The 144,179-nt window shown below is 39.8% G+C and overlaps 1 protein-coding gene and 1 long non-coding RNA gene across 2 annotated transcripts; one reads left to right on the top strand and one right to left on the bottom strand.

Moving 5' to 3' along the window:
• Positions 1–32,428: 32,428 nt before the first annotated feature.
• LOC133137351 (uncharacterized) lies at positions 32,429–65,473 on the bottom strand. The gene is made up of 3 exons (XR_009709595.1): positions 64,877–65,473; positions 64,607–64,724; positions 32,429–33,361 (listed from the first exon to the last, which is right to left on the bottom strand). It is a non-coding gene; the product is annotated as an uncharacterized LOC133137351 (long non-coding RNA).
• On the top strand, positions 64,452–132,706 carry kcnk9 (potassium channel, subfamily K, member 9). Its single transcript, XM_061255577.1, has 2 exons — positions 64,452–65,451; positions 130,769–132,706. Exons 1-2 carry the CDS (start codon positions 64,863–64,865, stop codon positions 131,602–131,604), a joined length of 1,425 nt encoding a protein of 474 aa, XP_061111561.1. The 5' UTR covers positions 64,452–64,862; the 3' UTR covers positions 131,605–132,706.
• The last annotated feature ends 11,473 nt before the right edge of the window (positions 132,707–144,179 follow it).

Raw genomic sequence — 144,179 nt, 5'->3', positions numbered from 1 at the left:
TCAGTTTTTTGCAGTGAACCAACAATCTATGCTGTTGGCTACATTAATGAGCTTTACTTGGACTAAGTGTTTGTAAACAGTGTTTCATCTTGATGGCATGAAAGGTATATAATTGGATTTAGGTTTGTTGTTCTTCAGGGCATGTTAAAACTATAAACAGGCTCACAAAAGTAACAATACAGTTTGTTAAAGACCTCCAGCTATATCCAGCTAAAGCACCTGTCCTATGTCAGGAATTAAATGGCAAAGAAATGCTATATTCATAGAAATTAATGTCCCGTTGGGCATAAATGGGAAACAAATTACCCAGAGAATCAGGATTTCAGTTGGTGGGGCATCTCATCATTACACATTTGTGACTTCTGGCCAATTGGGGACCAGAAGTCTGCTTGTGCCATCTGGACAAGAACTGCAGATCAACTAGAAGAGTAAGCTGCATGAATCTGTAAGGTAGACTGATTGTAACCTTTCATATTTGCACCTTTACACACTGTCAGTGAGCAGGTGAAATGGCCATCCTCTGGTAGTGGTGTCATAAAGTTTACAACCTCCCACACCAACACACGTTCCCAATTCCAGTCCCTTCTCTGTACCTTTTTATGGCATGGGAAGGGTTGAAAGACATCTGTTCTAATAAGAGCAGATAGCTGTTCAGGGAGCATGTTACAGTACATGATTCCTTAGGAATCAAGTTTAATTTATAAATTATCAAATAAAATTTGATATAAATTAAATTGGTGTCAGATTAAACAAAGGTTAATATATATTCACTATTTTGGAGATTCTTTGTCAGCTCGTACCAGAATAAAGCGGAAGTCAGAGTGGTACTACTGCCTTACCACTCTGACTAACTTTGTTTATTTATTGGCACATAGCGGTCATAATTCTTATTTTCACCGACTTCAGAAGGACTAGAATGCAGATACCTTCGCCATAGCTAAATTCCGTCCTTTGGTTAGTGCGGGGCTTACACATCCCAGATGAATGCATGCTTGTCTGGGTGGCCTGTGGCGTAGTCCATCCATCCATTATCTGAACCCGCTTATCCTGATCAGGGTCGCAGGGGGGCTGGAGCCTATCCCAGCATACATTGGGCGAAAGGCAGGAATACACCCTGGACAGGTCGCCAGTCCATCGCAGGGCACACACACCATTCACTCACACACTCAGACCTATGGGCAATTTAGACTCTCCAATCAGCCTAACATGCATGTCTTTGGACTGTGGGAGGAAACCGGAGTACCCGGAGGAAACCCACGCAGACACGGGGAGAACATGCAAACTCCGCACAGAGAGGCCCCGGCCGACGGGGATTCGAACCCAGGACCTCCTTGCTGTGAGGCGGCAGTGCTACCCACTGCACCATCCGTGCCGGCCTGTGGCGTAGTGGTTAAGGTAAATGACTGGGACATGCAAGGTCAGTGGTTCTAATCCCGGTAGCCACAATAAGATCTGCGCAGCCGTTGGGCCCTTGAGCAAGGCCCTTAACCCTGCATTGCTCCAGGGGAGGATTGTCTCTTGCTTAGTCCAATCAACTGTACGTCGCTCTGGATAAGAGCGTCTGCCAAATGCCAATAATGTAATGTAATGTTGTCTGGGATGGCATGGTATTTCAAATTTTTAAGAAATAGTGTGAAACGGTCATGTACTCCATTAATGTCACAAGCATTAATTTCTGTTTCAAAGGCTCTGGAAGTTGCTTGGGTGTAAAAGGAGACAATAAGCTGGCTGTGTGGGGATCTGGCTGAAGTGTGTTCAAGGCTCCCCATGATCACTGCCTCTGACTGAAGTGGCTCATCAGAAACCAACTGGACACTTCAAAAGGCAGTGATCACCCACTATTTCTCACTTACAGGTAATCTGTTTCACCACATCCTTCCCCTTCAAACTTCAATTTCAAGCCCCCCACGATTATTTCCAGGTGTTCACACAACTCAGCTCAGATCTTTTGGCTTCCTGCCATTTCAGGTGAGTGGGAAAACAGTCTGGGATGATTGTTTCCAGAAGAGGTATTCAAGGATGTTCTTTGTTCTAACTCTTAGTTTCCTGAGGAAAATACTAGGGGCCTAATTCCTTTAGCACATTCAAAACCATTTAGCACATACAGAATTAATAACACAACCAATGATTGGTGCAAACCAAATACCATGACCAATTATTTACTAAGACCTTTAGCACATGCAAAACCATTGGTTTTGCACGTGCTAAAGGTCTTAGTAAATCAGGCCAAATAAAATAAAAAAGTATTTTATGGTTGCATTATTATTATAATTACATTGTTGTCTGAAAAAACATGAATGTCCAGATGACAAATTAGTCATTGAAATGGTGTCTTGGAAAGTTCTACAAGTCTACAAGTAAAAAAAAATGTCCGTACCACCAATTCTCATACCAATTTTCTTTCTTTCCCATGTCAAATAAAAACATGAAATGTCATCAATCTTGGAAAAAACCCACTAATGGGTTACTTGTGCTCACATTCAATTCCTCATTTTCATGCAAAAGTAATTCACTCCACAAAGCCCTGCTTTGCTAAATTTAAATATGATTGGTTGCGAATATAATGTGCTTATATAAGTATGATCAGCCTATTTATGCTCCTAAAAATGAAGAACCCCCCTATGCATGGTTTGGGCAATTGTTTTTCTGTTACCCTGAATATCTGTCAGGCATGACTCTATTTCCGTCACTTGCTGGACCACTGATCAAATTTTTTGGCACAAATTTTCAGCACAGTTACATTTTTTTACTGTTTGGTATGTATCTGAGTGCTGCAGCGCACAGCTCCTGCTGTTCATCAGCAGGCTGCAATTAGTGTTCCGTATTGCGGTACCCTAGCTGCACTGTGCTCATATTAGCATAGCGCTGTGATCACTTCATGCATGGTAATTGTGTGCAGCCATTCAGCAATACTGCAGGTTCTGCCATAGATTTCTGGCAGCTCAATTAACTTGTGAACCGCTTTGTCCTTCAGTTGGTGCCTGCATTGACTTAAGTTTCTATTAGGGACTTGAGTGGAGTGGAATTTTAATTCTGATATCATAGCATTATTTTCTGATGGTGTGGTAAAATCGTGATATGCCACTACCAAGTCAGGCAGGGCATGCCCTGTATATTTATACATGCCATACCTGCATTTATATTCACACCTATAAAAAGCTAATTTATGCAGGCACTGATCTCTCATTTTACTGTCTGCAGAAATTTAAATATGTAATATACTTTTAAACCAATTACCAAATACATGAGATGCATTCCAAACTAAGCGCAAAGAAAAAAGTCAGAGATAAAATTAGTAAAAACAAAAAACCAATCACACTTTTACAACTACGGAGCTATAAAAATATAATCATAATAATTAGTGCTCTCCAATGAAACCATTTTCCATGAAGTTGTCTGTTTGCAATTACTGTAATTGAAAGTTAGCACGACTGCACTGACACATCTTTGACTGTGTAAAACCCAGTTTAAATCGGAATGCTCTGTCAGTAGAACATTGGTATTTAGGAAGACACCAATGAAAAAAAAAAAGATAGGGGGTCTTAAATGATATCTTTGGCTATGTTTCAGGTAATTACCCATACATTACTCAGAGGAAGTTAATTATGTGCTGAATAGTTCTATTGCTAACCATATTCTTCAGTTCCGGAACACCTAAACTTATGGAGGCGGAATTAAGACAAAAGGGCAAAAAAGCCATGCTACTTCTGATTAACTACACAGTTCAAAAATTGGAATGAATAATTCATACTCACTGGCAGACATTTTGCACATTATTCATGTTCCAAAAAACATGGAGTAAATGTTTAACAAGTAAATGGCCTTTTTTTTTTTAGTGGGGGCTAAGTTAGGTTAGTGTTATTTTTATATCCTTCCTTTTATATTCTTTCAGTTGAAAACGCTAACTATACATTGTCATAGGTATAATTTTAAGGAAGTACAGTTACAGATTAGGTTGGCATAAAATTAAGAATTTATTGAAGACCATGTCAACCTGAATGACACAATCTGTCAAACAGATAGTAATAAAATGCTCTGTTTGTCTTATGATTTCAGATGCTCTTGCCATAGCTGCCCAGTTTACAATTAGTGCGCTACAGTAGTGGGTCCCACTTGGAGCGCTGTCAAGCATGTCCCAATGCACTGTGAGATCATTGGCAAATCGCTGTTGCTGTTCTGTGCTGTCTGCATTTAAACTGAGTTTATGCAGATATCTGCAATATTACTGCGCATAGAAATGTTAAAACTTCTAAATTACATTAGAAATGTAGCAAGCATATCAATGTTGTGAGTTTTCTGTATTCTGAGGAGGCAGATCTGTAATCAGAGAAATTCTTGAAGGGATAAAAAGGGAAACATTCAAATGCTACAGGTGCTGAGGAACTGCTAAAACGTACTGTGCCAGTTAAATGGCCTTTGTGTTTTGAGGGACAGGCAAAACCCATTGTCCTATGCCAGAATGGCTAATTTGCAGGGAGAAGCTGTCAGATGCTGCACTGTTACCAAGTAGGTTATAACACTGTTTGAATACAAAACACCCTGAGCTTGCCAGCAGAGATTGTCAGAGCCTAAGAGAACAAAATCTATGGCCATTTCTTTTGAAACGGCTGAAACGTTTGTCAGTCAATGAACAGGAGGAATTAACAGAAGTCAGGGTGGATCACAAACATGAAACAATGGATGAAACAAATATTTATTTATTTATTTATTTATTTATTTAATTAATTATGTTTCTGCATTATCACAATTCTTCTCCAACCACTACCTGTTTACTCCCACAAGGGACCTCCTGACCTCTGTCTTAAAGCAGGGATGTCAAACTCCAGTCCTGGTGGGCCGCAGTGTCTACAGGTATTTGTGGCTTCCTTTCAATCTGCAGCCAATTAAGGCCTTGAGAAGAAGGTGTGTGGACTTTAGCCAATGAAAGACTTTAAAATGTATCTCTCATGCTGAAACACACCAAAAACCAGCGGACACTGCGGCCCTCCAGGACTGGAGTTTGACACCCCTGTCTTAAAGTGAGGCAATAGGATCCAAACTTCTTCAACTGAATTCATTTCAGTGTTTGACAACAAGAAGAATGTTAATGAACAAACATTTTCTTGTTCGCAGTTTCAGTTGCACCACACAAAAGTCAAAACAAAAAACATATGGAATGTTGTATTCAAGAGTTATTTCTTAAAGATTTCATAACTGTAAGGTGTGCTGAGTGTGGTGAGAGTGTATTCAATTGACATCTATTAGAAACCTTTAAATTCATTTGTTCTTGTAACAGTTTATCTCTGGCTCAACAGGAACCACATGGGACACTGCATTGTTGGCTGGAAATACTGCTCTGCCCCACTAAGGTGGTGGGTTATGGTTTTCCTACAGTACCGGGACACCTGCTAATGAATTAACTTCAACAATTCATAATACTTTAGAAATTAAAAAAATATTTTAATTTGGTTTGAGAGCCCACATATAATACTTGATTTGATACAATTTCAGACACATAAATTAACAAAACATAACATGGAGAAAAATATGCTTGCCCTACACTCTCACGTCTTACTGGAGGTTATTACGCAGTGTTTATGGCTGTTTGTTGAAGACTGGGATGAGGTCCACTGCTGGGGTGGCATCCTTTGTTCTTCATGGCAGGGTGGTGCATTACAGCGGCGTGCTGACACTGAGGGAACTCTGGGGGCTCATTCTGATCACTTACTTTTCTCATCTTTTTCCCTTTCCTTTCTCCATTTTCTACTCATAGCTCCACCCATCAGGAGAGGCTAGAGAAAGAGGCTAGAAAAATAAGTGAAGATGGGAAAATCATTAAAACTTGAATTAGACCAGGGGTGTCAAACTCCAGTCCTGGAGGGCCGCAGTGTCTGCAGGTTTTTTTGGTTTCCTTTCAATCAACTGTAATTTAAGGCCTTGAGAACAAGGTGTGTGGATTCTTTAGCCAATCAATGACTTTAACAAACAAATGATGCCAAGAACAACCCAAAAACCAGCAGACACTGCGGCCCTCCAGGACTGGAGTTTGACACCTGTGAATTAGACAAATGGGATGTCCTTCAAACATCAGTTCAAAGCCATGTCAGTTACAAATATGCAGTTGTGTGGCAGATAGGGAGAGGTGGATGCACAGGTCGACTATTAATACTGGTCAACCGGAAAAAATACTTCCACAAAGGATGTGCTTGTGTTTCTTTAACAACAAAGTTAGCAACGTTGGGAGTTGTAGAAGGAACATTTAACGGGTAGGAATGTCCTTAAAGATGGTGGACTTCAATCTATTTCCAGGTCAGGAGCAAGGAAAATAAAAAAGAGGTGAAAAATAAGCAATTGTAATGAGTCTTTTTCTTCGTAAAAGAAACTATCTTGACCTCAGGCTTTCTTGAGAATGATTAATTAGTAACGGAGTAAACAGAGGCTTTCCCAGCTTCAAAAGCAAGTTCCAGCATATTGGATTAAGTTTCTTATGATGCAAGGTTCATCACAAGGGCAAGGCCTGGCTTTATCCCGGGTTCCTGGTCTATTCTTGTCAGGTGAGTTGCAGAGCTCAGAGCTAGCTCACACAACAATGGGCAACATTTGACAAAAAACTTTTTTTTGTGTGTGTTGGGAACATATATCCAATTGATCAACGAGCGATTCGCAGATATTCACAGTTCTGGACTTTATTCAGGCAAATAAACCAAATAAGCCATTCTGTCTGCTAACCAGGCTGTTGATGAAGCAGCTATTTACATTACATTATTGGCATTTGGCAGACACTCTTATTCAGAGCAACATACAGTTGATTAGAAGCAGGAGACAATCCTCCCCTGGAGCAATGCAGGGTTAAGGGCCTTGCTCAAGGGTTAATGCCTTGAAGGACCATCCACTGAGTTTGGAGGCATTTGATTGAACTTGAGCGGATAAGATGCTTCTGTCCAATTCAGAATTAATTCTACTGCAGCTATCAGCAGTTAAATTATGAATGGAGGCAACTGAGCCACCACCTATGGCAGCCATAAATGCCTAAACTATACCACCTCCACCACCATGTTTCACATAAGAGGGGGGAGTGATTTGGTTATTTGCTGCAGTTCCTTTGAGCCCCCACACTTGCTCTCTTCGTAACACTGATACAAGTCAATTTTGGCCTCATCTGTCCAGACTGTAACCTGGCCATCCTGTTTTGGCAGCTAACTAGTGGATTGCATCTTGCAGGGTAGCCTCTGTAGATCTGTTTGAAGTCTGTGGAGAGTAGTCACTGACACATCCACACCTGCTTCCAGAAGAGTGTTTATGATCTGATAGACAGGTGTTCCAGGGTTTTTTTCATTATGGCGACAATTATTCGGTCATCAACTTTAGAGATCTTCATTGGCCTACCAGCCCCTTAGCAATGAGTTCACCAGTGCTCTCTTTCTGTCCCATACAGTTTTAGATGTTTATAAGCCTATTATGTGTTTTTTCTTATTGTTGTCTTATACCTGCACTAAATAAGCAACTGAACACACCTGACTAATGAGAAACAGCTGAGAAGCCAACTGTCCGATTACTTTTGGTCCCCTAAAATGGGGGAGGAATACACGGATCACCCAATATGAAAATGTAAATAGCCTCAAATTAAAGCTGTCAGTCTGGATATGTATGTTAATACCCTAAAATTAAAAGTAACAGTCTGCACTTTAACCTAAAATTCATTCTTTCATTTGAAATCCAATGAGCTGGAGAACAGAGCCAAAATAACAGAAATTGTACCACTGTCCAAATAATTTTCAGCACTGTATATCATATTAGAAACAAAGATGTGTTAGGTGAGGCGGACACCTCGCAGGCCGACCCATTTTGTTCAAAGTTTCTCTCCTCGCGCCACTGAACTCCCTCTGACCAGCGTTTCCACACCCAAACCAATGCAACTTAACCGGGCAGGATTATCAATGTGATAGATGCTTTAATGAACAATTGTGTTTGTACTGTGCCAGTTCAGGGCACACTGTAGCGACCTGTCCAGTACAAGAAAGGCCCGTTAGTTACTAAGGGGATTCTGATTGGTGCCTTTTTGAATTCCCCCCCCAACTCTCGTTCTGTTCTCCACGATGTGGTCTCCTACAAGGGAGCTGAATTGCCTACACGGCTCTGATTGATTCAGGAGCCGACTCCAGTTTCAGCAGACTAAGGATTCCCACGTCTCATCTCACCATGGCCCTCCACACCAAAGCACTCAGTGGTGACCCCAGGGCCGAATTAGACCGCGTTACTGCTCCTGTGGGGATTCAGATTTTGGGGAACCACCGGGAGGAAATCTCATTCACAAATTGACTGTCACCTCTCCTATCTCCACTCCGCCCGCCGACTTGACTAACATGCCCTCCATGTACCACGACCTCCACCAAGTCACAGCCGCACCACCGCGCTTACAATTGCGCTATCAATCTGCATCCAGGATCTACGCTCCCTGGAGGGCGACTTCCTCCCTGTCAGCCCCTGAAAGCAAGGCCATGGAGAAGTACATTGACGACTTAATAGTCGCAGGGCTCTTCCGACCCTCCTCCTCACCTGCCTCCTTACAGAACTGCAGTTACTTCACCAAGCTCGACCTGCGCAACGCCTATCACCTGGTGCGCGTCAGAGAGGGTGATGAGTAGAAGGCAGCAGTCTAATAAACACCCCCAACTTTGTCTGTACTCTCCTTCACCTGTATACCATTTCCAGATTGTCTCTTCAGCCAATTTACGTGTGTATATATCCGTATGTCCATGTCTTTACTTTGCTAGATTGTAATGTTGTATCTGCTTACTCTCCAGTGCTCCGTATTCCGACCGTCTCTGCTTATTTTGACTTTTGATTCTCGAACTCCGATTTTTGTACCTTTGCCTTTCCGGATTACTACTGGTTTATGAACTTTACTTGTGACCATGACCATCCCTTTGCTTATGCTTGCTGTAACTGTCTGCTGGTGATTGAACTCTGCTTGTCGACCACAAATGATTGTCTACCTCTGGGTTGCGCTTGGTTTTTCTGTCCCGGATCCTGACAAAATCCCAAAGCAAATCTAGCTGTATTTTAGACATATTGAAACATGCAGTGCACACCTAAGGTTTGTTGCAGAATTGCTCTCCCATTTCCCCCAAAATGTGTGACAAATGTAAATGATTCTTGATGAAATGGGACTCAATACAGGTTTATCTGATTCACAAACTTTCAATAAACTTCTAGCAAAACATATTTGAAGTCCATGCAATACTTAAGCTTGCAATTGATTATGACAGCTGTTGAAAGAGACACCACTCAACAAGTGTTCAAGAAAGTCGATATTCCATACAGGGGTATATCCTTCTTTTGTCATTACAGCCAGTTAAATTGCTTGACAACAAAGATGATATTGAACCTGACCCTGTTATCTCTATTAGGCTGTAATTTGAGTAGGCAATTTGATTCTATGAAGACAAAACAATGTAGATAACTATAGTACCCATGTTTAATAAATTATATCATTAGAAATGGTCCAATTCTATAAATTGCGATAATAAGCAGTTCCAAGAAATACTGAAAAGGTCCATTTGTTGGCCATTCAGCCAATCTCATCTGTGGTTCAGTGGTTCCTTTTTTATTCATGATTATTCTTGTGCCATTATTTGTGAGGCAAATTCAAATCTTTTGTAAAAATGACAGGCAAGTTTTCAATGAATATTATTGAATCAGTACTTGCTCAACTTTAAAAAGCAGCCTTTTATTTTTTGTGCATGAAAACATTTTTACATCAAGGCTAAGATTTTCTGTGACCCTCATTACAAAAATATTAAATGAAGGCTGCCCTGATTGTCCAAAACACTGGGCCATACTTTCCGGCCGGGACCTGTCGTGTTGCAATCTGGTATGTTGTTGATTTAGTATTTTCCAGGAGAGGAGAGCTGCTGCTTGGGGTGTGTCAGTTAAGAGTCAGCATTGCCAATTTGCTGTAGCTTAATGCAATTTTCCGGTCAGACAGGTCTACATTTCACCCTTTCGCCACCCACCTCCTCAACCCAGGTCTAAAGGTAGTTTTCTTACACCGGACTGTAATGAGAAGAATGGCATAATGCAACTTGAACAATATTTTCATTTTAATTATGTGAAAGTAGTTAAAATGATAGCTACAGCAGGGCCTATGGGCAGAAATTATGTAATTTGCATTTGCAAATTCTGACGATTATTGCAATATTTTGCAACAATTTCTCTCTTGGCAAATGTAATGTAATATGTAATATCAATGTATATTTGAAGACATAATAACCGTTTGTTTTAAACAAGCAATGATCATTACACCTACCATTATGTACTGGTTACTGCCAACATCATTGAGCAGTCTTATATATCGTGCTGTTAAGACAACTAAGACAACTGTTTTGCAACTAATATATCATAGTGCTTAATTTTCACAAATACTTTGGTGAATTTGCTGTTAATATATCTCAGATAGTGTTGTTAAGCAATATGAATTGCAGAATGAATTGCATTCAGTATTTCATAGTAAATGTACAGTACCTCTGTATTTGAATTTACCTATGTAGTGTATTTGAATTTACCTATGTAGTGTATGCTGTGGAAAAGTTTGGGTTTGGGTTAAAAAAAAGTCCTCGTAGTTTGAAAGGGATTTGCAGTTTGACACTACAGTGACCCAACAGCAATGTTGTAGATGCAATACAAATACTTGACTGCATGTATGTATGTGTCTGCTGGAGTGATATAGTATATGGGTTATTCAAAATAAGTTGTGTAATTAGTACTTTACGGACACTTGAATGGTTATGAGAAAAACCCTCAGTTTTACTGCATGAGAGAGTGACGTAGGCCAAATGGTATCACTGAAATTTTGGGAACTGTCTGCTTGTAAACCCAGTTTTGTTGATCATCACTCTGAGTCCATTTTTTAAATCTGTAGCAGCCAACAATAGACAATAAAATATAATCTTCCTTGCCAAACCAGTGACCTGTAAAGGCATTTTGGTGTAATTGTGGACTTTAAACTGTTGCTTAGCTGTCAGGCAGGACCAGATTTAGGGCTGACCTGCAGATTTTGATTAGTGTGAACCTCCTTTCCTCTTGCTAAGGGACAGCCATTTACTTCACAGTTCCAAAGCATTTCTTATTTGATAAATTGTTGAATTGTTCCCAAGACTACTGTAGACATTTTATTGTTTAAAGTCAGGAAGGATATCAGATGGTGTTGAGATTCATTCCCATTACCAGAGTGTTGTGTTTTTTATGATTTTGCCCATGACTGCTTTCTTGCCACAGTTTCATGTTTCCTGTCATGTCTATTAGTTCAGTTTTGAATATTTGATATAGAGATTTTGTTTAATTATTTCTTCTCCTCCATCTAGCAAATTATCACTCTGTTAGTTATGATGAAAGCCACCCCTATTTATTTTCCAAATAGTTCCAAATAAGTGGAATGCTGTATAAATATGTTTCTAATTTAAAAAAACACATTTTACAAGCAATGCACATCGTTTCTGTCATGAACCAGAACCTAGGGGCTCGCTACTAAAATAAGGAATGAATATTGGATGATATTGGACTGCAAACTGTTTAGTGGTTCAGCTGGTACAATATTTAATGTGAGTGCATACAAGATCCAATAGCTAAACAAACTGTATCTGTGGCCAGGACTCTGACCTGTATGTTTGCTACAGTGGGACATGCTTCCTCCTGCCAAGTGTAACCTGTATTTCTTTTGTGGGTTAGTTGAGGTCTTGCCTCTCAACAATGCATTGGGTGTTTCAATGCTACCAGTCAGAGATGCACCTCTCCTCAGATTGACAATAGCTGTCATTTAGCTCTGTGTTGCACATTGTCACCAGCTTGCAGGAAAATACTTCAGAGGAGTATATGTACTTTAGCTGCTGACAAACCTTTGCATGTGTAAGGTGCATAACAGTGACTAGGGAGGAAATTCAAAATTGGGAACTGTTGGAAATTGTTTATTAGGTATTTATTAGACTTATTAAGTCTTCTGCTGCTGTGGTCTATCCACTTAGAGGTTTGACACATTGTGTGTTCAGAGATGCTCTTTTGCATACCACTGTTGTAATGTGTGGTTATGTGTGTTACTGTCACCTTACTGTGGACCAGTCTGGCCCGTCTCCTCTGACCTCTCTCATTAACAACACGTTTCTGCCCACAGAACTGCTGCTCACTGGATGTTTTTAGTTTTTTGCACCATTCTCTGCAAACTCTGGAGACTGCTGTGTGTGAAGATCAGGAGATCAGAAGTTTCTGAGATATTCAATCCACCCTGTCTAGCACCAACAATCATTTCACAGTCAAAGTCACTTCGATCACATTTCTTTGGTCTGAAAAACAGCTGACCCTCCTGACCACATCTGCATACTTTTATGCATGCTGCCACATGATTGGCTGATTAAATATTTGCATTAAGAAGCTGGTGTATAGTTCTACCTAATAAAGTTATCACTGAGTATATTGGGAAATAATGATTCCCCTCAAAATCTTATGCTGACTTTATTTTCATGTGCCAGGTAATGAATTCTTATAAGTTATGTCACAGGCAAAGTAAGTCCCATTCCAGCTCATTACTGGACTATCCAATATAAAATAAATCTCATTATAGCCTATATAAAACAAAAAAGTTGCTTTATGCTTGCATTATTCAATCTTTACTTACCAGACCTAATTGCATTTTGGGAAACATTTGCTCTTCAGTCATCGTCATCATGATGGTTTGGGTAAAGCTGCAAGTAGAAGTGAAGGGCAATGAAATGAAACCCATCTAACCAAGCTCAAATTCTCTGCAAAATCCATCTTAAAAAATATCTCTCCACATTTCAGTCATGTAGCAACATATTACATGTTTCAATGACTTCAATTTTTCCACACCTGGTGCAGTCTTGCAAGAAATGGCTGCAACATTGAAATCTAAACTATTCATAAATGACAAAGAGATGTTTGTGATTGATGCTGTTAACCTCTTAGCTCTAGCTGGAAGGAGAGGAAGAGAGAGTATAGTTATCTAGCTGTGAAAGGGTAAGATATTAAACAGGAGATTAAAGGTTAAAGTAGCAGATTGCAAAAATCACTCGCATGTACATTGCTGTTGCACTTCAGACAGACATGTTCAGAAGGGGGGAGATGCATTGCAATGCATTCTGGTATCATTTCAAAATAGTAAAGAAAGCCATCGGCCAACACGGAGCTGATACTGTACAAAGATTTCAACGTAGAGCACTCTGAACAATTAGAGCATTATGGGCCAGGACACACTGATAGTAGACCCAGTTTTGCACCTCAGGACCTCATGTTGTTTGTGTGCTTCCATCTGAGGCCAACTTTTCTCTCCGAAATCAATAATTCAGGACAGACATTGCTTTGCAGGTACTATTGTGGTTTGAGAAACAGGCTCAAATTGAAATTTCCATACTGGTAGTCGCTGTCAGAGGGCAGTATACTAGTCTCCCCATTTGTGGTAAATGAGCAAATCAGTCAATTAATTAATAAAAACATTTATTAACTTTTTCTATCAATTTGGAATGCTCAATCATATTAATTTGCAAAAAATAAATAAATAAAGCAAATTCCCTCCTCTGAAGCACGTGTTCCAATGTTCAGAGTTTTACAAAGTGTTCTGAATTTGCTGGCTTAATGGGTGACCAGTATGTCTGCAGCATTTGGCTCTTCCCTTGATAAGCTCAGTGCTAGCACCTGGTCAGGAGCCTGACACTGAGCAAGTTCCCAGTGTTCTGTGGATGCTGTCTCTTTGGCTGCATCAAATGAACCAACAAAGTCTTACTCAGTGCCAAGCACAACCACCTTGCTTGTTTCACAACACTCATCTTGGTTCTGACAGAAATCACACTTAACAACAGTATGCTGTTCATGTTGTAACCATGTTGACGCTGACCTTTGATCTATTATAAAAAAGGCAACAAAATGCCTGGGGCTTAGGACGCCTATATGAAAAATAATGGTACTAGTACCCACAGAAAACAGATTCAATTTCACTATTATTTCTTACTTCAGGTGTTAAGATTAGAAAGACTGCTACTCTCACAGAAGTAAAAGTAATAACAATTTATTGCACAAAGATACACTCAGTGATCACTTTATGAGGTAGACTTGTGCACCAGTTTGTTAATGCAAATATTTAATCAGACAATCATGCAGCAGAAACTAAATGCATAGCTGTTTATCAGACCTAAGTGATCTAAGTGACTTTGACCGTGAAATGATTGTTGATGCCAGACAGGGTGGTTTGAGTATCTCAAAAACTGCTAATCTCCTGGGATGTTCATGTTCATGTTCATGTTCATGTTCATGTTCATGTTGACACACAACAGTCTCTACAGTTTGCAGAGAAAGGTAATGAAAAACAAAAAAACATCCAGTGAGCAGCGGTTTTGCAGGCAGAAATGTGTTGTTAATGAGAGGTCAGAGAAGAAGGACCAGACTGAAAGAAACCTATGGTTTCTTTGTCTGTGGTGAGACCAGGTGCTATTTCTAATCCGCCATACTATCGTCCTGGTCTGTCCAAGTAGCAATCATCTTGAGGTGACCAAGACATCCAATCATCAGCAGCTTTAACTTATCTTTAACCCAAATTGCATCTTTCTGACAAATCACTTTAGTTTGAAATCTGACTGTGAGTGGTTCAATGCGTTGAAGCAATATAAGGTGTTTGGTCAGGGTGAATTGGCTCAAGGGGACAATGGGGCCACTCAGACATGGGTGTGCATTGTAGCAGAAAATAGTGAGAATACAGCATGTGGGTGATGAGAGAGATTAGATTGTGACCAGCAGAATGTTTCTATTTATGTACCGTATTACATTTAGCAATTTATCACTCTTATCCAGAATGACTTAACTGATGTACTGTATATTTTCACATACCATCCATTTTTGTGGCTGGCTATGTACCAAAGAAATTCAGGTTGAGTACCTTGCTTTAAGGTGCAATCGCAGTTCTCTACCTAAAATTGACAACCTCTTATTAGCCCCATTTCCCGACCGTTTTGTTACCCTGATGTCCAATCTATGTCAGGCACTTTTCAGAAAGACTGCACCCCACAATGGCATGCTCTTCATCACGTACTGGAGATTGCAGTGCAGTCACTGCTTAATTGAATCATCCTGTCTCAGCTCCTGGCCCCTGCAGAGGTAATGCTGAGGTCATGACAGAGGAGGGCAGCTACAGTATACAAACCCTCAGATACCCAGAAATAGCATGTGTTGTTGTGGGCCTTGATGGTCTATCTGACAAGACCTCACTCTGGAACTGCTTAGATTTTCCAGAAAGTTCATCTCCCTGGGGGGTGGTCTGATTTTTCTGCAAGCTCATTGGGGGAGTGTAGGTCATGGACCTGTATTCAGCTGAATAGAGGTGTCACCAGAACTTTTGGACCCGTGAAAAGATCTTACATTGGGTCCCACCACCACAGAAAATAATAGTTACTGAGGGCACCTGTCAGTCAGAGCATTGTTCTAACTTTCCCCCCTCTTCTGACATTCCTGGTCTTGATGCCCAACAGAAAAAAAAAGTTTTTTTATTTTAATGTCCTTTGTGGTGTAGGCATCAGCATATTAGAATATATGGTGCTTGGGATTGAGATCAGAGAGTCGTGTCTTCTACAGGAGACTAAATTAATTGCCTGGTGTCAGGGGGTTATAAGCAGTATAGCATAACATACAAACAGAAAAGTTGATGACAATTTGAGGAAAATGCAAGACTTTCAAGAAATAGGTACAGTACCAATTGATTTCAAAGCAAGTGTGCACTGTGTAAAATCTGTTTCAGCAATTAATGAAAGACATTTTATAGACATACACAAAAAATATTTAAATAATTGTATTTATAAAAACTTTTTTTTTCATTCTGCGGACATTTATTCAACAGTCTACACCCCTCTCACAGTACTGTTTCTGTTTGGGTCATGTACCTTGGGTAAAAGTTCTCAGCCCCTTTCAACCCAAAATGAGCGGGTGTGATATGTTACTCACTTACACACAGTTCTTTGAAAGATGAATAGGCAGCCAAGCAGCTTTGTTTCCTGGTCAAACGAGGGTATCGAAAAAGGTGAGTATCAGTCTCATCCCCTTATGATAGTTCAAGCTAACATAAGGGATGGGTCTGGACCTATGGCGACTTTGATAGACTGTTATCTATCATGGGATAGATATCCCAAGCCTTTGATTGTTAATTCCTCTTTCAGGGAACAATGGTTACATGCGTAACCCATCATTATCTTGTGCTGATAGTCAGACTGGGTACACTGTGCAGTATTTTCAGTTAAACATGTACAGAATTTATGAAACAGTAACAGTATCAATACATTTTGCCCTGTTGGTGGTGCTAGAGCACTCAAGGCGGAGACATGTTACAAGTCATCAGTTTCCATAAAACTATGCATTAGTTATTAATGTTAGTTACTTATAATTTTGAGTAGCTGGATTCATTGATAGTTAGATGCACCATAATTAATAAATTGTCAGTTGTATCATATGTAATGTGTGTATTTCATTTTGAAATGCAAATACTTTGAAAGTTAAGTCGTGTCATTGGGAACAAGTGATTTGGTATGATAAAAAATCATATGGTAAAAAGTTTTGAAATTTGGTACACTATTTGGAAACAGTCCCATGATTATTTTCTCTCAGATTAATGTCTCTGCCTTGAGGGCTCTAGCACCACTAACAGGTCAAAGTTGTAGGAACGTTAATGCATGTACGTTTTCATGCTATGCCCAATTTAAAAAAATGAGGTACCATTGGATTCCTTAGATCAAGCCAAGTTCAATGCACCCATTGACATAAATTTCCACCAGATTGGATTTTCCACCATATTAAAATATCTGAAAAAGTTTCACAGGCAACACATTCCCAATCTTCAACAAATTTGGATTTTAGATTTTCAAAAGCATTTGTCTGTTACAACCAAACTAAATTGGCAGCAAAGTCGCCAAATAGGAAGTGAGCTCATGTTTTTAAATATATTATATTTTGTTGAAAGTGTTTTGCATGTCCTCCACAAGGGCTACTGAGTCTATGTACAAGTTTTGATACATAGACTCAGCAACCCTTGTTGAGGATGCGCAAAACAAGTGAGTCATTTGACCACTCGGGGGCGCCGCAATAAGTGAAAACACATTCTACCCAATAACTGTTGAGATTTGTTTGCCTTAAAAAGTCGTTCTAGTGTGTGGTTGTATCTTGGGAGATCTCAGTCTCTGCCTTGTTCAGTGTCAGAACGTTGATCACCTTCTCAGTGCCGATTCATAGTAAGCCTGTTTTGTATGAGATTCCAGAGACACACCTTTGCCCGACCTCGAGTTTGCCTTTCCCCTTTGTATTGTTTTCTGAGTTTTGGTTTTGACATTTGTTTCTGTATTTTTCAACCTCCCGCCCACATTATCCTTTTGTACCCCTGCACTTCTGCTTTTTAATTCATTCTTTTGACTGCTCAATTCGGAATTGTGTCTTGGATCTACTGGCTTTGACTTCTGGACTGAATAAACCACGTTTCTGATTATCCCTTGGTCTGCGCTTGGGTCTCTCAAATTCCATAAAACTGCCAAATTTTCCCAAAACTGCACCCAGATGTCCTCAAATGTCTCTGAATACAAGAAATCTGCATATGTTTGTTTGTTACAGTGACTTCAAATCAGGCTCCTAAGCAGTCTCCTGTAAGAATTTTATTGATACTGTAACAGTGCAATACAGTAAACAGAAAACACAACAATGCAGGGGAATCAGTTAGAAATCACCAATACATCACAGTATAGTCAATGTATTCTTTATGAACTTCAAACATGTATTTACTGTAAACTGAAATAGCATGAAGAATTGGACAATTGAGCACCTGTTTTCCCTTCTGAATGTTTGTATGATTGATGACACCATCGACTGGCCCACATTAGGTTGCACTCTTCGACCAGGCTATGCCATTGGAAGACTATGGTTGATTACATGTTCCACAATGGTGGCCCTCACTTAATTGGAGACAACCATTTGCTACTATCACCTTCCTGTCAGCTTGACCAGTCTGGCCATTCTCCTCTGACGTCTCTCATTAACAATGCGTTTCTGTCTGCAGAACTGTTGTTCACTGTATTTTTTTTGTACCATTCTTTGCAAACTCTAGAGACTAGTATGAGTGAAAATCCCAGGAGATCAGCAGTTTCTGAGATACTCAAACCACCCTGTCTGCCACCAACAGTCATTCCATGATCAAAGTCACTTTGATGGTTGGTGTGAACATTAACTGAAACTCCTGACCCGTATCTGCATGATTATATGCATTGCATTGCTGCCACACAATTGGCTGACTACATAATCACATGAATAAGTAGGTGTAATAAAGTTAAAATGTTCCTACTAAAGTGCTTGGTGAGTGTATATACATATACAAACATAAATGAATGTAAACAATATTCACACAGGATTAAAAAAAAACAAACCTGGCCTACACCTATACATATACATACATGTACATGTATACATACATATGTATAAGGGATAATATCCCATGAATGAGTCAGTTGTAAGGAAATAATTCCCCGACAGGGTGATGTTACAGCCCGATGCGAAGCAAAGGTGAGCTGAGACAAAGGATCCGACTCACTGAAAAGAGTGAAATGCCCAGAATTTTCTCAATCGCAAATGTGATTCGTAGGCAGTCCCATTCACTGATTGTGTAATGAGCTGTAGATGTTGTAAATAAGACATTAATTTCAGGCAGACTATGAGCGCACCAACATATCCTTGTCAAGGCGAATTTTGCACTGCAAGCTTCATGTATGTAAATCTGGCCCTTGATTTCAATACTTCCCACTTTAAATGTGAAAACATCTGAGAATTCAAGATTGCATTTTATTTGTTAAAATATTGTAGCCTGTTATTTTATCAATGAGCACATCTTTCATTGAACTTAGCCAGTGCATAGCTGAGCATGACTGGAGATTTATTGGCCTGTGCCTGACTATATGACTATTTCTGTTTCCGATTTCAAAGACCTGAATATCAACTATTTAATAGCTCTAGTACACACTTTATAATGCAGATGTTAATCTGAGATTTTTTAAACAAATGTAACATTTGCCTGACCTGAATCTAATGGGCTGGTATCTTTGGGTCTGCATGAATATTTATGTCAAATAAACTGTCCGCAATTCCATATCCGTTTGCATATGTCTTTGGGGGAGCATGAGGCAAAACTAAATAATGGGTATATAATGCTCTTCATTATATTTAAGTATACATGTAAAACATTGTACTGCGGGTCATCAAGGAGCACCATCACTGTGGTGAAGCTCTAGTAATAAGTATTCTTATTTTGGATACATTTAGCAGCTGAGGTTGATTTTTTTCTTTTAAGTTCACATGTTCATCAAAATGTTGTCTAGTTGGCCAAAATGAAAAGCAAGAAAGGTAATCAAACTTTCTGTATCACATTATCTTGCTTTTAATCTTGCTTAGCCCCTTCTCTGGGGGACATGTAGCACACATCTAAAATAATTTTCTGCAGTCAATCTTTCAAATTTGAGAAGACAGTTGATAAACATACAACATTACTGCTGGATCTGAGAGGGAACCAGGAGCCTACTGGTGATTGGCCACTTTCCTCATTACTAAACCCCCCTACCAACTGAAAAGTTACATTGAAAGAAAAACAACAGATTCATCAATCAATCAATCAATTCATATTTGTATACTTTGTTTTAACAAAAGGGCTTTGTCACAAAGCAGCTATACAGAGTAACCAGTCCCCAACAGTATGCTTAGGGCAAGAGTGGAGGGAAAAACTCTCAGGATGAAACCTTGAGCAGAACCTGACTCAGTAGGGGGATCCATCTGCAGCTGGTCTGGTAAATTCATGAATTCTACCTTAGCAGCAGCCCTCATCAAAAGGTCCTGCATCTACCTCTTTGAAACATTCTCTTACAGTATTTTAAACTATGCACAAGATTTGAACCATGTGAGAAGACTGTGACCTGCCATTAAACCATGTTTAAATAAAGCATGACCATCTCCCCTATGCTTACCCAGTCCAGGATGATGAAACATGGGAGCTCTCCTCCAATATGACAAAATGTTTAACATTTTCTCTCACATCCTGGGCAGTGCTCTCTTCGAGCCCGATGATAATCAGCTTGTACTTTCCCCAGGGCTATTTTTTCACTCTTGTCCTCCAGTTATAATATGAGAAATGGTATTGTCTTGGAAAGAAAAGTGAAATTATTTTTGGAATGAAGCAATCATTGCTCTGTCGAGCAGTGAATGTCCTGAGCAAAGCATATGGCTCATGCAGATGGGATCAGAGAAAGTTTGAGTTCTATTAAATTCTCCACTATGCTATTTCAATACTGAAAGTAAGCCGCATTACCTTGTGCATTTCAATAACTTTAAAATGCAAATTAACTCAGTTAGATTAGAAGGGAAATGTTAGTTGAGGATAGTGTGAGAAAGAATTTAGTTTGTTCTGACACCTCTAAACTGTAAAGCAAATCCTGTTAATGTCACTTATACATCTTATTGCAGCCTACGGGTACAGACACCTCAGGAAAACAACCAAAATAAGTAAACATACTGCAACACTACAATATACACTAACTGAGCACTTTATTAGGAACTTATTCATAGGCTTATGTAATCAGCCAATTGTGTGGCAGCAGTGCAATTCATAAAATCATACAGATACGGGCAAGCCATGATTGTTGGTGCCAGGCGGGCTGGTTTGAGTATTTCTGTAATTGCTGACACTGGTCCTGCAGATCTACCAACCTGTAGGTTTTCATTTCAACCTTAATTTGGCACAACTGACTCTACTAATTAGCAGCTCAATACAGATCTCTAGCTTGTGAATGAGGTGAGCTTTGTTATGGTTGGAATGAAAATCTCTAGGAACATTGTTGGTGCGAAAAACTAAAAACAACTAGTGAGCGGCAGTTCTGTGGATGGAAATGCCTTGTTGATGAGAGAGGTAAAAGAAGAATGGCGAGACTGGTTTGAGCTGACAGAAAGGCTACGATAACTCAGAGAACCCCTCTGTACAATACAATTGTGGTGAATAGAAAAGCATCTCAGAATGCACAGCATGTCGAACATTGAGGCGCATGGGCTACAACAGCAGAAGACCACATCGGGGTCCACTTCTTTCAGTTAAAAGGCTGCAGTGGCACACCAAAACTGGAAGTAGCCTGGTCTGATGAATCTCAATTTCTGCTGAGGCATACAGATGGTATGGTAGGAATTTGGCTCCAACAGAATGAATTCATGGACCTAACCTGCCTTGTGTCAACAGTCCAGGATGGTGGTGGTGTAATGGTGTGGGAAATGTTTTCTTGGTACAGTTTGGGCCCGTTAATATCAATCAATCCCTTGAAGGCCACAGCCTATTGTTTCCAACCATGTGCATCCATTACATTACATTATTGGCATTTGGCAGAAGCTCTCATCCAGAGCGACGTACAGTTGATTAGACTAAACAGGAGACAATCCTCCCCTGGTTAAGGGTCCAGCGGCTGTGCAGATCTAATTGTGGCTACAACCGGGATTAGAACCACCGACCTTGCGTATCCCAGTCATTTACCTTAACCACTACACTACACTACACTACACTACAGGCCGCCCCATCCCTTCATGGCCACAATGTACCCATCTTCTAATGGCTACTTCCAGCATGATAATGCACCATGTCGCAAAGCAGAATTCTTCTAAAACTGGTTTCATGAACATGACAATCAGTTCTTCAGTGGCCTTCTCAGTCACCGGATCTGAATCCAATAGAACGCCTTTGGGATGTGGTAGAATGAGAGATTCGTAGCATGAATGTGCAGCTGACAAATCTGCAAAAATTGCTTGATGCAATCATGTCAACAGAATGTCAATGGAATGATTTCAACATCTTGTGGAATCCATTCCATGAAGAATTTAGGCTGTTTTGAGAGCAAAGAGAAGCTCAACCCAGTATTAGTTCCTAATAAATTAATTTGAACAATACAATGTGATGTCAATTTGTAATCACGCATATTTGTATTTGCATTTTTAATACCCCAAATGCCCCAGCACAGTGATGGGGACACTATACAGTAGGAGATGTCTTTCAGATGAGATGTTAAACTGAGGTAATTGACTCATTAAAGACACTCTATGCAAAGGGTAGGGGGTTCCCTGCTGTCCTGGCTAAGTTTCCAACCTGTCTCTTTTACCCTGACACCTAATCATCCCCAATTCAAATGGCAAAAACATTGTTCTCAGCTAGCGTCTGGTGAGCATTCTAGGGCAAAATGGAAGTGGTGCCTCACCCAGGTGGGTGCTACACATTGGCACTGTAAAATGCTTTGTGTTAAGAAAAGCACTATAGAAAATGCTATCTATCTATCTATCTATCTATCTGGCAGGGTTGGAGGTAGTACTGGTTGTGGCCACCAGGGGGGCTTATTACTTTCACCTGGTGGTCATTAGTGCCAACTTGATGTCTACCTCCTGTAGGTATTTAAAGCCCTCATTTCCCCTCAGTCTTCGCTTCGGTGTCACTGTTCTGCTCTGCCACCTAGCCGGTATTAGCACATGGTAGACTCAGCATTTAACGAGTCAGGTATTGTGCTGGTTCTGGGTTCTCATTGTGATCAGAAGCAGGAGCTGCGACTCCTGAGTCTTTATTTTTCTTCGCCCAGTCTTTTATACTGGGTTGTACTTTTATTTTGGGTTTTCCCCGGTCCGGGGTAGGAGCTAGCCTTTACGCACTCATTTTTGGTTGTGATTTTCGCCCTGGTTTTGTAGGGTAGTTTTTATTTTCAGAGCCGTTATTTGGGGCTCTTCCTTTTATTTGTGCGGAGTTGTCTCCGTGTTCAGTGCTGTCTCCTCTACCCCCCGGGGTCTTAGTGGCGGGCACGTTTGTGTGTCCGCTTACAAGGGATTACCCCTTAGTCGCACCTGGCTCTCCGCACCTCCTCAACCTCACACTATCTATCTATCTATCTATCTATCTATCTATCTAAATGGAGGGCATTACATATTCCAGCTGTTTGTGACTAAAATGCACTTGGACCAAATACACTTCACTCTGAATGAGCTTATCTACCATTGGCTGTGGCAGTTAGAACCAATTTTCAACCAATGAGCTTGAACTGTTGTACAGCTGTACAATGTCTTGATAGAGAGTGACGGCCCGACAAATTTACACTTTGAAACCAAATTTAAGGACTATAAACACAATGCAGAGGGTGAGTCAACATGTCAATAATTGAAGGGATTTACAATGGTCTTGTAACAATGTTTTAACACAAAAACCTTACCTATTGTACCTTTAAGCATTTAATTCCAATGTTCTGAACTGAAACAAGTGTGACAGTGCTCTATTAAGTCATTAAATAATTTGCTAAATATTACCACAATTACCTTTTGTTTTGTCGTGAGATAAAATTCCATAAAATTTCTGAAAATTACAAAAGTTACCTGGAACATGTACTTCCATTGAGTCCTCAAGAGTAGCTGCCTTGATCATCCATGACCAGTGGAATGATCGGAGGCCAGTCCCACAGGGATCGTGGATTGATGTGATGAAAGCAAAGGTCCAAACATTTTTCAATCACTGGTGCTATTCACAAGTTCATCACTTTAGCTGTCCAAGCAAATAATCCTTTCCATTCAGTGAATTTGTAATGCTGGAACCCAAAAAAATGTTGCCTTCCATAATCAATGTCGCCTTGTGCCAACTTGGAGATGCACCGAATTGCACTGTTCTCATTCTGTTTTGCATTCATCATCCCAGACACTCTCTTGTCCTCATCCCCCAGCAGCATTAGCGTGATAAATAATGATATCTCATTTTCTGTGGTTAGATATTTAATAATGCATTTCCACTGCCCACAAGTTTTCTACCATTTCACATTTAATTTAATACATAAACATTTTTATTTTGCTCATAGCATTTTACTAAGCTGTGATTTATTTTTTAACCTGTCCTTCATCTGAATTGGATTACATTTCTGGCAGATTAATTGCATTGCATTTCTTCACTTGTATAATACAATCCTGTTTCATGTTGTATTGATTTTTGTTCTTTAATGCATTCAGTACTTCTTCTAATCCAACTGGTATAATAATAAAATAAAAATAATTATAATAATGATAATGACAATAATAATAATAATAATAATAATAATAATAATAATAATAACAAAAATCATGGAAAATCTGAGTGAATCAGCTCTTGTAACAAATACAAATCTTAAAAATGAATAATTAAATTGCTTTTGCAGAGTTTGTACTATGTGCTGTGTGAGGCCACAGTCATGTTTATTTTAGGAAATTACTCTCACATTGATAATAAGAAAAAAGTGTGAAAAATTATTTACCGCCTGTGGGAGGCTGATAAAGTTTTTAGAATTTTGCAAGCCAAATTCATCAATGGGACTGAGCATTAAAGGAATAATGTTAGGCACTCTATTGCATTATTAATGTCATCTGTCACTATCAAATATACGCACACACCAATTGTAGCTGTAGGTGTCTGAGGTCTGAATGACCAAATATTTTTAGAATGGCTTAAGATATACAGACAAAAAGCTTCTATCATGTTGATAATGGGTATATTAGATCCGGAGTAGTCTTTTTTTCTTTTTTTAACAAATACACTTGCTTCTATCACAGAGAGATAAGACAGTACAGATTGCATGAACTAATAAGGTGATAACATTTCATGAACTGAAAACAGAGATTAGACTGACAGCCAACAGAAAAAAAATGTTTTGTACTTGAATGAAATCTTTCCAAATGTCACAATGTGTCTCTCCTTAAGGATAAGAAACTGTGGCTTACTGCTCTCCATCAAGACATGACTACCTATATTTCAGTGCAATATTCAAAGTTCCAAAAGCAAAAGGGCTTTTCCAAAATATTGGTGGCATTACAATAACCTTTTCAAAAACTATTTCTCAGCTTGATTGTAAATAACAGCACTCTGACAGTTTACTGACTGTTCAGATAAGAAAATGTATAGAATAGAGCAGAAAATTTGAATGTCTTTCATAGTTTGTCACTTGTGAAGTATGAAGTTTGGACTGTTGTGGGCAGAAAACCACAGTTAGAGCATGCTGGCAGGTAGGGTGGGTGGTTGGGTTTGGCGCTTAGGTTGGAGCAGTGCAGTGACGCACCAAATCCTGAATTTAGGCCAGTACCACTACACTGGGAATAAATAAGATCTAGGTTATAATAAATTCATGCTAAGTGCCCTGTTGGCAAGGCGAGTTCTTTTGGATGAAGGCAGTCTGTGGCTGAAGCATATTTTTTAAACATTTGCAGCCAATATTGACAACAGTCAAACAGAATATGTAAAGGATAGCTTTGGGCCATTTGAAATGGCTAGAATTCCTCATGTCCCTACACCGTTTCATCTCAACTTCAGGGACCTTCCACACCAGAATGAAATATTTATCCATATGGGTGCTCCAGTGGCAGAAAGAGGTGGGCTTCATCATGAAATGAATGCTGTGGCCAACACCAACTGATATATATTGCAAGAAGAAAAAAACAAATAGATGAAATTGTGTGCATTGCATTAACTCTTTGTGGAAAACCAGGATGTGCAATGAACCTCTTCATCAGTATTGGCAGGCAAGAAAGCAGACAGGACAAAACAAGGGTTAACAACCTGGCAATGCAGGTAACAAGCAAAAAAACCTAATAGATCCCTTATTGAAAACGATGCAGGCAAACTTGGAAGAGAAAGGAAGAATAGTTCCATGTGAACTAGGCCTAATTCTCCTACAAGTTCACATAATAGAAATATTGCACACAGATCTAATCAGTATTATCATGGGATAAATGTCATGTTAATCTTGATTAGCTTGAGTCATTATTTACTGTGATAGGTTTGTCTAGAACTGTATGGTGCATGATGATTTCTCTATGAAGATCTTTTAGCAGTTTATGATAGCTACTTCAGATCCAAGAAGGGTGAATAAAAGTCACCAGTAATAGTATATCTATTCCTTAATCCATAACAACCTTATAGCCTACAGCAGTGGTGGCCAACCTTAGAGAGAACAGAATATTTGACACTCATTAGGTAAGGTTGGGCCTAAACTGACAACTGCTTTTCAGTGTGAAACAAAGCCCAGCATACTCTGTGGCCTTTTTAACAGTGTTTGTGGTACTAATGGCTGATAGGTTGGTAAAAAAAATCCCTTATAACTGTAATTAGTCAAATATGTATCTGAAACTGACCAATCAGAATGCACCTGTCACTAACTTGTGACAGAATGTATGTTTGTGTAAATGGAAAACAATTGAAGTTTTTGGATGGGCTTTTTCAACAATATTACAACATATTACTGACTGCAGTGCTGAGAACAGAATGCTTGCTCTCTTGGGATTGTGAGTATAAATATTATGATTGCATGAACATTATATTTAATTTAATATTTAATGCCATGCATATCATATTTATACAACAGCCATTTGGTGTTTCATATACAGTATGTGCATATAAAACAATTCCTGCAGCCATTTTGTGTATTCTCAAATGTACTTTTGCATTAACATCCAATAACCAAACTATTACTAAGGATAAAATATTAGCCAGGAAAATGGGGACAGTAAATATGGTAATGAGATTAGTCAAATCTTATCCCATGTTATTATTGAACACAACGTGGGCGTTACTGTGGCTGGCTTCTCAGATGAGCTTATGACAATATCTGGAAAAAATTCCAGGATTTGAAAGGACAGCTCATATCAGATGCTGCGGCCATACAGGCTTTGCTGTGAAGCCTGGAGAAGGATCAAACACAGCAGCCAGTCCCAACAGGCCCTGGAGCATCAACCCTGAGAAAGGACTCCTTACTTCAGTTTTGCTATCTCTCATGCTTGTTGATTATAGTAGCAAGTACTCTATCTGCTTATCTGTGCACCTGGCAAGTGCAGCACAATACAGCAATCCACCAAAGTTGTGCCAATGAAAGTCAAATAAGTCGTTATGAGACTGAGAAACAAGAATACAACCTCTAGAGACATTGGTCAAAACCTAGGCTTACCAAAATCAAGTGTTTGGAACTTAATGACCACTGTCCGCAGAAGGCTACACTGCAAGATGCAAACTACTGGTTAGCCACAGAAACAGGATAGCCAGGTTACAGTTTGCCAAGGAGGACTTAAAACAGCAACCACAGTTCTGGAAAAAGGCATTGTGGACAGATGATGAGTAACATATATCAGAGTGATGGCAAGAGCAGAGTATGAAGGAGAGAAGGAACTGCCCAAGATCCAAAAGATACCATCTCATCTGTGAAACACGGTGGTGGGGGTGTTATGGTCTGGGCATGTATGGCTGCCAAAGGTACTGGCTCACTTATCTTCATTGGTTATTGCTGATGCAGTTATTGCTGATGCTAATAGCAAAATGATTTCTGATGTGTATAGACACATCCTATCTGCTCAAGTTCAAGCGAATGCCTCAAAAGTAATTTACATTTACATTTTAGACATTTGGCAGATGCTTTTAATCCAAAGCGACTTACAAGTACATAGGTTCTTCCACAAGTTAAAGCATCACATCCATAACTAGTAAAATACACATTAAGTGCTGTTGTAAACATACAGTCATCATAAGTGCAATTTTTTTTGGGGGGGTTAGACAAGAGGGATAGGGATATCAGAAAGGGGGGGGGGGGGGCGAGGTAGGACTAAGGTACAGTTTGAAAAGCTGTGTTTTTAGTCTGCGTCGAAATAGGGGGAGGTATTCTGCTGTCCTGACAGTGGTAGGCAGGTCATTCCACCACTGAGGAACCAGAACGGAAAACAGGCATGAACGTGCAGCTCGACCGCCAGGTGCTCGTAGTGAGGGAACCATAAGGCGACCAGAGCTGGCAGGCCGAAGTGATCTAGCTGGGGAGTAGGGAGTGTTTAGGGATTGTATGTAAGATGGGGCAGTCCCCTTAGCAGCCTGAAATGCCAACACTAGGGCCTTGAATTAGATGTGTGTGGCAATAGGAAGCCAGTGGAGGCCAATGAGGAGTGGGGTGACATTAGCCAACCTGGGCTGAGTGGTGATCAGGCGGGCTGCAGCATTCTGGACCAGCTGGAGGGGCTTGATGGCACAAGCTGGGAGACTGGCTAGGAGGGAGTTGCAGTAATCCAGGTGGGAAATGACGAGCGCCTGGACTAGAAGCTGGGTGGCTTTCTCTATTAGGAGATGACGGATACGGCGTATATTGTAGAGGAAGAACCTGCAGGTTCTGGCAGTGGAGGATACTTGTGGGGCCAGGGTGAGGCTGTTATCAAGAGTCACCCCAAGATTCTTTGCTGTATGGGAGGAGGAAACTACAAAGTCCTCAACAGTCAGTGAGAGGTCGATTGTCGGAGAGGACTTAGCAGGGATGTAGAGAAGCTCAGTCTTGGCAAGGTTAAGCTTCAGGTGGGGGGAAGTCATCCACACAGAGATATCAGCTAAACAGGCAGAGATCTGTGTGGTGACCTGGGTATTGGGGGGGAAGGAAAGAAAGAGTCATTGGCCTGAAGTTCCTTCTACAGCAAGTAAATGATCCCAACCACACTACTAAAGCAACAAAGGAGTATTTCTTGAGTGGCCAAGTCAATCACCTGATCTGAATGCAATTGAGCATGCCTTTCATATGCTGAAGAAAAAAATCTAAGGGGACTAGCCCCAGAAATAAGCCTGAGCTAAAGATGGCTGCAATACAGGCCTGGCAGAGCAACCAGAGAAGACACCCAGCAACTGGTGATGTTTACGAATTGCAGACTTCAAACCTGACTACTTTCATTACATAACGTTGCTGTGTACCAAAGATTATGGTGCCCTGAAATGGGGGACTGCTGTATTAATATGGCACTTCGGAATCACTGTATATAAAGTAGATTCAAATGACACAAATGTCAGAGCATGGCAGTCACAAGTTTTCCCTCAGACCCCAGAGGGTTAAAAAGACTCTGCTATCAAGAACTTTATAAAAACATACTCTCATATATGTCAATAAAATACACATGAAGATGTTTGCAGATGTTTTGTATTTAGAGAGATTTGGGGACACTTGAGGACATCTGTGTGCAGTTTTAGGAAAACCCATGTGGAATTTGAATGCATGTAGATATCTATACCAGATCTTGTACACATTGCTATCAAGTTAGTACACAAATATAAAGTAGTTTTGGGACAGAATTTGCCTTCTAGGGGGCCAAAGTGGAAGGGGTTAACCACCCACCACTTTTTAACAACCCACTTCAAACCACATTTGCCCTGAGGTTTTGAGTTCACACTATATAACTTGCAGGTAGTCAGTTCTAAAATACATAGGTAAAAAATGGGAAGGTGGGAAGTCAAAATGGGTCCTTCCTCCAAAATGAAATGCTTAGATTTCATGTAGTATCATTTGCAAGCGTTTGATTGAAACCAAACAGAGATTTGTTAGCATTTTCATTTATTTTTACCCTCTGTGCACACCGTATCTGTCAGTTAATTCATTTCCTGTCATTTGTTTCATCTATCTCCCACTTCCCGATTGTTTTCCACACCTGATTGTCATTCCCTCTTGTTACTTTAAACCCCTCTGTTTGTCTTACTCGTCGCCATGACTGACTGTCATGAGCTTTTGCCATACTCTCCAGCAGTTATTTCTGTTTGATTGCACGTGCTTCAACATGTCATGTTCCGAACAGTGCAACTTTCATCATGAATAACTAAGATATTACTCAGCTTTGGTTTTTGTGTGTGTTTAACTCCTTCTGTTGTCATGAAAACTTCGTATGAGTGACATACGTGATCCATTTCAGCACACTGTGACATGGTAATAGTGCTCCAATGTGACATTGTGGGGGGATGCTGTTGGTAACGAGAGACTACAACCCGGGCAGGCTTATACGGCGTTGTTCAGACCAAGGTGAGCTAACACGATCTTCCAAACACAGGGACAGTTATTTGTAATCTTCCCTATAATTATTGGTGAAATTCATAAAAATTGAAAAAGTGTTTTAGTATCTGAGAGAATCAATAAGCAACCATAATCATAAACTACCTTTGAATGGACGTTAACTTCTGGTGGATGAGGCCGCTTCCCCATGTTCTGTTTTGATCTTGCCTAATCTTACTAGGGAATGCAAGTTAGCAATCGATGTGGTGCTGATACTATAGCTGAATGAAGTGAGCAGCCTGGGCTGTCAATCAAAAGTGAATGCATAAATAATTGGGACAGAACTGAAACGCCCAACCAGTCTTGAGTCTGCTATATTAAGAAATTCATGTTTTACATCAAAGCAAGTCTAATAAGTCGATTAAGTAGAACAATTTAAATGTAAGAAAAGAGAGGCTGCACAGGGACTTTAAAATCAACCTGTCTGTGCTAAAGCTGTTACCCCCTCAACAGATAGGATATGTGGTAGCCTAGTTGCAAATTATGTGTAAGATATAAACATGCGGTGCATATACAAGAATTGATATCACAACTATAACATGTATACCATGGTTAAAACTAAAATACAAGGGTAACCAAAACCATAATGTACCCATCCGCCACTTAGCTGAATAGATTTCCTCTCTGGGCAATGCAGTTCCGATTCAACAGAGTTGTCCATCACTACCAGCGATCAAAAACATAAAAGCAAAAGGACATTTAACAATGAAAAATGTATGCAGTAGTACACAATAACTATTGGTATGATGCATTTTAGGTGGCCAGACAGTCAGCTGTGTCATTTGCTTTATTCCACATAGGCGTGTAATATTTCCAAAAATAATAAATACTAAAACTGGCCTTAAAAATGCTCAGCTAAATGTAATTAAAATGTTTCATAGATCCAGTCGGTAACATGTCATAGTCATGTAGGCAGAGCCTTTCAGAGGGGAAAACAAACCTGCATCTGCCATTCTGAATAGGGAGCCATTGTAGATTATCGCTATTTTAGTATTTTAATTAATAACAATGTCAGCAAATTGCATTCAATTGTCAATTTGCTAGTCAATATTTACTGACTAGCAAAAATAAAATGAACAGGGCTCAGGTGCTGTCCATATGTGGTTACACAGTGGATAGATGCCTCAAGAACTAGAACCCTATAGCCTGAGGGTTGTCATGTTTCATGCTTGTCATGTCATGTTTTATGTTTAGTTATTGTCTTGGTTATGTTATTGTCATGTCACGTATATGTTAGTCTTGTCATGTCACAGAATATAGTTTATTGTCATAGTTTTGCAAACTTGTTATGTCACAATTTATGTTTAATGTTATGTTGTACTGTTCATTGATTAGCATACACTTTTTTGTGTCTCTGCAAATCTTGCATTCCTGCTTTCTCTCTCTCCCTTTCTGTCACTCAAACCATAATTGTTTCAATTTCCCTTGTCTTCTTACCAATCTACTAACTTTAGATCAGGATTGGGTAATATTAACATTCTAACCATGTGTTCATGTTACCTTACGTTTCTTGTGCATGTAATTTACTAATTTACTAACGCTAGGGCAGGATAGGTTTATTACTAACAATTACTAATTACCTCAATCCTCCACACCTGATTTCCATTCTCATGCTGCTCTCAAGCTAATTGTCTGCACCTGTCTACACCTGCATATAAGCTCAGTTCCATGTCTTGTCTTTGCAAAATTGTTTCCCCCTGTTCGTCAGGGCACTGCTTTAGCAGTTTTGTCAAGTCATTTGTCTACCCGTTACGATCCAACCTGTTTATTGACCAAAGATTATTGACTTCTGTTTTGTTGACCATTGCCTGCCTGTACCACAACTTTGCCTGCTGTCTTTGTGCCTTTGCCCCGCGGAGCAGACTTCGGTCTTGACTCTTGCGCCGTCATCGACCCTGAGCCTGCCTACCGTCCGCCTGTACTTCTGCCCCGCTGACAGCTTTCCTGGCTACCAGACTTTTCGCATGGTGTACCGATTACGAGACTGCCTTCTCCCTCAGTACTGCACTTTGGTTTTGGCTGGATTTTACGTGTACTACCATTGCTTGTTTTTTGGCTATGCTCTCTGGATATTCCCCAAATAAAGCCCTGACAGGACTTTATTACACCCGTTTCTGAGTCGTGCATTTTGGGTCCAACCCCCCACGCACCCGTCTCAAGGGTATCACTCCCTAACATTACATTACATTACATTATTAGCATTTGGCAGATGCTAAAGTGCAAAGTGCATACCCATAACCAGGGACAAGTGCACTGAAAGACCCTAGAGGGAAACACAATTTCAAATGCTACAACAAAGATGAGGAATTAATCTGGCAGTAGAATGTATTGAAAAACGTTTTTTTCTTAATGCCGATAGAATGATTACACTTATGTAGTAACAATAAACAGCTTACATATCTGAATGAAAGTAGCAAAAAAAAAAAAAACATCCTAGCAAAGTTATTACAAGTAGTGACACACTATTGAGAACTGAAAAACAACAAATACCAATCAATTATAGATTACAGGGAGGTATGGGGGGTGGGGAGTGGTGCAGCTTGATGTGTTGACGTGGGTTTTGAATTTGATGTGAGCCATGAATGGAGGGAAGTGAAAATGGGGGTGTAGGGGTGTCTGGAAAGGTTGAAACCAGACAAGCTGCTGCATTCTGGATGAGTTGGAGAGGTCTGATTGCAGATCCTGGAAGGCCAGCCAAGAGAGAGTTGCAGTAGTCCAGGTGGGACAAAACCATTGTTTGGACCAGGAGCTGGGTCGAGTATGAGGTGAGACAGGAACAGATTCTCCAGATGTTTTATAGGAAGAATCTTAATGACCAGGTCACCGCCGTGATGTTTGAGGAGAGGGACAGTTTGTTGTTCTTCACCACTCCGAGGTTCCTTGCACAGGGCGTTTGCGTCACCAAGATGTCCCCTAAGGAAATGGAGAAATCAAGAAGGGGAGCAGGAATGAAGGTGATTTCTGTCTTATCTGGATTGAGCTCAAGATGGTGGTTGTCCATCTAGCTCTAGATGTCACTCAAGGCAAGCAGAGATATGGGCTGAAACCTGTGTGTCAGATTGTGAGAAGGAGAAAAAGAGTTGTCATCAGTCATCATCATCAGTATAGCAGTGGTAAGACAAACGATGAGCAGTAATAACAGGGCCAAGGGATTTAGTCTGAAGGAAGAGAAGAAGTGGGCCAAGGACTGAGCCCTGGGGAACTCCTGAGACATTGGGCCGAGGTATCGATACTGTACCAGCCCATGCAACCTGGAAGGAGCGACCCATTGATCCCTGTTGCTGACAGGGAGGACAGGAGGATGGAGTGATCCAGTGTTGAAGGCAGCAGAGAGGTCTAGAAGAATCAGGACAAAGGAGAGGGAGGTGGCTCCTGTCGCAAGAAATGATTCACTGACGGAGAGGGGTGCGGTCTCTGTCAAGTGGCCAGGTCTGAAGCCTGACTGGTGGGGGTCTAGCAGATTTCTAGGCAAAGAAAGAAGAGAGTTCATTACAATCAGCTTGTTGAATTGTTTTCGATAAAAAAAAAGGAAGAACAAATACCAGGCAGTAGTTCTTCTATCTTATGAAATCCCACTTCAACTACATTATGATTCATAACCATGAACAGTAGACTAGCTAGCTAGTCTAACTAACCAGAGTACCTAGTTGATCATAATCTTTCGGTTTAACATTTTTCAAGTTGCAGAAGCGGTGTTCACGATTACATTTTATAGGCTAATGGTGTTAGCTGTTGTTAGACGTTGTTAGCCGTTGTTAGCCGTTGTTAGCTGCTGGCCCATCCTCTTCTTGGCAATTAAATAAAAGTGCAAATCCTGGTTTTTCAACCTGTTTTCAGTGCTGTAAGGCACACATTCGCTTTCTGGGATTTAGAAAATAGCTGTGATTTTAAGTTTTTGCGTAGTGATTTTGCACTGAGGCAAAGAACCTGAATGACTGTGCCTATACAGAAATACCCGGACCAATTACAATTGAGTATTTATCCAAGCCAACGTATAAGAAAATAAATATTGACCGGTTGGTTCAGAAGGCAAAAAAAGTAATGTGGCAACCTTGATGATCATTTTATGACCAAGAGAGTGATGAGACTGAATTGAGCATTTCTTCTAAAGCGCCTGCATGGCTGTGATGGCCTTTCCTCATTACTGTCAAAAAGAAAAGGTAATACATACATACATTACATACAAATGTGTATTTTACAACAAAAAAAAAAGTCTAAATAAGGCATATGCTGCTCTGTTGAAAAGTGCTGCAGAAAATTTTGCCATTACCATGGAAACGTCATAACAGTCACTGTTGTCAAATTTTCTTTACACTTATCTAGAAATATGTGCACTCTGTGGGTGGGTTGAAGGGAATTTGAATGTGCGAAAAATATGGCTAAATATAGCAACTGCATAGATCCAGACAGCAGTAATTAGAAAAGAGGGCGGATTTTCAAATGTACCCAAAAGACATTCAATTATGAAACCTTTCTGCTCCTAGGCTTATTAATTTGCAAGGGAGAACCTTGATTTCGTATGTACCTGAACAGCCCTTCTTGGATCAGGATCTATGGAGGCTAATTAAAACTATATAGACTTCCAGAACTGACCTTCATCATAGTGTATACTACCCCAGTGAGAACTTTTAACAATCTGACAAATTGCACATATTTGACAATCTAAATTCTTACATGTGAAATTGTCTCCTTTTTCAGACATTGAAAGTACTGATTTTTTCTGTTTTTGTTTTGACTTTTTGCTTTTTGATTCTTGCTCATCTGTGGAATTACCTCTTCAATTTTGTCATCATTCCACATTTTTACATGATGTACTCTGCAAAGCTTTTCCTTGTGTGCTGTGCTTTGTGAAATTAGACAGGGTATTTATTTACAGATAAAAAAATCAAGAAAGAAAATTGTTACTTGGACAGACCAGTGAACAGTTTTAAGTGAGAACACGGTCACTTGTCTGCTACAACTACAGTTCCAAAGGCTGGACCTCTAAGCTTTGAATCCCCTAGACAAAAACAAAAACAAAAAGCAGTTTATTAACACAAATTATTCTACGGTAAACATTGACCATGACTTGAAATGTTTAATGAATGGAAAGCATTCTGTGTGTGTTGATATTTTTAGTATTAAGATAATGAAATACAATAGTTACTTTAACAAGGAAAGTATAATAGCCCTGCTGTAAAATCCAACTATACCAGCTTGACCAGCTAGAAAATTGAGCTGGTCATACTGGCCGTAAGCTGGTCAAGCTGGGTATGAGCTGTTTCAAAACATAGCTTGAGCTGGTTAAACCATGTCAAGCTGGGCGCTGGTCTGAGCGGGTGAACCAGCTAAACCATGTTGAGCTGAGAGCTGGTCTGAACTGGTCAACTAGCCGAGATTGAGCTGCCTTTTCAGCAGGGAGGTTCTCTCTAGCAAGTGAACACAAGCTGTAGAGTCTTGTGAACATATTGTAACAGCTGTGAAATCTGTGACCTTGTACCCATGAGTTAAGTTTATACAGTCTATAAACCATAAATATTGTGTAAGACTATTGATTGTAATATTTCTGTATCTGTCCTGTTTGTATTAATGTTTATTCTTGTTATTTATTCATTTTCATACATCCTTGGTTATTGTTTTCCATTACAGTTTCTCATTTGTTATCCCGTTATGTCTGCGTCTGAATGTTTACCAGCCGAGTTACTCCCCTGTCTGCTTGTCCCACTATTCAGGTGTTTACGGTAGTTTCGGGTTTTCAACATTCCTTCCAACCTCGCAATTCTTACTTCCTGCTTCTCTTGGTAGTTAAATGTTGTAAAGCACTATTCTTACTAACTACTACTAATCTAGATATTGTACAGTACTAATCCGATTAATACACTTACTGTCTGTCTAACTAACTAACAGTCACTTTTATTGGGTAGTTAGGAGTATTCAAGTAACAAATTCACTAACGCAATCTCTTAGTGTTTCTGCACTGTTGTATAACTCCGCCTCCCTATGCTATCCCTGATTACTCGCTTAGTTTCAGCGAAGTGTTCCCACCTGTCTCTGACTATCACTACATCTTCAATCTATGCAAATGTCTACTCCCTAATCCGGAGCCGTATGTTTTACATGTTTGGTTACGTACATCCAGTCCGCGTTTTCGTCTCCCTCCTGTTATGATATTATTACCCTATTATGTTTCCCCACCTGTTGTCTATTTGTTTAGCCCACCTTCTCCCCAGCCCTGCCTAGATTGTCACCTACTCTCATATATTTAAAGCTCAGTCTCCGTTTCACCCATTGTCAGAACGTTGATCATTTATAGAGCCAAATTACTTGTACGCCTATATTGTGAGATTCCTGAGGATGCCCCTTTGACTTTGATTTTCGAGCTTGCCTTGCCCTCTCGTTTTGTTTGCCCATCTGCTTTCCTGGTTTTTGATTATCTGCTTTGTTTTAGTATCTTTGTATATTTTTGCCTTCGCCCTTTTGTACTTTCGCCCTTTGATTTATTGGATTTTTGACCTTTTTGCCTGTTTACTTGACTATTCTTTTGCTTTCTGTTTTTGGCATTGTCTTAGATCTCTTGGCTCTTGAACTCGGAATAAATGACAACGTTTTTGGATTATCCCCTGGTCTGCATCTGGGTCCTCAGTGCCGTGCATAACAATTGATAAATGTATAGATCCACTGAATATTTTCAGTGGTCCACTCTCGATTAAGCAGCAGTCTTTGACTGGAGAATCTATCTGCCACTAATCAACAAAGTTGTACCGTAAAGAAGAGGGGCTTAGCTTCAATGGGGGTTATTTTGACAGGGCATACTACTTGTGTCCCTAAACTCTCCCATATTGAATGTTACATTCCGTTTTCAGTTATCACATATACTCTCTCCAAGGAATTTAGCCAAAGTCCCCAAATGAATACTGTTCAAATATGTATCATATTGGTTAAATAATAATGAAAATACCAAAATATTGTATTTTATTTCTCATCAGTTTAATTTGCTTGTCTTAAATGTCGTAAAATGTACAGTGCAGTCTGTAAGCATTTGGACACTGACACATTTTTTGTTGTTTTCGCTCCAGCAAACAAACAGTTGAAATAAAACAATGTAGTTAAAGTACAGACGTTTTCAGAGGTTGTGTTAACGCAGATTTCACACAGACAAATAGAGCCAAAATAAATGTACTGCGTTCTATAAATGCTGGGATTCCAAGGTCTTCATGTTTGGGTCATTGTCTACAACAGAGATTGAGATCTTGAGCCATCGGTTGCTTTTTAAGATAATGCATTTGAATTATTTTCTGTGAGTATCATCTTTGTATTCTCAAAAAAGTTACTGCACCTGGTAAAAACGAGGGTAGTATTATTGCAGTAAGGTTGCCCTCTGTAATATTAATATGTGTATTCCAAATTACCTCCTTCACAACAAGTTGTCAATGGTACACTAAAATAAATCTAGCTTTTTAATTCTTTCTTGTCCGCAATACCTGTGTAAGGTCCTCGCACAGGCCGCCACATAACGTAGGGATTTTACTCCCTACGAAACCGGGGCGCCAATTACCTCGGCTCTCATGTCTATATGATGCCAAAACAGACGCCGGGTTTAATAAAATATATTTATTAAACAGACGTACAAACACAGAACAGATATAGGGTTGGACTAACGGGAGGTTAGTTGGGTAAGGTATGTTAGGATGTGTGTGTGTGTGTGTGTGTGTATGTGCGTGCGCGTGCATGCGTGCATGCGCGTGTCCCTTGAACAAAGGAAAGGTAAAAGTGTTAGCAGGGGAAAGAGAGACTACTTGTGTAGTTTTACTCTATAATTACAAACAAGAAAGACGGTGAATCAATTCACACACACATATATATATATATAGCTAACAAAATGCATTCAAATGATAAGACAACAAATATAGAAACACTGATTCACAATATCAGTTAAGACTAAACTAAACACTGGCCATGCCTGAATGTTTGTTGTCTTACGTGCTGTCCTTGTAGAAGCTGCGATGGTAATGTGAATGATGTCCTGTTCCTGTGTTCCCGTCTTAGCCATGCGTTGTCGTCTGCTCTGTTCGGTTGCTGAAAATGTCCGCTGATTATTTTTCCATGTGTAAAAGTTAGTTGCTGTGCTGTGCTTTGCAGGGGTAAACTGAATACACCAGTTTCCACTCGCTTTAGGCCACTAAGGTACCGCAAGGTAGGTGTGTCCGTAGGCCTGGTAGTCCACTGAGTAGAATTCAGCCTCTGTTCGAGTATCGGGGCAGATGAGGTGAAGAAACGAGCATCGAAAAAGCAAGTGAATAGAAGGGGCTTTCCTGAGAGCATGCCTTGCTCTTATACGGGGAAAGTTTATTGCTCCCGCTGTTCCGGGATTGGCTGAACCGAGCGAGACATCATGTGGGGTGGACGTTGCGGAATTGTCCTGTGTGATTGTGGGAAATGTGGTTCCTACACTTGCTGTAATCATAATATGATTGGGTGCCGTCTTGAAATAACAGTTTACTCATGTGTGTCACTGTTGGACTTTTAAAGTTGTATTTGGATTGCTGATTACTTTCTTCCTCTGTGATAAGCCCATTTTCATCAAAAGTGAGTTAATGTAAAAGGCAGATTTTGGAAGAGCCCTGTTCAAAACATACAATATTCCACTGGCTAATGTGACCACTGTGTTTAGCTTTCATTGGAGGGTTTTTACATCCATATTGGGTGAACAGTGTTCGAATCATAGTCTTTGTTATACATGTTATACGAGGGGGCAGCCTGTACAGGGTAAGGTACATGACTGTCATCCGGAAGGTTGTTTTATCCCCGATATCCCCATCATTAGTTCATGCATAAAAGCTAGCAAACGCGAAGTGTCAAAGAAGTGTCAATGTCAGTAAAGCAGGTCATCGTTAGCCTGGAAAATCAGAATCAGAAACTTAACCAAAGAATTAAGTGCAGGAATGCACTGCTGAGCTCAGCAATGACAAATGACCTGGTAGACTACAGAGGACCAGTATGATCATTTCCGTATACGAGTAAACCAATTAAATATCTGTTACTCGTTACTCGTACTTGAAAGTGGGCGTGACATAATCCGGAAGCGGTGTAGTTTAAACAATCCCCCTACGGCATTGTGATTTGCAGTACATTGAAACCAAGACTTTCACCTGAAGCACAACTACTACAGTTTTGCACTCTGTTATGCAGGTAAATCTCTGTTAAATCTTTATCTGGTTAATCTTAACATTAATTAAAAACCGAAACTGTCCATATAAAACGATGTGTGTATGTGCATGAACAATTTTACAAGGAACACTTTTGTCTGAGCCGCCTTCCCGTTCATATATAAATATAACCACTATCCGTGTTGTTGTCACACTTGCCTCTTTAGACACGCACCCAGGTTTTCCTAGCAGTATTGTCACGTTTCAGGTCTGTCTTGCCATGTTTTATGTTTATTCATTTTGTCTTAGTCACGTATTGTCTTATCATGTATTATGTTAGTCTAGGTTCGTCATGTTGTTTAGTTTATTTCTTGTTACGATTTATTTTCTCGTCATGTCTAGTTATGTTTCATTACGATTATATTACCTTGTTATGTTGAGTGGTTATCATCTTAGTTTCGTTTTGTGTTATGTTTTGATTCATGTTTATTGTTACGTAGACTGGTTACTGTTTAAACAAACACTCTTACATGTCTTTCCGCAAACCTTGCGTTCCATCTTTTCTCTCTCTCTCTTTCTGTCATTCACACCCTAATGGTTTCCATTTGTCTATTTACTAAAACTACTAACGCTAGGTCAGAATTGGGTAGAACTAACAAACTAATTATGTGTTCATGTTACCTTACGTTTCTTGTGCATGTCATTTACTAATGCTAGGGCAGGATAGGTTTATTACTAACGATTACTAATTACCTTGTTAAACACGTCATCCATCGCACCTGTTTTTCATTTCCTTTCTGCTCTCTAAACTAATTGTCTACACCTGTCTACACCCGCATTTATAGCCCAGTCGCGCAACTGTTCTTCGCGAAATTGTCTGCCTCTTGTTATCAACGCAACTCTTGAGCATTTACTTTATTGATTACATGTTACGATCCAAGCCTGTTTTACCGACCATTGATTATTGATTTCTGTTTTGTTGACCATCGTTTGTTTTTGACCACGTCCTCGCCTACCGATTTTGTACTTTTGCCTCGCTGTTTGTTTTATGGTTTCGACTTCCGCATCGCCCACGACTACGACCCTGCCTGTCATCCGCCTGTACTTCAGCCCCGCTGACAGCTTTCCTGCTACCAGACCTCCCTGCACGACGAGTTTGCCTCTTCCCTCGGCACCGTGCTTTTTGTTTGTTTATTGTTTCTTTGGCTGGATCTTCGTGTATGGACTTTGCTTGTGTTGACCACTCTCCTGGGATTCGTCCCGAATAAAGCCCTGACGGGACTTTATCTACTCATTGTTTCTGAGTCGTGCATTTTGGGTCCAACCCCCACGCACCCGTCTGAAGTATTCTCTTAAGCAACACATCACTGTTTGTTACATAATATAATGCAGATAAAAATCACTCAAATAAGATAACGTAAATTACAAACACTTGTGTGACCAGCGACCGCACACAGAGACAATGTAGGCAATACACCGCATTCAATACACAGGGCTTGCATGGATTATCGGTACATTTCAAAATAAGTAACTTCGGAACAAAACTGCCCCATACCTTGCCATCGGGTGACGTCTATCCATCACCCACAATACAATACAGTCAGCCTAAACTAGCCGGCTAGGCTACCAACCACTCAGGTTACAATACACAGGCTTATTTCAATTCAGAAGCTAAAAAAGTATGAATTGACATGATCATTAAAACACTGTATTAAAAGTACGACTGATTTCTTTAACAATGCAGTAAGTCTGACCCAGGAAGAAAGCTCACTCCATAAGAAGTGCCACCATTAATGCTTTGAAATGTTTGGGGCATTATGGGTTTATGCAGCGCAGTAATCCTGCTTTGTTAAATACCACCAGTTTAGATTGCTAGCTAGCTACAGCAGATACTATATCTAAAATGGAATTCTGTGCTATACATGCATGTAGCAACAACAGCAATAAGCCAAACAGGGTCCACCACAATAAGCGTTTAACGCTATTGTAGACCAACTGTTAGATTAACTTACCAGAAACGGAGGCGTTAGGTAGTTAAACGTAGGCAAAGAATGGCTAGGCATTTTCAGACGTCCTCACACATGAAAATGTGGTCAGACAACTTCAGATCGTAGGTAATCTGATCATAAAAATTAGTAGGGCATAACAAGCAAGCTACATTAAAATTACAGCAATATAGAAAATCCACTGCAACATTACAGCAAAGAACTTCAATAAACAAATCAAGCCGATGGCAATCACTCACATGAGTCACAGAACAAGGGGCCGCCAAGGGACGGGGTGCGGGCGGTGCATCTAATACTACTACCTCCAATTGAATCAGACGAGGTACAATTGGCTACCAAATTGGGAGAAAAAGGGAAAAATCCGGGAAAAAAAAAAAGTGAATAACTAAATTACAAGAATCCACACCAGAAAAAGGCTAAATTGACAAAATGTACTACCTTATCTCTAGCTATAATAATGTCCATGTCCACAAAATTGTGACCGCATCCTTACAAATAACTCAGGCATTTTTAATCCTGGATCATTTATGTCCATAAATTAGCTCTGTACCATAGCTTTTTTGAAGCACATGACTGTGTGTTTATAACGGGTCACGTCCTCCCTGTCGGCAGCCAGTCTCTTGACATGACCAAGAAAGAAGTGAGGAAAATAGCAGCAGGCAGTAATGGAATGGCCAGGCTACAGTTTGCAAAAATGTACATTCAAAAACCTGTAGAGTTCTGGAACAAAGTGTTAGGGACAGATGAGACGAAGATCAGCCTCTTTTGTCACCAAACATGTTGATGGTGTATATGGCCAAAACTTAACATTTTGGTTTCATCTGACTATAGCACCTTCTTCCAGTCACAATTCCAATGAGGTCTGGCAAACTCGAGATGCTTTGTTTTGTTTACTGTGCTCAGTAAGAGCTGTCTTCCTGCCACCCTTCCAAAGGTGCCATTTTATGGTTGTTTCGGAGGCTTGGTGACCCCAAGATGAAACCAAACCAAACTAAGAGAATCACTTGCAGTTTCACTTGAGAATGGAAATGGGGTAACAAGCAAAGAAAAATCAATTTGTCATCGGTCAGCATGGGAAAAGCCAAATTCAGGTAATGGGTACAAAAACATGAACAGGAGCCTCGTTGGTGCATGGCGAAGGTGTTGGACCTTGATGCAGGCATCAGTTCGATCAAGTTGCACACCGAGGATTCACGTGGAAGTGGCATAATTGGCCCTCCAAGGGCGGAGGGAGGGACTCAGCAGGGTTAGTAGGATCGCCATATGAACTGATCGCCTCAGAATCACGGTCACAGGCTGGAACGATGCAGCTTGGAGAAGCTTGGATCCACCATTCTACGGATCACTATAACTGGGCTGCCTAGGGATGAGGACATAGATGGTGTATCCGAAGTAGTTAGCATGGGGAATTGGAATAGATAGGGTCCAATTGGTAACCAAATTGGGAGAAACTGGGGAAAACATCAGAAACAAATTATTAAAACATAAACATGCTGATGACTTTGCTGATTTCTTCGATGAGAAGGTCACAGTCATCCGCAGATCCTTTACAACCACCGCCCCCCTCACTGTGCCCTTCCCCCCCTCTAGGCCCATCCCTTCCTTTTCCACTTTCTCCCCCCTTACAGACTCTGATGTTTCTCAACTCCTGCTCTGCCACCGCCCTACAACCTGTGCCCTTGACCCTATCCCCTCTTCTCTTCTCCAAACTATCACACCTGACATTCTCCCATTTGTCACCTCCCTTGTCAACTCCTCCCTGTCTTCCGGCTGTTTTCCGGCATCCTCCAAGAGGGCCCACATCACTCCGCTGCTAAAAAAGCCTACCCTGGATCCCTCCATCATCCAGAACTACCGCCCGAGCCGCTTCTACTCAACTTTCTTCCTTCTTTTATAACAACAACCTGCTAGACCCCCATCAGTCTGGCTTAAGATCGGGCCACTCGACCGACTGCGCTCCTCTCCGTCAGTGAGTCACTCCATGCCGCACGAGCAGCCTCCCTCTCCTCTGTCCTCATTCTTCTAGATCTCTCTGCTGCCTTCGACACTGTGGATCACTCCATCCTCCTGTCTGCCCTGTCAGCAACGGGCATCTGTGGCACAGCCCTGGACTGGATTGAGTCCTACCTCTCTGGTCGCTCCTTCCAGGTTGCCTGGGCTGGTTCGGTATCGACACCTCGGCCCCTCGCCACAGGAGTTCCCCAGGGCTCAGTCCTTGGCCCACTGCTTTTTTCTCTTTACACTCGCTCCCTTGGCCCTGTGATCACTGCACATGGGCTATCCTACCACTGCTACGTGGACGATACCCAACTCTTCGTCTCGTTCCCGCCGTCTGATACGCAGGTTTCAGCCCGTATCTCTGCTTGCCTGAGGGACATCCAGAGCTGGATGGACAACCACCATCTAAAGCTCAACCCAGGTAAAACTGAAATGATAATCATCCCTGCTAATACCTCTCCCCATCTGGATCTCTCCATTTCCCTCGGGGATACCACACTCACGCCGTCACCCAGTGCAAGGAACCTCGGCGTGGTGATGGACAGCAGACTGTCCCTTTCCGAGAACATTGCGGCGGTGACCCGGTCTTGCAGGTTCTTCCTATACAACATACGGAGAATCCGCCCCTTTCTCACCCCCTACTCGACTCAGCTCCTGGTCCAAGTGATGGTTCTGTCCCGCCTGGACTACTGCAATTCCCTCTTGGCTGGCCTCCCAGCGTCCGCCATCAGACCCCTCCAACTCATCCAGAATGCAGCAGCTTGTCTGGTCTTCAACCTTCCCAAATATTCACACGTCACCCCCCTGTATTGGTGCTAGCCTTCCAAGCAGTTAAAGGGTCTTCCCCAGCTTATCTGCAAAAAATCATCAGACCCTACACCCCTGCCAGACCTCTTCGTTCAGCTTCCACAGGCCGCTTGGCACCTCCCCCTCTCAGAACCTCCACCTCACGCTCACGACTACTGTCTGTTCTGGCTCCACGGTGGTGGAACGAACTCCCCGTTGAGGTCAGAACTATAGAATCTCTCCCCACCTTCAAGCGCAAGCTGAAGACACACCTCTTCAAGCAGCACCTCTCCCCATCCCTCCCTACCTCCCTGTGAACCTTAACTTAATTGTTGTCTCTGTGACTTGCTTTGTGTATCGGTATTTTTAGTTGGCTAGGTAAGCAGTGTTTGGATAGTTAACTTTGGTCACTTTTGCTCTGTTGGTTTGTTTGTTTGTTCAAAAAAAAAAAAAAAAAAAAAGGCCCTTGTCCTTATCTTTGTTGTACAGGTAGCAGTTGAAATTGTACTTCCCTCTAGGGTCTTTCAGCGAACTTATCCCTGGTTATGGGTATGCACTTTGTTGTACGTCGCTCTGGATAAGAGCGTCTGCCAAATGCCAATAATGTAATGTAATGTAATGTAATAAACATTACTAATGGAATTTTGGCAGACACTCTTATCCAGAGTGACGTACAGTTGATTAGACTAAGCAGGAGACAGTCCTCTCCTGGAGCAATGCAGGGTTAAGGGCCTTGCTCAAGGGCCCAACGGCTGTGCGGATCTTATTGTAGCTACACTGGGGATTGGACCTCCAACCTTGCGTGTCCCAATCATGTACCTTAACCACTATGCTACAGGCTGCCTTACGCACACTAAACGGTTGAACGTACCACTTAGTATTGTAAGGGCAATAATAAAAAGGCGTAAAATATTAGAAATGGTTGCAAAAATGGACGGAAATGTATGTTGTCCCCATATGGTGAGGAAGATGGTGAAGGAGGCTGTGAATAACCCACAGATCACAGTTTTCATCTTGGGGTCACCAAGTCTCAAAAAGAACCATAAAAAGGCACCTCCATACCAACAAAGTCTTGGGAAGGGTGGCACGAAAAAATCTGAGCACAATAAACAAAGGAACAACACAAGAATCTGGGGTTTGCCAAACCTCATTGGAATTATTACTGGAAGAGAGTGCTATGGTCAAATGAGACCAAAATGTTGTGTTTTGGTCATAAACAACCTCAAAATATTTGGTGGCTAAAGAGGAATGCATACAAGGAGAATGTCATACCTACTGTCAAATATTTAGGTTAGTCATTGATGTTTTGGAGGTATTTTGGTGCGAGTGGTCCAGGGGCACAATTTCAGATCAATGGCACAATGAATTCAATAGAGTACCAGAATCTAAACAGAAATTGTGAAATGAACATCCATATTCTGCAATGGCCATCTCAGTCTCCAGACATAAATCCTATCATAAACCTGTCATCTGAACTGAAGAGCACAAACTCAAGTCTATCAATGATTCTCAAAAGTTCTGCTTGGAGGAATAGTCGCAAAATTCCTCCAAATATGTTCTCTAACCTTATCAAAAATAAGACTCATGGCTATCATCTTTTCCAAGGGTGTTTGCACAATGTATTACACCAGGGGTGCCAATAATTGTGGGACCAATTTGGGAAATATTTGTTAACTTGTATGACTTAATTTCAATGAATCATCAATACATAACACTACTTTACACATTTAGGAGAATAAAGCTCATGTCAATAACTGTATTCTGTACTTTTAATTTAGACTTTTTTAAATTTAGCGTGTCTAAAGTATCATATGATCCGTTTTACATTGAATTGGCTGTAGCAAAATGGTTGGAGGCTCATTTCATACATTGAAGCCTTGATGACTGAAAGCCAATTAGCCAACAAATACAATCGTGTATCAGCATAATTTACAGCTGAATCTAGTCCCACCCCCCAATTCTTATTGAGATCCATTCCAATGCAAAGAGTTTTAGCATCACTTGTAGGACAACCTGAAATCAAGATATATGTCACACTCTGTTCTCTCCTGTCATAGAGTTTTCTGTTTTCTGCCTGGTGTTTTTGTGTCCCTTTCCTAGTTTGCCTTCTGTAGTTCTGTCAATCACCTGTGTCTCGTTACCTGTTTCCCTGCACCCGCACCTGTCATTTCAGTTAATTTTTCTGTGTATTTATGCCCGTCTGTTTTCCTACTTACTTTGCTGGATTGTAATGTGTTTCAACCTTTTGCCTGCGTGTTTCTTGTTTTCACCTCCTTCGTGTACCCTGACTTCTGTTCTTTGGATTTACCGTCTGTTCTTTATTACCTGCTACCAGACTTTGTTTGGACTTTTGGATTTTGACTTTTAGATTATGTTAGATTACCGTCACCTGTGTGGACTGCCTTATTGGTTTTGGACAATTGCCTGTGACCTCGGCAACATCTATCCGTGTCTATGTTACTAAGCTAGATAGTTTGCTTATCTAAGTTTTCAAAAGCTGCTGCCTTCCAGGCTTCACTGAGAGAAGGAAAGTATGTTGACTAAACTACAACACCAACTTAATTGTGTGTGTACTGTAGCCTACTAATGGTTAGACTACGGTCTAATGGTTCTTTTGTCATTGAGGATGACACCCACAGATGGTGAGAGCAGCCTGAAAGCTGTTACAAGGTGAACATCTGCCTTAAACTTACTATTTGGCTAACTGTGATACATGCACGGCAAAAAATATTTTTGGGTAATTTATTTGGGTCTGTAAATACGGAGTTCCTTCTTAAGATGGAAGTGTTACATCCTTGATATCTACATGTAAAAATCATTTCATACATCTGTGCGTAAAGCACATGGTTAACAGATTGTAGGTTAGCTAATGTGCTATCGTGTATAAATTGGCGATTATTTTACTGAAACCAAGATATTTCAAGAAAAAGGTTTTAATGGGAGGTAAAAAGTTGTTCAGCTGTGGAGTGGAGTACTCAGATTTGATACCTCCGTCCCAGTTTGTGATGTTATCTTTCACCCCATCCCAGTCTGCTCTCTCCCTCGAAGACCCCCCCTGCGACGTGGGCCTCCACGGCGTCGGAACCCCTCGAACCTCAGCTACCCCCCGCTGACCCCCTGTGAGGATTTGCTGTCACAGGGGGACTATGGAACTGCCAGTCTGCCACTCGGAAGGCTGACTTCATCCCTGCATATGCCTCCCTCCAGTCCCTACAATTCCTTGCCCTCACGGAGACCTGGATCACACCTGACAACACCGCCACTCCCACTGCCCTCTCATCCTCCTTCTCCTTCTCGCACACTCCCTGGCCTTCCAGCCGTGGCGGTGGTACTGGTCTTTTAATTTCCCCCTCATGGAAATTCTCTCTTCTCCCCCTCTCTGACCTGTCCATATCCACTTTTGAATTCCATTCTGTTGCAGTATCCTATCCTACTAACCTTTTCATTGCAGTTATCTACCATCCTCCAGGGCCCCTGGGAAACTTCCTTGATGAGCTAGACACCCTTCTCAGCTCCTTCCCTGAGGATGGCACCCCACTGATTCTCCTTGGAGACTTCAACATCCACCTAGAAGCCTCCCAGTCTGCTGCCTTCCTACCGCTAATCCACTCCTTCGGCCTCTCCCTGCAACACTCTCCTCCAACCCACAAGGCGGGCAATGTCCTAGACTTTGTCTTTGTGAGGAACTGCTCATGCTCCGATTTCACTGTTACCCCTCTGCATACATCTGATCACCACTTCATCTCATTCTCCCTCCCTCTTCCTCCCCATCCTCCTCCCCCTCCTCCCACCCACACTTCCTCAGCCCGCCGTAACCTCCACTCCCTCTCACCTTGTTCCTTTGCCAGCACTGTCGCCGCCTCACTCCCCCCTCTCGAATCCTTCTCCAAACTCCCCACTGACTCTGCATCTGCCACCCTCCTTTCATCTCTCTCCTCCGCCTTTGACTCTCTCCCCCTGTCTCAAAGCCACCTCGCACATCCCCTTCCAGTCCTTGGATATCTGACACCCTCCGTACCTCCAGGACCAGCCTCCGCACAGCGGAGAGGAAATGGGGAAAATCCAGAGACCCTTCAGACCTCACAATTTACCAGTCTCTCCTGGCGGCATTCTCTTCTGCTGTCACTGCCGCCAAAGCAAAATACTATCAGACACAAATTCAGAACTCCGCTTCTAACCCCCGGAAACTGTTCTCCATTTTCTCCTCTCTCCTCAACGCACCGCCTCCTCCTCAGTCCTCCTTCGCTGCTGATGACTTTGCTGACTTTTTTGATGAGAAGGTCGCAGTCATCCACAGATCCTTGACAACAACCGCCCCCCTTACTGTGTCCTTCCCCCCCCTCTAGGCCCATCCCTTCCTTTTCCACTTTCTCCCCCTTACAGACTCTGATATTTCTCAACTCCTGCTCTCCCACCGCCCTACAACCTGTGCCCTTGACCCTATCCCCTCTTCTCTTCTCCAGACTATCACACCAGACATTCTCCCATTTGTCACCTCCCTTGTCAACTCCTCCCTGTCTTCCGGCTGTTTTCCAGCATCCTTCAAGAGGGCCCACATCACTTCGTTGCTAAAAAAGCCTACCCTGGATCCCTCCATCATCCAGAACTACCGCCCGGTATCTCTTCTTCCTTTTCTTTCTAAAACCATAGAACGAGCTGCTTCTACTCAACTTTCTTCTTTCTGCTAGACCCCCATCAGTCTGGCTTCAGATCGGGCCACTCGACAGAGACCGCGCTCCTCTCCGTCAGTGAGTTGCTCCATGCCGCACGAGCAGCCTCCCTCTCCTCTGTCCTCATTCTTCTAGATCTCTCTGCTGCCTTCGACACTGTGGATCACTCCATCCTCCTGTCCGCCCTGTCAGCAACGGGCATCTCTGGCACAGCCCTGGACTGGATTGAGTCCTACCTTTTTGGTCGCTCCTTCCAGGTTGCCTGGGCTGGTACGGTATCGACCTCTTTTTTCTCTTTACACTCGTTCCCTTGGCCCTGTGATCACTGCACATGGGCTATCCTACCACTGCTATGCGGATGATACCCAACTCTTCATCTTGTTCCCACCATCTGATACACAGGTTTCTGCCCGTATCTCTGCTTGCCTGAGTGACATCCAGAGCTGGATGGACAACCACTATCTAAAGCTCAACCCAGGCAAGACTGAAATTATATTCATCCTGCTAATACCTCTCCCCACCTGGATCTCTCCATTTCCCTCGGGGATACCACACTCACACCATCACCCAGTGCAAGTAACCTCGGCGTGGTGATGGACAGCAGACTGTCCCTTTCCGAGAACATTGCGGCGGTGACCCGGTCATGCAGGTTCTTCCTATACAACATACGGAGAATCCGCCCCTTTCTCACCCCCTACCCGACCCAGCTCCTGGTCCAAGCGATGGTTCTGTCCCGCCTGGACTACTGCAATTCCCTCTTGGCTGGCCTCCCAGCATCCGCCATCAGACCCCTCCAACTTATCCAGAATGCAGCAGCTCGTCTGGTCTTCAACCTTCCCAAATACTCACACATCACCCCCCTGCTTACTTCCCTCCACTGGCTGCCTGTCATGGCTCGCATCAAACTCAAAACATTGGTGCTAGCCTTCCAAGCAGTTAAGGGGTCTTCCCCAGCTTACCTACAAAAAATCCTCAGACCCTACACCCCTGCCAGACCTCTTCGTTCAGCCTCCACAGGCCGCTTGCCACCTCCCCCTCTCCGAACCTCCACCTCACGCTCACGATTAGTGTCTGTTCTGGCTCGACGGTGGTGGAACGAACTCTCCGTTGAGGTCAGAACTGTAGAATCTCTCCCCACCTTCAAGCGCTAACTGAAGACGCACCTCTTCAAGCAGCACCTCTCCCCATCCCTCCCTACCTCCTTGTGAACCTTAATTGTTGTCTTTGTGATATACGTAGTGTTTTGGTATTTTTAGTTGGCTAGGTAAGCAGTATTTGGATAGTTGAGTTTGGTCATTTTTGTATGTTTTTTTAACCTATTACCTGACTTGTGAGGGTCAATTACCATTTGTGTCTTCTGAATTGACAGTTCTTTGGCTTTTCCCATGCTGATGGTTGTCATTTTTCTCATTCTTATTTTTATACTCCAATGAAACAGGAAGTGGTGGAATGACACAATACCTTTAGACTGAGATTTATCTACAATAATTGTTAGGGGTGCCAATAATTCTGGCACCTGTGGTTTTCAGAAAAAATTACATTCCTAAAAAACAATATTGAAATATGTGAGTAAATGTTTTTAAATAAAAGTATATAGTTTTCCTGTATATTTGAACATAAAATAAAGATCATTATCCATGTTGTTTATTATATGCAGCCTTCTTTCTATTTTTATTAAGGGTGCCAATAATTCTGGAGCCCACTGTAAATTGTGAAGGAAAGGTTTCAGGGATGGCAAAATTATGTTTCATATTTTTATATGAAAGGTAGCATACGATGCTAAATCAGCACTTATTCCACTTTAATTTGTTTAATTGAATTTAACTTAGTCTTTGATGTTCTGCTGCATGCACTGCTGCACTGTCTGCTTGGATGCCGTGTATTGCTGCTTTGCAGCTATATTTATGTGTGTTTTTCTATTATATGCAGCACTTTTTCTTCATTTTTATTAAGAGTGTCAATAATTCTGCAGCCCACTGTATTTATTACAAGTTATATGTGTATATCAAGGAATTTCCATAGTCAAATAAAATAACCTTGTTAACTAGTATGTTGATACATATATTATATCTTACTGCATCCTGACAGATTCTCAATTGTAAACAACTGAGTGAGGACCTAATTTTCTCATATATTTGGAATATAAACTGTATTCATATTTGAAACTGTAATATTTTTGAATGCAACCTCTCTCCACAATGATTACTCTTACTCTCTTTATGACTTGAGAATAACAAAACATTTAATTGTAATAAATGAGTGATTCCCCAACAATCAAGGCTCTCTCTCTTTTTTTTAATGTAAAACCAACTGCCCTCTATTTCCACGGTAGTAGTATTGTCACACAATTTAATTTACTAAATCAATACTTAAATCAATCCATTTTCATCTCTGAGAAATGTATATTCTGGAGCAATGTTGCAACCTTGGGCATTCCTCAAAAGTTTAATCTTACGTGCAATAGTCAGAATGTACAGTACTTGTAAACATACCATTGTTGCAGAGTGCTTGTTTTTGAATGTATCCTTCATGTTGGACTGTTTATGTTGATGCCATGTGTATGGAAGAAAATAAAGGTCAAAAATATTTTAATTTGGAAACATATTGAATTTCACAGATTATTATTTTTCAACTGCAAATTAATATACAATCTCCTCAAAAAGTATTGGAACAGCAAAGGCAATTCCTTTGTTTTTGTAATACACTGAATACATTTGGACATGAGATAAAAAGATGAACACAAGACAAGCGTTCAGAATTTCAGCTTTTATTTCCTGGTATTTAACATACAGTCAGGTCCATAAATATTGGGACATCGACACAATTCTCATCTTTTTGGCTCTATACACCACCACAATGGATTTGAAATGAAACAAACAAAAGATATGCTTTAACTGCAGACTTTCAGCTTTAATTTGAGGGTATTTACATCCAAATCAGGTGAACGGTGTAGGAATTACAACAGTTTGTATTTGTGCCTCCCACTTTTTAAGGGACCAAAAGTAATGGGACAATTGGCTGCTCAGCTGTTCCATGGCCAGGTGTGTGTTATTCCCTCATTATCTCATTTACAAGGAGCAAATAAAAGGTCTAGAGTTCATTTCAAGTGTGCTATTTGCATTTGGAATTTGTTGCTGTCAACTCTCAATATGAGATCCAAAGAGCTGTCACTATCAGTGAAGCAAGCCATCATTAGGCTGAAAAATCAAAACAAACCCATCAGAGAGATAGCAAAAACATTAGGTGTGGCCAACTGTTTGGAACATTCTTAAAAAGAAAGAAGGCACCAGTGAGCTCAGCAACACCAAAAGTCCCGGAAGACCACGGAAAACAACTGTGGTGGATGACAGAAGAATTATTTCCCTGGTGAAGAAAAACCCCTTCACAACAGTTGGCCAGATCAAGAACACTCTCCAGGAGGTAGGTGTATGTGTGTCAAAGTCAACAATCAAGAGAAGGCTTTACCAGAGTGAATACAGAGGGTTCACCACAAGATGTAAACCATTGGTGAGCCTCAAAAACTGGAAGACCAGATTAGAGTTTGCCAAACAACATCTAAAAAAGCCTTTACAGTTCTGGAACAACATCCTATGGACAGATGAGACAAAGATCAACTTGTACCAGAATGATGGGAAGAGAAGAGTATGGAGAAGGAAAGGAACTGCTCATGATCCAAAACATACCACCTCATCAGTGAAGCATGGTGGTGGTAGTGTCATGGCGTGGGCAGGTATGGCTGCCAATGTAACTGGTTCCCTTGTATTTATTGATGATGTGATTGCTGACAAAAGCAGCAGGATGAATTCTGAAGTGTTTCGGGCAATATTATCTGCTGATATTCACCCAAATGCTTCAGAACTCATTGGACGGCGCTTCACAGTGCAGATGGACAATGACCCGAAGCATACTGCGAAAGCAACCAAAGAGTTTTTTAAGGCAAAGAAGTGGAATGTTATGCAATGGCCAAGTCAATCACCTGACCTGAATCCGATTGAACATGCATTTAATTTGCTGAAGACAAAACTGAAGGGAAAATGCCCCAAGAACAAGCAGGAACTGAAGACAGTTGCAGTAGTGGCCTGGGAGAGCATCACCAGGGATGAAACCCAGTGTTTGGTGATGTCTATGCATTCCAGACTTCAGGCCGCAATTGACTGCAAAGGATTTGCAACCAAGTATTAAAAATTGAAAGTTTGATTTATGATTGTTAGTTTGTCCCATTACTTTTGGTCCCTTAAAAAGTGGGAGGCACATATACAAACTGTTGTAATTGTAATTGTTGTACATTTGGATGTAAATACCCTCAAATGAAAGCTGAAAGTCTGCAGTTAAAGCACATCTTGTTCGTTTCATTTCAAATCCATTGTGGTGGTGTATAGAGCCAAAAAGATGAGAATTGTGTTGATGTCCCAATATTTATGGACCTGACTGTAGATGTGTTAAACTACTTAGAACATAGCACCTTTTGTATCAGACCACCCCATTAAAATAAAAAAAACACTTAATAATTGGTTGCATATCCCTTGCTTGCAATAACTGCATCAAGCCTGCGACCCACTGACATCACCAAACTGTTGCATTCTTCGTTTGTGATGTTTTTCCAGGCTTTAACGTTTCCCTTCAATCTCCACTTCAGGAGGTAAAATGCATGCTCAATTGGGTTAAGGTCTGGCGATTGACTTGGCCAGTCTAAAAACTTCCTCATTTTCTCCCTAATTAAGTAATTTGTTGTGTTGGCAGTGTGTTTTGGGTCATTGTCTTTCTCTTTAAATTGGCAGAAAGAATGTTCTGAATTCATCCTGCTGCTACCATCATGAGTTACATCATTAATAAAGATCAGTGAGCCCACTCCAGAAGCAGCGATGCAAGCCCAAGCCATGACACTTCCTCCACCATGCTTCACTGCAGTGAGCAGCACATATCAACTAGATAGATACTGTGTTGAGAAATTGGACTTAATTGAACCTGTTGGATATGTCTTGGGGGTAGTTTCCTCCAGTGGGAAAAGGAACGCCTTTCAATATGTTCCATTGCTAAAAGTGTTGAGATTAGTCTGTAAGTACCCTGAAGCATTATTTTTTTTATTCTCATTGATTGCTTAACAGATTGCAATGATGGTACAATTGATCAAGAAAACATATTTTTCAACTCGAGTGAACCTTTCTTGAGAATTAATTTGTACAACGAGTTTGAAGTTGTTAATCCCTTAGGATCCAAGAACATAAAATATCTGCTCTCTAAGTCTTCTTTGAACAGTTGATTGAGATACCTTCACCCCTGTCACCCTTGTTGTGTAATGCCCATTAAGTGGCACTATGCCCCAGAGTTGTTCAATGCAATACAGAAGTAGAAGAAGAACAATGCGTATGGAAGTTGAATAAAGGATGTTATGAATCTTCTCCGTCTGTGACTACTTGTCGTCTATTTCAATCTACATACATACACATCATTTTGGCGACGAAGATGGCTTTTCTTGGAATCTCTCAACCCCCTGCTTTCCTGGACACTCCTGTTGAGCCGACAATGTTATACACATCTTGGATACGGATGTTTGAAAATTACCTCCTGGCGCTCACTGCTAACGAAATGCCGGACCAGCGAAAGCGCGCACTACTACTTCATTGTTTGGGCACGGAAGGCCAGCAAATTTTTCTAACACTTCCTGATACCGGTACGTCTTACAAGTCCGCGTGTGATGCTTTACAAGCTTTCTTTGTTCCGAAAGTGAACGTTGTTGCGGAGAGGTGTAAATTCCATCGGCGTGCGCAAAGGCAGGGCGAATCTATTGTACAATACGTCGCTGCATTACGGGACTTGCTTGTGACCTCTGATTTTGGCGCACTTGCTAATGACATGATTAGGGATCAGATTATTGAGAAAACAACCTCTCACCGTATTAGAGAACGTCTACTTTTGGAAACAGCTCTCACGCTGCAGAATGCTATTACACTTGCGCCCCAAATCGAAACTGTGGCGGAAGCGAAAACAATGGCTCCCGCCGCAACTGAGGCTACAGTTCAAATTGTCCAACATAGAACAAAAGTGCAACCAAGCGCAACGAGCGCGCATGCGTCTGCCAATCGCCATAAGCACTCTGCTCACCACAAGGCATGCTACTGTTGTGGATCCAATTCACATTTAGCCAACAACCCAACATGTGCTGCTATTAATGCAAAATGCAGACAATGTGAGAAAATGGGACATTTTGCCAAAGTCTTCCACGGCACAGCTCCTTCATACAATGTCCAAGAAGTTGCTGTGCCTGATCTTACAGTCCTGAGTGTAGCTCCCACTTCAACTGTGTCACAGACGCCACGTCTTACCTGTACTGTTGCCCTTCACATAAAGGATGGACAGTCACTTACCACAGATCTGCTTGTAGACACTGGACACTGGACACAGCAGTCTCCATTCTTCCAGAGCACATTTACAAGAGCACGTTCCTGCATGTGCCCCTTACAAAGCCTACAGTACGCCTAGTGACTTACATGAAGGAACCTATTCCTGTCCTAGGATGCCTTCACCTTATCGTTACATACTGCACTCACAGCATGCAAACAGATTTTTACATTGTTCGTGATGGAACACCTTTACTTGGAATGGACCTTTTCACAGCTCTGCGCTCTGCGCCTGGTTCGATGGACACATCGAACCACCTGTTTCGCCTGCAGTGGGTCAAACTGCTGTCTACAGCACAGGCGTTACTGCTGGTTTTACCCACAAGGTCAAGCTGCGCTCAGATGTGCTCCCCGTTCAGCAAAAACTGTGTAGACTACCATTTGCTGTGCATGAAGCTGTTTCAGAGTAGCTGAAAAGACTTGAGGCAGACGGCATCATAGAGAGAGTTGATTCATCTGCTTGGGTGTCGCCTCTGGTGGTCGTCAAGAAAAAGACCGGCGGCATTCGTCTTTGTGTGGATTTACGTGAGCCAAACAAAGCAGTGGTGATAGACAGTCACCCTTTGCCACACATCGAAGAAGTCTTTACTGAGCTACGTGGTGCTACTATGTTCTCCACAATTGATTTTTCAAAATGCTTACCATCAAGTCCAGTTACATCCAAGCAGCAGAGACCTTACAGCGTTTATAACGCATGACGGACTTTTTCGTTTTACAAGAGTCCCATACGGCTTGGCCTCAGCACCTAGTGCTTTTCAACGGATGATTTCGCTGATCCTGGCAGATCAACCAGGCGTGCAATGCTATCTTGACGACATCATTGTGTATGGAGAGACGCCTGGACTTCATGACACTAGTCCACTAGACACTAGTCCTTCACTGCCTCCAAGAGAGTGGGCTGAAAATGAACACAGCGAAATGCCACTTCAGGAAGTCTGAGTTGTCCTTTCTTGGGCATCTCATTTCTGCCTCTGGCCTACAACCAGACCCTGGCCATGTTCAAGCTGTGACTCAAGCTCCCGCTCCTCATGATGCCCAGTCATTACGTTCTTTTCTTGGCCTGACTGCTTGGTATTCAAAGTTTATACCTAACTACGCCACACTTGTGGAACCTCTTCGTGCTATACTTCGAAAGTCTACAGATTTCCATTGGACTGAGGATGCTCAAGGAAATTTCTCCCGAGTCAAAGACAACATAGCTACAAGTCCTGCTCTTGCCTTGTTCGATCCTTCCTTACCAACAGTCGTCACAACAGATGCGTCCGATTACGGCATTGGTGCTGTGCTGACACAGATCCAGGGCCATACAGAACAAACCATTGCATTTGCCTCTCGTACACTGACAGAGTGTGAACGCAAATATTCTACAATTGAAAAAGAGGCCTTAGCGTGTGTCTGGGCGACTGAAAAGTGGCGTACTTACTTGTGGGGTCGTAATTTTACTTTAAGAACAGACCACAGCCCTCTGACTACCTTACTCTCATCCAAAGGCCTTGGACGTGCACGCATGAGAATAGCCCGATGGTCTGCTCGCCTCCTGTGTTTTAACCACAGCATTTAATACAAACCAGGGCGAAGGACTAGACTCTGCCATGACACCTTACTTTCGTATACAGACTGAATTGGCTGTGCAATAGTTACATAACCCGCGGCAATCATTGTTTGATTGTACCTCAAGCTCTGCAATACAAGATCATCCAGTTAGCTCATGCCACACACCAAGGAATTGTTCGAACAAAACAAAGACTGAGGGATTTGTACTGGTGGCCTGGCATAGATTCAGAGGTTGAGTCTGCCATCAAATCATGCTCCACCTGCCTGCAGCACGACAAAACTGCAATCACCCGTGCTGCCCCTCTACAACCTGTGCCTACTCCAACTGCAGCCTGGGAAAGGTAGCGGTTGATATTGTGGGACCTATCCAAACTGCTCCCCCTGACTGTCGCTTTGCGATAACACTCATTGACTACTACAGCTGATGGCCTGAATTTGCTTTCTGCTCAGGTGTTACCTCAATGACTGTGCAGACCTTTCTTGCCACTGTGTTCAGTAGGGAAGGAAATCCACTTGAACTGGTCACTGACAATGGCTCTCAGTTTGTTTCAGCTGAGTTTGAATCCTTCCTCGCTGACAGAGATATCAAGCATTGCCGCAGCTCGCAAGCAAATGGGGAAATAGAACGCTTCAACAGAGTATTCAAGGACTGTTTACAAACAGCCAAGATCGAAGGTAAACCCTTGAAAGCCTTTGTGACTGAGTTTTTGCACACTTACAGAGCCACTCCCCATGCCGTGACCTCAGTATCTCCTGCCGAGTTACTGCATGGTAGAACACTCAATACAAAGCTGCACATCAGAGGTCTCCACTCCACAGTGCCTCTTAAAGAACAAGCAAACTTGAAACGGAACATTGAGAGGAAACAAAAGAAAACAAAACAGTACACAGACCAACGACGTGGTGCAAAACCACCCACTTTCCAAGTTGGATCTTCTGTTCGCATCCGCAAGCCTGGGAGCATTCCGAAAGGACATACAAAATTCAGTCAGCCTTTCAAGGTGGTAGCCCAGAAAGGTTCTGCTACTTACCTGCTATCTGATGGAAAATTGTGGAACGCCATCCACCTTTCACCTACACCCTCCGCTCCTACATCACAGCGTGATGATGCTTGTTTGCTGCCAAGCACATCTGAACTACCTGAAACTGTACAGTCTCCTCCCCCCTGCCCCAGGGTACCAAGAGTGAGACATGCCCCAGTGTGGTCCAGAGACTATGTGACTTAAAAGTATGTGGCCTAAGACTATAAAAAAAGGGTGATGTGCTGAAATTGTATCTATTGTTCCTATTTGTCATAATGTTGAATTTGTGACTTACTGACTATTGCATGCTAGCCCATTTGGCCATGGTATAGAGATTGTGGCTAAACACCAGACCTACCTACAGTTTACTTAGGTCATTAGTAATGTAATGACTTACATTTCTATAGATTCTGTTACACACTTACTTGCACAAGTAACTTGTAAGACCGAACATGAAGTTATCATTTTCTTTAAGTTTTGCTACTTGATAATTCATCCAGATTACTATAACTGTTGTTTCAGTTTACATATATTGTTTATGAAGTACTGATATTTTTTGTGCTACAGTTGTATTTCTTACAAGAGAGGAATATGTGGTATAGTGTAATGCCCATTCTATCCAGTAAGTGGCACTATGCCCCAGAGTTGTTCAATGCAATACAGAAGTAGAAGAAGAACAATGCGTATGGAAGTTGAGTAAAGGACGTTATGAATCTTCTCCGTCTGTGACTACTTGTCGTCTATTTCAATCTACATACATACACAACACTTGTCCTGTGGAGATTGTTTGTGATGTCACTGACTGATGTTTTGGGGGTTTTCTTCACCGCTCTCACATTGCTTCTGTCATCAACTGCTGTTGTTTTCCTTGGTCAACCTGTTCAATGTCTGTTGCTCAGTATGCCAACGATTTCTTTCTTTTTCAGGACATCCCAATTGTTGTACAAGCTATCATCAATGTGTCAGGTTCTGTGTTTTTCTGTTATCTGTTTCATGTCTGAGTCCCCAGGGTTTCTGCCTTTTGTTAATCTCTGTGCTCACCGTAGTATGTCTGTCAGTTCTCTCACTTCATTCATTTCACCTGTGCCCCATTTAGTGTCTCCGCCTCCCACACCCTATATGTACTTCTTCCTGTCTTCTCCCAGCTGTTTCTTATTATCTGTTCCCCAGCACTTACACCTGTTTATCATTTAGTTAATTTCTTAGTCTATTTAAACCTGTCCTTTTCGGTTTCATGTGGCTAGTTCGTCTTATTCTGATCCCTACCTTGGTTCTTGCTTCCTCTACACCGTGCCTGTGCCCTGTTATATTCTGTTTGCTTTGCTCTGGTTTTTTCATTTAATCTCTGCCTGATTTTTTCGACTCTGCTTTTCATTTTTAGGATTTATACCTTTGCTTTTCTGTCTCCTCCATTTCTGAACTCTGCCTGTCTCACGATTATGCTCTGCCTGCCCCACATGTACCTGTCTGCCTGGATCTTGACCATTGCCAGTTTGTGGATTACATTTTGGATCTGCCCCTTGTCAATAAAGCCTGCTGTAATCGTATCCCTCAGCCTGCGATTGGTTCCCTTTGTCCGATTCCTGACTGAATGCTTGTGCAATGACTCTGATGTGATATGTTCACATCAGATATGTTCTAAGTTATTAAACAAATCTAGATAAGCATACCAGGGCATAAAAGCTGACATTTGGATCTGTCATCTGATGTAAATATTTAGACCTCAAGCTCAATTGTCTTCAGTATATAGCAAAAACAGAGGAATTGACCTTGCTGTTCCAAAAATTTTTGAGGGGACTGTATATTATAATAATAATAATATATTTTTGGTTGGTGAAATAGTCACGTTTCATGTTTCATTGAGACCTATAATGAAATGTTGAGAAACTTTAAATGTAGATTCTATTCCTGAATTATAATTTATCCATGATGATAATTTGCTCGAACACTGCTTCACTGCAGTGAGCAACACATAGCTACTAGATAGATACTGTGTCGAGAAATTGAACTTAATTGAACCTGCTGAATATGTCTTGGGTGCATACTCTTCCAGTGGGAAAAGGCACGCTTTTCAATATGTTCCATTGCTAAAAATGTTGAGTTTAGTCTGTAAGCACATTTTTTTTTTTAGATATTTTGATTCTCATTGATTGCTTAACAGATTGCAATGATGGATAATGATTTATATATATATATATATATATATATATATATCAAGAAAATATATTTTTCAACTCGAGTGAACCTTTCTTGAGAACTCATTTGTACAACAATGAGTTCGAAGTTATTAATCCCTTAGGATCCAAGAAACTTCTACATAAAATATCAGCTTTTTATTTTACTGTTGGAAATCTTCCACCAAAAAACAGAGCTGCTTTAAGGAGCATTCACCTGTTGATACTTGTGAAACACAGGCTGGTAAAAACATATGGATTTGAAAAAGGTTTAGAGCTACTTATTATGTGATCTGCAAAGGTTGCAAGTAGTAGATGGTTTACAACTAGTTTTTGAGGGAATAACATGTCACATCAAAGGTAGCCTGGTTACTTTATCTGCAGACAACCTGTCTTCTCACGCACTCATTCAAGCGGCTCATTCATAGTGGGAGGATATGCAGGTATTGTATCTGTCACTACAAAGACTTGCGTATCTAAGAAAATTGTGTTCTCAGGACAAAGGCAGCTCATGTATAGTGTGTTGAAGAGGATCCAAACTTAAAGTCGGTCTATGGAGTAACTGGCCCATGCCCCTTTCATATTTTAATACCAGACAGGCATTCCCACCAGATGCATGAATTCCTTCAGGGAATTCTTCCCCTTGTTTTGAAGTCTGTTTTAAAGGCATTGCACAGGAAAACTGTTAGCATTCAAGAAGTTAATGACAGTTCAACAGGATTTTCTTTGGGAGAAACATTAGCACTCATTGAATCAGCCCTGTACATGCACTGATTAGTCGGTTTTTGACAGGTTCACAGACTTAATTTTGATGAGACATTTCTTTATACATTACCCTCAGCTCATCCTAGATTTTGGCCCACCTTTGAGGCCAAAATTTTTATTTCAAGAGAGTTGCCAAAGTCTAAGTTAAAAAAATATCTGTCAGACTCTAGAAAAGAGAAATCAACATGACAGTGTTGGGAATTGCAGTCTCAAAGTCTCTTTACTGCACATGATGATGTACAAGCAGCATCCAGCAAGGTTTCCTTTCACGAACAGCCAGTGAATGTGCAAGCTCATTTTCAGAGCTTAAAGACACTCATTGTTGTTGAAGAGAAGCTCTGGAAGAGTAACTGCATTGTATTTAAGTCTCAAGTATGCTGTTAGGGACTTCTTCATTCTTGATCTAGTGCATGCTGAGCAGATAGCACTGTTTGTGAAGATAACCCTCATTCTGCATATCAGGGCTAACTTGTTGGAAGATCTTTCACAACAGTTGACTTTGAAAGTCATCTTCATTTGTACCATATCTGAGAGAAAGACAGGTTGTTGATGTGCCTGGGGATGAGGTAGACTTCCTTGTACTTACCAGTACAGTTGTAATGGTAAAGACCTCATTACACTAATACATCAGCCTTTCATGGCTGTTCGATATTAAAGTAAGGTAAGAATCTTATATGCTAAATGTTTAGGGCCTGATGGTGGAGTGATGCGGACAGTATTCTTGGTCTAGTCTGGTATGGAATCAAAACCATCAGTGTTACTGATGTCCAGTTATTCCTTGTGTTTAACATGCTCACATCATGCTTTTGGTTGTTTCTCTTCACCATAGATAATGAGATAGATGGTTCATTGGAAGACCAAGTAAAGTTCCTGTCTGCATTAAAGCAATTAAAAATGTGAGTTACCTTTCATAGTCAACTTGATCTGATTTCAGACTGAGATTTGAGTTTTTATTGTCCTGGTTTGCTTTAAAGTCTTGACTTTCTACTCTACTTTCTTCCCCAGTGGAAGAGAAGCACCTGCAGTCCAGACAGCTCCAGCGGCCCTACCCATGTTAACCTGCAAAGTTTGATTTCCTCAAGCAGTCCCTGCTGCCCTGAAAAATAAAGATGCTGCTCTGAAGTCCCATACAAAAAAAAAAACAGTATGTCCAAAGTGCAGCAGGTATCGGAGAGCTTTCATAATTCAGTCTTGATTCTAGGCTTTGATTGCTTTTGGAGTCTTATTGCATTTGGCAACATGAGGACCATCCTGTTTTTGCAGCTAGATGTTGACAAACACAATAAACTGCAAAGGCAATTTCTGTATTCATTGTTTAATTCCAAATCCATTTATATTATATTAAATTGCCATGTTTGGCCATCAATCGACACTCAATAATTGAAAACATGGTTTTAGAAATGTTTTAAAAACAATACAAAGTGTGCAAAAAGTGTAGGGGTATGAATAATTTCTAAAGCCACTGTATAGGTAGATAGATGGATTGATCAGTGTGTGTGTGTTGTATAATTGACTCAAGGTATTAAAGTGAACGATATGATAAGCCATTCTTGTTAATTGAAGCTGTTACAGTACATGCTCATTTGGAATCTCATTGTATTGCAATGTATTCCTGCAAAAGTCTGGCAAAAGTTGTATAAAAAATAATTTAAATTCAAAATTATCATTGTATAATCTTAAGACATGTCATGAAACAGAAAATGTCTTACAATACCTAAATATACTTTTTATGCTGTGTGAAAGTGGCCAGACAGGGCTTGCAATAACTCATATCCGTTGCTATCTTTTTTCTGTTTCCATCACATTATGTTAATTAACTACTCAAATGATACAAACATCCAAATACAGGCATACAAACGAAAAGAAAATGTAAATATATTGAACAAAAATGGTTCCAAGTCGGTGGTATGCGGTAGCTAACTGAATAAATTGCTTGGTAGTGGGCAGGAATGCCTTATCATCACTATCCAAAATAGTAAATTGGCAACAAACAAGAATCCACCTATCATGAAACCCACCGTCCTTAGCCTCCTTCCCTTTGGCAGCGTAATCCTTCATTATATTCAATTATCGTGTTTTAGCCGTTTATCTGTGTAAGCATTCAATATTTTAAATGACTGCTAGACTTTGGCTGTTCCTTGTTCCTATTATACCGGTAAAATGTTGCGTTCATATTTGTTTGTTTCTGTTTGTGGCTTCTGTTGCCAGTGCGCAATTTCTATTTTGGTTTCGCTGCGTTATGGTGCATTACATCAACTGAATGCTGTCTCTAACATATAATATGGTATATACGTTAGAAAATACATTATCCTATATCTCAAGATAAATGTTTAAGCAAAGACAAATATCATCTTCTCAAGTGTAAACCATATTCTCCGTAACCTGGCATTTACCTGTCGCCTTACCTCAAATTACCCAAAGCTACCTGATCCGTTACAAAGGCATATACAATTTTTGAAGTAGCCTAATCCGTAGTTTGCCTCGAAAGAAAAATGTATATAGGCTATCCATTGTCTTTTTAGACTGCTCATGTTACAGTACCCGCAAGGTACAGGGATTCAGGGGCAATTAAGATGCAACCTTGCGATTTTGTCAGTATCAGGAAAACAATGATCTCAGTGTCCTCGTGATTTAACATTGTAGCGCAAAGCCTGCGTTCACTGCTGGAATGAGAATGCCATTCCAGTTAAGATTAAGAAAAATCCGTCAAGTGACAGAGCACTAGCACGTGCGCTACGCAATTGATCTCAAAATGTGTCGTGCGCAGAACTGAAACGGGCATAGACTGCATTCTAAATTACTGTTTTAAATTGCACAAGGAAGATCATGCAAACGACCGTCTGCATTGCGCACGTAGCCTACTTTGAATATGTAAATACAGCACTTTCTAAAAGCGAGGATTTACGAGCTGCGCAACTATGTAGCAAGCATTGTATGAAGCATGTCATAGACGCGGACAAGAGCCGTAAGTGCCCAGCCGTTGCTTCATGGAGACGCCCTCATTGGTGGGCAGGGAATGATTTGTCATTTCGTTGGTTTCATGGGAATAATATGGGATCACATGATTCTCTGTAAACCCCCAGTTATTATAATATGTTTATAAGTGGGAGTGGTCGGTTGGGGTGCGGGGGAGGGGATGGGGGATGCTCGAAGAGAGGCAGGGATACCCGGGGGAGACAGACGGACCAGCGCAAGCACGTCCAACAGGAGAAACTACTGTACAGAGGACGTTTCTTAAAATAGAACGATACACACAGAACCAAACTGAAGGACCGTTCTCTCAACTGAAGACACTTTAAAGAAGATATAACTGTTCTACATGCCGTCATCCGTCAAGGAACAAAAGCTAGGGTATTGAGATTTAAGTAATCGTTTCTTTAATGAAAGTGCCTCTTTACATATTCTGGAAAAAGTAAAACACACTATTCCACATTCAGATTGTCCCAATATTATCAACGGGAAACAACATGTATTTTCTGTTAATTTCTTTGCATCCAACTTCAATATTTTCCACCAAAACAGTCATCTGAGTAATTTCAACGTGCACACTTGCGCCGCGTATGGGCTGAGAAGACAGTTGAAGGAACCAACAGGAGAATAATGGGCATTCTGTGAATTCTGACAGGAATTCTTCCCTATCTCTCAGGTTTGTTTGATCTGGATGTGGCTTGCACAACTTACGTTCGGCGAGGATCTGAATGGTCGCGAGGGCAGTCCATTCAAAGACATACAGTTGGAGCTGTTTTATTAATGATTCATTATTCATGTTTGTCCTTGGTTTCAAAGAAGATGAATTTACTATTTGCTTTTCATCTGTTAAATTAAAACAGCCACTCGCCCGTAATTCGAGACAAGGCGTGAATTTCCAGCCACTGGTGTTTTTTGAGAGGCTCTCCGCGTATGATACCTGCTCGATCTAATTCACTGTAGGAACATCGCATCTGATCACTGACCCCCCACGGCGATCATCCAGTAAGTTCCAGTTTTCAGATCTTATGTTGATTTGTCCCTTAACTCTTTAAAGTCATATCTAGTCGCTAAATCTGCAACGTGAAAGCCATTACTTTATGAGTTTAACCAGATTATTAAACAGCTTTATGGCGTTGCTTCGGATTTTCACAGTTTAATTTCAGTTTGTGCAAAACGGGGCTTTTGCTTCCTAAGCCCTGCATACATATGGATGAAACGGCGGCGAACAGGTTGGTACTTACTGCCAGAAACTTCGAAAAAGATGTAGCCTACAATGACACTTCCTGCCACGTCTTCTTTCTCCTGGACCTGATTTGTCTTACAAACTCCGGGGGATGCCGCTGGTAAAAGCTGAAACAACTACATCAAAAACAAACCGACACATATTACACACAAAATAAAGATAACCTGAAATAGTTATCTTTTGCGTCTATTCATTATACCGCACCATTGACTGTTTATAACGAGAAACGTGGGAAATATCGTTTCTGGTTGTTGATGGCACTACGCACCGAGAGGACTTGGTTTGGGCAGGTCTTGCGCAGAGTCTCTCGGCTGCAGGGCACCTGGTCCCGGCGATCGAGCAGTCTCTTGTGTCTCTCTTCTAACCAAGAACAGGATACGGGAACCTGTTACAGGGACCTTAACCGTCCCCATTGCTCCGGCATTCATCGTACCCATCATCACCAAAACCACAATACCTGCCCCCCTGGTTCCAATCGCTGCCAGAGCTTTCCTAACTGCTGCGCCTTCTTGGACAATCCGAGGGGACATGAACCCCTCACTCACCGGTTCCTGGTGGCCATGAAGCGGCAGAACGTGCGGACCCTGTCCCTGATTATCTGCACGTTCACCTATCTCCTGGTCGGGGCGGCGGTGTTCGATGCTCTGGAATCGGATTTCGAAATGCGGGAGAAAGAGCAGCTTGAGGCCGAGGAAAAGCGATTACAAGGGAAATACAACATAAGCGATGAAGACTACAGCAAACTGGAGACTATTATTATGGAGGCCGAGCCCCACAGAGCCGGGGTCCAGTGGAAATTTGCAGGCTCATTTTACTTTGCAATTACAGTCATCACCACTATAGGTAAGTTTGCTGTCAAAGTTTGCTTGCCTTGAGTTGCGCGATTGTTGCATACTTTTCACGTGAGTTACAAATAACTTTTCATGCTTAAATTATAATGAAATGATTAAATCATAGCCCACTCAACCATGTATGGACCTTTTGCTGCAGCCGAAACCAATGTGCAGCGTAGAGGACAAGTGGATACTTGATGTGCAACACGTACCAAGCTCACATACTGTCTTGGGTACTACCGTTTTTTCCTTTGTTTGACGTAGCCTATATTGTGTATTCCAAGAAGGTAGAGCACTAATAAAATAGTCCAAAAATGGCAAAGGATGTTAGAAAACACAATAGTCAATCATCATGCATTGTCACTTCTTGATTATATTTTTGCCCGTGAATAATCAGAACAAATAGCCCGCATCAAAAGTTCATTTGTATCCATATAGAAATAGTTTAGATGTAAATTGTTACGTGGCATTTTTAAGGGGTAGTGCATCTGATAGGATCTTAAGATAGCATCTTAAGGACACAAGACGATGTTCTCAGATTCATGAAACCATATTCAAACCTTTTATTCTAAAATAATACATATTTCTGCATTAGAATATCTAGATACAAAAGTTAATTAAGAAATTGACTGTTCATTGTATGTTTTATTCTGCAAACCTATCCTCAAAGCAGACCTGCTTTATTATAGCCTGGCTTGCAAGAAAGAAAAAAAAAATAACAGTCGACTTTCTCTCTTGTTACTATCATTTACATACTGTTAAAACAAAAAACACCATAATCCAGTTGCATTTTATAGGTTCTTACATTCTGTCAGTCTATAACTTGTAGGCCTAAGTGATCTGCACGGTCGTGTGCATGATATGTCCTATTCGCCTCTACCAAGCGAACTGCGTGGTGCTGAAGAACAGCTCCAGTTGTTTTCGACGAGGACCACATGTGGTTGCGAATGAAGTCCAGAAAGCCTGTAACATAATTGCTATCATGAGGTAGTTCACATAACTGGTTCGCACGAGGACACAAAGTATCAAACTGACAAACAACGATGGAACACTGCAGACAACCAAGCGTTAAATGGCAACCTGGAATCTAAAATCTAGACATGAATAGCTTTTATTATAAATACGCCCACTTCATCTAATCGCTGATATTTCTACATAATATTTGAATGATTCGACTACTTTAGGTTAATTCAAACGAATCTACAGCGGCTGATTTTGCAAAGATACTTCAAAGAAACTTAATTTTATACATTGAATGCCCACAGGTGTTCTTTATAAAACTTCCAATTCACTTGATCGGCTTCCCGTTCAAAATGCACCATATGCACAATAGGCCTACGTCAATTTAAAACGTTTTTATCATTGCAGTTACAATTAGCTATCCCATAGGCTATTTAACCATTTGACTGGGCAGCACATCTAACTTTTAAACTGGACGTAGTTTTTTTTTTTTTAATCTTTTTTTTTCGTATAGCATATAACTTTTCAATCAACAAGTTAATATATAAACAATATGTTTGCAAGTTACTCTAATGTTCACATACTACTTGTGCTTTGGATTAATTTTGAAATGAGAGTAAACGAGAATTTCCCATCGTGCTGTCCATTTTTGCGTACAATTAACTTGATAGTATTGTACAGGATTTGATCAGTGTGTAGCCAAATAGCTTGTTTACTTATGGAGGATTTGCCATTTACTTTTGGAGAAAGTGATGATTATCAATGATTTAAATGGATGCAAAATGACACGAATTATGTCACTGAACATTTAATATGATTACTGCAGTCTAGCAAATGTGTGATAGTGGTGGAGAGGGTGGGGAGAGGACGTAATACAGGCATTCCCTTTTTTCAGCGAATTGTCAACAGTTTTCTTCGATTGCTCTTGAAGACGGCCATCTGCGGATGATGTCATGCTACTTGGCGATGTTAGACTGTAATTCTAATTCGATGAGTCAAGGCCATACCACGTAGTTCTACGAATGTTTAATTTAAGATTACAGATGCTGAGGCGAGGAAGCAACTGCAGCATTCGCAACAGTTTTTACAAACTGGCACACCACTACACCTCTAAAATTAAATATTCGTTTTATAATTATCACAGAAGAACAGCGTTCCGTATTCCGTAATTTCTCAATATTACCGAATTACTAAAGACATATAACATGTTTGGCGTTATGGCAAATTTAAAACTATAGTAGTTCTATATGACAGGACTAACATTCACTCACTGAACCACTGAAGCAACAAGTCTTAGTGTTTGTGCGTTGACCATGAAAAGACAATAAAACAGTTCGCAGTTAACTATAGTTACTTTTTCTTCTTATTTTGATTGATTTCGATTTTGTTCTGATCTGAACCGAAGTAAATAACGTTTATTTTGTTAGGCTGAAAGGCGTTTAGAATTAGAAGACGAATGCTTAGTCTGCGACACACCATCATGCCTTCTCCATCTTTAACTTTACGCGTTTTAACTCCCTATCACGAACACAGTCTTATCACAATGGTGGCGGACGTTATATGCAAATATTTCCTGACCACGGCGTACATTAATGATAGTCTATAGATACAACAGCCTAATACAACGCAAATGTATAGATTTTTGTTTCTGTTGGTAGTTGTTTTTGTTTATACGTCGCACCATCACTATTTCGCTGGCATCTTCTCTGCTATATTATTTATTATTATGATCATTTTACCTCGTGCGGCAACTTCGTGATCTGTGCGAAGAACGCAGAAGGATGCTCTCAGCAGGCCTATTCGAAGCGGAGAGAAGGGGGGCTCGTGTATCGACTATAGTGCTCTGTTGTATCTCGATTTCGAAGGACAAAAACATGGGCTTAACCACCGAGGCTCAGGTATTTGAAACAATGAATAGCCTGTTCCATAATCAATAGCAAATACACTAACCCACCCACCCACAAATTAGCAAGCGTACTCTTGCAGTACATTGAGTTGGGTTGCATAGAAATGTCGTCGAGCGTTGCAGGACTTTACATGGTATTTGAGGTAAAGAATCGCTGGACACAATCTCTCATAGGTCAATTTATGAGAATGCCATTTAATGTTTGGTCGTCAATTCTACATGGTTATTAATTAGAACTTGAGCCTAGAACATAAGTTTTGGTATCTGGCACTGTTGGGCCTTTTGTATTATCGCTATACTACACACAGACAATTCCTTCGTGAAAAGTCATTGCACTTCACTAATTGTACAAATCATACCAAATAACATTTAATAATTGTTTCAATGATATAGTACATGCAACATTTTTGTGGTGCTGCATGGTTGCAGGTCTGACATCTGGCTAGAAAGCTACTGTCATATACTTAGCTCAAATAAATTCATAAAATGCCAAGCAATACAAATTGATTAAATGTTCTACAAAAGTATCATCTGAGGATAATAGCGAAGGATCATGCTAAAGATTGTTGGCCTAGGCAGACAAATGATTCAGTGACATTTCAGACTAGCTCCAGTGTAAACCTGTAACAAACACAAAGCTTAATTTGGGATGATATTATTTTCCCTTGCTGTCTCATGGGATTTCTATGAATGAACAGGTGGTGTTCTTTTCAGGCCAGTCCACTAAAATATCTGTTGGTCACAGTAGATTGCTGGGACAGGTACTCTAGCTTTTTGTCCTGAAAACCCTGGGAAATTAGAAATTTGGTTTAACTTCTAAACAGTAGATTAAAGAGGTAAAAATTTATTTACAGCTGCTTGACAATCTATTGTCATGTAATCATAAGCAAGTGACCTTGTACGTTGCTAACAGGTATTCTTACCCAGAAAAAGACATACTTTCAGATACAAAGTATTTCTGTTTATTGACTGTACAGTTGTCATCAATGCTGAACTGTCTAACCCATGCCAGAAGCCAAATACCTTTATTTCACTACATTTTTTAAATCCATGAATTGGATTTTTTAATTATTCTCCTTTGTAAATGACTCTATAAACTCAGGGCAGTGCAGATGCAGCATAACATATGCACCACTTCTTCTATACATACTTCTATCCACCAGCTGAGCTACGCAGGACGACACTTCTTAGTCACCTCATTGTCCATTGCCGATTGTATTTGGATAGTGGTACAATTTCTGTTCCTTTGGAGCTGTGGAGCTGAGGTTACATTGCAGACTGCCATCTGTAATTTGAGGGTATTTACAGCCATATCGGATGATCGATGTAGGAATTACATCCGATTTTATACACAGTCCCCCCATTTTAGGTGACCAAAAGTAATTGGACAGATGGACTCTCAGTTGTTTCTGAGTCGCATCCTAATTTCAGGTATAAGAAAGCGTTGAATATTTAGTCTTGATTCTAATTGTCTTTGGAATATCTCATTGGTGATGGTCACAATGAGAACCAGAGTTGTGCCAATGAATGTGAAGAAGCCATTATGAGCCTGAGAAATAAGAAAAAAGCATTCAGAGACATAGGCAAGACAAATAGCCTGACAAAAAAAAATGTTTGGAACATCATTAAGTTTGGAGCACCAGTGTAAGTGTACCAGCACCTGTGGCATCCACATGTACCACCATGATTCACAGATGAGGCTTTGGTTCTTGGGCAGGTAGCGGAGTAGCCTGCACACTTTGCTCTTGCCATCACCCTGATACAAGTCAATCTGGTTCTCATCTGTCCAGAAGACCTTTTTCCAGAACTCTGCAGGCTCCTTTAAGCACTACTTAGCAAACTGCAACCTGGCCCCCCTGTTTTTGCTGCGGTTTGCACCTTGCTGTGTAGCCTCTGTAGATCTGTTTGTGAAGTCTTCTGCAGGCAGTAGTCACTGGCACTGGCTGAGAAGCCAACTGTCCATAACCATGTAGAAAAATGGATGTAATTCCTATATGCATCACCCAACATGTAAGTACCCTCAAATTAAAAGCGAGTGTCTGCACTTTAACCTGATGTCCAATGTACTGGATCATAGAACCAAAAAGAAAAGAAATTGTACTATTGTCCAAATGCATACAGATTGCAATGCAATCCTCCCTCTCTTGGCTATGGGCAATTATTAGTTGATCTGCGGAACTCTCACCAGCAGTGGGTGCTGGCACAGTTTGGGTCTGATTGCAAACCCTGTACCCTGCACCAAGGACTTGTGCCCCAGTTCACTCACTTAACATATAGAAGACAGCAGTGACAAAAAATAGAGCATTTCTGCCATGCTCTAGAGGTTTATTGTTATCGCTCAGATAATTGTGATGTAGCCTACTTTTGCTGTTTCTCTGTATTTTTGATTCAGGAATTCTTACTGGTTGCTAGCGAATTAATGTGCTACTTTTTACTTTTCCTGTCAAAATAAGCTTTGTTTGCTTGTCAAAACTCAAGATAAAGTTATAACCACTAGTACCAATGCTGCTGCTGCTACTACCACTGCTGCTGCTACTACTACTAATACTGCTGTTACTACTACTACTACTGAGGTCGCTACTACTACTGCTGCTGATTCTACTAGTAGGCTACCACTAAATATAAGCACAAGAAATTGAAGTTAAAATATTTGCTGTCAAGTCCTTTGATTCTCGGTTTTTGAAGGCATAGAATAAGACAAATGTACACATGAAACATGCTTTCTTCTGTTATCACTGCCTTGTGTTATATGTGTACATTTGAAAGGAAATGGGTGTTGAATTGAACTGCAGTACAGCATCAGGTAGAAGCTGAAACTCTATATGGGCTTTAAAGGGAGAAAAGTGCTATCTTGCTGATAAGCTTCTGTTCTAGCAGTGAATGACAGATAATGAGTCTAAATTTACCTTGCCTTTATGAGTTAAACATTATATGGGACATTATGGTTATAGTTTATCTAACACGCACCTGCTTGTAATAATAGATACCATATAAAGTAGAAACTCATATAGATATGTTTCTATACTGTACAATATGTTCCATTTTAACACGGTTGTTGGTGACACTGCAGTGGAACATTGATTTAAGCAGTTTAGCAGTACAAGTTGGTCTCATCGCATCACATTGTACACAGTGAAGTCACATTGTGTCATCTATTACCTTCTGAGCTCAGCCCACGGTCCTTAAATAGCCTCCGCTAGTCTTGGTGGAGAATTAATGGCCTGTACATCTCGTGACTAATCATTCTGGGATTTAACCTGCTGCCCCTACTCATGAGGACAAAGTACAAACAGTTACGGCCCTACGAGGCACTGCCTCTTTTAATTTTTTCCCCCTATCCATAATTCCCTGAGGTCCAATCGTGAGGCTCTGAGCGTGTGTCAAACCCTTTCCGTTATCATTAAATTCAAACGCGATCTTCGCTGAAAGCTTTGCCCACACGCCAGCTACATAACCCACAGGTCCGTGCATCTGCCTGCGTATATTTCCAAAGCCAGAATATGTATTTGATGTCTGCTTATAGCTCACAGAATCCCTGTGCTCAAACATACTGTGTATCAACAAGCTTTCATGATGTGACCTCAGCAGATCTGTGTGGGCTGGTACTCAGACATTAGAAACGGTGAAGCCCTTAAAACATTCAACTGACCATCTGTGATGACTGGACAAATAGACCGAAATATGCAAATAGGGAGAGGGGCTCCGCATGTCGTTGCCTGTTATTACAGTCAGGGACCCTCTCTCCTGGTTGAGTTCAATATGGCATCCCATTTGAAGGTAAAGCTATACTATACTAGAGCTTCAACCAGGAAAGCAGTTGAAATATGAGAAACTACCCATAAAGAGGTTGCATTACACTGAGTCTACTTCAAAGTCTTAATGCTATACACAAGCCCACCAAGCCCAGTTCTTCTTGCCGGATGGCAGATTTGTGCAACTAGCGATGATGCATATTACATTAATTGGAATCACGCATATTATTTAAGCTATATTTTATGTTTTTATATTTTATATTTTTGACACAATCTTTTGGCTTGACAATTACAAAGAATACAATTGAAAAGCTATACTTGGATTAATTCATAATATAGAAACAGTAGAAATTTTAACGAAAATAATTGGGCATGAAACTACAGGTCCTAAATGATTAATCTCTGTTGTGTCCACTGGAGACGTTTCATTTTCTGTGTGAGAAAACAGACATTTCCCATTTAAACCACTCCTTTTTATCTCTGCTGAGTCACCCTGTATTCAGGTTATGCGACTAGACTGTGGCATTTAGTATTCATAAAGATGATGAGTAGAAGAAAGTACTGGTGAGAAAAAGAGGTGTCTAGGTTATGTGCTTGCGGTGGTAGGCTTTGAAGTGACATTCTTGAAATAATAATCTATGTGAGTGACAAGCCAATGATTGAAAAACTAGCACAAAAATAGAGAGAGCGAAAATAGCCATGTGACCTAGGAAGCGGAAAAAATGGCTATATTTCTGCTAAAAAAAGAGGCATTGTATATTTTGATCGTGTCTGCAGCACTAAATTCACACTTGCACTGACCAGGTTGCCAAGCATTTGATATCCACCCCTTTCACTGATTAATTGCTCTCCCTGTTTTCCAGGTCTGGGGTTTGTGCTTTTCTGGGCAACCCTGCAAAACCCTTGCCAAATGCCAGAAAACAATGCTTGCTTTTGGATATGCCCTTAACTTTTTTCTGTTTTCCTCTGGCATCATAGTGTCCTTGAGCACCTTTGCATATGTACCGGGGCAGCCTGTAGCCTAGTGGCCAAGGGACATGACTGGGACTTGGAAGGTTAGTGGCTGAAGTCCTGTTGTAGCCACAATTAGATCCGCGTTGCTCCATGGGAGATTATGCCCTGCTTAGTCTAATCAACTGTAAGTTGTTTTGAAAGCTAAGTAATTGCAGTTTCTTTGCTTCAACACTAGACATCTCAATTCAAACTGGGCTCAATAATCTGTTAGCTCAAGCCAAATTAATTCTGGATTTCCACTGTAAATAAGATGTGCAGCACATTGCGTAAAATTAACTTGTCCATGTTTCCTTTCTTCCACCTGTCTAGTAGTCAGACTATATTTGAGGCTTATAGATTGCGGATGTTGTTTGAATTTTTATTTCATGGTCCCACATTGTGGAAAATGACATTTCCCTTGCTATGCGCCTTGGAGTTGAAGGTGCTGAACACTGAAAGTATCAAAACGCACAGCCCTGCTTAAATCCACTCTGTCCGTATGAAGGAAATGTTCTCTTGTAGCAGGAACAAATCCAATCGCTCGGTATCACTGAGCCTTACAGCCTTAAAGTCACTAAAATGGCCTGTTCTTGGAACATCTGGATAGGGATTGTTTTTGGTACTAAAAACCACACAAACATCTTCTTATGGATACCAGTACCTAAAATAAAACACTGGAAAGGTATAAAATATCTTAGACACGCTGAGTAAGGGGTCTACAGGAGAAAATGAAATATTTAGATCATAAAGGTGTTTGCCGTTTGTAGCAAAAGAGGTAGGCCAAGGAAAAATAACATCCTACTCTTCTGAAGAACGTACAATACAAACTTTTTTTGGTTCTGCTTTCTTTTGATGGAGTGACCACAAATGTTATCTTAATGGATTGTGGTTTCCATTCCAGAAAATGCACTCAGGCAGTTTGCACTTGAGTGCAAACTAGCATCCGATTCATTGTATGTGAAATGGGTGTGGTTAGTCAAAGCATCACCGTGCATTGTAAACTCCAATGGGTGGGCTTAGTCTGTAGGCCCATGCACTGTAAACAGATATTTAAATATTTTCTGAAAGCCAAATGTACTTTGGCTCTGATGGGAGCCAAGAACCTCCCATGGAAACAGTGCTACTGTTTGTGTTGCGCCGAGAAAGTGTCTTGCTATTGTGTGGTGAAGTGGCGGGGGGTTGGGGGGAGAGGCTGGGGTGCCATGCCTCTGTGCCACGTGTCATAGATCCTCCAGACCAAAGATTGAACTCTTTGCACCCGTCACTTGACTCCTGCCTGTGAATCACCACCTCACCATGTTTTTTTTCTTTTTTGCCATCTGTCACGGCCCGCATTATGAGTGTCTTCTTGTTCTTAATGCATTCTTCTGTCACTTGTTTGCTCTGCTTTTACCCAGGAACAAGGGGTTATTTTTAGGAGTTTCCCTGGGCTGTACTGCCACTGAACTTTTATTACAGGTCCTCCTATTAACCTTTGTGTACCAAAAACGTCTGGTAGCCAGAGCTGCTGCAAGGAACCATTAGAAAAAGGAAATACACTATAAATCTCTTTTTCTGAATAATACAATCATTAAGGCTGCTGCCATAGCATTAGCAAGAAAATGTAACAAATGCTAATGTGCCAGGGGTTAGGGTTTGAGAGCTGTGTATTCATCAATAATGCCTCTCTGAAGAGAGCCAAATACACTCCAGTGTAGCGGGCTCTCAGAGTAATGTACCACTATTGACATTTGTCTTTTGGCCAGCCTGATCGCGGTGAGAACACAGAGGGGGTTGTGGTGATTGCGGGTGGAATCGCTGTTACTGGAAGTACCAGACTGTAAGAGTAGCATTATGAGCCAGAATGGTGGCCGGGTGGCTCTCTCTGAGAGCCTGATGGCCCTCGGCCCCCTGTAAGACATGTGCCCATGGGAGACTCAGCTGTGCAGAGAGTGTTCGAATGAGGCCCAGTGGGCCCCGGAGTGCCAGCAGCTCTGGGGGCCTGCCAGGTAAAGATGGATTTTTATTTTGTCAGGTAACATCCTTGGTGCCTTATCCGGCTGGCAGGCTCCCTCTGCTGATGATTGACAGCTCTCTGTGGATGTAGCATTCGGCAACCCTCTCTCTCTCTCTCTCTCTCCAATCCTCTGCACAGACTGTAATCCTGAATGGATTGATTTTGAGGCGAGTTCAGCACAGACAGATTTGGCAGCGCAGTTGTTTCTTTCTCTTTTTTTTTCTTTAGGGACAGAATCTGCGGTACAATTACAACCAATCTCTCCTGAGGAAGGGGTACCCTGTGAAAACAAAGGGGGATCCCAGCCTCTAGGATTATTTCGATTGCTTGGATCATGAACAGCATGTCCAGAGACCAGGTGCCCAGAAATCAAACTGTATGCGGAGAAGCATCCAATGAGGGATCGGGGACAGGGAGGTGTGGTCCTTCACAAACCAATCACAGCCTCATAAAATGCAGGCTCTCTCGCAAAATCTTGTCTTTAACTTTTCACAACCTGTGACTTGGTTCTTAGTTTTTTTGCATTGCCACAGCTGAGGAGTGAAGCAGGCCTCATGAAAAGCGGAGGTTTCATCAGAGATGTGTGATCTGGACAGTGAAACCTGGAGGAACACTGTCAGGGATATTTGTTTTGGAAGAGGGGGCGTGAAGTTCAGTCAATATTATTTCACCCAGCTCCAAGTCAATTAGTCTCATTGTTTCTGGCAGGCAGGTTACAACAATTTGCTGAGTGGAAAGATGATCACAGAAGCTGTGTCAAGATTAATTTAGATAATGACATGTATATAATAATAATAATAATAATAATAATAATAATAATAATAATAATAATAATAATAATTATTATTATTATTATTATTATTATAATACCTTTATTTTATATAGAGCTTTTCATGGAACCCAAAGACACTTTACATAGTAAAAAGACATAATCGAACAAAGAATAAAAAAATAAGGAATATGTTTTCAATGCATTCATATTCTTCCCGACCATATGGAGCTCACATTATCCTCCTTAAAAGACCAAATTACAAGTAACGCATTGCAAAGTCTCGATTGAAATGCAAGGGATGCATTTCAATAACAAAATCATTCTGTAGTCTGGGATTAAAGGCAGATTTGCTTAATGAATTATTTTCATGATGCTAATGCTGTTCTTGCAATTCAGGGGGATTGCAATTCCTTTGCATGGTTTAATGAAACTGCCTGATCATCGGTGATAAATTAGCTAATGCTTTGTAATACATGCAACATACATACCTATGTTATTAAACTGTAATCACACAGCTTCCTGTGTGTAACTACTACAAGTACAAGGCATATTTTCTGCTTTATGTTTTTACAATTTTAACCTGGAAAGTCAGATCCTAAACGGATCCCAAGCACCATCCATAAATCCCTGAACCATAAACACTACACGGTAAAATGTTGAATTACATTACATTATTGGCATTTGGCAGACGCTCTTATCCAGAGCGACGTACAGTTGATTAGACTAAGTAGGAGACAATCCTCCCCTGGAGCAATGCAGGGTTAGGGGCTGTGCGGATCTTACTGTGGCTACAGTCCCAGTCACTTACCTTAACCACTACGCTACAGGCCGCCCCTGAACTACAGTGTACACATGGTCCCTATTGGACTCCGATATATAAACTGTTAGAGTTGAATTAACACTGGATACATTTTCTGTGTACTCTTTAAGTCTGTACTCACACACAATGCCTGTGTATGTGTATTGTACTTATTAATTCAGTATCTATTAGCAACACACTTTAGCAGAATCAGGTGTGCGAAATTAGGGTTGAAATGTTGAAATGAAAACCTACAGGATGGTAGTCTAGATTGGCAGGAACAGGGTTGGGCAGTCCTTAAATCATTTAGGTTTTTACAAATAGTGAAACATAACTGGCTAAGTATTAAGGGCCAGATGTTCTAAGGCTTTTGCAATGATTTTCAGACGCACATATGACACGGTCTGCCCAGGAAACATGCGTTGTTCGTATCAAACTGACACACGGGGCTGGAACCTCAGCATGCATGCCATCTAGGTGAGTAATACATACGTAAAGGGCGGGGATATTATAAATGTAGCTAATTATGTATTCCGCTGAATTTACTAACGTTCGCGCAATTAACAAGAGTCAATTTCTGCATGAAATTTCTCTGCCTCTATAGAGCATGCTTAAACCAAGGTGCATGTGAGACCGAGACAGAGCGGTGTAGGCTCTGAAGATGCACTGAATCGCTCTATTTCAACTCCCAGAGCAAGAAATCATAAAACAGATTATGAACAGAATCATTTTTTTTATTTTTACTCTCAAACATGAACTGAGTCCATCAGTCCAATGGGAAAATATTGTTTTTGAGCAAAAATATAGTATTCACTAGGGGGCGACTTCATATCAATTGGTGACAGCTTGAAAGCTGGCCCCCTGTGCCACACCCATGGGGCACTGCACCATCCATCAAGGCCCCACCACACTCTGTTTCTAGCACCAATGTAACAGCAGTGATCTCAAACCCGAATCTGTACTAACCACTACACTATAGATCAATTAGCGGGGCGGCCTGTAGCGTAGCGGTTAAGGTAAATGACTGGGACACACAAGTTTGGTGATTCTAATCCCCGTGTAGCCACAATGAAATCCGCACAGCTGTTGGGCCCTTGAACAAAGGCCCTTAACCCTGCATTGCTCCAAGGGAGTATTGTCTGCTTAGTCTAATCAACTGTACATCGCTCTGGATAAGAGCATCTTTGAAATGCCAATAATGTAATGTAATGAATTCACCATTGGCTGCCATTTGGGTGGACCTCAACCCCACAATATTTTCACAGACTAAAACCCCTAGAAAAATGTATGAACAATTTCACCAATCAAAAAATTTGTTTAACATCAGTTTCAATCAAACAACTTGGTTTACGTAAGTCAATTTTCATGCTAAATATCACTGTATTCTAGATTACAAAAAATTCACACAATCTTTAAAAATCTACAGCAACATACAGCTCTCACAGCAAAGTACTCTTCATAATACAGTCATATTGCTGTTAAAACTCCTAACAGTGTATGTTTGACAATAAATGTTTTCGTTTTCGCTTTCCTGGGTTATACAAGACATTAGCTACCTTCTTCAGCACACAGTTACAGCATGTCTGTTCAGTTAGTGGTAACTTCTGATGCATCAAAATGTTGGTTTTAACCATAAAAATTCCCCGATTTTTAAATGATGTTTCTCTGCCTTTGAAATGTTTTTGGAACTTAAATTAATTATTGATTTGCCATTGTTGGTAAATGTGTGTATGTGAGGCTGCTGAGAATGGTGAGTGAATGCAGTTTTTGTTTGTTGTGTGTGCGTTTTGAAAGAGAGTATGGTTGCGGAGAAAAGCTGGTAGTACAAGGGCGTTTCTTCAGTGTGATAAAGGAACCAAATGCCTCAGGACTGGTTTTTGCAGCGGGAACCATTTTTTATTTTTTTATTTTTTTGTGTCCCCGGTATGGGTTGGGGCCAGTTTGATCTATAACAGGGGAGTATTGGTACCCTTGTATTCTTCCAGAGGTGTCAGATGTTCCCCCTGTTGCTTATTTCATACTTTATTTAGGCATATGGGGATGGGATATGAGATGGGGGGGGGTGGGGGGCGCCTACCCGAGCCCCCGCCCCCAGGCGGGCGAGGCGGCGCCCACCGCGGCGCCCGGACGGCGAACCCCCAGGCCCCGCAGCGGGAACCAGTTGAGTCGTTAAGTTAGGTGTTACTCAGAGGTTGCTGACAAGTGAACAGTGCAGCTACAGCTAACAAGCTATAATAAGCATCCCTGGCCCTGGAATCAAAAAGGAAGAGTGGATTGGAGACAGAAGCAGGAACAAGCACTGTGAAAAGAATACCAATTTTAGCTGATTTATGTCGTCTGTGAAGTTCTAAAATGCATTTTATTGTTTTCGCTGTTAAAAAGGAGCACTCTGGCCTTGCAGTTTAAGATTATGTTCCACCGAAAACACATTTTTGGTCTTCCAGATCATACTTCAATTATCATGAGGCATGGACTTGAAAATATAAATTCTGAATAATAATACAATTTAAAAAATTGAACATTTTTGTGGCAGTCTATAATCTGAATAGTACAATATTGTTATAATTCTTTCAGATTCTAAATAATACATGATTTAAGCCATTTTTTAATCACCGGTACCCTATCCAAGCGGTCTTTCTTCTAGAAATGTCAGATTTTCCCGGGAATTTTCATTATTATAATCCGTTTTTCACATTTTCCATCCATTACATTACATTATTGGCATTTGGCAGACACTCTTATCCGGAGTGACGTACAGTTGATTACACTAAGCAGGAGACAATCCTCCCCTGGAGCAATGTAGGGTTAAGGGCCTTGCTCAAGGGCCCAATGGCTGTGCGGATATTATTGTGGCTACATCAGGATTAGAACCACTGACCTTGCGTGTCCCAGTCATTTACCTTAACCACTACGCTACAGATTTAGATTCAGTTTGATATTGCAAAACTAATAATAATTGGAATTATTTCCTTTAAAAAATTAAATAAGTAATGACCACTTAATTGTTGAATTAAAGACTAAATCTCGGTTTACAGTGCAGAATATAAAAGTTGAGTATTGGCAGTTCTAGTCAAAATGTTATCCTTTTTCATGTTCTCCACTTTATTGTATTTTATTGCACTGAGCTACTGTGATAACAGGGAATTGGGCCCTTTGGCCAATGATTGTCAAATCAGCAATCTAAATACAGGTACGATATAATATATCGATTATTTAAGCTAATGTTGTAATTGCGTTTATGAGGTCCATAAACCCTTGGCATTCCAGGGCAAAACTGCCATTGTTTACTACTGATTTAATGGTAGTCATGCCATGAAACAAGTTTTAATGATGCATTCTTCTGTATCTACTGAACGTATTACATTAATTTATATTATATAAAATGTTCTTTTACCTTTCCCAATCCACTCATCACAGTTTCTTTAAAATGCAAAGGGTCCTCCATGCAGTGGTTCACATTGACAGAAAAAGTGTGTAGTAATGTATGTATTAATAATACATAAAACAATGCAGTTATTACTTTTAAATATTGATCTACTGTATGTCCTTTAAATATGCATTATGCAGTAAATGTCAGTAATAAATTATCCAGGATTAAAAAGTAGTGAAGTTAGATGTGATGGTCTCTGCAGCTTTTTAACTGTGTGCAGAAAGTGAAAAGATTGCAGAAAGTGAATTAGTTCAGCAGATCTATCTATTGTCATCTTGTTATGAAATGCATTCAATGTGACTTTCAATTGCATTAAATACATTTAGAATTGGAATTCAGAGCACAGTGAATTCAATGTTTTCTGATTTAAAAAAAATCAACATAATCTTGCCTGAAGATTGAATGCATTTACTGCAACAGGATGTATACTACACAGTTTGTACATATTGACATTATTTAGCATCACAGACTTTCCCACATGGATTTCGATTGTCTCCTTTTTTAAACATTTAAAAGCCTCCACTACACAAAGGGACCAGTTATATACTTGCTTTTGTATGCCATGTCTGTATTTTCTGGGAATCTAAACTGACCTAAACTGAGAAAATAAGAAATTAGTTCAGGAGGTAAGAGACGTAGTCTGGCAGTTGGATGGTTGCCGATTCAATCCCGCACCCGCACCCTAGGTTGAGCAAGACACCTAATCCCCAATTGCTCCTGACGAGCTGGTAGGGGCTGGTAGGTGCCTTACATGGCAGCCAGTTGCCGATGGTGTGTGAATGGGTGAATGAAACGCAACAATTGTAAACTGCTTTGGACAAAAGTTCTATATCAATGCAATCCATTTACCTTGCAGTACCTGTAGTTCTGATGTAAGAGGGAGACTTCATGAAGCCACTTGAATTAACCAATCTAAATGTCTGCAGACATTGATTGGTTTAAATAATTGAATTACTGACAATATATAATGTCTCCACCGACTCTTACATTCTTGACGTCTCTCATTAACAAGGTGTTTCTGTCTGCAGAACTGCTGCTCACTGGATTTTTAACCATTCTTTGCAAACTCTAGAGACTAGTGTGCATGAAAATCCCAGGAGATCAGCAGTTTCTGAGATATCCACACAAACATGGCTAGGTTGCGTTTCTTGTTTTTGGTGCCCGTCTAATGTATCTAATCAGCCAATGGTGTGGCAGTAATGTATCTAATCAGCCAATCGTGTGGATTGTTGTTGGATAAAACAACAATCATTCCACGGTCAAAGTCGCTGAGATCACATTTGTTCCCCATTCTGATGGTTGATGTGAATATTAATTGAAGCTCCTGACCTGTATCTACATGATTGTATGCATTGCACTGCTGCCACACAATTGGCTGATTACATAATCGCATTAATAAGTAGGTGTAAAAATGTTCCTAATAAACTGCTTGATGAGTGTATGTGTGTGCCTGTGTGTATAAAAAGCGACACATTTCAGTGTTTCAGTCACTTTCTTTCATTCAAATGAGAACCATTTCCTTACATTTATTGCCCAGTGAATGAAAGCCGGAAACTAGACAGGTGAAAATCTAGGCTGAGTGACATTTTGACATAAACAGTCTATATTAACCCCAATTTATTTCAGGTTCTATAACTCTCAGTTTTCAACCAAATGTGGCCAGGTTTTCACTTGAAAACCGGCATCCTTTCATACCCAAATCTGATTAAATCTTCTTCATGATCATTCAACTCTTTTGGGCTGTGTGAAAACACTGGAGGCAATCCACTTTACCATGCTTGCTTATCCTGAGAGCAGGAAATGGTGTAATGATCCATGAATTTATCCAGTGCCTTTGAGTCTGGGGCCAGAACACTCCCTGCTTCCATTTTGCTCCATGCTCTGTCCTGTGTCCGTTTATGCGCATTCCAAGCACCTGTTGTCACTTCAAATCCTCCTCTTGCAGCTGTTGTCAGGTGTCATCCTTGTCATGTCCAGTCAAAATACGCACAACCCACCTGAACTTTTCCCACACAAACATGGCTAGGTTGCATTTCTTGTTTTTGGTGCTCGTCTAATGTATCTAATCAGCTGATCATGTGGCAGCGGTGCAATGGATAAAATCATGCAGATATGAGTCAGGAGCTTCAGTTAATGTTAACATTTTTGTTACTCAAAACAGCAAAGGTTACCTTTGTCCACTCTCATCTTTTAAATGGGATTATTTTTATAGTTCACATGTATACTCTTTACAAGGGTCCATAGTAATTGTAGAAGGCCATACTTTATTAGGACAGTGGTTCCAGCCAAAAATATGAGAGTAAAAGTGGCAGAACATTATTATACATGGGTAGATTATATTTTTCAACATTTGACAGATCATTGATGATGAATAAGCAGCTGTTGCTATCAAGTACAGGTACTCCTGATTCGCATCCTCTGGAGAGTTTATCGTAGTACAGCAGATAACCTCCCTGGTCGTATAGAGTGTGAGAATATTATGGGTGCCCTTCCATAATTTATGTATAAGAGCATCTATCCAGACACATCTGCTGTAAAAATTACACAAGTAATACTTGTGTTATTTTACAGGCATTTCACCTCTGCATTCTCCATCTTTCTAGATACTTTCTGGAAGTTTCATCATGAAATAGATGTCTATTAACTTTTCTGGTTCTGTTCTGTAGTTGACAAAACCCATATACAGTGCCATGAAAAAATATTTACCACCTTCCTGATTCCCTCTATTATTGCATATGTGTTACACAGAATGGTCTCAGATATTTAGACAATGTAATATTAGACAAACGGAACCTGGGTGAACACAAAACACATTCTTTAAATTATTATCTCATGAAAAGAGTCCATATCACCCCTGTGAAAAAAATTATTGCCCCCTTTAGTAGAAATAATTGCAACCAAACACTTTGTATAATTCCATATTAGTCTTTCACATGACTGTGGATTTCAATTGTTCTTCTTTGCAGAACTGCTTTGATTAAGACAAATTTGTAGATTTTCTAAATTCCTAAATTTACTAAAAACTTTGACTAGGCCACTCCAAAGCCATTTCTTGGCCTCTGGTAGTATAAGCCATTATATGGAGATTTATCCAAGGGTGCAGCAACAATAGATCCCAGAGGAACATCCAACTAACTGCAAGCCTCTCTGGCCTCAGCTAAAGTTGTGTTCATTACTCCACAATAAGAAACAGACTGAGCAAAAATAGGATTCATAGGAGAATAGTAAGATGAAAACCACAGCAAACCAAGAGAAACATCAGTACTCGTCTCACATTTGCAGAACACCTGGATGATCTCCAAGATCTCAAAAGTGGAACTTTTTGGATGACAGGGGTCCATCCATTATATCTAGTGTAGAGTAATAGCAGGAAGTGCAGGAAGAACATAATCCCAACAGTCAAACATGGGGGTGGTAGTGTGATGGTGTGAGGATGCATTGCTGCCGTGGGCCCTTTAACAACTTGCCATTATTGAAGGAACCATGAATTCTGCTCTGTACCAGAAGATTCTAAAGGGTCGTCCGGTCATCTGTCTGTGAAGCTTAAGTGCAATTAGATTATCCAGCAAGACAATGATCCAAATCACAAAAGCAAGTGCACATCTAAAAAATAATCAAAATTAAAGTTTTTGAGAAGTCTAGGAAAGTCCTGACTTGAACCCTATAGAGATGCTGTGGTAGGACCTGATATCAGCTGCAATACTTGAAAAACCAAACAATTTGTTTGAAATAAAAGCAGTTCTGCAAAGAGTGTGCATTTGTAAGTTTTGGATGTGAAAATGTATGAATTAGAAGTGGTTGGCTTTGTTATTGCAGCTAAAGGTGTTACACCCAGTTAGGTTTAAGGGGGACATTTTTCACAGGGGTGATATTGGCGCTTGATAACTTTTAAGTAAATTAAGAAGTAATGTACAAAATGTGTTTTCTGCTCACCCAGGTTCCCTTTGTCTAATATAACATTTTTTAAAACCATTTTTCAGTGTGACAAATATGCAATGATGGAGGAAATCAGGAAGGTTGCAAATACTTTTGCATGGCACTTCAGGCAATATAGGACAATATAGGAAACCTCTATGGTGAAGCAATATCTGACGATAAAGGCTCTTTTAATTTTGTATTTTAATTCTTTAAAAAATAAAATAATTATCTTTTAATTCTTAAATTTTTAACGATTTATTGGACTTATATAGTGAATGTCTTCCATTTGAGTATTGACTCTCATGGTAACAAGTTGTATGTGAATATAAAGAGAATTTTGAGAAAGCATTGTATGAAAGCATGAAACATGTAAATGTTGTTGCACTGTTCTCACTGTATTATGTTTGCCTATTAATTTTGTATGCCTATTATCTGACAGGTCATAGTTTTTTCAAAGAGTTTTACTTTTTAAAATTAAACTTAAAAAAATAAATAAATAGTGTTATTAGGTGTCATTTGTTCTTTCAGTCATAAAGTCCTCAGCAGCACCCTGAAACAGTGGTGTCCGTATTCTGGGCTGCCCAGGGCAAGGAAAGGGTTAACACTACTCTCCATGGGGAGGCTGGGGTACTGTCAAGACTTGTGCCTGCTGCCTGTAATCATATATGTGCACATAGCCAGTCCACTGCACAGAGAAATTAGCCTTTGAGGTTACCTTATTTATTTTCTCAGAGTGTGGTCCTGGATGCATTTTACCTGCCCTTGAGGTCTGAAAAAAACGGAAAAAAGATTAGATGTGGCGCTTCAAAGCAGTGAAGCTTGGTAGACACATATGCTTTGCTGGGCATAGCATCTGAAGGAGCGTAGCTAAAACTGTGCTCACAGCACCACCTGCAGTAAACCACAGGGACTGCCATGCAAGATGCGTGTGCGTGCGCCTGTGTGTGTTTGTCTGTCTGCGTGTGTGCATGTTTTTAAGTGTGTGTTCATTTGTGTGTTTGTTTGCATATGCTTTTGTGTGTGCATGTGTGTGTGTGTGTGTGTGTGTGTGTTGGAACCTAGTAATATATGCATAATGCACTGTAAGTGCAGCCATTGAAATTTGGGTAAACACTTCTGGGTTTCAAGTTCCAAATGGTATTTATTTTGTGTTTTGATTCTATTGACATTAATGGGATATAGCCTTTTCTTATTACTGACCTGTATTATAGATCTCATTAAGATCAATGACAAAAAAAAAAAAAAAAAAAATGTGGCTAAAGTGCAGTCTCAGCTTTTATCAAAGCATATTTTTATGCACTTTGGTTCCACCATGTAGATATTACTGCACTTTCTATACATAGCTGCCGATCACCGGGCAATATAATGTTTGAGCCAAATGGCATAACAGCTGTTCCCAATTAGTTAGGTGTGTTCAATTTCCTTGGTGCAGGTATATGAGAGCATTCTTTGTCTAGCCTTAATTCTAGGCTTTTAATTGCCTTGGAGTCTGTCATTGGCCTTTGTCAATAAGAGGACGAGAGTTATGGCAATGAAAGTCAGGGAAGCCATTATAAATCTTAGAAATGAACTGTTTGGAACATCATTAACCCCCAGAGACCTACAGAGTCAGCCCCGGGCAATATATTTATTATAAGAATAAGAAGCCTGGGAACATATTATATATTGGCTGTGTCTTATAAAATACAAGAAATTCATTTAAATTTTTTCTTTCACTGTAGTACAAATAATTTACTGTTTCATGTTTTGTTCATGTAGGTGAGCAATGGCTTGATAACGAAGGTAAAGGCAGACGAAAGTTACGAGTTAAAAACTAAGATGAAGGGAAAATCAGCAAAAATATGCTTTGGTCTCAGGCGGTTAAGAGGAAGAGAGCACTAGTGAGCTCAGCAATCAAGTGTGTGATTGGCCAAGGAAGACCTCGACAGTTTATGGCCAAATAATTCTCACCATAATGAAGACAAACCCTAAAACACCTGATCAACAGATCAGAAACACTTCAGGAGGCAGGCATAGATGTGTCAGTGACAAGATGGTAAATGGCTGGCATTTATATAGCGCCTTTATCCAAAGTGCTGGACAATTGATGCTTCTCATTCACCCATTCACACACACACAGCAACGGTGATTGGCTGCCATGCAAGGTACCAACCAGCTCGTCAGGAGCATTTGGGGGTTAGGTGTCTTGCTCAAGGACACTTCAACACAGCCCAGGCAGGCGATCGAACCGGCAACCCTCCAATTGCCAGACAACTGCTCTTACCGACTGAGCCAATGTCACCCCACTTCACGAACAGATCTACAGAGGATACACTGCAAGAAGCAAACCACTTAGCTACAAAAACAGGATGGCCAAGTTACACTTTACCATCTTCTTTGGTGATGCTCTGCCAGGCCTGTATTGCAGCCATATTCAGTATGTTCAGCAGTATATTTAGGATCATTGTCTTGCAGTTGGATGAAACATTGTCCAATCAGTTTGGAGGCATTTGCCTGAACTTGAGCAGATAAGGTGCTTCTCCACACTTCAGAATTTGAATGAAAATTCTTTGGTCAGTAAGAAATTGTGCACACCGGACTAATCAGACATTATGGTGCCCTAAAATGGGAAGATTGTATAGAAAAGTTATAGCATAGTGGATCCAACATGTATAGAGATATCCTTTAATAAAAGCTGAGAATGTGCACTATAGCCATATGTGAATTGTATCATTACAATCTAAAATTATGGAGTGCAGAGCCAAACAAAAAACATATAATTGTCCCAAACATTATGGAGCTAAGTGTAGCTCACTACATTCTAGCCATTCTTGTGGCTTTGGTTCCCCCTGGATTGCTGCGAGCATCCTGATCATTTGTTTCGGCTGAGGAGAGAAAGTGAGAGAAGGTCGACCGAAGGGCAGCGGAGACAAACGAGCCGGGGCTGGTGGAGTCAGGGAGGGCTTGATGCTCTGGAGAGCACATTACTGACCCTGGTTAAGTCATCAGACCCGCGGAGCCCCTTTCATACTGACGCCACTGTCTTCCTCTGACAAAAAAGTGAAAGGCTGAGACCGACTTGCACAATGTGGCAAACCTGAGTTAAAAATAACCTTTAATTGATAATTTCCAGGAGTTGCATGGCTAATCTTTGCTGGTCTCCATTTGAAGGTAGACCAACTTCAATGTAGCTGAGTTGGCAAAGCTCCTCATCAAGGGGGATGAGGATGGGGGTGGAGAGGAGTTTTGGTTGGAACAGAAAAGAGTTGATACAGAGCTAGTGGCTGTGTCTCCGTGCAGGCAATGCGCTAATCCTTGTTGCTTAGCAGCGCTCAGAGACCTGGGCAAGATGTGAAGTGTGGAATATTATTAGGCGCAAGAGCCGCCTCGTGTTCATGACAGAAAAGCATAGGCACTCTAGCTTATAAAAAGAAAGATGCAAAAAGTAGGATATCACAGCAGGGTGTGCTAACTTCTCCCATTATAAGCCTTCTCCTCCAGTCTCCCTGCTGATATTTGTTAATGAACCCACAGATGAGATTACCCAGCAGGGACGGTACCTGAACGATCACCGGAGCGGATGAGTCACAGGAATTGTCGGAAAAGTGCAAAACGAGCTAGTCATTTTCCAATTCGGTGACCGCCTTTGCTTAGACCACCCCTATGGCGTGAATCACTTGAGCAGGAAAGCGTCTGGCTGCACCGAGTAGCTCAGAATGGCATTGTGGTCGCCAGAGCCGCTCTGATTTACGGAGCCGAGAATGGCGGCTCGGGCCACAGCAGGGCAGTCTGGCTCAGGGTGATGTAACAGGGAGCGACAGGTGAGCGCCGTTATTGATGTGTATACGTAACCTTCCATGCAAACCCTTTCCCCCTGAGATTGCATGACTGTGGGGAGCGTGTGGCTGCTTTTTGTTCCTGTCACTTTCTACTGTCAATTCAGTTTAAGAAGTCAAAGGCTCAGCTCAAAGGGGGGAAGAATAATCCGGTCCCCACCGGGGTACTGCAAACACCCCTCTTTGTGTGGAAGGTTATCGTCTTTGTCAGACAAACACACCATGGAGTGCCATGGTATGTTTTTCTTCCTTGATTACAAGCTGGTAATATCGCCCAGGGCTAAGGGTTAGGCTAAAATTTCATGCACAAGTGTCAATCCTAAATTATATCAATTCAATAGCAAATTGATGAAAAGGACATAATCTGTGATGTACTGAAATTATGTAATGTATGTAAGATGTAAAATGTGGTAGGGGAGACTGGGGAACAAACTAACTGTGGACATGTTGAAACATTGGAATTTTTTCATCTTGCATTTGAGCAAAAAATATGTTTTAGTTTTCACTGATATATTATACAATAGGAAAGCGGCTGGACAATTTGTTTACTTATAAAAAAATGTAGCACCCTGCAAGTAATTTATTTCTATTATTATTTCAATTTTGATCATTATATATATATATATATATATATAATTTTTCTTTTTTAAAGATATTTTTTAGGCCTTTTTCAGCTTTATTGGACAGTATATAGAGACAGGAAGAATGGGGGCGAGAGAGAGGGAAAGACATGCGACAAATTGTCAAACGGTCGGATTCGAACCGTTGACGTCGCGGCTCACTATTAGAATGCGGTCAGTGCTCTGCAGGCTGCGCCACCGAGACACCCCGATCATTATATTTTTCAATTAACTGATGATATGTTAATGCCACATACTCCAAATGTATGTCACATACAGTGCAGTCCACAAGTATTTGGACAGTGGTACAATTTCTGTTCTTTTGCCTTTGTACACCAGCATATTGGATTTGAAATTAAACAATGAATATCAGGGGCAGCACGGATGGTGCTGTGGGTAGCACTGCTGCCTGACAGCAAGGAGGTCCTGGGTTCGAATCCCCGTCGGCCGGGGCCTCTCTGTGCGGAGTTTGCATGTTCTCCCCGTGTCTGCGTGGGTTTCCTCCGGGTACTCCGGTTTCCTCCCACAGTCCAAAGACATGCACGTTAGGCTGATTGGAGAGTCTAAATTGCCCATAGGTATGAGTGTGTGTGTGAGTGAATGGTGTGTGTGCCCTGCGATAGACTGGCGACCTGTCCAGGGTGTATTCCTGCCTTTCGCCCAATGTATGCTGGGATAGGCTCCAGCCCCCCTGCGACCCTGAGCAGGATAAGCGGGTTCAGATAATGGATGGATGGATGGATGGACAATGAATATCAGGCTAAAGTGTCACCTTTAATTTGAGGGTATTTACATCTATATTTCATGTAGGAATTACATCTGTTTTCATACATAGTCCCCCCATTTTAGGGGATGAAAAGTAATTGGACAGCTGGCTTCTTAGCTGTTTCTGATTAGTTAGGTGTATTCAGTCGCCTCCTTAGTGCAGGTATGAGAACGCATTCAGTATTGAGACATAGGCCAAACAATAGACTAACCGAAATTAACTGTTCAGAACATAAGTAAGAAGAAAGCAAGCACTGCTGAGCTCAGTAATTGCAAAGGGCCTGGTAGGCCAAGGAAGACTTCTATTGCTGATGACCAAACAAATCATTACATTACATTACATTAATGGAATTTGGCAGACACTCTTATCCAGAGCGACGTACAACAAAGTGCATACCCATAACCAGGGATAAGTGCGCTGAAAGACCCTAGGGGGAAGTACAATTTCAACTGCTACCTGTACAACAAAGATAAGGACCAGGGCCTATTTGATTTTTTATTTTTTTATTTATAATTTTTTGAACAAACAAATAAACAAACAAACAACAAAGCAAAAGTGACCAAACTTAACTAGCCAAACACTGCTTACCTAGCCAAACTAAAAATGCCGATACACAAAAAGGTAGATCACAGAAAGACAACAATTAAGGCTCACAGGGAGGTAGGGAGGGACGGGGAGAGGTGCTGCTTGAAGAGGTGCGTCTTCAGTTTGCACTTGAAGGTGGGAAGAGATTCTACAGTTCTGACCTCAACAGGGAGTTCATTCCACCACCGTGGAGCCAGAACAGACAGTAGTCGTGAGCGTGAGGTGGAAGTTCGAAGAGGGGGAGGTGCCAAGCGGCCTGTGGAGGCTGAATGAAGAGGTCTGGCAGGGGTGTAGGGTCTGATGATTTTTTGTTGGTAAGCTGGGGAAGACCCTTTAACTGCTTGGAAGGCTAGCACCAATGTTTTGAATTTGATGCGAGCCATGACAGGCAGCCAGTAGAGGGAAGTAAGCAGGGGGGTGACGTGAGTATTTGGGAAGGTTGAAGACCAGACGAGCTGCTGCATTCTGGATAAGTTGGAGGGGTCTGATGGCAGACGCTGGGAGGCCAGCCAAGAGGGAATTGCAGTAGTCCAGGCGGGACAGAACCATCGCTTGGACCAGGAGCTGGGTCGAGTAGGGGGTGAGAAAGGGGAAGATTCTCCGTATGTTGTATAGGAAGAACCTGCATGACCGGGTCACCGCCGCAATGTTCTCGTAGAGGGACAGTCCGCTGTCCATCACCACGCCGAGGTTCCTTGCACTGGGTGATGGTGTAAGTGTGATATCCCCGTGGGAAATGGAGCGATCCAGATGGGGAGAGGTATTAGCAGGGATGAATGTCATTTCAGTCTTACCTGGGTTGAGCTTTAGATGGTGGTTGTCCATCCAGCTCTGGATGTCACTCAGGCAAGCAGAGATACGGGCTGAAACCTGTGTATCAGATGGTGGGAACGAGATGAAGAGTTGGGTATCGTCCACATAGCAGTGGTAGGATAGCCCATGTGCAGTGATCACAGGGCCAAGGGAACGAGTGTAAAGAGAAAAAAGAAGTGGGCCTAGGACTGAGCCTTGGGGAACTCCTGTGGCAAGGGGCCGAGGTGTCGATACCGTACCAGCCCAGGCAACCTGGAAGGAGCGACCAGAGAGGTAGGACTCAATCCAGTCCAGGGCTGTGCCACAGATTCCTGTTGCTGACAGGGTGGACAGGAGGATGGAGTGATCCACAGTGTTGAAGGCAGCAGAGAGATGAAGAATGAGGACAGAGGAGAGGGAGGCTGCTCGTGCGGCATGGAGTGATTCACTGACGGAGAGGAGCGCGGTCTCTGTCAAGTGGCCAGATCTGAAGTCAGACTGATGGGGGTCTAGCAGGTTGTTGTTAGAAAAGAAAGAAGAAAGTTGACTAGAAGCGGCTCGTTCCATGGTTTTAGAAAGAAAGGAAGAAGAGATACCGGGCGGTAGTTCTGGATGATGGAGGGATCCAGAGTAGGCTTTTTTAGCAGCGGAGTGATGTGGGCCCTCTTGGAGGATGCTGGAAAACAGCCAGAAGACAGGGAGGAGTTGACAAGGGAGGTGACAAATGGGAGAATGTCTGGTGTGATAGTCTGGAGAAGAGAAGAGGGGATAGGGTCAAGGGCACAGGTTGTAGGGCGGTGGGAGAGCAGGAGTTGAGAAACATCAGAGTCTGTGAAGGGGGAGAAAGTGGAAAAAGAAGGGATGGGCCTAGAGGGGGGGAAGGGCACGGTGAAGGGGGCGGTGGTTGTAAAGGATCTGCGGATGTCTGTGACCTTTTCATTGAAAAAATCAGCAAAGTCATCAGCAGCGAAGGAGGACTGAGGTGGAGGAGGTGGGGCATTGAGGAGAGAGGAGAAAATAGAGAACAGTTTCCGGGGGTTAGAAGTGGAGTTCTGAATTTGTGTTTGATAGTATTTTGCTTTGGCGGCAGTGACAGCGGAAGAGAATCCCGCCAGGAGAGACTGGTAAGTTGTGAGGTCTGAAGGGTCTCTTGAATTCACTCTATAATTCACTCTATAATGAAGAAAAAAACCCCAAACACAGATGGTTTGGGAATGTATGGCTGCCACAGATGCTGGCTGACTTGCCTTCATTGAAAATGTAACTGCTGATGAACAATGAATTCTAAAGTGTGTCAGTCTCATAATGTCTTACTGGACTTTCATTGGCAGTTAACAATTCACCGACAGTTCTCATGTTGACTAACCAACCAATAACAGACTCCAAAAGCAAAAACCCTAGAACCAAGACTAAATCTTTCTTATACCTGCACTAAGGAAGAGGCTGAATATACCTGACCAATGAGAAACAGCTTAGAAGCCAACTGTCCAATTACTTTTGGTAAATAGGGGGACTATGTATAAAAAGGGATGTAATTTCTACATGTATCTCCCACTATGGATGTGAATACCCTCAAATTAAAGGGGACAGTCTGTACTTTAACCTCATATTCATTGTTTAAGGCCAAAATGAATTGTACCACTAAATACTTACGGTTATAATAATAATAATAATAATAATAATACAGAGTGAAAAATAATAAAATAGGCACAAATACATGAGACAACACATTACTGAAGATTATATAAAAATCTAAAATCGATGCATTTATGAAACAAATAACATTTTAAAAGATGAAATACAGAAAAAACCCATAGTATAAATAAAAAAACACAGAACAACAGAGGGGGAAAAAGGAAATACTGGCCCTACGCCCCTGATAGCACATGAAGTAAGAGACTAACCAGTGGGGACAAAAACCTCAAACAGTGGCAAGGAATTATTACAAATATTGGTCCAAAAGCTGGCATTGGTATTGATATTGAGGTCTGTTTCCCAGTTATTGACAGGAAGATAGATTGTGTTGTCTGTGGAGAATATGAGTCTATATAGTTTGGAAAGAGGTTTCTTTGAAGTTGCAATTGTATTAATATTTTCCATAAGTGGGTGCGGTTGAAGGGGATTGTTGGAAATATACTTTTTGCATTTTTCAGTTGGTGGTACTAGATGTAGTTCTTTCCCAAAGCGAAACTTCTGGACAAATTTTTGGAAGCTGAGTAATGTGCAATCTTTGGAGAGGTGGTGCAGGTGTGTGTGATGCCTTTTTCTTTCTTCTTAGTGCCTACTATTAGTGATTTGTTTATTATAAAGTCCAGTTTGTGCCATATGGGTGTATGTGTGCAAGGTGCCATAGTGAAATTAGTCATTTTATTAACTTTCCACCTGTCAGAGCGATTACAGTGTTTTTGAAGCAATTGTGATGTTTTATGGTGTTGCTAAGAAGGGTAGGACTGTAATGGATATGTCTTTGCATTCAGCTTGTTCTATGTCCAGCCATGTCTTAAGGCAGTGGTTTGGATTTATCCATTTAATCAAATACTCCCCAAGAAAGTGTTTTGAAACCCTTGTGCTGCCACCATTTTAGAGGATATGAAACACTGGGTCTCATTCATGAAACGTGAGCTGAACGAATTTGTGTGTAAAATGCGAGTAGAGGGAAATTTACGGGTTTTTGGCATTCATCAATATTTTAGTAGCTCCGATCTTTTCGTAGCTACTAACAAAATCTACACCTGCTGCTGATCACGCGTAGTGCTTGTGTAAATTCAAGAATGCACATAAATAATGCTTGTCACTATTGGAAATCTACGTTTTTATTCATATTGCACTCTGTTATGTAAACAATACGCAGATGCCTTTGAAACACGTGATATGAACATGACAATTAAAAATATAATACATTTAGTTAAATTAGTTGGCAATTAGCAGGTTTAAGATCCAGATTAGGTTCATGATTGTGAATTATCTATGAAAATCTACTCAATAGATTACACATTCTTTGTGTTGCATTTGCTTACATAAACCGGAAAAACTTTCATTCCGTTAATGTGCAACTGATCCGTGAGGCACACGCTGCTACTCAGGCCGTTGTGGAGCGCACAAACGGGGTCTTGAAGGCAAGATGGAGCTGCCGATAAAGGTGGTACCCTTCTTTATGCACCCCTGAAGGTGTGCAAAATAATATTAGCCTGCTGTGTCCTGCACAATGTGGCCATTAAACAGGGCCTTCCCCTGCCTGAAGTGCCCAATGCAGAGGAACGACTGCCTCCGGAACCAGCTCTTGGGCCTCGAAATGCGGCTGCTATACAGACACGCCAGCGACTTGTAGAGCAATTTTAAGGTAAGTGTTGCTAAGACTGAATAAGCTGTGCACATTTTAGGCCGACAAGCTTTGCAAAAAGTTAGTTTCATTTGTATTTTGTTTTATATTTATATACAACATCCTGTTTCAGTAGGCTACCTCAGTTCATTTTCAGGTCATGCTCTTTAAAATGTATACAAATAGGCTATATTTAATTATCAGAGTAAAAGAGAGTAGCTTGATTATCTTGTAGTAAATAAGTGTTTTCCCAGGATAAACACAGACATCACACAATACTGACAACATAACACTTTATTGTTGAGGACGCAAAAGTGCCTTGCAGATTTCCTTCAAGCTGCTGTTAATTTCTTGGAGGGACGTGTTGATTTGGTTGACTGCTGTAAGTAGACTTTCTTGATTCCTCAGGACCTCATCCGTAAGGACAGCCGGATCACCTCTTCGGCCTCGGTACCTGGGTGCAGCAGGAGCAGCAGCGGCGGCAGCAGGTGGTGGAGCCACATCATGGGAGGAGCACTCGCCAGCTAGAAATATGACACAACGTTTGTTTTTTTTCGTTTTATGTGTGGCTCTTTTTTCATTTGAAAGAAACATTAAATAAATCTTATGTGCAAAATGTTTAATTTACGTTGGCTGCAGACTGACTTATTTTTACATTACATTACGTTACATTACGTGGCATTTAGCAGACGCTCTTATCCAGAGCGACGTACAACAAAGTGCAAATCAAACACAAGAACACGTGCAAAAGTGGACCTGAGAGGACAGTACAGTTCCGAGTCCTAGTGTAAACATACAGAAATTCAGAACCCTTGAAGAGTTGTTTGGAGCTGTACAGTATAAAACAGAGCTTTAGGCTATTAAGATTCAAATAATTTGAAGACGATGCATACAAAACTGCAGTGGGCTATACGCTATCCGTATCCTTTCTTGAAATGAATGTTAAATAGCTCTACATTCCGACACTGATATCCATTACGCACCATATCGCACAATATAACATTACTGGTTTCCCGTTTCCACTTCATTCAATCCGAAGAGAAACCCCCACAAATGTTTTGTTTGTTTGGTGGGACTGTACGACCTAGGTTAAACTACACTAACCACTAAGCTATCAGTGATGGTTTTCAGAATGTATTATGATACAACAATTATCACCTTACCATCTGGGTTTGATGTTGTCTCCAGTGGAGGCATGTCGGTGTCTCCGTCAGGAGTAATTCCTGACAGAGAGGTTTCCCCAATAATGCCAGCGATGCGCTCGTCAGCAGGTGATATTTGTGCCTGTGAGCCTCCTCCTCCTGTGGCTGATGCATGTTTTTTTTGTGCGCTTATGCGTTTCTTTGTCTCCAGTTTCATGTCAAACCATTTACGTTTAACCTCGGATATGGTTCTATTCTCTACAGAGGCAACATTAACAGAATCTGTCACCTCCTTCCAGGCCTTCGCTTTGCCTGTCCCTGTCACAACACCACTACTGATAGAAGAAAATAAAATATTTTTTACCCAATAAAATATATTTCACCCAAGATGATTTCGATCTCCGCTTCGGAAAAGTTTTTTTTTTTTTCTTTCTCTCTCTTTCCTTGTTTGCGCCATGATGACTGACAGGTCGACTGGATGCGTCTACACCTCCTTATATGGCAATCATTGTCTATTCATGGGCGGGGATTTATGCCAATTGCTGATTACCGGGAGCGCGCTTTTACTTTACGATGGATTGGCATTCATGATCATACACACGAGTTTACGATCAGATCTGAGTTTCCCGCGGCGTTCATGAATCCGGAGTAGGTTTTTAGTAGCGTGGACGTTTATGTGCAAATCTGCACTTAGACTTACTAACGTTTCATGAATGAGACCCACTGTGTTTAATGTGTTATATCACATAGCCAATAGAGTATAGAGAATAAATCTTAGGAAGTTATAATCACTTTATACAATACCTTTGTCAGACCACACTTACAGTATTGTCTGCAGTTCTTGGGACCTTACTAAGATATAGTTTCTGCAAAAGATTCAAAGAAGGGCAACCAGATTGATTCCATGTATGAAAGGTAAATGTTATGAGGAAGGACTTAAGAAGCGTAATCTCTTCAAGCTTAGTAAAAGGAGATATTTATATAAGGGATTAACAAAGTGAACAACCAATGATTCTTCAGGCTGAGTTTGGTAAGCAGAATGAGGTAGCATAAATGGAAATGAGCAAATAATACATTCTGTGCAGACATTAGGAAGTATTTTTTCCATACAGAGAGTGGTTATTGTGTGGAATAGTTTTCCAGGATATGTAGTGTTGGCAGAAACACTGGTGGTTTTCAAGGCCAGGCTTGATACGTTGCTAGATAGACTTTAGTGGTAGGAGCATTGCTGGGCTTAATAGCTTGTTCTTGTCATTTTGTTATGTTATACTATGTTCTGACGCACCTTTCTTGTCTAATAATATTGTGTGACCTCAACCCCTGATGAAATATCGCTCCAATGGAACAAGGATAAATGAAAGGATAAATATTTGTAATTTATATACAGTATATTAAAATACTTTTGTGCAATATGTAACTCATTTCAAATGTCATGTATAACTAATGATGTTCTTTGAGGGGTTTATTACTGTTTTAGCCTATCATAATTCACAGAAACGTTGAGGCCCTCTGCGGCAGGATCAGAGAGCAAATATTTGAAGGAAAAGCACAGGAAGAACAGAGATGCAAGAGCAACTTCAGAGTGGAACAGCATGTATATAAAGTTGTGCGTATGTGCATACATTATTCATACTGTATGTCTGTGCATAAAAATGTAGAAAGCAGTATCGTTCCCTATTTTTTGCAGTTAAAAAAATCACTTATTTTTTAAAGGAGACTAAAATTAGCCTTAATGGTGTTGTATTGATACCTCCAGATTTAATGGCGAAGTCCTCCTTTAACAGTGTTCAGTACATCATTAATTCAGGTTTTGTCATGAACTTCCTTTTAATTAGATTAGCCTCAACTGCTTTACATACATATACAAGTATAGCACACAATTATGATGAGAAATTACTATTCTTAAATTTTTTTACAAAAGGAAATAGGTTTTGTGTAATTGTACTGCCATTTTTAATGTAGAAATAAATTCTCGGAGTATCAGTAAGGTTTATGCATTATATAGATTATGCTAATACAGTGCCTGTAGACAATAGATTAATTATACAATTAGTGGTGGTTAATTGTCTCTCATAAACAATGGGGAAAAAGGAAAGTAAACATGGATGGATCGGCAAACAAAACAATCTACCAAGTACACCAGTAACCACCCAATACACTGAACACAGATATAATCTAGTCTCTATATCAACTATGTAATTAGTTAGTTTAATTGAAACCCAGGTATTGTCAATTGGAACCCAGTTGCAACTGTTTGGCTCTGCATATATTATTGGTGTCAGTTAGAAAGGAGAGAAAAAACTTTTTAAAGTCTTATTACTCTGTTGTTTTTAAAGCCTTTTTAACATTTGGTGTCAGAAGAGGGATTTAACCCTATCCCTGTGGGGTGACCCACTTTTGAAAAACGCTTTTATTGATTTTTTTTTATTGGACCTGGAAGGCCAAGCCAATGGTTTGAAGTGAAGAACATTGCTGGGTGTCCAAAGTAGGATCCAGGCAGGGGCTGAAGCTGGACCATTGGAGAGCCCAGACTCCCAGAAGTGGGAGCAGCAGGTATACCCCTTGATTGGCGAGGGAGAAACGTGAAGGCATAGCCATTCACCAGCTCTTGTGTTGGTTAATTGGTCAATTGATGTAATTAGTTCATTTAATTGAAACCAAGGTGTTGACAATTGGAACTCAGGCGCAACTTTTGCTCTGCATATGTAAGCGTCAGTTGAGAATAAAAGGTGCAAAAAAAAGGCTTGCTGCTATGTGCACTTGTGCGTTTAAAATTAATTATTACTTTTTCAAGTCTTATTGCTCTGTTTTTAAAGACTTATTTTACACACACATAAAACAAAGGATAGGTATTCAAAAGTATGGGACAGATAGCAACAACAAGCTGCATTCATTTGTCAGCAAGACACAACCCTAACGAAAAATGCTGTGTGAGCACTTAAAGGTATAATAGGAAATATTTTTGTGTTAAAACATTGTCACAAGGCAATGATTCCTATCATTGAAAAAGGCTCACTGACATGTTGACTCACCCTCTGCCTGTGTTTATAGTCCTTAAATTACAGTTGACGGCCCGACACTGTACCAAATAATCGTATAACTGTACGATAATTCAAGCTCATTGGTTGAAAATTCTAATGGCCACAGCCAATAGCGTTTACAGAGAAGGGGGAGGGATAAACAGTGTTGTGGTTTGAAGGTGTTTGTTGCTGCTATTCATCTCTTGACCGTTAGATGCTTTTTACCTGTTTTGACCTGTGTGTTTTTCATTTTTTTCTGATGTTTTTCTATTTTGCCCTTCAGATCTGCTACATTTTTTACATGTGAAAATTTGTATTTTCAGATGTGAAACACTTGCATGAAATAGCATGCGTAGATGACCATTGACAGATCTTATAAGTGGTATTATTCGTATAGTTCACAGGAGTTGTACTCTACATGCTGGGTGTGGTTTTTGAACACACATGATTGTTGACCACATTCAGTTTTTAAATGTGTGATTCAGTTCTGAACAGCTGATGTCATCCAAGGTGACAGATGTATTTTTTTGCATGCAAACATTTCACTAGAAAAACTGGATAACCCCTAATTATGTGCGTTTCTCATTTGTGGGGCAATCCACTATAAAAAAGACCTTTGCCAGACATGCTTAGCACAATATTAAAATACTAAGAACATTTTTTTTTAAATGAAGGAATTGGTTAAGAATGTCTATGTCAAAAGATGGTGTAGACAATCATGTTTTTCACATTTTATTTGTTTTGCGAGGAAAATCAATTACACCAGATTTGTAAATGAAAGTAGTCCTTGCTGACATGGCATACCTTGTTGTAAATTACAATTTTGGTTGCAGATGGCATCATAAATGCCAGATGGACTGATAACATTCTGAATTCAATCATCTCTGATATTGCAAAATACACATTGAAACCATGCCAGGAAACCCTGAATTTCACATTTTAACCAGCAATGCCCACACTGTGGCACTGGTGAGTGGCTTTCGGCCAATCAGATTCTAATTTTCTCCAAAGCTAACAGACTCATGGGAGATGTTAAAAAGGTTAATAAAGACAATCTGAAACAGAGGTTAGAGCAGCACTAGCTTTCGCGATACAATTGGTCTAAATACACAATCCACAATTGGTACACAATGATACCAAGTATTACAATTTTATACATTTTTTGGAATATATACTTGAAGATATGTTCATATTGTTATGAAGAATTGACTAAATAGTGGAAAAAGTGAATTTTGATTTCAGCTTTGTCCAAGCAGAAAGTTGTGCTACACAGTGCATCTATGGAACACAATAACAGAACAAGCTTCAGAGCAACAAATAAAACTCCAACCACAAACATATATATACGTGTTGAAAACCACCTAATCACCTGATCCTTGTGATCCAAGGCAGAGTCTTGAATGTTCAACACTGGTATATAGGAAATGAAATATGAAAATAATATGTACATGTCATAAACATATATACAGTATATGTATACATACACATGATATATGGTACAAATGGTTAAGATCACGTCCATCACATTCCTTTGTGGGAGAAAGCAAGGACACAGTTCACGTTACTCGCAGAACATGGCAAAAGCTTTTGATCTAATGATCTATTTTGATGTACATTTGAGTGTAGGGAAATCAGTGTATAATACAAATGAACACCTAAAATAATTAATACTAAACTCTGGCTCGGGTGATACACAATACCATCAAAACAGCACATAGCCAATGCTTCACACCATTTTGAGAATTTGTAGATGAACGTATTTACAACCATGATGCACTCCAAAAGAGACCATGGGGGTATTTCACAAAGCAGGATTACTGAGTTAGCTGGATAACTGCATTTATTAAAATCTGAACCCCTCCCAAATCTGGAACATGGATTGACAGGCTTTACTCTGCACATTTATCCAGCTAACTAAGTGAAACTTCTGTGAAATACCCCCATATTTGTTTCAACCAGTGCACAAATTCCATGTGGCTGTTTGGGTTTTTGACCTCAAGCAATTCTGCACACTTTGCTGGATGCATGGCTATCTTTGTTTTACTTCCGGTTTCTGCTTCCAGTACAAGGCTGCCAGTTGTATTGTTCAAAGTAGACTAGCTCTGCGAACTCTTTGCGTGTGGATTGGTGATTACTTTGACTTGGTGTATATTTGACTTTGATCATATTTTTATTTGACTTTGACTCTCGCTTAGCCCTTTTGTTTGGTTTGCTGATCTGATTTTGACCCTTGCTTTATCCTTACGACTCTGATTTCTGCCCAGCCCTTTTTACTCCTGTTCACTGCTCGCCAACCCTGACTTGTCTTTGCCCCTCTGCCAGCTGGATTGCTTCCATCCAATGGGACACTATTTGTTATTTTGCTTTATTATTTTTGCTTTATTATTTTGGAAGGCGATCCTCGATGGAGATCAGATCTCTGTTAGAGCTTGGCGACACACCCACTCCAAACCTGGTGAATCTTCGAAGACTAGCAAGGTTTATTTACACTCAGTGAGCAATTTATTAGGTATTTATTAGACTTATTTTTTAGACTTCTGCTGCTGTAGCCTATCCGCTTAGAGGTTTGGTGCAGTTTGTTTGTTCAGTGATGCTTTTCTGCATACCACTGTTGCAATGTATGGTTTTTTGCTTTACCCTCGCCATCCTGTCTACTTTGACTACTCTGGCCCTTCTCCCCTGACATTAACAAGGCTTTTTTGATTAAATATTCAATGATATAGCAGTACAGTATAACAATATGCTACTGCCACATGTCTGTGGCACAATAACCATACTATAAGTGGCAATGTAGGGATATTCCTGTCCACCATCGTGAAGGGGAATATCAGTGAAGATGACTGGGGAGATGTGTAATGTGATGCAATGTGTCTGTGTACAACAAATGTGTGATCAAAGAAGGCTCTACTTATGCTGAGGGGTGACTGAATTCTGCTTAAAAAAAATTATGAACTTATCAACTGAGGGTGGTGGATACAAAAAGTTATTTAAGTGATGAATATTAAGTGATGTTATTGAGTGATATATATTAAGTGATTAAGTGATGAATAAATACATTTGTTTTAATTTTCAAGAAACAAAAAATGAATGTATTGTGTTGAAACACACATACGAATGGTATTTGACTATTACAATTGCCATTACCTATGAGACCTAATAATCACCATTCAATGTTGACTTACAGTCTTTTTGAAACCTTCAGCATTAATGAAATTCTAATTCTTTCGGCTATGTGACAAGATTTGGTCCTAGGAACTCCATAGCTTCTTGGTTTTACAAGTTATATTATGTAGTAATATCTTTATTCATCTATTTTCTGACCATTTTCAGAATTTTGTTCAGTTCATGATAACTGACACATGAGCTACAGTATGTGTAAAAAATGTGTCTTAAAGATTAATTCTGCTGAAAAGCTGTGAAATAAACTAGCCTGGAATTAGTGAGTGAGAGAAGGTGACGATTAAAAACGTGTTCAGTCACCTCGAGTTCTTGAAGTGGGCTGGCAGCACCGACACTTACTATTTACATTACTTTTTCTTGCATACTGGCACTTATTGTAGCCTCCCAGTACTCGTTTCTGCCCCTGCCCAACCATACTCTTTCACCAGTAAGAGGCTGTTAGTCAGGCAGTCAGTGTTAGTACTAGGGCTTGAAGTGGGCTGGAACAGAGCAGTGCGCCATACTGGGACTTCTATGTTTTGTTCAGCACCAGCACTTATTTCCTTCTTCAAACACTGGTCACATCCATATTATTACCATATATTATGCCATATCATAGACAGAGTACTTGACAGCCACAGACACGTGCAGAGGATGTGGAATAAAGTGCTATTGATTGATTGCTAATGTAGAGAACTACAGATTAAGAAGTAGATTCACAAAGATCAGGTACATTTGTCAAATGACAAATGGACCGCAATACTGGTACAAGCAGAAACTAGAACAGAGCAGAGGGAGGCTTGTATTTCTCTCAATACCACAAGACGAAACGCCAATAAAGCCCTGGTGCACTTCATCCAGTCCTGCTCCATTTATTTTGTCCATTTATATACTAAATAATGTGGAAAGAACCACAAACAGGTGACATGTTGCTTAGGTATAGTTACTTGCTTCAAGATATATTGCATACAAAATACAGGCTCATAATTTTCATGTCTTTTTCAGGTTTTATTTTTCATTTAAAAAAATCAGATTGGAAATATGACAACCTTAACCCCATCCACTCTGCCCCCTTTTGGTTGAGTCGTCAACGTCTCAAAGTTTTGTTGCATTCATATGTATAGCATACAAATAACTATATAATAATAAGTAATATAAGGAATAATAAAACTGCAAAACGGTGATGGCAGATTGTTAAAAGGGCTCTCCGCTTGCGAGAACAGCAGGTTCCCCATGCCATATGAACGGCTTACAATGTGGACCAAGTCAGACAGAGACAGAGACAATAAAACGCATTGTCTAGCAATCCTTGATACCATTTCTATATGCCAAAAAATCATCCAATATAAGAACAAAAATATACAATTCACAATTTGCATGAATAAACACATAGTTTTTTTTTCCTTAGTTCACTTTTATTCCAATTCAAATTATTCGATACAAACATATTTATGGAACCAAATATCCCACCTGGCTATGAAGCTACGTCTTTTTCTGTTCCAGAATGTAATCCATTCAGCCATTTTCGACAAAACTATGATTTTGCAGATGTTTTGTATTTGAAGAGACTTTTACATTACATTACATTACATTATTGGCATTTGGCAGACGCTCTTATCCAGAGCGATGTACAACAAAGTGCATACCCATAACCAGGGATAAGTTCGCTGAAAGACCCTAGAGGGAAGTACAATTTCAACTGCTACCTGTACAACAAAGATAAGGACGAGTGCCTTTTTTAAATATTTTTTTTTGAGAACAAACAAACAAACAAACAAACAGAGCAAAAGTGACCAAAGTTAACTATCCAAACACTGCTTACCTAGCCAACTAAAAATACCGATACACAAAGCAAGTCACAGAGACAACAATTAAGGTTCACAGGGAGGTAGGGAGGGATGGGGAGAGGTGCTGCTTGAAGAGGTGTGTCCTCAGCTTGTGCTTGAAGGTGGGGAGCCAGAACAGACAGTAGTCGTGAGCGTGAGGTGGAGGTTCGGAGAGGGGGAGGTGCCAAGCGGCCTGTGGAGGCTGAATGAAGAGGTCTGGCAGGGGTGTAGGGTCTGATGATTTTTTGTTGGTAAGCTGGGGAAGACCCTTTAACTGCTTGGAAGGCTAGCACCAATGTTTTGAATTTGATGCGAGCCATGACAGGCAGCCAGTAGAGGGAAGTAAGCAGGGGGGTGACGTGAGTATTTGGGAAGGTTGAAGACCAGACGAGCTGCTGCATTCTGGATAAGTTGGAGGGGTCTGATGGCAGACGCTGGGAGGCCAGCCAAGAGGGAATTGCAGTAGTCCAGGCGGGACAGAACCATCGCTTGGACCAGGAGCTGGGTCGAGTAGGGGGTGAGAAAGGAGCGGATTCTCCGTATGTACTTGGGGACACTTGAGGACATCTGTATGCAGTTTTGGGAAAACTGTGGAATTTGAAATTCTGTCTATCTTTACCAAATCTTGTACACACATTGAGATCTAGTTTTTTGCACAAATATAAACTTCTGGGTTGGTCCTTGACTTGTAAAATTTGGGTATTCAGTGCTAAACTATAAAAACATAAGGTGCTTTGTAATTTCTTTGTAGGCCATGTTGTGCATTCAGAGATTCCCTTCACACTTGTTGTTGAGCATTTTTGTTATTTAAGTCTGCCCCTTCTCCTGTGACCTCTCTCATTGACTGGATTTTCTTGGTTTATCACACCATTAACTGTCAACTCTAGAGACTAGGAGTACTGCATTATCTGTATCTGTATCCATTCAACCAACTATATTATCTGTATCCGTGTCCGTAATTGGAAGTGGATGCGGTTTAACCTGGAAGTGGGCAGAGTTTAATCTGGTATCAGTTCTTTCAGAATTGTCGGTCATTTCAGTAGTCCATCCGGGGGCCTTGCTATTTGTTTTGTTGTAATTGTTAAGTTTTATATTGCATAAAAATAAAATGCAAATTTGGTGGAAAGACAGGCCAAAAGGCTCCAAAATGCCAAGAACATAAAAAAACAAAAACAAAAAAACAATCCATATGAAAGTCACAGAGTGAATGGCATAGGCTAGACTTGCACAGCTGAGCAACAAGAGAGCCAACCAACTATTTACAGAACAGCCTCAGAATTGACTCTGCCAGTGTATTTGAGCACAAACATTCGATGAATGTCTTGATTGGTGATTGGTGAAATGTATATTTTTAAAAATTTCAGATAAAATGTATATAAAAATGAAGAAAGAATGGTGCATATAGGGTGGTCTGTAGCGTAGTGGTTTAGGTACATGACTGGGACCCGCACGGTCGGCGGTTCGAGTGTCGCCACAATAAGATCCGCACAGCCGTTGGGCCCTTGAGCAAGGCCCTTAACCCTGCATTGCTCCAGGGGGGATTGTCTCCTGCTTAGTCTAATCAACTGCTCTGGATAAGAGCGTCTGCCAAATGACAATAATGTAATGTTATGTACTGCATACAATAAACACAAATAATAATTGTATGCTTAGTAATGTTATTTATTCAACCCACCAAATTGCATTCTGCAATGAATGTGGCCTTTGTTTTTGTATATCGCAAACTAAACTTACATCAGCAGGGCAGCTGTTTCTGAGAAGCTGGAACCACCACATCATACCACTGTCAAAATGGCATCTTGCCCATTGTAATGTTTTGGTGAAACAAGAAACATCTGCATGCATTATACATTGAGTTTCAGCCACATGATTTGCTGTTTGGAGGAGTGGCTATTTGCATTGAAAATGACCATTCCCTTGCTATGTGTTTTATAAAGGAGTTGAAGGTGCCATAAAAACAACGGAAGTATGAAAATGCACAGTCCCCAAATATATCCACACAATCTGTATGAAGAGAATATTAATTTAAACGAGCTGTTTGAAATTCTGTGCAGTAGTGACTGTTCAGCACAACCCACGTTGTAGCTGGAACAAATCAAAGCACTCAGCACAGATCCAAGCGCTCTGCACAGACGGCATTCAGTTAGTTGGAGCTAGCCAGCCAATCAGAACAGAGGTTTGTTGATGAACCTGAAAGACACAGGCACTAAAACAGCCTGTTCTGGATATGCTCATGAGACATAATTTAAATTGAGATTTTTTTGTACTTAAAACCACACAAACACCTTCTTATGGATATCAGGACCTAAAATACTGGAAAATACGCAATATGGGACCTTTAACAAGCAAGTATACTTAATAAAGTGGCCGATGAGTGTATAACATGAAACGTATATATCAGTTTCCGTCAGTATCAGTCGCAGTTCATCCGTATCAGTTTTTTCTCAATATCAGTTTCAAAGTAAATCGTGAGCTTCATAAAAAACATGTTTTTTGGACATTTTTTTCCATTATTTGGCTCTGTACTTCACAATTTTAGACTTGTAATCAAACAGTTCACATGCAAAGTACAGATTCTGAGCTTTTATTAAATGGTATTTTTATGCATTTTGGTTTCAACAAGAACTTTTAATACATACAGAGGGCTCCAGAATTATCAGCACCCCTAATAAAAATGGATAAAATATTATAGAAAAACATTGATAATGATTTATATTTTCATTACAATAAACAAAACCAAGCATCTTGTGACAGGAATGCTATGGTCAGATGAGGGTGGCCCTACCCAGTATTAATGTAGTGTTCCTAATAAAGTTCTCAGTCAGTGTATATACAGTGAGCACCATAATTCATTGTGGTGACCCATTTTTTGTTATTTTGTTCAATACTTTGTAAACTGTGCCTGTCTGCAGCCCTTAATACTTGCTCCCCAATTGACAAATATCAATGGGACAACCATGAAAATATGATTAGATGCTCACAATCATGAGGAATGCAGAGAAATAAAACTTTAAAAATGGGGATGATAACTTGGTATCATTTTCCATTTAGCTTTGTCTTGTTCTCCCTTTCCCCTTTCATGGTTATTTTTCTGGATGCCTGTGTCATTTTCAAAATGAAGATGCTTGATAAATATGCCCAAAGGCTAGAAAAAACTAATTACACCATTACTGATATAATGTTATTTTTAACAGATTATTTTCTCAAACCAGTTCTTCATGCAGAACTTTTCAAGATCCTTGATATCCTTACATTGGTACAGATGGAATTCCCTCTAAAATTCAAACCACAGTTATTCAATATGGCTCATGTCCAGAGATTGAGATGGTCATTCCCATACATTGACTTTTTTTCCGCAGAGCCATTTCTGAGTTTGGGGTCATTGTCTTGTTAGAAGGTTAATCGATGGTCAAATCTCAGCCTCTTAGCAGAGGTAACCCGGTTTTTGGGTAAATGCCCTTGCACTTGATGTAATTCATTGTGCCACTGACCATAAAAAGAGCCTCTGGATCATGAGTAGAGGAAGCAAAAATCCCAGTTTCAAAAGATCCACTACCATCTTTGACAGTCTGTGCAAGGTGCTTTTCCTTGAATTAATTCCTCTTTTGAGATAATGACTACATGGCCAAAAAGTTACACACATAGCACCTGGTTCCAGTTATAGTTCCAATGATGCTGGAGAAGATCCAGATGCTTGAACTGTTGATTGCTCTCGGTAAAGCTTGCTTCGAACAGCTATTCAAAATAACCTTCTGCTACGGAGAAGGCATTTTATGGTTGATCTTGAGACTTGGGTACCCCAATATGCAACTAGACCATGCTGATTAGCCATGTATGTATTTTTGTATCCATTAACTCATTTATGAGCGGTTTTAAGGGAATAAACATGTATGTAATACAACTATACACAGCTTACCTGATAGGCAAGAGATTGCTTGTCTTTGAAGTTACTTCAGGAAATGAACATGTAATGACATCGTAAAGCAACAACACTAGGAAGCTGCTTTCACATGACATGAATCAAACACTGCATTCAATGCCAAGTAAGGCGGTTACTACAAATGGGAAGAATTAAGCGCCGTAGAACTAGGTTGTCTACGTATTTCAAAGGCTAAATTGTGTACTCGCTTTGTGAAGCCAAAAATATTGGGTTTATCACAAAACATTAAGAAACTAACCGGGCTAATTCAGTCGAGGGTTTTAACTCTGATCATGTGAAAGTTGCTTTAGGTACAATTAAACAGGTCAGAGCAAAGACAGGATTTTGGATTTGTTCTGATAAATACTATATTCTTCTCCCTCTTAAAGCATTGGCATGCCACACCCACTGAAAGACATTAATATGCACTTAGTCACATAATCCCCACCTGAACACCTAGCAGACTGGCTGAATGATCTCTTTTACTTGTCAGATGAACGAGAGAAAAAAAGGAATAAAAAAATGACAATGAGAAGTCTACATTTTTTTTTTTCATTTTCCTTCTATTCTCATTTTGGCACAAATCCTCCTCCATATGAAGAAAAAGATGTTTTCTTTTTTCACAGTCTTGGGCTTACTGTTGATGCGTGACAGACACTGAATGAAACACCAGTGGTGAACTCGTACCACATCAGCTTTACTGTAGCCTCTACTTTCTAATGTCTTTTTTCACTCAGCCATCTTATTACATGCTGGGAATGTTTGCAGCCTTACGAAATCACATTTTTGAACAAAAATAAAAATGTGCACCAAACTTCACCAATAAAAAAAACATTATTTTATTTCTTATTAATATTCACCTTGCCAATTATTTTTGCATGTGCATTTCCTGGACACTACATGGCTTGGCAGGTCTGTCAGGTCTTGACAGGTCTGTCATTTGAAAAACCTTTTGCAGATTATTTAATGCAGGTGAATTTATGTTACTTAAAGGTAGAATTTTTGTGTTAAAACATTGTTACAAAGACCATTGTAAATCCCTGCCTATCATTGAAAAAGGCTCAGTGACTTGTTGACTCACCCTCTGCTTGTTGGTTGAAAATTGTTTCTAATTGCCACAGCCAATGATGTTTCAACGTCAGCGTGTTTACAGAGAAGGGGAAGGAATAAACAGTGTTGTGGTTTGACGGTGTTTGTTGCTGCTATTCCTCTGTTGACCATTAGAAGTCTGAAATTACCTTTTGTACCTTTAATGGCTTGGGGTAGGTTGGTTATAAAAAAGACAAATGACACACTATCTTGATAGATATTTATTATTATATTACTTTCTGTGGACTATAATTTGGACTATTTTGCACTTTGTATTCATTCACCAACACACTTCTGTGATTCAAACAGCAGTTTAGCCCAGTAAAACGTAAGCTTCAACCAGCCTGTTACCACAATTATGACAGAGGAAAAGATTCAAATGACAGACACAACGATTACACAGGAGTCCTGTAGCAGCTGTTAATGTCTTCATTACTTTAGCTCTTCTGACAATTAAAGCAGGTATGAATATATATTCCCAAAATAGTCAGTCATGAATCTGTTTTTAGCCACAATTGCAGTTCAGTATTTTTTAAATCCATTAAAAACATTTGGTAAATGAAAGGAATGTTTTATATAAATCATGATTCATTTTGACAGATTGTCACTGATTTCCTTGGTCGTGTCCTCAGTTTGAAGCTATGTAGTGAAGGAGGATATTAGCGCTATTACAGTTATTTTGAAACAAGTTGCTGTGCTGTCAATAAAGCAAGCTGATAGGAGTGGAATAGATCATATCGGAAGGGACTCAAGGGAAAGATCAATAAGTAATGGAGATATTAATTCACTAACCTGAGTACACACATAAACATTGTTACTACAGTTAATCTACTCTAATAATATTTACTCCTTTCTTACTTATTGTCTTATGACCTGACATAATCACTGAAACATAGTTTTGTTTGGCAAAATGTTGTTGTAACATTATTCCAATTCCAAATTGTAGAAATACAATTTGTGGCTGCTTCATTTGGTATTCATTAGACATATTCTTTTAGACCTACTTCTGCTGTTTAGCCCATTCTCCAAGGTTTGAAATGTTTTGTGTTTAGAGATGCTCTTCTGCATACCACTGTTGTAACACATGGTTATTAGAGTTACTTTTGCCTTCCTGTTAGCTTCAACCAGTCTGGCCATTCTCCTCTGACCTCATCAACAAAGTGTTTTTGCCCACAGAACTTCTGCTCACTGGATGTTTTTTGTTTTTCGCATAATTCTCTGTAATTCTCTGTGTTGTGTGTGAAAATCCTAGGAGGTCAACTGTTTCTGAGATGCTCAAACCACCCCGTCACCAACAATCATTCCACAGTCAAAGTCACATAGATAATATTTCTCACCCATTTGGATATTTGAACTGAACAACAATTGAACCTCTTCACCATGTCTGCATGCTTTTATGCATTGAGTTGCTGCGACGTGATTGGCTGATTAGATATTAGTATTAATGAGCTACCTAATAAAGTTTTTTTTTTCTTTTGAGGAATATGGGGCTCCTGTCTTCTGGCTATGGTGTAAAATTATTATTCTCATCAGAATTTAAATGTTTTGGTAAATATAGACTACATACTGTGCATAACAGCATAAAAATAATGCATCAGGTACATACAGTACAAAGCAGTATGTGTACATGTATTACAACCCTACACATCCTATGTCATCATTTATTTCTTAACGTTCATATTATGTTAAGATCTTATGACTGCTTTTATGTTTGGGGTCAAATTAACCCCAACAGTTTGACACAAAAGTATTGTAATTTAAAATTTGTGACACGTTGTGTGTCACCTTCTTACTGTCTTCCAAATGACTAGCCTTTTATCCATAAATATAAAAATCTCATTTTAGAGCCTGAGGTAAGTGTAAGTTGTTGCAGAAATGGTTGCATATTTTTATAAAGCTACAGAGGGTAAAGCTAACCCATACACAACACCTATGTGTGCACAGTTTGTGCAGCACTTATGCATTATGTTTATTTCATATTTACCACCAAATTAGAAAATGAATTAAAATAAAGAATCACACAGTATCAACATTTTAAAAGGTTAACTGTTTTTTAAGAGAAGTCAAACACTGAGTGGGGTCAAATAGACACCAAACATAATATGAAGGTAAAAAATTAGGTGAGGAATTGCTAATAGGTTCATAAGTCAGATATTACTCAATTTGTGATAACAGATAAAGCCATTATACAATTTAAGGTGAGGTATTTGTACACCGATAGCCATAGAGATATTAAGTGTCATCATATTACAACTCTGCGATGGGTCAAGCCCTTACAAACAACTCTTGAATTTCGAGTACCAGTAACACTGAATCCTGAGTCCCTACTAATTGGCTTACATAGGGCAGTGCAGATCTGAAATAGATAAATAAATAGAGTCCTGTTGCCCTGCTGCACTTCAGATTGTCCGAAAAAATGCTACCCTGGAATTGATAAAATATCATTGTCATGTCAAGTCAGGTTTTTAAACTATGCTGCAGCTTTTCATTTACTGATTGGTTCAGCTCACTTTAGTGGGCTATTTTTCAGAGAGAAAAAAAAAAAGCTAATGGAATTGCACTTGGCTTTCTTTTTATATATTTTTGGATATTGTGTTATCTAATAAACCAGCTCAAAGTGAAACAGTACTGTGCTGGAAATATTCTCAGGTTGTTAAGCATTCTTGGAGGGATTATTGAAATAGCAAGCACACAGTATACGTGCTTGAGTTTTGTTTTTGATTTGGGTGTTCAATTATGTTTGAAAATCACAGGTTGTCAGTGGAGAGTGAGCTTATTTCAGTGATATGTTCCCAAATATACCCTTTCTGGTGAAACTGACAACTAATTATACCAATCCTTGCTCAAATAATTATTTTACGAATTGATGTGTTTTCAGTGGTCCACAAACTGTTTTGCAGTGGCTGAGAAGAGCTTTATGTCTCTGTTTTTTATGTTTTCTAATGTTTTGAAGTTGATGGTCAAATGCAAATGCATGTATTGCATAGCAAATCATTCTCATATTAGGTGCATTTGTACCTATTAAACCAGAGCTACACATTTGTACATAGTTATTCAGATTGTATACTCTCATTATAACTATCTCAAAATAACTATTTCATCCAAGTTCATTTTTGGAACATGGATGATTTTTGGAATGCAATTGGGGATTATTGTGACAGTTTATTAGGTAGACCTGTACACCAGCTGGTTAATGCAGATATTTAATTAACCAATCATGTGGCATCAACTAAAAGCATAAAAGCATGCAATCATGGTCAAGAGGTTTCAGACCAAATGTCAGAATGGGGAAGAAATGTGATCTAAGTGACTTTGACTGAGGAAAGACTGTTGGTTCCAGACAGGGTGGTTTGAGTATTTCAGAAACTGATGATCTCCTGGGATTTATAACAGTCTCTAGAGTTTGCAGAGAGTTCTGTGGGCAAAAATGCATTGACTGGTCAAAGCTGACAGGAAGGTGACAGTGACGCAAATAACCACATATCAATAGTGGTATGCAGAAGAGCGCCTCTGAACACACAACGTGTCAAATCTCTAAGTAGATGGGCTGCAACAGCAGAAGACTTAATAAAAAATTATTATTATTATTATTATCAACAGCGATATATAAAAATAATATATATTCTTAGAATATATTTAAATCTAATTTACATCTTGAGAAAAATGTCTTCATAATACGATGATGGAAACATAATGTGTTATCTAAATTATATCTAGAACCAGCCTCCCTTTGTCAAGCTGCTGTGGTGAGGGGGATAATTTCTGAAAGAACATACAGAGCTGTTAAGCTGTGTTCCCAGACACAATTGGCATCATCAGTAAAATTGCTAATAATGTTTCTAAAAACTAACAAGGTGTTATTTCTGAACAGCCATCTTGCATTTCTTTCTAATCTCCTTTTAAAAAGTGTTGTGTAGCACTTAATATACTAAGTGTAGCTCTTAAGAAAATTGGAGTTGGATTAACCTCCAGAATAGACGTAGAAAAACCTTTGCTTTATGAGACTAAATGACACTTGTGTAGTAATTAACTCACCAATTGAATATATTTTATACTGAGTAAAAAAATATAGTCAGGAGAATGTTCATTTAAATGTTGTATAGCTTTGTAAAGGAAGAGTCACTGATCAATAACAACCTTTTGAAATGTTATTATTCTCTTTTTTTCTCATTACATGTGGTTGGAAATTTGTTAATAAGTTAAAAAGCAGATAAACCTAAAACAGAAGACAGTGTACCACAATTGTTCCATATGCAGCATACTTAATGGAATTATGTATGACTATTGTTCATATTATTTCCAAATTCTCCCATAAATAGACATACAGTGTTCATTGAAATTAGTTAGCTGCTCAGCCATGACAAACCATCTAGAGCCTGTTTTTTTATCGTATATTATGGAAAAATTGTCTCTGTATTTAGAAATGTGGATGTGGTTGGATACATACAGTATAATAACAGACAAGAGACCATTGAGGCCTGTGAGAAAAGGAATGTCAATTACAAGGATTTGTTTATCCTGGAATATGGGTATGATAGGTTGATATGGGTATGATAGGCAGTTGAAATTGTACTTACCTCTAGGGTCTTTCAGCGAACTTATCCCTGGTTATGGGTATGCACTTTGTTGTACGTCGCTCTGGATAAGAGCGTCTGCCAAATGCCAATAATGTAATGTAATGTAATGATAGGTATTTGCATGAAACAGTGGCATCATTCATGGAATGTCCACGCATTGCCATACTTTCGACGCATACTTAGCATTGCCATACAAAGACTTTCCTGGAAAGATACAATGGGCCATATTTAGTCAGAGGGTTGCTGGTTCGATCCCACCCTGGGTGTGTCGAAGTGCCCGTGAGCAAGATACCTAACCCCTAAATGCTCTGGATCAGCTGGTTGGTGCCTTGCATGGCAGCCAATCACCGTTGGTGTGTGAGTGTGTGTATGAATGGGTGAATGAGATGCATCAATTGTACAACGCTTTGGATAAAGGCGCTATATAAATTCCAACCATTTACCATTTTACATTTATATATTTCCATAATGGACAAAAGTGATTAAAAGCAGCATTCAAAAGCGGCAACTATTTTTTAAAACTTCAAATGCTTACGGTTGCGCCTCAGTTTACGTCTGCTGTTTAGAGTCAGAGAAATTTCACAGACAATCGCCCGTATTAAGTAATTCAATGGAATACATAATCAGCCACACTTATATCTCTGCCCTTTATTTGTGCAATCCACCCTTAAATGCATATGCATTAAGGAGAGAAGCACATCTTGTGATGATTCAACTAGATGGCAAGCATAATGAGGTTCCACCCCCGTCAGTTTGATACATAGAATACATGTTTCAGCATCCTAATGACAGTATGTATAAAATAATCCACCTAATATACAGTCATATGCAAAAAGCCTTTTACAATTAATATCTTGGTGAGCAGAAGCAAACCTGAACTGTAAATGTTACATATGAGCTTTCTGCACATTTTAAAGAAAAATTCCTTTCCATTTTTACTGTTTTATAAATTATAAAAATGGCCCTGTGCAAAAGTTTGGGAATCTGATTTCAAGGGCTGGACCCAGGTGATTTATTTAGGGCTTCAATGAATCAGGTGAATATAATTCCAGGGCTGGTCTTTTTATTCTGAAGTAACTCCATGACTAAAGTATCCAAACGCAGTGATTGTTCTGTCTGGTGTTAACAACCATGGGTTCCTCTAAACAGTCCAGGGATGTCAGAATGAAGGTGGTTTAATTCCACCAAGTGTGTAATGTTAAATGTGTAATGTTTAACTTTGTGCCATTTAGAAGTCAGGTTTGCTTCTGTTCACCAAGATATTAATTGTAAAAGGCCTTTTGACCAGGGGTGCCCACATTTTTGCATAAAACTATAAGTGTTTGTGCCATTATATTCTGGTGCCAGGTCCTGTTCAATCAAAGCCCTGTTCTATTTCTGACACAACCAGCATGGCTGGATTTTAATTGCCACATCTGTGTGCACTGTGTGATTTATTCACAAAAGTATCAATCAGCAGTAAGCATTTAGCTAAGCGTGATGTCTTATAGTTGATTGGATTAATAATGAATAAATTACCAGTGTTCTGTGTGCCTTTTATGGGACAATTTTAACATGAAGGGGTTTATACTATTTAAAAATATTTTGCTCAGGGGACACTATCACGGTGGTTCATAGCTGCACAGAAAACATGCAATCTCATTTAGCCATTCTTCCCTGCTGCCCAAAGTTTACTGAACCGTAATACTCAGTTGAAAAACGAATACTTTGAAACATTCTGTCTGTGAAAGAGAATGAAATTCTCACATAATTTACTGCAGACAGAAAATAAAGTTTCAAGTTTTTCACGATGACATTATTTATCTTGAATAAGAATGTACTATATGAAAAAAGTATTATCATAATAATGATTTTCTTATCATTTCTATTATCAGTTATTTCTAGAAGTGCGCTTCAGTGATTCTGTGGTAATCACCTCACAGAGCATTTTTCTGATCCATACATTTTTTTATAATATTTTTTTTGCAAAAGTTGTTTATACTGTACGTAAGCTAACATTTACTCGCAAGGTTTATTCCAGCAATCATTTCTTCATCTTAGTTAGCTAATATCACAGATGCAAATAGCCTCTGAAAAGTTCTTCATGACAAAAAAGATGGATTACCTAGTCTATATGCTATATTATTAATATGGTGTACCAATTAATGATAATTTCTTTGTGATTAAATGTTCCATATATAAAATTGTCTTGTTCATCCAATTTGCAGAACTACTGGGAAATGTATCCTCTCTTGTATCCAGTAGCTTGCTGGTAAATATGTTATAATTATAATTATATGTTATAATGTATTTAACAATTTGCATCTTCTAATGAGATCAGTTGTATGGGTGCAGGGGAATTGCTATTGATTTCTTGGCATGGTGCTATTGAGCAAGAAGGCATAGGTAACCAAGCTTATTACACAGGAGGAGGAAGGTCTTGAGTGGGACACCTTATTATTGTGGATGTAGGCCTTTACAGAACCATGGAGGGCAGATGCGGAGAGCTGTTCTTCATAGGCTTCCACTAGATGTGGATTAATTTCCTATTTAGTTCAATAATTATTTGTAAATTGACTGGAGAGATCTGCATTTTCCTGCAGCATTTCCTACTACTGTTGATGGTGATGCCTTTCAATGGAAGCGATGTGAGGAATTGAGAATCAATTTGTGTGCCAATTAAAATGAAGGACCTACTCATTGGGTGATTTTGTTTGATATAGGAATGCCTCATGCATGCACACACATACACACACACCTAAGCATTAGTGGTATCTGTTCTGTCAAACAAATGGCTCTGTTACCATGACAACAGGAAAATGGGATTATAATTACAGGACAAGCACAAGAAGGCGGCCAGACAGCAGTGATAGAACAAAAACTACAGTCTCAAACCATAAGATCAGAAATAGGAGCAGCACAGAGCAAAGAGGCAAGGAAACAGATTAGTGTTGTTCCAATACCAAAATTTTGACTTTGTACCAAATCCAAATCCAGTACGGAAGTCTGAACCAGTCTCTTTAATTACAAGCGGGTATTAGCACTTCAACCATCCACCTTAAACTCAGCCTACATTTCCTTAACCCTTTGATACACAAGCTATGCAATGACCCATGTATGCAAGTGTGATAAAAATGAAAAAAGAAAAAAGTGAATTGGACCAAACAATAATACATTTAATATTTGAAATGTTTATTTGTCACTTTGTCACTCACACATAACATACACCATACAACTGATAACACTGATATTGAACTGTAAGTGTATCTGTAGTGTAACTGTAGTGAACTGTGGGGAATGTATAAAATGAATGAATAAAAGAAAACTGATTAAATAAAATCATATGGGTACAGCGCAAATTGCCATCTCAGTACATACATGCCTCACAAATGACAGTCACATGTTTGTGCTCCTTGCACACAGGACTGGTGCTCTTGGAACACCAGCTGCTGGCTTTTCGGCCTTTGGCAGCTGGGCAGATCTTGCACCTCTTCCTCTTCACTTGGCCCTCCTGTCTGGTGTCTTCCTGTGTCTGGGTGGTGGCTGCGTTTGTATTTTTTAGGCCACATCGTTCCATTGCCTCTGTAATGTGCTTTTGGAGGTGGGGCATGCCCTTCATGCACCTCTTCATATGTTGCATGACAAGCTCTTTGCCCAGCTCCTTGATGAACAGCTGCCATGCATTGGTCACACCACCCATGTAATCAAGTTGGTGTAGGCATCCAGCACATTGTGCCAGAGCACCAAGGGCCACCTCTGAGTTCTCCACTTACATGTGTAGGTGCGAACCATCTGATCCAATGTGTCCACTCCTGATTTTGTTTTGTTGTAGTACTGGATCACTTCTGGTTTCTTCTTCACACTGTTGTCATCCACTGCTCTGTCATCATGCATTGTACTCAGGAGGACAACAGCCTTCCCCTTCTTCAGCACATAGCTCACCATGGTCATGCTGCCACTGAATCCAAATTCTGAGCTATGCTTCTCCCTGGATTTGGATGGCTTCATGACAGGCAGTATGTCCGGCTTGTTCTGGCGAAGAGTCTCCACAATGGTCAGGTTCTTCTCAAGTAGCTTCTCAGCCAGAGGGATACTGGTGACCTAGCCAACCTTAGCTAGAATAGAATATGTCAACATGTTGACCTAGCCAACATTAGCTAGAATATAATATGTCAACAGCTAGCTAATAATCTTGGACACATTTCTCTTTGTCACTAGTAATGGTCAAGGTCAATAGGTAAAACAATTTTAAAATAAGACTTACATGAATCAGATGTGCAAAAGCAGCCTGTTGAAATGTGGCATGTGAAAAGTTGTCCACAGTAAACATGTTCCTAACTGCAAACATTTACAAATGAAAGGTTTTATCACACTTGCATACATGGGTCCGGCCTATGTGTGTAAACTTGATGTAGCAATACAAAAACTATTATAGTTCATAAATTAAGAAAGGGAAAATTAAAATAATTATTTATGGTAATCAAAAACAAGATATTTAATGAATACTTTGAATATTAAATGATTAAATACATAGATTTAAAATGATATAGCAAAACACTCAGCCATCATAGGGAATGAATACGGGTCATTTTGGACCCATGTTGTCCCCATGTTGTAGAAAAATTCTAAATTCAAAAAGTAAGAAAGGAAAAATTAAAATAAGAATTTGTGTATCAAAGGGTTAATTGACAAAGGTAGCTGTTAAAACAAGGTGAACAATAAACTAAGTGGATGCACAGCATAAGAGTAAGCGTACAGCAATCAAACTGAAACCCGACACTTGTCCTAAACAGAAGGAAGAATCTGATGGGGCCTCAATTCCCAGAGGAATCCTGTCCTCCAATTGTTGTGTGTCTAACACTTGTGCACAAAATAATAGGTGCAGGTGAACATGTGACCAACTGTCCTCACTACCCTAAGGTAACGAAGGGTTGCTGCGTGTTCAACTCCCACACCCTCTCACCACAACAGGTAAATGAGAACCGTCAGTCACAAACCTCACATAGTGCACAAATGGAAAATAAAACAATGTGAAATGGAGAATTCAACAAACAAGCCCTGATGGACCAAAAAACAGGACATAAATAGAAAGGCATGCAGCTGATCTCTATCAGTAATCAGATGGTAGACAATTAGAATCAGCAATGAGCACAAGGGTATTGATTGCCTGACAGCTAAAGTGAACTAATCACCAAATTGGCAAAAATATGACATGGTAGTGCCTGGAAAAGGTTCAGAATATAGCCGAAAACCATGATAACCACTGTTGTAATGTGTGGTTATTTGTGGTACTGTCACCTTCTTCTGAGATTCAACTGTCTGGCCCTACTCCTCTGACCTCTCACTTTAACAACACGCTTCTGCCAGCAGAACTGATGCTCACTGGATGTTTTTTGTTTTTCACACTATTCTCTGCAAATTCTAGAGACCGTTGTGCATGAAAATCACTAGAGATCAGCAGTTTCTGAGATACTCAAACCACACTGTCTGGTACCAACAATCATTCCACAGTCAAAGTCACTTAGATCACATTTATTCTAAAGTTTTGTCTAAAAAACAATTGGACCTCTTAACCACATCTGCATTTATGCATTTAGTTGCTGCCACATGATTGGATGATTAAGTATCTGCATTAACAAGCTGGTGTACAGGTCTACCTAATACATTGCTCACTGATTGTATCGGAATAAAACTCATGTGAACGTTCATTTTCTTTCAATTTTGTATCTAAAATCTGTTTTAATTGAAAAATAAGCTTTTCTGATACATTCATGTGTCTGGACAAGAAGATATGCAGATGTTTTATATTAGGAGGGATTTGGGTACACTTGAGAACATCCAGGTTCAGTTTTGGTGTTTCCACTTCCGAATGAGAGGACATATTCATGAAACATTTACATTACATTATTGGCGACGTACAGTTGATTAGACTAAGCAGGAGACAATCCTCCCCTGGAGCAATGCAGGGTTAAGGACCTTGCTCAAGGGCCCAACGGCTGTGCGGATCTTATGGTTGCTACACCGGAATTAGAACCACCGATCTTGCATGTCCCAGTTATTCACCTTAACCACTACACTACAGGCCGCTACCGGCCACTCCGAAATGTGGATACACTAATTGAAAGAGAGCACATAAACGAGATGGTGGTTTCCTTAAACATGCCTCTAGTATTCCTCACGTTAGAAGAATGTCTGCATGGGATAATTTTGCCTGTCTCTGAGCAGGGTCACTCAGAGATAGGTGAAAGTATTCTGCAGCTACGGTGTCAAACCCAGACAGAAAAGGACTATGTTAAAAGCACAATATCTTTTTTTTTTTTTTTGTATTTAGGAATATATTATTCGGATTTTTGTTTGTCACTTTTTCCATCCTTTTTTTTTCTAATTTGGCTGCTTGTTTTGTTTCAATGTTGTCATTTATTTTTATTTTTAGTTATTATTTTGTCTGCCTTTTTTACCCCCCTCTCAAAGGCTTCATCATGTTTTACTTTACCCTAGCTAGCGATTGCATTCTATGAGTTCTACATTCCTTTACACACACAAAAAAAGTAAAAAATATATAAAAATGAAAAAGAATTTAAAAAATGTTTCATTGCATTTACTGAGACATCATTCTATCTGAAGCAGAACTATCCTAGTTCATCGTACAATTGTTCATCATACAGACACTGCTGCCTGACCCTGTGTATTCTATTCTATTGTAGCCTAGATCCAGACCAAAAGTTTCCTCATCATAAAATCTAAATCTAAATTTTACAGAGTTTAATTTTTTGTAATTTGTTTTCACAGGGCCCCCAATGGCCCCGGACCCCCTAACAAAATTTTTATGCTGTAATTTTGTGTTTTTGAGTTGATTCCACCGAGTACCAGCTGACTGACAGATGTTAACTGTTGCTCAGTTTTTCATGGATTGTTCACACATAAAAGAGCAGTGTCTAGTATCTAGTCTTCGTTTTAGCCTTTATTGTCATCTAGAGACATATCATTTGTGAGAAGTCAGAAGGGACATATCATGATGAAGATCAGATAACTAATGATGGCTGAAAAACAACTCCTCTTTAAGCAGACAGAACACAAGAATGCATCAAGAAAGATAGCACAGAAATTGGGTACATCAAATGCAGCAGTTTGAAAAGTCTTGAAAAAGAAAGGAACCACTGGTGGACTCAGAAATAATTGATGTACAAGTTGGCCAAGGAAGACTACTGCAGTTGATGACAGAGGAGCTGTGAAGAAAAACCCAAAAAGATTGGTCAATGATATCACCAGCAGTCTCCAGAGGGCAGTGGTGAAAATATAACAGGCCTGTGTATGCAGAAGAGCAGTATGCAATTATAGGGGCTACAAAGCAAGGTGCACACCTCTTATCAGCAGCAAGAATTGAAAGGCCAGCATTTGCATTCGAATTTGGAAAAAATATTCTGGCGAACCAGAGGAGTGGGTTGTCCTATCTGAGTTGCCGACTTATTTTTTAAAGCCATGCATTCATCTGTTGTTTTTTTCTTCTTCTGTGATCTACTTTCATGTTTATAAGCCATTTTGACTAATTTATTTGTAGCTAGAACTTCTCTGCTCTCATTATCACAGCCTAGTAGCTACCTGACAGGGTGGGCAAGACAGAGACTACAGCGGGCAATGCCCAACCCTGCCCACACCAGGTGCCACCCCTGGACCAAAATAAACCTTTACCAAACAGTTGGAAAGCCGAAACCTCATCTGTGAAATATGGACATAGTAGTGTCATGGCTTGTTTGGCTGCTTCTGAAACAGGCTCACTCATTTTTCAAAACATATACATTACTGTGCAAAAGTCTTAGGCACCTGTATAACATTCTGTACAGATAAGATTCTTTCAAAATTATTCAATAAATAAACATACTATACATTTTACATTACATTTTAGTAATTTGGCCGAATAGTTAAAAACTGAATCAAATCAATATTTTTTGTCACCACCCTTCGGCATTAAAACTGCATCACTTCTCTGAGATATAGAACTGCAGGACAGCATTGGCTAAGACAAGGTTGCTGTAAGCATGTTGGAGAACTTGCCACAATTCTTCTGCAGATTTTGGTTGGCTCCTTGCTTCTGATCTCAATGTGTTCTTTTATACTAACACGCACAAAAAAACCCCCATATATAATAAAGTCTAGGGTGCCTAAGACTTGTGCACAGTACTGTACCAATTTGGTCAATTTCATGGTTAAAAATTAGGATATGGCAAGTTGAATATTGTCAATTGTTTATTCACATCTTAATTAAATTGGTTGACTAAATAATAGACATGTTAAAAGACACCGATCATAATAGTTATAGGGCTTGATCCAACTTGTTTTTAATGTTATTTGAGATCATGTTGTAGAAGAATCATCTCGGTGTACTAATTAATCATCGCAATTCAGGAATTCCAAGCATGCCATGAGTGTAAATGTTATTATTCCAAACAAGGTAGTATTAATGTTATGAAATGCATGTGTATCATTTCTTCGTTTTTTACCGTGTATTTTGTCTTTTTACGGAACATGCTTTTCAATGGGTAATGGTGTTCAGCTCCCCTGAATAAACATGACAAAAATACTTTTGTGTTGAGGAGTCCTAGTATGAGACCTCCCCCACCCCGCCCAGGTATCCAATAATAGGCACTCGATCACTATTCATCTTTTGATTACAAATCCAATTTCTTTTAAACTATAGGCTATAGCAAAAAAATAATGTTTCCCTTGTGTTTTCATATTTTTGGAGGGCAATGCTACAATAATTAATAATTCATTAAGTCACAAAAAAACAAATGTGTGTGGTTTCCTCACCTTAAAATTTAGTTTCATGTCGCACTGAGCAAAGTCTATTCATGTGAACAACCAGCCATGCTTAATTTTATTATTGATATTGTTTGTTTTTTATTAGTTTATTAGTTTTTGTGTGTGTTTAGCTTATCACCACCATTGAAAGCAAAGTAGAGAGCACAGTGTTATTTTCTCATGCAGCTGCCAAACTTCAGATGTATCAGAAACTATTTTAAAAATGTATCACTAGATAATTATTCATAGTAAAAAAAATAGTTTGTTTGTAATTGAGTTTTATAGAAAAAAATTCTCATTTATGAGAAAAATTATACAATAAAATAATCAAATGTTTATTTGGCCACCTACAAAAGACTTGTTGCCACATGGATTACGTGGGGTCCCCTACTGAAACTAAGACTGTTTCTTATTTTTTCACATTGGAGTGTGACTCTTTTGTGGGCAAAACTGCTACTGAAATATAAGTATTCTGATTCCCTTGATGGCTTGATTTGTGGCAGCCATATATCTTGTTTACATTAAATGAATCATAAATCAGTAAATACCACCTATTTCACATTAACGTTTGAGAAAAAGTTAAACAATACGATGAAGTTGACCATCTGTCACTACTATGCAGACAGTGCATAACATGTGAACAGCGACACAAATGTCAATCAATTGATTTACCAGTAGACAATCTCTTTTTTTCGGTATGATGTTAAAATCTCTTGATAATCCAGAATATCACGTCAGAATGGCATATACTGTATCACTGATGGCTTGACAGAGTTCTTTTTTTCCATATTGAGCTTTGCCCCTCCCCAACTCAATTAAAATGATATCTTGTATCTCTCTCAGAGCTCTCTAAATGCAGAGGTCCAGGGTTTTGCCGCAGGCTTCCATAGAGGCAAAGAGGATTAAGTTGATATCTAGAATACTGACTCCATTCAGTTGACAGTAACCCTGTAATCCACAGCAAAGCAACAAAAAGCTGAGAGGCCTCCCGCTAATTGTGAGCCATTGTTGCTCATCAGAGTTTTGACTATAAATGAAAGCACTGGTAGGAGAAATTTGGTTTGGTTGTACACACCAATCACAAATCAGCTGAGCTGAGGGCACATGAGTGTTATGGTGCTCCTTATTTTGAAGTGTCTCACACATTCAGACCTAAAATTAGTTCTATTAGACGCATATTCGTTGATGTCTGTATATGTACTGGGAATTGCCTTTGGTTTCCTTCAGGACATGTAAAAACATGTCTCAAACTCAGTAATGTGAACCCACTTATCAAAGATGCTTTTTGATTAAAAAATAACAGATGGCAATATAATTTCTGAATGCTTAATTGCTTTACCGTAATTTCTTTACCATAATAATCAATACTAATTATTGTGCTTAATGACTTTGGCTTGTAAGAAACAGCAGTTTGGCAGAGACTTGGTTTAAGTATTAACAAAAATAATTGTCATGTCACAGGTGGACTTGAAATTAAATCCAATAAAGTTCTATTGGATAATAACTGTTTTAGGAATCAACAATAACTCTCTCCTTTCCTCTTCAGTGATAGGAGATTCTTGTGTGCACGTGTGTTTCAGAATTCAGGGTATCCGAGATTACTAAAAAGGAGGGTGTCATTTACTCCAGTTAATTAAACAGACAACACAGATGATAATAGCATTAATAATATCATTTAATTACAGCACTCTATTATGCATTATGTCTCCAGGGAAGCCATCACTATGTGCAGGCAGAGGAGATCAGTGGCCATAAAGAAGCCGGTAAACCGCAGACTCTGGGTAATAAAGAGCTTGGCAGATCGACCTGTTTAATCACAGTAGCTATGAGATGGACAAGTTGGTTCAAGGGCTCAGCCCCTTGTCTGTGACAGCCTGTTGCACACACTTGTCCAACCTCAAGGACTCTCCAGCAATGGCTTCACTATGGTCTCTGTCAGACCTGGGTAAAATATGTAATTGTTTCAGATTCAAAAACATTTCTGTGTTTGATTGATCTTACCTGGTGCAATTGAACCAACCAAGAGGAGCAAAAGGCAGGGTTTATACTTTAAGAATATTTCATAGGTTCCAATACACCAGACAAGTCAAGTAAAGTGCAGTAAAGTTTTTGAATCCAAAACAATTACATATTTGACCCAGGTCAGGGTTCTGTAGCATCAACGTAACTGTCATCCGAGGTACAAAAGGGGTGGGAAAACAGGGGAAAGGCAGTATGAGGCAAATTGCAGACACTGTACATGTTCTGTTGTTCTGGAAACAGCTGTGAGTAAGATAAAAATATAATGTTGTCACTGCCAAAACTGTTAGATACACTGTGAATAGCATGGGCCAATGGCTCTGTGAGAGACAAGTTCCTGTTATGTGGCCTGTCTTGGCACAGCTCTGAGCTGTACAGAAGACCGCAAGCCTGAATTTCCTGCTCAGAATCATTCCTTAGAGCAAATAAATAACAGTGTGCCTAGATGTTGCTGGGGGATAGCACTGCTCTGCCAGACCTTGTGTTTTGTTCATTGAAAATTATGAAGTTCAGATACTGCAATTCACAGCAATTCACTTCAAATGTCGAAGTCAAAAAGTTCCCTGATTACCAAATGCAAGACTGATGGAACCGAAAACTTGCAGCATTGTGGCTTTGACTAGGCCTTAGTTGTCCTTTTATTTGATATCAATTGAAATTTTAAATGAAATAAATGGTGAGGGATACAATGCAATGGTGCTGTTCAATTGATCAAATTGAATAATGTCTAATTGAACAATGTGTAATTGAACAATCTATAGTTAAACTATATTGCACACCACTATACATATTATGAGTTGGTTGTACAGGAACTGACATCCTAGTTCAAGGAATACGCAAACATTTTGGGAAATAGAACTTTTTTTATGACTTGATGTTCAATTTAATCAAATTCATGTGTATTTGAAATACACGTGCGGAATTATTATTTTTTTATCATTTTTGGAAGAAAGTCGGTTGGAACGGCTCACAGATGACTGCACACAACCAGCGGAAGACGGAAGGATTTATGTCTGTTCAGTGGCTATAGTTCCAACCATCTAAGTTGGGGGTGAATACAACTTTTCCGTTTTAGAAGTTCATTTTGGATGCTCAGTAATATATACCGCCATTTCCTCTCACCGTGATGTCCTTGCCTGCAGAACTGCTGCTCACTGGATGTTTTCACACCATTCTCTGCAAACTCTAGAGACTGTTATGCTTTAAAAATCCCAGGAGATCAGCAGATACTGAAATCTCTGTCTGGCACAAACAATCATTCCACGGTCAAAGTCACTTAGATCACATTTCTTCCCCATTCTGACATTTGGTCTGAAAAGCAGCTGAACCTCTTGACCATGTCTGCATGCTTTTATGCATTTAGTTGCTGCCACATGATTGGCTGATTAAATATTTGCATTAACAAGCTGGTGTACAGGTCTGCCTAATAAAGTTCTGAATGAGTGTATATACACTCAGTGAGCACTTTATTAGGTATTTATTAGACTTCTACTGCTGTAGCCTATCCACTTACAGTTATTATTAATCCTTTATTTTAATAGGTGGTCACATTGAGATAGGAATCTCTTTTTCAATTGAGACCTATATACATAGGTAAAAAAATGGACAAAGAATTTAAAACAGGAATGACAAAACTTGGTTTTCACACTTGATGTGTCTAAAATCAAATAATCAGATCTTGTGGAATAGTTATTGGCCTTCAGTGTAATTAAAGTTGAAAGGTAAGGGAGAGGTTTCATGATAAGGGCCTTATATATGAACACAATGCAGTACCACTCTCTTCTTTTTGTTAAGGAGGGCCATCCAACTTTATCATAAAGTACACAATGGTGAGTGCGGTATCCATCACCAGTAATGAAGTGCAAGGCGCTGTGATAGACAGCATAAAGAGCTTTCGAGTTGTAGCAGTAGAGTGCCCAAAGATAATATCCCCATAATCAAATACAGACAAAACAGTTGATTGTATAATGATTTCCCTATTAGCATGAGAAAGGCATTAGTTTAATTCTAAGTATCTGAGCAAGGTTGTCCACCATCCAGCCAAAAGCCTAAATATTTATAAGAATCAACCATCTCAATTTGCACACCATGGAGAATGTAAATACCAACACATCGGAATTTAGAACAAGTTTATGATCCATGAGGGACATCTGAGTTATGATGTATTTTGTGTTCAGATCACTGTTGTAATCAAAGGACACTTTAAACTCACTCATTTTATTTTAATTTGGTAGGCTACCAGTGGCGAGATGATAACTTCACGTTACGTTAATTTTACAAAGTAGATAATGGTGATCGATAAATGTGGAGTAATATTAAAAGATGTGTGAACATTCTATTTAGCTGTGCGTATATCGCGGATATTGGCATGGCTGTAACGCAAACTCACCAATAGAGACAATGGACCGGACCTATCCGTTGTATAAGTATAAATAATTGATGATTGCATGAATTGAGGAAATAAAGAGATTGTGTGCACTTCATCCCTTGCAGCAGTTACAAGGTACAGCTTCTTATCTGTGAGCAAACCTTTTGGACAAGCATGAACATTTCAGAGCAGTTGATGGTACTTTGTGAGCGTTTTGCAGGAAATATTCCAAAAGACTAATAATTATCCCACAGTTTAGCAAGCATAGCATGGCCAAGAATACCTAGACCTTTCTGTTTTCAGTATTCAGTCTGCATGGGGCAGTCTTTACCTTCCAGGTGATATATGTGTGCAGGAGTAGGAAAAATATTGTTTGTCTAACTGCCATTTGGAAGCACAGTTTATTTTCTTGAAATAATAGATCCAAAATAATTAATCTATAGAGCAAACGCAATTAACCCCTTCAGTTTTTTTTTGTATTCATTCATTCAGGGTGCAATTTTAAATTACTACGGTAACAGGATATACTGCTTGAAAGCATTAAAACTGCATAGCCTATTTTAAGATGCCATTGCTTTAGCAACAATAGTACCTTATTTTGTAATGTGGGTGGCAAAACAAGCATGGCGGGGACCTCATCTTCTCTGCACTTCAAATCCACGTACTACAAGTCAGTGTCCCTTTCACAGCAAGGGTCCAGCGAATCAAATACATAATAGTTTTGAATTCTAAAAAGTTCAAACTCGGGGAAAAATGTCCATTGTTTACTTAGAATTTCTCTGGAGAATTTAGCTTTGCTTGTGAGTTTACAAAGTAAAATAACAACAACATTTTAAAAAAGTGAAATAAATACAACATTAGAGACCCTTAATGAGTTTAAAACAAGGAAACATCAATTTACCTCCCATCTGACTAAACTGCACACAACACAACCTGTACAACACTGTAACTCTCTTCATTCACTACCAGGCTACTGCTCGTGCTGGGCGAAGTGATTGCAGAAGAAGAAATGAAGGATGAGGCGGGGGCGGGGGGACTGAACCATTGTGCCAGCCCGGGCTCAGAGAGTCAGAAACTGAGTTTTTGTATGTTTTGTGCACATTTCACGCACATGTGTAGCTATGCAAACCTATCTATCTGTGTATTTAAGCCACACATTTGGCTATATATGCAAGGAAAGTTATGACTGCCAAATCAACCAATGAGAGCTCAGATTTCCTCTGAATTTCAAAGGGTCACTGTCTCCCACATCCTGATGCTGCCCAACTTATCAGGCAACTAGGACATAACTTCCAATTGGCCCGTGAAACTAGCAACAATAAGCCATAATATGCTTTACAGTATTAGGCTACTTTATTAATACATTTACTTTCAAAGTAAAAGCTATTTTTGCTGTTGCAGGGATTGGAATTACAGAAATTAGAATTCGTAATGTATTTGCATAATGGGAATCAGTAAAACTATAAAACTGTTGATTACCTGTTGGAGGAGGGGACATGGGGGATGTACCTGGATCCCCCAACAAGGTTTTTAGCCATTTTCAACCTTTCAAGTTAGCAGCCCTGGAAAATATAGTTATACTTGAATTCATTCAGTAAGTTGTTTATTCATTAGCATGACCTCGTAAGAAAGTTACTTTGAAGTGTCAATCATATGCTTTCCCAGTGTGATATTTTCTCAATGTTGTAAAATAGAAATATAAGATTGATCTCGCAAGCTAGATGCAATCAGACACCCTGAGCAAGGACAAATGATTACATTTACTGCTGCCAAATGAACCAGACACAACCCATGGTGTCAATCACTTGGGAAAAATAACTTGTCATTGGCAAGAACCTCTTACTGTACTGTATTTCTCTATTGCAAGTATAGCAGACTGCACTGGGTTATTGCAATAATTGCATATAAATAACTAATTGCACTCTTATACTTCTGTAGTGAATGTTCTGCTAAACAAGCACTGAAATATGTTTATCCAATAGGAATCCTCACTCATTTCACAGTCAATAATAACCCAAAATAAAATGAAGACAGTGATGTATGTGCATATACAGTAAGCTCCAGAATTATTGTCAGCAACATGGATAATGATCTATATTTGTATGTTCAAACATATGGGAAGACGATATAATGTACTCTTATGTTTCAATGGTTTTTATTTAGTCATCTAATTTTTTCTGAACCAACAGGCATCCTGAACAATTATTGTAAATAAAATCAAACCAAGTGAAATTTGGCAGCACAATTTTACTTCATTTAGTTCATCTCAGTCAAAAGGGAATACAATTTGTCATTCCATCTATATTTGTCAACCATCAGCATTGGAAAATCCAAAGAACTGTCAATTGAGAAGACACAGATGGTAATTGACTGTTGGATAATGGGTGCAAAAAATATGATTAACCCCTTAACCATAAAGATGCTTAAAAATGACATACCCAAAATAAAATAGTTACTATTCTTGAACACTTTTCACTACAGGCATAATTCTGGTCTCTTTGTTTTCTAAGAGTTAAGATTACTCCAAATATTACTGAAACAAAGTCACAGAAGCTTTTTTTTATCACTGAAAAGATGATCTGTTTTTATACAGATTATTGTAGCTGTGGCTTGTGCACTTAGAAACAAAATGGAGCCAAGTCACTGGACAAATCCCCTTTCAAATTTCAGGACAATTTAACAAAAAATGAGCATTCTGCATTGTTTTTTCTAATCTATGTCTAGTTTCCCAAAAAGGACATTTGGAGACTCCAAAATGACACATGGAAATTAAATGATATTATGGTTTGCACTTCCCCCTGCCTGTCACCCTCTGCTACCTCTCTGTCCCAAACTCCCTCTCCTTGCAGATATCCTGAGACAGAAACATGTGAAGAAGATCATAAAAGATAAACATGCTATTTATTGTTCAAAAGCAGGCTGGATCCTTATTTCTAAGCATATTGAATAATAATAAAATATTTTGAGAATGTATTTAGATGCTTGCCGATATAAAATGGTGCCACGTCACTGAAAATGTCATCTAATGTGTTGTCAAAAGTGTTTCTCAGAAATTTACACTAAGACGAGAGATTCCTTGGAAGTCCTCTATTTAGATGTAGGCATTGCAAAATACATTTTTTGTTGTAAAATGTAAACTTTTTTTTCAATCTCAAGAACTGTTTTTGCCAAAGTGCAACTGACTGTGTGCGTATTAAATATGCTACAGATTCATTACACAGGCGGATGTTGTGTTGTTTTATGTAAGCCTAACAAATATATGGAATATATATTGGAATTACCTAAAATTACTAAAATTTTACATAGTTCCTTGCTCGTAGTAAACAAACTCCTTGGAAGGATGGCAGAAAGACAGCCCTTACTGAGCACAATAAACAAAACCAAGCATATTGAGTTTGCCAAACCTCATTGGAATTATTACTGGAGGAGAGTGCTATGGTCAGATTGAACGTTTGAACCAAAATTGAACGTTTTGGCCATACAGACCATGAACATGTTTGTCGGCAAAATGGAATACATACAAGATCAATATAAGATCAATGGCACAATTAATTCAACAATGTACCAGAAATTCTGGTTGCTTTTGCCAGGACACAAAGGTAGAAGTTGAACAATGACTCCAAAGATACATCAAAATCCACACAGAAACGGTTAAATAAAAACAATATCCATTTTCCGGCAAGGACAATTTCAGTCTCCAGACTAAAATCCCATTAAATTCGCTGTGGTCTGAACTGAAGAGGGGGATATCCCAAGGATATCAATGATTCTAAAAAGTTCTGCATGGAGGAATGATCAAAAATCCCTCCAAATGTGTTCTCTAACCTTATCACAAATTACTGGAAAAGACTCATGGCTGTCATTTTTGCCAGGGGTGTTCACACAGTATTAAACCAGGAGTGCCAATAATTGTGGAACCTGTTTTTTGTTTGATTCAATTGATTCAATTGAATTGACTGCTTTACATAACTGTATTATTTGACAGCATATGTATCAAGGGTGCCAATAATTCTGTATAAGTGTGCTTCCACTGCAAGGTATTTTGTTTTATACAGCTTATATCTCCGTAGGTATGTGTGTCTATTGGGGGAATGATATCATGGGGTCAGAGGCGAGATGGAAAACCCTTGAGTGAAACAGAAAGATGAACAAAAAAAAAAAAAAACAGGAATTACATACACAGGGGGCATATTTCACAGCTTGTACCCAAACAAACTATTAGGTTCAACTTGTTCAAAGCTTAGTGATATCCCTTATGAATTTAAATTTTGTTCTTATCTGCCCTTGTTCTTTTTAAAATATCAGCATTAACTTCTTTAGAAAAGCATAACAATGTTCCTGTATGAGTCAGCAACTTTGGTCTGGTCCTGCAGACAGATTCTAATTAAGCTAAAAGCTTCACTGGCCTCTCAACCAATCTGTTTTTAACAATAGCTCTGAAGTTACCACCCCCTAGCACCGAACAAGGGAGGAAAGCTCTGAATAATTAAACCCCTCCAGAGTAGCAGAGCCTGAATAAGATGAATGGGTTGGAATGTACCTGCTCTGGCAAGCGTGGAAGACCGATCTTCAATGTTTTGGTTGTTTGTTTACTGATATTTATATACAAAGCTTTAAAGCCAAGCGTCAATGCTAACGATAACGGTACAATAAAGCTAGATTGCAGCATCGAGAAATAGCCTGGCATGACATAACAATTCCCCATCTTTATTTGCGCAGGACAGAAATTCTGGAATAAAAATAATTTTATGATATGCTATATGTTGAATAGCTCATCGTAAAAGAATGGGGATTCAAGAAACTAAAACAGTGTAGAGCCACCACTTGCTAACTCGACTGATCTGAGCCATGTTTTACGACTTCTTAGACAGGCTCAAACAGGTCAATGATTGACAACTCATTGTAGAGCCATTTATTTTGAATTTATCACGATTTTGTTCATTATCGCTCCCGCCCTATTTGCTTGTCCAGAAATACACTCTTATGTTTCTGTTTCCTTCCCCCCAGGATACGGGCACGCAGCCCCAGGAACAGATGCAGGGAAGGCCTTCTGCATGTTCTACGCCGTTCTAGGGATCCCCCTGACGCTGGTGATGTTCCAGAGCCTCGGCGAGCGCATGAACACCTTCGTCAAGTACCTCCTGAAGCGCATCAAGAAGTGCTTCGGCATGCGGATCACCGACGTCTCCATGGAGAACATGGTGACCGTGGGGTTCTTCTCCTGCATCGGAACCCTATGCATTGGTGCTGCAGCCTTCTCACACTACGAGGAATGGAGCTTCTTCCAGTCCTACTATTACTGCTTTATCACATTGACTACCATAGGTTTCGGGGACTTTGTGGCCCTTCAAAAGAACAGGGCCCTCCAGAAGAAGCCCCTGTACGTGGCCTTCAGTTTTATGTACATCCTGGTGGGCCTCACGGTGATCGGAGCCTTCCTAAACCTGGTGGTCCTCCGCTTCCTGACCATGAACAGCGAGGATGAGCGCAGGGACGCGGAGGAGCGCGCGTCTCTGGCGGGGAACCGTAACAGCATGATCATCCACCTCCAGGAGGACTCCGGCCGCTCCAGATACCGGGCGGAGGTGACGGACCTGCAGTCAGTCTGCTCCTGCACGTGCTACCGCTCGCACGATTTTGCCGGCCGCTTGGCCTCCCATCAGAACTCCTTCAGCTCACAGCTGAACCCCCAGTACTTTCACTCTGTGTCCTACAAGATTGAGGAAATCTCGCCGAGCACCCTGAAGAACAGCTTCTTCCCCTCGCCCATTAGCTCTGTGTCACCTGGCCTCCACAGCTTCACGGATAACCACCGACTAATGAAAAGAAGGAAATCCATTTGAGCCTTCGGCAACTGCTAACTTTAATATTATAAACTTCATTCCAAATGCTGCTCCCACCAAATCTCATTTTAGCACTTTTTGTTATATATAAATTCCAGTATATATAAATGATGTTTCCTTGATAAATCAGCAGATGGTGGACAGAAACAACAACTTTGACAGAAACACGACCATTGTTCCCCTGGAGGACCTAGGGAATACTAAGCATGATGCATGGATAACTATCTTTCCTGAGGATTTTGAAAAGATGTCCACCCTTCACTCAATCCACTTTGGATGAGTCAGAGTACAATATTTTAATGTTGGTTTCATACCAAATATTGCACACTAAAACTTTGGTCACAGTATTGTACGAGAGGATGGGGGAGGGGGAATGGGTATTATTTTTCTAAAAGGGAGTGTGCCTGTTTTGACCTTAACTTGAATTGAACGCAGTCAAGTGCGATTTCAGTGCCACAGTCAAAACAAATAAATAATCTGTGTCAGAAGCTAATTTAAAAGCATCAGGTATCATTTTCTATAAGCAATTATATTTTGAGAAGGGAAAACTGGTTTCTTTGACTTCAGCAAATTGATCATGCCAAAATATTGTTGCCAATCAGAGTCATGTGCATTAAATATCATATAAAGGGTCTGCCATGGTTGATTTTATTTATATGTTTTTAACACCAGTCATTTCATTAATATATATATATGGTACATATATCTATAGTTATGATTTTTCAGATTGTATAACATAGAAATGGGGGCAGCAAGATTTTTTTAAAAGCTTGCCAGTTTCAAAAAGTAAACAAATGCATGTACTTTGTAAAACTGGTATGCATATTTCAGAAAACAGGATTTAAAATAGTAATCTAGCAATTTAATTAAATATTAAAAGCAAATAATCTTGGAATGATTTTTTTTAAAGAAATAGTTTGTTTATTATTTTGCCACTTGAAATAATTAAATGTAATGGAAACTGTGTTACAATACTTGCTTTTCAACGTTTGATTAAAACAGTCTTATTTGTTAAATGGATGAATGATTTGTCATGGGGATGATAATAACATTTGCTCTCAGGTTTAGAAATGAATAGCCTTCTGTGTTCTAAGCTTCCCAAAAAAAAAAAAACAATTACAATGTGGGGTAGGGAAGGGGAGGAGGGGTGAAATTCTAATGCTGAATTCTCTCATCTGTAAAATAAAAAAATATATATACATATCAATTTATTTTTTTAAAGAAATACACATTTTCCCAGGAAAAGCTCATTGAGATGCATCATCTTATCAAGGGAAGCTATCTGTCGGATGACGACGGTGGTCGGCCAGCTTCACAGCACAGCAGAGCATTCAGCAGCACTCCCCACATAAATACAAAATGGAGGCAGAACTGAGACTGCTGGACCTTATGAGCAATTCTGTAAGGATTTCAAGAATGAGGAGGGTTGATGGATTCACTCGCCATGTGTAGCACTCAAGGTTCTAGATGTGACATAATGGGCTCAATCAAGGCACAGACAATATTACAAATCAAAAAACCTCCAAAATCAGATGGTACTGGCTGGGCTCGAAGAGTTACTTTGTACGTAACAATATAGTCATTACTGTGTCGCTCTCAAATAATAACCAAAAAAAGAACTGTGAATAATTCAAATTCAAGATAAGCCATCACAGACAACTATATTCAGATTTGGGCATTTGACAGTTTCCACAGGCCATGCACTAAAGCAGGTCTGTAACCATTGTTTTAAATGCTCATTTTTTCTGCTGCTAGCGTACAACAGGGTTGGAGCCAAATGCATTTAAATGCAGGCTTTCATGATAACAAAAAAAGAACATGGTACTCACTACTGAGGTTGAATGACTAATGCATTTATACAGATAATCTCACTTCAGGACATCCACTTGCCAGTTTGCCAAATCCTAACAATCTATTAATAATAATAATAATAATAATAATATACTATACAATATACTGAAATATTTGTAGTGCAAGTAAGCCAATTCTAAAAAGACTGTGAGTGGTGGAGGATGCCAGTATAAATCATTAAAGCTCTGAAAAAGGGTAAAAGTTTCTATTTAATTTAAGCCCTTATGTAAATATGTGATTTTATAAATTACTGTAAAATACAATATTATTTGGTATTTTCAAGATAAAGTACAAAAGGCATTTATTTAATTTAAATGCAAATGCAACTATATTCCACTTCTGTGCAGGATAATGTGCCTTTAAGAAAATGCATCTTTAGTAGTTTCTTAAACAAAGGCACATTGTTAATTTGGACATTTGATAACTGTATTAATTTGTCCTTTCCACCACAACAATTCTAGTATTCACATTTAATCTGAACACAGTGAGAACTAAACCAAAAGTTCTGTTTATGAATGTGTGCAGATAAAAAGAGTGATCATGATATACACTCAGTGATATACACCACTTTATTAGGTAGACCTGTACACCAGCTTGCAAATGCAAATATTTAATCAGCCGATCATGTGGCAGCAGCAAATGCATAAATGAATGCAGACATGGTCAAGAGGTTCAGCTGTTTTTTAGACCAAATGTCAGAATGGGGAAGAAATGTGATCTAAGTGACCATGCATGCCCATTTGTTGTTGCCAGACAGTGTGGTTTGAATCTCTAGAGTTTGCAGAGGATGGTGAAAAAAAACAAAAAACATCCAGTGAGCAGCAGTTCACAAAAACGCAAAAACACCTTGTTAGTGAGAGAGGTCAGAGGAGAAGGGCCAGACTGGTCAAAGCTGACAGGAAGGTGACAGTAAGCAAATAACCACATATTACAACAGTGGTATGTGGAAGAGCACCTCGGAACACACAGTGTATCAAAGTGGATAGGCTACAGCAGCAGAAAACTTAATAAATCTAACAAGTCTAAAATACCTAATGAAGTGCTCACTGAGTGTATACTTACTCACTGTATTTTGTGATCTTAAAGAACTATAAAGTTAAATAGAGAGATTAAATTCAAAGCAAATCAACAAACTTGTCATCCATAATTTTGTCATTAATATCCAGTACAACATGCTCCATTTGACAACAAATGCATATATGGATATAAATTGCAGAATTGCTCATAAATGCTTAATATATTAGTTCATATACTGTAGATAATTGTTGTCATGGTTTCCCCCCTAAAATGGGTTGATACTTATGTTGTTAAGTTCAATTGATGTTGCTTGCTGAAGACTTTTCCCAAAAGCAATCCAAACAACACAAATCCCATACAAGCATAGCTGAATGAAACCACTTTATACTTTATAGGAGGGTCCTCGCCTCTAGCATATTTGTATTGAAAATGGGAAACTCCAAGGCTGTTCCCGCAGTGAGTTCCCTAAGATGCTTCATTCTAGGATCCCATTGAATGAATTTATTAAAAGAGGAGGCTTTATCCATCGTTACATGTCACCTTAAAGCATTTACTGCTTTTTAATAAGAAAGTGATTTTAAATGTTTAACTGCTTTTGAATGAATAAAAATCAGTTAATAAACCTTATGGTGATCATGAACTAAAGCAACTAGACTTTGTCTAATCAATTTAACCACAATACATCCTGTCCTTACCCTGAAATAAAGGTTTACCCTTTTTAATTTGGACACTATACACATATACTTTAGTTTAACAGTCAGTAAAAGCATACAGTACAATATCAAAAAGATGAAAAACTCAAACTTGTTACTAAACTACTCTTTGTGGTTAAATTGAATAGATGTCTTCATCATCTCTCACTGTGGATGAAAAAGTTTATCTTTCTGTGGATAACATGTAAATTGTTGGAATTTAACTTCTCTTTTTAATACTTATGTATTCATATATCTATTTAGTTCCTTATGATAATGCTGCATTGCAGCTACCTGCATGAATTGGAAGTATGTTTTGGAATGCTTGGATTAAGATGGTTATGAATCTTTCAATGTCCTATTTTTTTTTTTCTCGCTTTTGAGCAAGTGTATTAGAAACAGAATCCCCTTATGTATAGCTATGTTTTTTTCCATCAACAACATAATTCTTGCCTTGAGTGAAATCTTGAGACAAAGGACAACAGTTGTGACAAGAACAAAAGTGGTAAAATTGCACTACTTCTTGTTTCAGATTAAAACAGAAATGTATTTTAAAAACATACAACAGACCTTCAGACTATTTGTATCGTGAATTGTTTGTACCCTTCTTCTTTCAGTGCTGACCCAGATGTCTGCATTCACAAAGGATAATATGGTAAATGGTTGGCATTTATAATGCAGTATAATTGATGCTTCTCATTCACCCATTCATACACGCACTCACACACCAACGGCGATTGGCTTCCATGCAAGGCACCAACCAGCTCGTCATGAGCAATTAGGGGTTATGTGTCTTGCTCAGGGACACTTCGACACAACCAGGGCGGAAACAAACCAGCAACCCTCCAACTGCCAGACATTACCGCCTGAGCCAATGTCACCCCGATTAGAAGTGCATATACAACACATAAACCTTGAATCTAGGAAACTTTACATCCTAAACATCTACAGATTAATTCACCCCTGATCCAAGGAGCTATGATGGCTTAACCAAACCTCCACTTGTATGGTTTTGCACTGGACATTTTACTGTGTAATCAACATGCAGTGTTACTGACTCTATTTTGCGAGAATAAGACATGGGCATGATTTGTTCAGGATGACACTCATAGTGAAGAGATCAGCACTAAATTAACCCCCCCCCCAAGCCTTTAAACTCTGATTGTGCAGGTTTCAATTATTGTTTTCTCTTCTTACCGCATTTTACATTTGTAAGTGCTTGATTTGCTCAATAATGGGGTAATCAGGTAATACACCCACTTACCAAGATAGCCAGCTGATACAGGTCACATTGCAGTCTTCTCCCTTGAACTGTTAACTGATAACACAACTCTCCACTAATTGGGACATGACTCTTTTGTGGAATTTTGTGGTCAGTCCTGTGGAAAAGAGGCTAGTCGGCAAGTACATCATAAAACTTGCCTGTTTCAGCTTCTGGGTGGTGATGTTACATAAGAAGCACCATGTAACATCACCATTGGCAATAAACGGGGAGAATAAGAATTTGATGTGTACTGTAAGCAGGTCCATACTTTAGGGATGACTGTTCAGTATTCCGTTGACCATTTTTTATGAATGAGCATAACAGGCAAGATACTAAGGAAGTCCTGATTTCATTAGATTAATTTCTAAATTATAACTATGAGGAATGGCTCAAATTGCACTTCAATCTGAGTAAAAATAGTCAAGATTAGAAGGATTTGACAAACAAGGCCTAAATTGTGGGATTAGGGTCAATTTTCACTGTATATAATATGTCATCCCATTCACCTCTTTCCGTACAATATTTGAAAATGTGTTTTATATTTAAAAAGAAAAAATGATTGGGTTATCTTTTCCTCTCATATTTAAATATTTTATAATTTTTTAAATAATATTTTAATTTTGTTCAATCAAGTCCCATCAGCAGAGAACAGGACATCCGAGGCAGACTTCACCATTATGGAGCGAGTGCATCCATCTAACACTTTATTTCACTGTCAAATTAATAACATATACATAACTCCACTCCACAGTACCACAGCAATTGCAGATTTAATAACGTGTATCAAAATGATAATACATTTCCCATTTAAAACAGTTTCTGTGTAGTCCCATCCTTTGCACATAATTATACTACACTGCACTGCAGTTACTCCCAGGGATTTCTGTTGTGGTTAACATGAAGGCAGCAAATACATTGCTATTATATAATTAATTTCACATTATTAATGTCATTGTAGTATGTAAGCTATTCAGATAGCAATCACATTACTACGGCTATGGAAACACAGCATAATTATATAGGTTAAGGGTCTCGATGTAAACGGGGACCAATAAAATCATTCATTCATTCATTCATTCTCCTAACCCGCTTATCCTGAACAGGGTCGCAGGGGGGCTGGAGCCCATCCCAGCACACATTGGGCGAAAGGCAGGAACACACCCTGGACAGGTCGCCAGTCCATCGCAGGGCACACACACACACCATTCACTCACTCACTCATACCCATGGACAATTTAGACTCTCCAATCAGCCTAACCTGCATGTCTTTGGACTGTGGAAGGAAACTGGAGTACCCGGAGGAAACCCACACAAACACAGGGAGAACATGCAAACTCCACACAGAGACTAAAGTCTCTTTAGGCCGACTGGGATTCGAACCCAGGACCTCCTTGCTGTGAGGCGGCAGTGCTACCCACTGCACCATTCATGCCACCCCAGTAAAATCATACCTTTTCAATTATGGATAGCTCCATCATTTGTCTTGATCATGTAGATGTAGATGTAGACCATTCCTGAATTTCTTGATGTTTGGTGGAATTAATTCTTCCTTCCACTCACACAATATAATTTTGGTTTTGTCAGTCACATTGTTCCAAAGGCTTCAGGCTTCTCAATGTTCTCTTTTGCATACTTCGGATGCTTAATTTTGTGTTGAGGTCATTCTTTCTGGTCTGCCATGTAGGTCTTTGTTGTTTAAAGTACGTTGTATTGTTCTCCTGTGAATACCTAGACCTGTGTCTACTACTCTTTTTTGCAGCTCTTTTGCAGTAATGTGTGGGTCCTTCTGAGCATTTCTCACCAGCTGTCAGGCCATTCTATCTGAAATAGTTTTTGGTCTTCCAGCCTTCACTTTAACTGTTCCAGTCAGGTTCTGCGTTTTCGGTTTTCTGCTAATATAAGTTCTTAGGGTTCTCATTCTTTTTTGTACTCACCGTAGTCACTGTAGTAGACAGTTCATTCATTCACTGTCATTCATTTCACCTCACTTCCTTATTGTTATTCTCTCTCGTTACCCCTCTGTTTGTCTCAGTCATTGCCAGATTGTCATGTGCTATAGCCATACTCTCCAGTAATTATTTCTGTCTGATCTCCCATGCAACCTGTTTTGTTTTCAACTGTTTTTTGGATTTCCCTCTTGTTCTGATTTGACCGACTGCATTTGGACTCCCTTGGGCTTTTCGGATTTGGATTTTGGATTTTATTTCTGTTTTCGTAACCAGGGTGACCAGGGACGGTTTGCTAGTATACCAGTTATAAAAGCACCAAGTAATTAATCAAGCCTCAGAATAGACACACAGGTACTTTAATACTAAGAAACAGGAGACATGATTTCCTCAACCAAAAGTAATGCTTATTGAGCATCGACAAAGGGGATACTGGAGAAGGAAATTTAGTTAGTTAGGTGCAAACTAAAATGAGACAAGCATGATTACATAGCAATATGGTAAATGCTCAAAACCACATAAAAATATACCTGTTGGTACCATGCGCCAAAGGGAAACTTAAACATGCGGCGAAAGAAAATCAATTCCAATCAATACTTATTAGCTTGCTATAAGTAAACCGTGTACACAGAAAAAGCCCAAAAAGGGTCAAGATTAAAGAAGCAATAACAAGAAATAAGAACCAGAATAAGTGAAACCCATACACTTATTTCCCATTGGATAGGCCAACATAGAAAATGAAAGAACCGGAAACAAATCAAAATAGAGAAAACAATTCAAACTAGAGACAAAACAGCAGCGTTCTCATACCGACAGGGAGGTCGCGCAAATAAAACGATGTGCTGGCTAGGGATGCTACCGGGAGGATGTTGGGCTATACAAGATAAAAATAAACAATTGCACTACAACAATTGCAATTGTTTATAATGCACAAACTGACTGGACTACGGAGCTAAAATTAAATCTACCTGGACTATTGGTGTCAAGCAACAAGGACAAGAACCGCAGCTTCCCAGGACAAGCTGATACAGCAGTAGACAGCAGAGAGAACTTTTTGCAACCAACTGTAGCCTATGAATAGCCTACACTCAGCAGGTGTAATCACACAGTCACTCATGATAAAACATAATTTATTTTCTGCACACAGCATCATTTTTCAGTAACACCATGGCATTTTGAATTCATCAAGTACAGTTTTAATTTATGGATATGATATTTCAGTGGCGATCTAGTCAATTAGCTAAAATGCCAAGTAGAAGTCGGTAACCATGAGGAGATAATGTTTTCATCTTTGATTATCCACCCGTCTTAGTAATAACTTTACTTACAAACAAGTTACGACATATGTAACCAGTTAGGATGTATAAGTAATACACCAGTACGCAGGCCCACACCAGTACTCACCTCCAACATCTGTAATTACAAAGGAAAGACAAAGCAATGCCAATATTAAAATGTTTTTTTAACAACAATCTTACATTCGAGGCTTAATACAGTATATAGGATTAATAGAACGATGAAAAACAAGAGAATAGTCAACATGCTGTCCCAATGAGCCTTCTTGACACCTGATATTGGTCTTGGCAGTATGTATTTGTTTCCTGGACAAAAATCAATGAATTTAAATTACCCTCGATGGGGAGAGGCTTTAGAGGCCAGATATGGAGAATTGTTATAATATACTCAAAGGGATAAAATGATGTGTGTATGTGCGTGAACATTTAGATACAGCTTCTCTTTATAGGGTAGCAACACAAAAGACAAGAGAAACAGAAAGCCTGCAACTCTCTTTAAAAGTGCAAGAAATGGTCTTAAATAAAAGCATATATGCAACTCTGACCAACAGATCTAATATATTAGACAACAAAAAATAAATGTATGTAAATAAACTGACAAAGGAATCACAAACCTTTGCAAATTGTTCTCACAAAGACAAGACACAACAAGACCTATTTCCTTAAATGAGGAACACCTATTCATAATGTTCCAAACTGTACCTGAAGCACAGCTAGCCTACTACAGTTTTGCACTTTGTTATGCAGGCACATCTCTATTAAATATGTATCTGGTTAATCATACCATTAATTAAAAACTGACACAGTCTATATAAAATGATGTGTGTATGTGCGTGAACAACTTTACAAGGAACACTTTTTGCTGAGCCGCATAAGCCTGCCCGGTTCAACACACTGTCACAGGAGCGCACCTTGGTGTTAAGAACACAGTGAGTCTACGTTACATGTCTATAAAGAGGATTTTCATCATCATTTTATTTTTGAGGTAATTTGCTGTTTTGTTCACCTTACTCTAGCTTTCTGTCTTTCCATGATAGTTTAGTAAACATTTAAGTCACAAATTAAATTAAAAATTAAACAAACTGTAGGGTAACTTACCACCAATGAATTTACAAATTTCCATTTCCTGTCTAAGAATAGAGGCATATAACTAAAAATTCTATGATTCTCACTTCTGTTAAGTTATTTCTTTGAACCCCTTCAGTGCACATTGTTTTGTTTGGAACTTTTTAAATATGTCCGTGAATTAACAGTGCTCATTTTATTTATTTATTCGATTTTTTCCCTTTTTCTCCCAATTTGGTAGCCAATTGGACCCCATCTGATTCAATTAGAGCTAGTATTAGATACACCGCCCACCCCCTGCCCCTCGGCGGCCGACAGGAGAGCGACACGCCTTCTTCAAGCCGTCTCGTCTCATAAGTCGTGACCGTGATTCCGAGGCGCTCCAGGTGCTTGTTTTTGTGCGGCGATCTACTAACCCTAACTAAGTCCCTCCCTCTGGAGCAGCGTGCCAATTATTGGCTTTTGGCAGGGCCGAGAATCAAACCCCGGTCCCCAGTGTGCAACTGCAGCAAACTGCAACCACAAGTCTGCTGCGTCTTAGCCTGTTGCGCCTGTTGCGCCACCGCGGCTCAACAGTGCTTATTTTAAGTTACTTTTTCTGTTGAACCTGTTGACACAAAGAAGTACCTCACACGCACGCGGACAGGTGATGGAATGTTTACATCGCTTGTTACCGGCAATGCACTGCAATTACCCAGTATTTCTAGGCCTCCATTGTCAGATGCCATCTATCTTTAAAAAGGATAAATCGCATAGCTTAGAAAAATAAAAGCAACCCGACCAGTGTATTTGTGATGCTCAACTTTGGTATGTTTAAAGACTGTAGAAGGATATACTTCAAAAGGAACCAGAAAAACTGTTAGGCAAAAAAACAAATGATCTTTTTTATTATTATTTATTTATTTTTGGCAATTTCTAATTATTTGTTCTGTAAGAAAAAGTAGCCTATTGCTGCTGCAGAAAAATGTTTTTTTTGTTTTTGTTTTGGGGAAATAAAAGCTATTCCAATTGTATTGGTCTTCTTTCCATAAAATAATCAATTAGATAATCATAAAAAAATCCAATCAATTAGCAGAACCAATAATGGATAAAATCTTAATGATCCTACAGGTCAATGGTGAGTCAGATTTTTACCATTTGTAAAAGGATGACACCATACTCCTTATAATCCTAATAATACATGTAGGAATAGGTAGATAAGCATCCCAGTAACATTTTATAGGAATATCATTACATTGCTAATTGATTCCATCCAAATTTGCCATGTTCACTGGATTCAGATAAAATTCTGTCAATATTTTTTCTGATGAGTAGAACATTTTCCCAGGTCATCTTTCTTGTCATCTTTCTTGGGCCAAAAAAATGTTATTGCTGGGTAATATGGATGCATACATTTGACCTCATTATCCACGTGTTCTTCTTCTATTGTATTGTGACAGTCCAATCCAGAAAAAAAAAGTCATCATAACAGCAAACTAAAAAAATCATATGGTTTACCATGTTGATGTAACAACATGCCCAAGAAAGATGACACATGTCTGGTACTATCAGCATCCTCTGTACCATTAAAGCACCAATAACTTTAAGCATAAGGATCTGAAACATACGATGTCATCCTGTTACAAATGATAAGAAGTCCATCTCAAGCATCTTTCTCAATTTACATTATTGAATATGTGATGGATATTACTGGAAATTAATTTGTGTTTGGTGGATCATATCTCTTTTGTCACTGTATTATTAGTATATATAATTGGGAAGCCTGTTAATTTCACTTTACAATGATATCCCATTTGTAAGGATATGCATGTGGGGTGAGCAGCACAGCTGATTATGTGCCAAAGTGAAATGTGCCGAATTTCCCTGCCAATGTCAAACAGGGTATTCACCGGTTGGTATTGTCTCTATTGTTTTGAGTAGTTTGGGGATTGGATGATTGAACTCTCTATCAGTAACAACGAAAAAACAAGATATATTGGTTATTTTAAACTTCAGTCAGGAGCCTCAGTAGCAGGTGGAAGAACCATACACAGCCACAACCTGGCATCTCCTCCTCGTGCTGGTCACCAGCCTGGTCATGCCATCCAAAACACATCCAATCCCCCAAATAACTCAAAGTCAATACCAACAGGAGAATACACTGTTTGACATTGGCAGGGAAATTTGGCACATTTCACTTGGGACCCCACACATATAATCAGATATATATATATATATATATATATATATATATATATATATATATATATATATATATATATATATATATATAATCCCATAAAAGCATGATCCTTACTAATGGGACATCAATGTAAAGGGGATGAACAGGCTTTCCAATGGTATAAGATACAATGTTAATAATACAGTGAAAACAGATATATGATCGACCAAACACACATTTCCAAACTTTTTTGGAGGAGTTAATTTACTGTACACACATGGTTAAAGACATATGTTAAAGAAGAGGCTTGTACCATTCAGAATTTGTGACAGAACAAATTTATGTCAGAACATGTACATACAGTTGAATATCTCAATTCCTTAGTCAAAACTACTTTATATTTGTGCAGAAACCTGATGTCAACTTGTGTACACAATATGGTAAAGATATCAACAGGCATTCAATTTCCACGAGACATGGAATAAAAGTAAGATAAGAATTATTATTTTTTGATGTAGAGGAATGGTATTAAGAATTGTTAGAATATGCCTGTAGAATATGAGTCTGTGATTAGGTCAGGGTTGTACGCCTGTGGTATGGGGGAGCCTGCTGTTGTATTGCTTGTTGACATGTTATTAACAGAACATGAATTTAAACATTCAAAGACAGCAGTGATTAGAAGTTGAAAAAATCATGAAATGTGGCATACAAAAGTGAAAATGCTTTTTAGAGTCTGTATTGAGGGTTGATGCTGATAGGACCTTGAGTCTTTTGATGATCATTGACTGTAGAGGGGGAAAATGATTCTAGAGAACTGAAAATTATCAGATTTATTCACATGTGGGGCAGAATTTTGTCACCTCTTCAGCTAACACTATAGTCTCTTGTTTTGGATGTCTGGAACATGGTGGAAGTAAAATCTTTATTATTACAAAAAGAAAGAAAGCACTGTGATTAATTGTTTTGGTTCATTACAATAATTGTCTAGGGCCAGATTTATACTAACTCCAACACTTTTGCAATGCAAATGCAGTCACTAAAACGTTGCAGTATCTACCTGGGATTTACTAAATGGTCGCAAAGGGTCAAAATTACTATTAGGATGTAATTTGCTGGGCTCAGGTCACTCTGTGACTTTTCCTTTGATGCACAGTCAAATGTGTTCCTGCATATGTATATCTGCAGCAAAGGCACTAAAACAGGGAGATTATGTAAATTAGGCAAATTAAGTATCCCTAAAAGCATACATTAATTGTGACTCCCTAATTTGCATGAGAAAATGTT

Source organism: Conger conger, chromosome 9 (genome assembly GCF_963514075.1).
Source record: "Conger conger chromosome 9, fConCon1.1, whole genome shotgun sequence".
Taxonomy (NCBI): domain Eukaryota; kingdom Metazoa; phylum Chordata; class Actinopteri; order Anguilliformes; family Congridae; genus Conger; species Conger conger.
The sequence above is the reverse complement of the archived record's forward strand: the minus strand, read 5'-3'. Positions and strand labels throughout refer to the sequence as shown.

Bases quoted from the DNA above. Each gene is read 5' to 3' on its own strand.
- kcnk9 (XM_061255577.1), top strand. From the start codon at position 64,863: ATGGCACTACGCACCGAGAGGACTTGGTTTGGGCAGGTCTTGCGCAGA. The intron at 65,452-130,768 runs GTAAGTTTGCTG...CCTTCCCCCCAG, and splicing joins TACAGTCATCACCACTATAG to GATACGGGCACGCAGCCCCA.